Here is a 144,179-nt window from a genome sequence, read left to right on the forward strand (position 1 = left end):
CGGACTCGAATATGATTCAACCCTCTTTTCAAGAGTTCTGTGTATTAAACACATTGAATGGCACTCGCAACATGACTTCAGCTTTCAAAATAAAAAAAGCAGTAATCTTTAATATCATTGGGATTCTATTGGATTTATGAGTAAATTATTCTGGAACATTCTCCCGAGACTCGTGCAAAAAAACCTCCCCAAACCCTTTAACATTAGAGCAGTGATCAGAAGAGCATGAGAGTATATACCAAGTTAATGAAATTTAGAAGTGCTGAAATAACTCTGGTTTCCAGGTCCTGATGGGTTTTCTGGCAGATGAGACTGGAACTCTCACTGAGCACCTCTGTTCCCTCATGCTTACACAGAGGCAGGAATTTACTGTGACCACCAGATTGTTTTTTATACGTCTTGACCACTTTACCCAGGCTTTTACCATGTAATAATTACTATGAGAAAATACTTATTATTGGTTGAAAGCTCCTGCAAGTCAAACAAAACACCACAAGCAACATACTGATTATCCTTTTGGCTACGGTATATTATCAACATTTGTTGCATGTATAAATTGCTTGGATATTATTGCTTTTTATCAGTTGTTTGTTTTCATCTTTTGGAATATCGGCAGTTTATTTGAACATTCAACATTTTCACCTTCTAATAATGTCACATAGGGTTTCTCCTTTTATGACTCCAATAGTTTGGCAGCCCATGCCACCTAATTATATTTAAATGCACATTTAATTTGCACACAGTTCTTTGTTGCCAAATCAATTTAATAACTAACTAACTATATTGTACAAAGAATATGTAATGGAATATATCATTAATCTTGACTGAACATCATATAGCTCACCTAAAAGAGGGTTGTGCTTATTTCTGTAATTCGGCAATGATTACATTACATTTAGAGTAATTTTACATCAGTGAGATATACATATACAATATATCATGTTCAACCCTTGTTGATACTGTGAATATCAAGCCCATACTGTATATATTCTGGTAACTGTTTATGATGTTCATTTTATTTTAACTTTTATTGTTAAAATCTTTCTATATTGTACTTTCTCATTATGTGGAAATGCATGTTTATGATTTATTATCTTTATCTTTTATGTCTTTGCTGCTGTGACTATGTAAATGATCCTATCTTGTCTTATTGTTGCAGACACAGGTTTAAATGTTCTCCCAATGACCCATATTTGCCATAATGTATTTATTTAACTGTCAGCTAAATTGATTTTATCCACAATAAATACAATGATTTCAGCTTTTTAATGTGAGTGTGTATTATTGTCTGTTGGCTTTTGCTGGATAGTCTGGTGCAGTGACACTGACACAAAATACTAATAAACAATATGAATAATTTGCAAAAAATAATTTTAGAAAATAAATATCAACAATAACCTGGAAACTAGTAATTTTAGTCAGGGTCACCCGGTGGCGTAGTGTCTAGCACTATTGCCTTGCAGCAAAAGGACCCTGGTTTGCAACCTGGTCCAACTGCATGTTGGAGTCTGCATGTTCTGCCCATGTGGACACTCTAAAATGACTGTAGGTGTAAATGTGAGAGTAAATGTTTCACCCTATGTCAGCTGGGATTGGCTATAGGAGCCCATGCGACCCTCATGTGGAGGATAAAGAGGTAGACAATGAATGAATGAATGTCCACCCTCTCTTCATTATGGTGTTTTGTGAACAATGAGATGGCTGTTGGCCTTCATGATTCATTTGGTTGCTGCAGCCCTTTGTAAGAACAGGACACATGTTCCATATTCCTCCCCTTTAATTAGGCCAGACTGGAAAAAATGACCACACTCCTGTTTTTTTTTTTTTTTTTTTTTTGGTGTATGTCTGTGGAAAGGTGTGTGGTGGGCCTGAAAAATTAATACATGCATGGCATCTCCCTACCTGCAAGATTTATAACCAAGTATGCTGGACACACCGCAGCGGTCAGACTTTTAAAAAGCTTGTAAGACAAGGCTTAATTTCAACATCTGACAGTTGAAGCCAGTGACCACCAATAAACAAACACTCTCCCTTTTTTTTTCTCTTTAAACTATTTAAAAGTTCTTGAAAATAAACCAACATTTTCACAGTGGTGAATACCCAGGTTTGAATGAAGCAGTTTATGTTTAACCACCATCTACAATTCAGCCTAAATTTGTACTGCATGTATTAACAGAGGAGATACAGTATTAGGTACAGAATACATCTTAATAAGTGGTTTTATTTGTCAGTGTGTTTTTAGGATACATTGAATAAGGAAAAACACGTCTACCATTGCTTTCTCTATGTTTAGGTGAAGTATATATGGGAAGATAATCCAATGTTTGTCAGAAACATGGAGAGTTGGCAGCATCAGACCTTCAGGAAAGAAGGGTCGTAATATTGTCAAATGAGTCAACATTTGCAACGAAACACCTGAACAGAGTTCCAGTAAAAACTGTGTTGGGCAGGGTTTCCCGTCTTGGAACCATTTCTTTTTTCTATTAAAAGAAATGGTAAGAATGAGCCCATTTATGGGGCTCTTTCTCCTTGTTTGTTTTCCCTAAAACTTTGGTGAAAGTTAAATTGTTTGAGCAAAAAAAGGAACTGTAAACCTGGACAACAGCAAGCTATTGTAAACAGGGGAGAAATTGGATAGCGGGGAAGATGACATCCTGAGAGAGACAGAGTGATGATTTCTCTTTTTCCTTTTTTTCCCCACTTTCTCCTGGAAGTTAGCGTTGAAGGAGCCGTCCACTGATGTTTTGACCAAAGCTTTCTTTCCTCGCAACAGCACTGCTGTTTTATTGGTGTATTTGCTTTGTTGCAAAACATATAGTTGAAATCTTGAAGAAACTAGAATGTTTGAAGCTGAAAAGCCATGCAATACTTATGGAAGATTACTGGTGAAAATAGTTTAAACGTGTTCTTGATCTTTTATTTTCATGTTTTATTTCCATGTTATTTTCTTATAACTTTCTTCATGATGTTGAAGAAACTCACAGCAGATTAAATCAGTTTTTCGTGGATCAGTTAATTTAATTTGATGTGAACTACTTTATCCCCTTGTCTTTATGTATAGATATTATGTATTTGAAAGTAGGGACAATAGACCTGATTGAAAATTCACATAGTCATTAGAAAATGTCTATCTTTCCTCCCTGATGTAACATAAAGTAATACACAGTGACACCTTTATTATGTACAGCCACATTGTAGATGGCATATTATGTTATTGTACATTTTACATTAATATTTCATACTGTCTGTTTATACTACACATTTGTCTCGTCTTAACCAATTGCAAATGTTGGCTTCGCCCTTTGCCTGTGTCCCTGACATCCACCTTTTCCCACTCAGGAGGTCACATGTGGTCTACATTATATTATATGATGCAAAAACACCGTGGCACAGAGAATCAATGAGGTATGAAGCTTTTGTCATATCTGCTTTTGAATCCCATCATTCAGTCCAGGAAACTGGGCAGTGCACTGTTTCTCTTCCTCTCCTCTTCTAGTATTCGGATGCATATAATCACTTTACGGTATACTTGTGGGTTCTTTAACCTCATCAACTGCTGCTTTCCTGCAACTGTTTTCTTCTGCCTGACTTCTTCTATCCAACTATAAAGGTCTCAAGCAACAGAATGGGGGGGGGGGGGGGGGGGGACGTGCCTCGCTTTTGTCTATGAGGTTTAATACGTGACGCCCAGCATGATAGTGGTGCTCCATACAGGTCTGCCACCCTCATCCTGCCTTTCAGCACCTTCTGGCCCACAGAAAGGGCCTCTTTGTTCAGCCTTGTGCTTGTGACGTCGATTCAGGACCAGGCTTCCATTAGCAACAGCCTGCCAAATAACCAAGGATTGTGATGGAGCCTAATACCAACTGCATATGTAGTATTTACTTAGGAAGGGATAGAAAATTGTCCCTCCCATAGCATCCAGACACAAGACTACTTTTATATAACACACCTTAGTCACACACACTGCCTTTTACCACACGGAGTGATTGATTTTATTAACTTCTCTAGACTTTGTACTTAGGCTGCCCCTAGATTTTGCCCATATTTTTAATTAATTAATACCTTGATTTGTAGGCTATAATAATGTGTTATTGTTGTTGATAAAAGCATTGCACATACTGTATGGATTTGTTGTATTTCAGTCCTTTAAGAAGTCTAAGAACAGATTTAAATTTCTTAATTACTGTTTGTAGATTAAAAATATCCATTAGTAGATTAGCATTAGACATAGTAATATTCTTACTCCAGCTGTACTCTTACATTAATTCAGAATTTCAGTGACAGCAATATTCATTCATATTTATTAGAGTGCCCGACGAGGTGTTTCATTCCACATGAAACACAATCCTTTCTAAACATAAAGAAATGGAAACTTAAATTTCGCAAAACACTGGATTTTATTTTACTGGTGGTATTTTTCCACTGGGCCTGGTCATGTTCAAAAATAAAATATGGCAGTCTTTTGCTTATTTTACTTGGATACAGCAGATTCTCTTATCATGATTCACCCTTTACTCACAACATGAATTGAATGAACCCGGGTCCTTGATTCAAACTTCTCTCAGAGTGAGATGAACTTACCTGTGATTAGTCGACCAGTATATGGAAATAAACAATATTCAAAAATCACTTTTAAAATAAACATTTACACTTGGTTGCTGTGTAGTTGGCAAACACTTTCCTTTGCTGACCTACAAACTCACTGGTTTCTATTAAAACTAATACATTCAGCAGCTTGACAGTGCACTAAACACACTGTAAGTAGCAACTTTTACTGGAAACTGTTGTGTAATAGAGAGTAATTATGAATTTGGAGAACAGCAATGTGTATTATGTTGTAAATAATCTATAATCTAAAAGCATTTAAGGTGTCAAATGATTAAACACGGTGAAAGACCAACATTGCAGGACACACAACATACACTTTTTATTACACACATTTTAATGCTAGGTTTTGAGAAAAAAGGAGTATAGATAATTTTACAGCAATTTTACATACCTTTAGGCTTTCATAGCTACATTATTGGCCGAAGATGAGACAGAATACTTCTATTTGCAGTTGTCAATAAACACACTCTGAGTCTGACGGATGTAAGATGAGTTATGTACAAGGCTTTTCTCTATTACCACACTGTCAATATGCAGGCAAAAGACATACATCATCATGATCCACGACCTTGCCGTGACCTTTCCCATAACCTGATAAACCCCAGCTACTGGAGTGCAATGTGCACTTTATAATTGCTGTTATTACTTAAAACAGGTGGTAAAATCCTTCTAATTACCTTCCACAACAGTTGCATGTGTGTCTGTGAGCGGCAGACCAATGGGTGGTCATACAGTCCGGCATGAATATGGAGCTGTGAACAGGGAGGGCCGGGCATGCTCAACCAAAGGAAACCATCAGGGCCACGCGACAGGACCCGTGGAGCCACTGAAGTGATCCCCCAGCCACAGCCTACAATCTCCCTTTTACCTCCTTATGTGTACACAAAGAAGAACTTATCCCAACCCCTCTCCCTCTTTCCTTCTCCCCCTCTATCCTTAGCCCCGACCCCCTCCTCCATTCATAATGCGACCGAGCTGGGTCTTGCTATAATAAAAATCTGAGTCCATTGCCAAACAATCACAGCAGGTCAACATTCTATAATGAATGTAAAAAATGTGTGATATGATAAATTCAATTGGAGCATTAAAAAAAGTGTTCTTCTGAAAAATCCGTTCTTTAATATAAGGGAAGTTTAACATTTAACATACTTATCTCAGAAACATAAACATCACAATCTAAAATACACATTAAACACCAGAGGTGGAAAGAGCCCTGAAATGTTCTACTATTTTGACAACATTTTACTTAAGTAAAAGTACTGGTCTAAAAATGTACTCAAGTTGAAGTAAAAAAAAGTAGCTTGCTGAAAAATGGACTCAGAGTAAACGTTACTTAGTTACTTCTTTAACACGGTTGGGGTTCTTTCTTGTGTCGTGCAAAAAGAACAAGGCAACACACATCTCACACTAATTGTTTTTAATTAAAGGCAAACCTTTACAAATTAAAGTGCTGACAAAATAAAAGATATGTAAACACATAATGTATCAGTCAAAATGGGTCAAAGTTTACAAATGTCACTCACTCAGGGACCTTAATTAGCACCAATTCACCTTATCATTCACCAGCATTCACAACTTTCCAGTGTGTGATTTTTATTTCAATTTTTTAGCCCAACATTTTTTTTTACTCAGTAACGGATGTGATTAAAAAACAACATAGTAAAGTAAAAGTAAAATCACAAAATCACAAAATTTTAATTATAGTAACATGAGTAAATTATACATTATTTTCCACCTATACCATTAGGCAATGTCTTCTTCATCAAACCTATATTATAGTAAAGAGAGAACAAACACCTCTGACCTGTGTTTACATCCTTCATTGTTCACTCACACCTGAAGTCTGAAATCCATCTCTCTCCATCCTTGTGTTTGAGCTGCACCGGCCATGTGTGCTCCTGGATCTGTCACCAGCGCAGAGTACTGTAAAACGTTACATTTCCTCTGGCAGGGTCTTTACAACACAGGGGCATGCAGGCCACACACAGCTCGCCAGAGATCCAGCGATGAGAGTAAATAAACCAGGGGAACCATCCCTGACACCATGTGTGGCTACATACAGTGCAGACTGGCGGGTAAATAAAGTCGAGTCAAGCATGATTGCCTCCTCACCTTTTCTCGGGATGCGCTGTCCTCCCTCTCCCGCTCTGTGACTCCCTGACTGTTATGGTATTAAGTTCACTTTATTGCCAGACTCAAGGGCCCAAATAATTAAAACAACAGACACAAAACCTACAAGATTATAAAACCATAAACATATCAATATTTCTACATCTATGACTGGTAACATATATCACGAAACCTAGGGTTTGCCAGCAGCAAAGCAGCAACATTCAGTGTATTATTCATTATTTTCAACAGATGAATCTATATGTCAGGTTTTTACGCAAAGCTTTAAAAGTTCTGAGCTCTCCTATTATGGAGCTTTACTAAAATAAAATAATAAAGGATATAACGCTATAAACATATGTTGATAACTATCCTGTTTGTGTACAACACAGACAATGCAACATATTTATTAAAATATACTGTATATAATATTGTATATAGAAGAGGAAGGGTATGACCAGTATCACAGTGTTTGTCTAAACTAGAGGATTTGTCAGTAATACAAAAATAATAGTGTTTAAAATATAGTGTTTACCTGTGCAGGTTAGGTAATAGTTTGCATTGCACTTGTGAAATATGCATATTAATACACACCGAAGCAGATAATTACACTTAGAGTGTGAGTGCAACAGTGAATGAGTAAGTTACTAAGACATTTTTATTTATAAAGCACATTTAAAACACAATTTTCACTGACCAAAGTCCTTTACAGAAGAATTAAAACAACCCAAACAGCTCTCTGCCTATATATAATTGTTTTTTCAGTTGAGTGGATGCTGTCAGAAAATTCAAGGAGGAGAAAACTGTAATCCCTCCTTTCCTTCTTCAGCACCATGGTTATTACTTCAATAAATTACTGAGGAAATCTTAGAACGGGGCCTCCAGGTTTCATGGAGCCACAAGCTGTTTGTCTGATATATTTATGACAAGGCTAATGTTTGTATTACAAGTGTTTCTACAGTTCTGTGGGATTAAACGTGCAGGAGGGAGTGTTAGATTTATCTAGCGCAATGTGCAATGGAAAAAAATATCAGATATCTCCATGGACGCGTCTGGATTCTAAGGCCGACGGCAAACCCTGCTGCCCTTTACTTCATTATCTTTATGAGCTGCTCACGTAAGTGTCAATCAAGGCAGATTGTTTAGCCAAGAAAATCCTGTAAACACCAATCCGAATTCAATTCCTCTGCAAGTCCTCAGTGACTGTCACGCGGTGACGAGGAGCGCTCACCTTACAGTAATCCAGAGCAAAGCAAGCCATCGTCACCAGAATTGATAGTGACACTGCTGACATTTCCACAGGTATACACTCTGAAAAACAAACGCCTAATCCATATTTCTAAGAGGGATTTGCCTCCAAATTGCTCCATTGCCTGTGGTCCTTCTGTTTGTTGTCGTCCATTGTGGCTCATAGACTTTAAATAAACACCGCTTTGATAAGCCGGGGGCCAGACATCGACCTCTGACCCATAGCAGTTCCGATCGGGGTCCAAGGGCATGAGGTTCACCAGGTGACACAAGCATATAGCTCTAAATGAGCTGCCTTTCTCTGCAGAGGGAGTTCCATAAACATTGCGAGTGGATGAGGGAGTGCTGCGGGGAAATTGACTTTGTCCAGAGTGTGTTGACCAGGAGGAGAGCAGAGGTTAAGAGGCGCGGGACCCAGAGGAGGCTCGAGATAACGGTCTGATGTTTCTCCCACCCAGTGGACATCATCAATGGTACAATCTTAAAAACCATTTTGAAAACATTTATTAATGCAAAATTATGAATTTCCTACTTCCTGCAATCGCTGAAATTATTTTATAAATTATTATAAATACACTTTTCACTTAAGACACCCAACGTGGCCTAAGATGAACCCAGAAAAATAACTTTATATTCTATTAACATTTCCTTTGCAGGATCCGGGCCCTTATAGCTTCAGTGGTAATCTGAAATGCTCTGTGTAGGCTGTCAAACATGCACTAAACCACAAATTATGATTGGAGCCAATAACATGTCCACCCTGTTCCTCCCAGAAAGCGCTAGATTTATGGCATGTGTCCAAATAAACATGTCTTAAGGTTGTGGTGGAGAGGAATCATGGCTGAACATCAATCTGAGATCAGACCCACACCTGTAAGAGTGATGTAAGCTGCAGATATGAAGAGATTCTTTGTCAAATAAATCTTAAGAAAAAAACAACAACATAGCGTCTGTTTGCTGACGTTGAGTGTCTCTCTATGTCGCTTCTCTCTATGTTGCTTTTCACTCCTATTTCCAATTCCAGTTACCGTGCCCTTGCTTAAGTCATTAAAATATTTTTTTCTCATGGTAAATGAGGTGTGCTCTTAAGTAAACACCGCTCCGAAATGTTTATTTTTGTCTCCGTGTAATTTCTGGACAGTACAGTAGTCACACTTATGCAGCTAAAGTGCTGAATGAAAATCTTTCCAGTACTTCTTCATCATTTGTAACCGTCTACTAGGGTGGGATTGCTCATTTTCATATTTCCCTACTTGCCCGAAGAAATAAGTGGCATTTCTGCATAGACTGTGGACTGTGGTGTGCAAAGTTATACGGACTACCAGGATGTCTGAGTGCACTTCATATATTAATTACCATTAATATCAAGTGTTTATGCAACTGGTGGTTGGCAGAGCTGCTATGTTTGATGTGTTTCTATATAATTGTATAATTGAAATTCTATCCACAGAAAAAAAAGGAAATACTTAATCTAATACTAATAAAAGTACTGAAGATGATGGATATTTCTTGCAAAAACACCATGAGAGAAACAAGTCAAGGCACTTAGTTTATTAGTTGTGCCTTCATCTGTTAACGGTGAGCTTAAAAGGAAAATATTTGCCTGTATTGGAATACAAAATGTGGGAAAAGTATTATCCTCTTTTTGTACCAAACTGAGGGATGAGAGTTTGGTTTTACCAGCATGCTGTAGGTAATTTTAGGCCACTTTATACACCAGCCAAATCTAGGATTCTGCTGTTGGCATGCCATGTTGATGACATCAGTAACTTTGTCACTCTGCAGACACACTGTGATTTATGACTTTTCCCATGCAGCAAAAAAAAAAAAAAAAAAAAAAACGTGCCCTCTGTGTTTCTTTATTACATTTTTACCTTATTAGTGTAAAATAGGCAGATTACAGCATAATACAAGCTCGGAAAAGAGCTGCAGGTCGAGCAAATACTGTGTGTTTTATACTAATAAAGTAGCAGGGTTGTGTGTAAGTGTTTATATTATTTTACAGCGTGCCTTGAGAAGGGAAAAGATTTCCATCAGTGATGAATGTAGGTTATTACCCTGTATTGTAAGCATATATAAGTCACCCCCCCAAAGCTTCGCACTTTTATAATGTGGATTTCCCACCCGTATTTTAAAGTTAACATTTTTTTATACAGTTCTTTCCCTCTTGATTTCAGTTTAAGTTTTTTCGGATTTTGATGACAATTGAATTATTTTTGCTTCATTTAGGAAAGTGTTGATTTGTAAAGAGGTGAAAAGACAATAAATCATTTTGCCCCCACCTTCCCCCCGGATGGATGCCTCACGCTGACAAGAGTTGCATATAAATCAGGAGGTGGTTTAAGGTAATAGGACGTCTGTTCTATATCAACCGGAGATTTTAAGCCCAGTAATTGCAGAGACTGGACAACCTGCTTTTCAGGCAGTGGACACTTTTTGTATATTTGCCCAGTGAGTGATTTGCAGAAAGACATTCTTGTAAAGGCCACCAGCATTGCTCTCTGAGGGTACTCAGGGTGCTGACATGTCATGTCCATCAACTCCAGCTTGGTTGTTGGCACAGAGCACACTCTCCCTGCCCGCGAGTTCCCTTCTGCGCTGTGCGTTTACCTGGTACAGTATGTGGAATGTAGGGGACCGAGACTTGTAACCGGAGAGCAAGTTAAAAAAAAAGAAAGGAAAAATTCTATTAGCTGTTGATACACACTATTTGACTACATTTAGCTGAGGTGTTGAAGTATCATCCCCACCTGGGGATATTAATCAAATAAATGCTGAATGTTAGTACACGGGGGTCCTGCTTGAGGATGTTTGTGAGTGCGTTGATTATTTGTGTGTTCAGGGGAGGATTTCCTGTCAGTAAACAAAGTAGTACATAGCCCGAATTTCAAAACCGCTGAGCTGAAAAAAGAACGCTGCAAGTGGAGCTCTATTAGGTGCTGATAGTATGAAAGCGTTCAGATTGATGAGAGTCGTGGGAGCATCTTTGTTGATGCTAAGTAGTTAATGTCAGCTCTGTTGCCAGAAGGAAGTCTTTGCTGAGAATCCCATCACTGTGGCCAGTCTAAGCGTTGTTAGGAGAGTTCATTCATCCTATTACTAATTTGTTTATACACGGTGGGTCCACTGTGTAACATTTAGGAGGATTTATATGGCATAAATTGAATGTGCTACTTATAAATGTGTTTGTATAAGTTTTGAAATGAAAATTTGTTTTAGCCAAAGAACAAGCAAGAACCTTTCTTTAGAGAGGCTGATGTTTTTTTTTGGACTCAAAGGACAAACCTGCCAGAGAGAGCATTTCATGTTTAAAAAAAAAGAAAGAAACAAAACAAATTCATATGTGACCTTTTATCAAATGATTTGTTTGGGATTTAAGGTTAATTTAACTGAACTAATATTTATTAAACATATCAGCAAAAATGTAAGGAAAAGACACAAAGTTTTAAACGTTTTAATCTTGGTGCATATGCTTTTCTCTCCCACTCAGAAGGCCTTGAAGGTTGAATAGGCACATAAATGCCTTAACTTAATACACTCTTCATAAAACGACTGCATTAATGAATAAAATGTATGAGTGCATCAAAGTATTCACTCGTATACACATTTGAACATTAACACTATGCTAATTGTTTCATCTCTTTATATCAAATTGAAAATCGTGCCCTTGTTTTCGAACATTGGCTCAAACCCACATAAAAAAAAACCTTTCACTTATAGTTGAACTTTAAGGGGGGGAAAAAACTTAAGGAAGTGAAAGACCTTATTGTTTTGGTGTCACCAGTAGCAGATAAGGCTAAAGGTTGCTAAGGAAACTCAGCCATCTGGAGCCAGAGCCCAATTTAGCGAAACCACAAAGTCAACAAGAACACGCGCTACGGTTGGGAGAGAATGAAAAAGGTCGTGATTATGTGGGCCATAATCAGAAGTCAAAATATATAAAGTAAAAGACCCTTGGATACCGTGACACATCATCATTAATTTACATCATTTTAAGTAAACTATCTTTCTGGGGCACAGGCAGAGGCACGATGACACATTTACAGTATATATAATGTGGGGCTGTCACTACTGCAGAAACCATATCCTTTTATTTATCCAAGGCAAGGCCAAAGGCAGCAATGCTTATATGTTTCCTATAGATGTTTTAAAACAACCACATCGTTTGCAGAGGACGCATGAAGCTAATGTCTTCATAGTCTCGCCAAGGTCTGACAAGACAAGTGAGACGCGGTGTACGACGCGAAGGGCAAAACATTAAAGTAAAAGCTTGTTTTTTACTCTTGGTTTGAGAAATCTATAATATAAAACTAAAGAAAACAACAACTTCAATTTGTATTTGGAGGGACATCTGTACAGTGTAACATTCACTGTTAATATACGGTAATGTGTAGTCAAGTACATTTGAAACATAATGTAAAAACTATGTTGACCACACTTGGGTACTTTTTCTAACCATTCCTGGGATTAAGTTAAAATGGATTACAATGCATGTGTTACGAATCACAAAGGACTTTAACATTATACATACACCTTAATTCAAAGCTGTCCTCTGAGTTTTGATTTAAAAAATAATGTAATAACTTAACCACCTCGCTGTGAAACACTGCAGAAGAATAGATGCAGTGAGACGATCAGTGAGCCTGTTGCCAAATCATACTTAACTAACCACAGGCCTGAGAGCAGTTAGACCACAATTAAAATAAACCAAAGGGATTTGTGTTGGATGTCATATGCAACGGTAACAACGATGTTCTTAAATATTTTGGCACATGCCTCTAATTCAAACTTTTCTCAGCTCATGAATGTACTTGTGTCATCTTGGAAAACCATGCAAGATCAGTGGCATGCATGTGTATAAAAGGGTTTAGCTTTACAAACTTTGCATCATGGGTAATATGTTAAACCTAATCATTGACAATATCAGTGAATTCAATTCATCCAATACATTTCCACTTATTACAGTAGCAGAAATAGGTCTTAGCAGAAACAGCGCAATTAATAATAAATACCATAACTCACTTTTTCCGCCATCTTTCTCCTCTCCTAAGTCACGCCTGCCCTAAAGCATGATTTCAAACAGTCAGTCATGCAGCACACTAAAATAGCCATGGTAATGTCATCATCATCAAACTGACAAAGAATCACTGAATGCACCAGTGTTGTTTTGACTCACAGTTCACTAAAGTCGTGTTAAGTCATCAATTCTGGTTATGCACTAATTGGTGCTAATCCTGTGCTAATTGGTCAGTAGTGGAAATGTGACAAATGAGGCACATGTTCATGGCAAACGCAGGTGCACTACCTTGTTCGACTTAATAGTGCCAGAATATTTATTTCTTACATCAAACTGGAGAAAAAAAACCTTCGCTGTGCCAGTTTGAGCATGGACGACTTTTGCCACTAGTGTGGTACCTGTCCAAAAACAACTTGTCTGAGGTCGCTGCTGAACCAGAGTCTGACACAATGATTATAGGTGGTGCTCCGGGTGAGGAAAGCTGTGGTTATTCGTGCTGAATATCTGAGAAATCCATTGTGGGCTTAATCTTTTTCTGGTGCAGCATTTGACTGAATTATTTGCCGCAGGGAGGAAATAAATGTGTCCTCGGTTTGGTACCAGGAGCTCAATGTGGAGAGTCCTAAGTCATAACATTGGTGTGGTGTGGTGTCGGGATATTAAAAAGTTGACTTAGTGTGTTAAGATGGTAAATTCCTTTGGATCAACACCAGTGACGTGTGGGATCATCTGTAGACGATCAACTCTCTGGATGCCACTCACCTTCAAAATGGAGGGAGATGGAAAAAGTGAGCTACTGTCAGTGGGAAACAATATCTGTTTATCTGACAAGCCGTCATGTCATTCAGGTTTTAATCCATACACTGGATACCTGCCACAAATAACATGCAAGAGGCTCCAGGGAACTGTACCACAAACTTCCTTTCTCTTTTCTGCCTCATGACATGCTACAGCAGGCTCGGGCAAAACAAATACAGTCGACACGTAACATCTTTTTGTGTGTGTGTGTGAGTGAGCGAGCGAGGGCGGGCCAGTATACATGCAGCATACTTCGTGGAGAAAAATGCTGAGCTCGATGCGTGTATGGATTGTCATGACGTGTGTTTCATGCAGCTCGGCACACATTGTAAACTCTATCAGTCACCCAATAAATCCCGTTGGAGGGAAAACACAACACAAGATATACGGCCGTTTAATGAACGCGAGCTGAGGTGGAGGCGGTGCAGTGGACTGGTCTGGATCTGAACAGGAGTGCATGCGTTCAGCGAGAATGGGGTGTAATCCACCGGGACCAAGTTCAGTTTGGAGAGCACCAGGCCACAGGGGGGTTGAGACAAGGCCCTGTAGTCACAAGGGGTTAATTGTGGGTGTTTAAAGAGCACATGTCGTTAAAGAGCCGGTGGGTGGAAAGAGTTCTATTTATACATGGCAGAGGGTAATGAGGTGAAATTATTCTGTCCGACAGAGATGGGATGTGACCACAGCAGGCTGGTGGAGACTCCCCTGCCCCGGCTTAGACTCCTGAGAATGTTTTCAGTCCAAATACGGGGGCCAAAATGTAAGATCGCTAATTAATTCCCATTTACATACAGCCAGCTGTGGTTTCCATTGAGCCCTGGCTCACGGAGCCAAAGGCAACCCTGTCACTGGGGGCAATTGATTGGCTAATTAATGATTCCCCAGATGCGACAATTAAACTAAAATTAACTTAATAGATCTCAGACGGCAGTACACCGTGGTTGTGTTTTCATTAGCCATGTTTACATGATAACACATATAAACACAGAGTCTAACAGCAAAGAATTAGACCCGAAAGGCTTTAAAGAACCACGGATCCCCCTCTCGGTTTTGAAGTGTTACATTGAGGGAGATGTTATCATGCACACTCTGAAGCAGCTATTTCAGACTGAGTTTTAAAAATTGTATCCAAGAATTTCTAGGGTGTTTTACAAAAAAAAAATCCCATTTGTTGCACCAGAGGGATCAGATAGAGAAGTCCGACAAATAGTACGGAGTTGTTTTGACAATGCTAAGTAACGCATCTCAGTGTGATGAGTTCATTTTCATTATTCCTCTTTTGCTGTGTAACTCATCCTGCAGATGGGAGAAAAAGAAGAAGAACTCACAAATCGTACACTTTAGAAGGGATTTGTGATGCATGATATGCTGTTTGTCTCTTTCAGCATTATATAAGACCAATGATGTTTAGTTTATCACATGCACACATACAGTATGTAACTGACATCCTTGCTCTATGCCGAGTTTTGATGGACACTGGATGGGACACAACTGGAAGTTTGCAGTTGCCAGAAAGTGACCATTGGTTACCGTACTTACGGAAATAAGAAAGAAAGACAAGAAAAGAGCAAACGAAGCATGCAATTTGGAGCACTCCAAATGGAAGCCAAATGTCCCTTTTCCCTTGTTTGATACTTTTCTGAATTTACTGCTCAACTTGCTTTAAATCCATGTTAAGTGGTATTTCTTTCCCCAAATGATTTTTAAACATTCGGAGAGATTAAAATAGAGAAGAAGCAGAACATGGGAGAAAAGTGAGGCTGTGATTAATTAATGCATACAGCAATGAAATGTCTGTCATTCGCAGAGCACTTTTCCCCGTGTGCTCGGGTTACATGTACTGAAACAGCGTTTGTCTGTTTTAGTGAGGGCCCAGTTTTTTACTCTTCCTGTCTGCCTGCTGGTAAAGGAGAGAGGCCAGCCTGCTATGGCATGACGGTCAGTGGCACCCACCCTGCATTTCCATTGGTGCCTGCTGTCCGCGCCCAGGCTGAAAAAAGGTGAGATGGATGATATACACAGTCTCGCACTGAAGGCTGTCAAATACCAGTGAGAGGCCATCTCAGTATGGGTTGGTGTACTTTCGGGAAAAGAAGGCAGAGGTTTTATGCTGGCTTCTGTAGGAATATAAATCCAGATTAAATGTTAAAAGGCCAATACATCTAGTGCTTGATAGAATGTCACACTTTCTGCCTTTGTTACATCACAGCAGAGGAGAATAAATAAATCTCATCAGCATCGGTGACATGCTTGCATTTGGCGCGCTCAGTGTTGACAGTTGAGACGTCATGAGCTGGATGCAAACTGTGTTTCATTATGCGTGTGTTTGACTTAAGCACAAGAAGAGTGGCCTGCTTCAGGCAAACCCACACAAAACGGTGATTCACAGCCTTTGTGTAAATATTCTTTTTGGCACTTTTCTTTTGGTTGTGTCTCAGTATTACTTTTCCAGAGTGAGGGTGACCTGCCGTGGTCATACAGGGCCTGTCTGGGCCTTTCTCGCTCCATTAATTCATTTCAACCTCACAGAAAAAACACCACTTCTTTTTCTTAAACCTTGCCAAGAGAGGAAACTATTTATGTTGTAATTAAGGAGCATGTTCACTTTTTTTCATTGGCTTCCTAAAACCTGAATGATGTCATTATTTTTTTTCTATACTGCATATTTTTTTTTTAAAATCAAAATGAACCTGACTACCATCCTCAGATATTGTATAAATGTCTTATAGTCTCTTTGGAGTTATCATAACCCAACACATTCAACTTTGACAGCAGACAGAGCCTCAATTAAAAATGTTCATTCGCTTTGAAGTGAAGTCAGACAAATACTGTAAGGCTGTAAAAGTCAGATTTAGACAATAATCCTGTTTCCTTGTTTTTCTTCTTACGTAAACCCTTACCTTCGTAAATAAGAGTAAAATCGAGTTAGTCTTAGTCGGACTAATATATCTGGATAATGTCATTCATAGTCCGATTACTCCTGCATGGATACATTAAGTCAGACTTGGCATTCTGCGCATGCGCCAAAATTTCCTTCCTGGCCTTTGACCTGGAAGGAGACGACACATAAACTGCAGTACTGTGGCAGGAAAAGAACAAACAATGGCGTCGGTGACAGCGAAAGCTACGGAGAAGACCCACTTTTGGACTTTTCACGATTTAACATACAGAACCACAGCCCTGTGTTTGTTTTCCTGTGACATAAAGATCAGCAGGACACTGATAATATACACTAGCTTATAGAGAGGTACAGCACCACCTATGGAGGCGGAGTCAGACGTACACAGCAAGTTGTCCTGTCTTAGTCGGACTACGGCCTTAGCTCTATTAAACTGTGCATATAAACGTACTGACTGATCAAAACTGCCAGCCTTTGTTATTCAAGGATACAAAGTCTGTTCTTTGCAACACCCAATACAAATTTGGCCACTTACAACAATCAAGTCTTTGTAATTGTACTTCTTAAGCGGGTCTAACACATCTCTTGCCCCTTTCTCAACCTCCCAAGCACCTATTAACTATTGTGGAGGAAAACTGCATCAATTAAACCACATTTCAACAGCACAAATCTGAGTGATAGAGCTATATGTTTGCTGTATTTTGTTTTGGAAACCCTACAGCGGCCTTTTGATGGGATTCCCAGGTCTGTCCTGGTTAGGCAGCTGCTCGAGAGATCATCATTTGTGTCTGCAAGGCACCCGCTGAGAGTCCTGAGCGCCATGGGAGAAGCTCTCCCAGGTAATTTCCATAAATATGACTAATGTGCCTCTTTTCCTCTTTAGTGAACGTCCCTCAGGGAGAACAGGGGGATAACTGCGTATACACCATGACATCTGCAGACCAATAAGTTATCCACAAATGTGTTTCTGGATTCACAGATTGGTAGCCATGAAAGCGATAATTCAAATATTTGAAAATTGCTTTAGGTAGGGATAGAATGGGATCAAATAAGTGTTGTGCTTTCAGAATGCCATTTATATACAGTAGTACATATTGTCAGCTGGACCTGGGATAAACTTAAAAACCATGACTCAATCTCCTTGAACTCCCAAACTGCACAAACGTCTGTTATTTCTGCGTTGGTCGTTCGTTCTCAAAACAGCAATAAAACACAGATTCTTTATATCCCGGTGTCACAGTCCATTTCAACTCAGACTGTCATCTATGTCATCTTTTTCTGTTTTGGTGAAGGTCTCGGTGTAAACCCTATATACCTGCCTTTAGGCACAATTAACTTCATGCAGAAAGGCCTGCACGGGTCATTGAGTGGCGCGTCCAAAATCAAAAGAGGCTCTATAAAACCCACTGCTCCTGCCAGTGTTGTCATGAGGCAGTGAATGAAAAGAAATGGCAATAACTTTCTATCATTTTGGTGGACAGTTAGACAGGAAAGGAACATAAAGCAATAAAAGTACAGCCATCCAAGGCCCTGCCTCTCTACGATAGTGTGTTTCCCGGACAATCTCACAGAGCTATGACCTTTGTAAATACTTTGTAATGAAGTCTTATTTAAATGATCAACTTTATTGCTGTTTAACGTAAAATAGTTCTTTAAGATCGTGTAGAATTAGATACTAGAAGCCATTTCATTTAAAATTATATATTTGACAGGATGCAATTATTTGTCCACCTCAAGATTTAGGTAAACTAAAACAGGCTATATATATATATATATATATATATATATATATATATATATATATATATATATATATATATTTCAACAAGAGCTTAAAAGTTCATGTCCTGCTATTCCCATTGCACAGCTGTTACATATGTCTATGCCCATGGGGATAGTAGGGTCAAAGGGCAAGACCTCCAGTGTTGTGATGGTTTATGCGGACACAACTTATGCAGCATTAATCAAATCCTCAGACTCCAAAATATTTAAGTTTTTTTTTGTTTTTTTTGTTGGTCCTTTGAAATAAAATCTCTGTGCTCTCCCACCTCTTCAAGCATCCCCTCTACCTCAATGTCCACACACGCTATAAGTTCAACTGTGCTCAGGAGAGTAAATCAAACTCCTCAGAGGAAGCCATTTATAAAAGCCTGACATCCGGCTTCCTTTTTTTTTCTGATTGCTGATTACACCTCCGAGTTTTTCAACGCAGTGTTGCGACTCACCTCACAACCAGCGCAGGACAAGGTTAAGAAACCTCCAAGCTGTAAATTAACCACATACATTATCTTAGGCCCCCCCAAAATTCGATCCACTGATCACCGTCTCCTTTTATACAGCAAGCCTTGTGAGCGCTTGTGGAAATGATGAAAGAGAAGAAAGCTCTTAATGGCTTTAACAGTGGGCTGAATCCCTGACTTGTCTAATATTAAATCACAGCTTATATTTCTTGCAGCTGGCTGAGCCTTGAATGGCAACTCAGACACTCGTTGCAAACCAGCGCCAAACAAAAATCTTACCTCAAAATAAGTCAAAGTTGGGCATTCATTTGCATCGCTGACTAATGGAGACATAAATATTGTTGACTGCCTCAGTCTGAGTAATGTAAGGATGTTACAACACAGCATATGGTCTACTATTTTTTTTTTGAAAGCCAATGGCCTTTCATGGGTCACAATTTAAGTGTGACATGCAAAGAACAAAAAACAATAGTCCCATGGCTGGTTTAAGACTTAGAATCTGGAAATGAAGTGTATCCATGGCAACATAAATCAGATTGATTGAATATTAATAGTGACAACCACCTACCTACACAGTTAAATATAAATCCACATGCTCAAAGTGTCCTTTGTTGATAGGTATGCGAGTGAAAATTCCTCAGATGAGAAAAATATCAACAAAGAACCAATGACACGTTATATTATTCAGAAAAATCTCAAAAAGATGGATTAAATTATGTCACTACCTGATGACAGTGGTTATTAGTGAATATGAACTATTACTAATTTTGTGTAACACGAAAATAAGTATTGATTGAACTGGATTTAGCCTTTAGCCTTAATGACGTCTGTGAAATAAATACAAAACTATCATAAAATGAGGAATAAAATGTAAAATAGCCATATTTTAGTCGGCAAACATTTAAACTAAGCTTCTAAGTGCTTCTTTTTATACTAGATTTTTAATTTTTAACATTAAACACACATTTTTAGTTACTCTTTGAGACTTTCTTCCTCCACTTCATGAGACCAAACTCACAGGTCTGCCCTGACATTGCCTCATCCACGTCCAGCTGTGAGTGCGTTGTTAAAAAAAAAAAGAAAAAATGTGTAAAAGGCTGCTTTCATCAGTAATTGATAGGTGCTGGTTTTGGTTCAGTGGCCTTGTGTCACTCTTGCCACTATGTGTTAGGAATATATCAGAGCTGGAGCAGTGTGTGAAGGCGGGGAGATGGTGGAAACAAGTGTGTCATGACCAGAGAGAGTGGCACACATGCCATGCTTGTCAGGATGACTAATAGCCCAGGGCAACAGGTCTCACTGTGGGGTGTTAACAATCAGCCAGGCCTCAGGTCGTAGCCTGACAGCCAGCCACATGACTTGAATACAAGCTGGTCACCTGCACTTTGTGGCTTAACAGGACCTTTTGTCTCGCTGAGCCTTAATCAACTGACTTAACCCTTTTCGCTGTAAAAATTAGCATTGCTCTGAGGCGTTAAAAATGCTCCACACTACACACGAGTGTGTTTGACATCAACAACAACTCGGGGTAAAATTAGGAATCGCGCTGAATGAAAGCGGCTTTAAACGATGACACGGAATGAAGGCCATTTTGGTTAACACGTGAGATCAAACACCATGCATGGATCGTTTAGTCTCTTTGCTGAAACTGAGATTCTTTATTTGACAGCTGTGCGCTGAAAGCAGTACATCAATACAAATTGACATTTACACTCCCCCTCAAGAAAAGTAAAGAGTGAAGCTGCCGGCTCAACATACATGATCAACCTCACAGCCTCCCCACACACGGAGACTCCGAAATAGTTTTATTTTCTCATTTGGTGTTGCACATCAGAAGAGAAAACAATAGTTATATACAGCATATATATATTAAAATGTATTAATTTTAAATAAATGTAAGGATGAAGGACCGCTGTTTAATGGCAGTGTTTAAAGCCAGAAATATTATTGTGTGAAGAAAGGGTAAAGTAGTCGTTAAATTGAGTTGTATGTAATAAGAATGGGAACGAAACATATAAGTTTATACTTCTGCCTACTCCTTTTCAATCATGTGACGAGAAGGAAATGTAAATGTGTTATGTAAAAAATTGTGTGTGTTGAACACGTTTGAAATAAACTATGTAACTCTATATTTACATGTACAGTACAGTAAAATAAAAGGGGGGCTTATTGGTTGGTTCTCTTAATGCGAAACACGCACAATTAAAACAGGCTATCACATTGCATTATCCAAAAAAAAGAATATGATTAACCACTTAAAACCATGTGTGAACAGAGACAGCAACAGGTTAGAAAACTAAGAAGCTTGTGGGTTGGCCAGCTTCCTGAACAAAGTCAAGTCTCCTACGGTAAATATGACTTACTCTTCCTTCATAGAACCCGTTCTGTCACTGTGCAGAAGTCACACCTTGACAGGAAACAAATTGCACATCGTGTTACATTATTATTATTATTATACGTGCCACAATAATCATTTGTAAAAAAAAATGAGTAAGTCAGTGTTACACAAGGTGCACAGTGTGACGAGTGGACAGGACACACATCATCGGCAGCACCGGGCTGAGCTGCACTCGGGAGACCTGTTTACTTCAAGACTTAGCAGTGCATGCCACCATGACACAGTACATTGGATGTTATATACATCTGGTCATGTGATCCGGTACTCCACACTCTCTGCACACAAAGGGTGTCGTTTTATAAGTTACAAACTCAGAGTAAAAGACTTCTAAAACTAAGAACAGCATTAAAACTGTGTGGCGATTCTGGATATAACTTCAAAGTTCGTATCTGGTTTTTTTGTCTGTCTTTTTATATCCACAGGAGAGTGTATTGTACATGTTGTACAGATACATGGGGCCTATCTATTCAAGACTATTACAGAATACATACAATACTGCTCCACACCCACATTCAGAGCACTTGTTGACGCCTCTTTCATTTACGTGCGTCCATTTCCACATCGGTGTAACACTGCAGCTCATGTTTGTTAAAACAGTGTTAACAGCCAATTAGTCATGAGTTGAGGTGGTAGGTTTTTTTTGTTTTTTTTTATGCTGCTGTGGAAGACAAGTGCTTTCCAATGGCGTTTTATTTTCCAGGTGCATTCTACTGGTTTTATGTGGTGTGGGGCAGACTGCTGTGCCCACCGTGTAAACAGCAGCGTCGATTGTGTCAGGACAATAAAAAAAAAGACCACCAGAAATGTATTGTCAATTGTAACTGATTTTTAGAGACAAAAAATGTTATTATGTTGTTTATTGTAATAAAAAAGTGTTGTGTTATGAGCTATAGTGTGATCAACCTTATTTGTACTATACATGACGAAATAAATTAATCTGTAACAAAACTGATAGTTTTTTGATAGATAGATAGATAGATAGATAGATAGATAGATAGATAGAAAGATAGATTCCCAAATGTCCCCTTAAAACATGCTGTAAGCTGATTTGTCCTGGCTAAAGTCTATGTTATGTTAAAATCTAAATGATATGCATATCGTGTTTCTTTCAAGGCCGTTGTTTTTGTGAGTCATGCAGTAATCGAGGGGAATATTTTTTTTCCTCCAATCCAGAGATGTGACTGCCTAAGGTCTTGGCAAAGTCCTGCACAGTCTGGGAAAAACTCCACTGAGCACTTGTGATTAAGTGTCTTTATTTAAGCCCATGAACTCAAATGAGCAATCAGAGCCAAACCAATGCTACGAACGTCCCCAAAACCATGTTGCTGGAAGCAGTGAACAGTGTTACTCACCAACTATCATCATTTCTCTCCCGTTAGCTGGTATTGCAAATTATACTTTAGTTAGCCTAATAAATATTATATTACAGTATTATGGTGTACATTAACAAAAGGAATTATGCATGATTATGGGCAAGATCTTGTTATGAATTTCCCTCTAACTGACAGATCTAGGACACTGGAACCTCCGACTGCATATGCAAACAAGACTGCAAGCAATTTAGGTCATTTACCATCTACAGTACATAATATAGTGAAAGGATTCAGGGCGTCTCAGTGAGTAAAGACCATGGGACAGAAACTGCGGCTGAATATGATTGACCATGACCTCAGGCGATGTTGTACAAATACCTGTCATGCTATCATGATAGACTTAACCACAAGGGCTTAGGAGTGATGGACTGAAGCACAATGAAAATACATTCTTTTGTCAAATGAATCTAAGTTTTAGCTTATGTTCGGGGAGAATGGACCCTACACGACAAACAAACAAATCAACAACATCCACAAACCGTTGATCACCTCGTTTAAAAGCAAGAATGGGAAAAAAAAAATCCATAATATAAAACAGCCATAATTAGTATTTTCAATTCCTAAACGTGTAAAGTGAAATTAAAAGAACATGTAATGTGATCCTGTGGTAAACTCCTCTATCCAAACTTTTTTTTCAGTGTGTTCTAGGCATCAGTGTTTAAGTGTTGTAACTCTTCGGGGAAATGGGGTTTGTATAAAAACAGAGACTTCTATCAAGGCCTGGGCTCAAGTTGTTGCAAAGAGGAAAAGAAGTGCTGAGTGAAAGGCTGAAGATGAACATAACTGGATGATAAGACATGTTTTGTCTTCTGCGGTTGAAATGAAAGTTTCCGGTGTGCTGGCAGCCTGGTCCTGTCTCTACCTGTCTGACGGGAGAATTTCCTCATTCTTTCTGTCTCAATCACATCACTCGCCCCCATGATACGATAATGCCAGGGAAGTTAGATCATGTGAGTATTTTTATTTAGTCTAGTGGACAAGACTCTGTGATGTGCGGCATGGACAAGAAATTGCAACACTGAAACCTCGTCATACGACAACCGGGCTTTTGTTTTCATTCCCTGTATTGTCTCTAAATAAACAGCCAAACGCTCCATTAAGCTCAGTAAATTATGATAAGCTTTTAACACACACGGCTTTAGTAGGAATGAATAGGTGTGATTTTATCTGCCTCAATGTGACACACAAGTATGACACTAGCTGGGTGTGTGTGTGTGTGTGCCGGAGTAGGGGTGGGCGTGTGTGTGGATGTGCTGAATGTGCTCTATTTTTAGTACATTTTCAAGGTATGAGGTCAGTTTTACTGGGTTAAACACAACCCACACCTCAGGGTGATTCAGTGGCACTAAGATGTCAGAGTCAGCCTGGCTGGTCACTTCAGACTCTGGAGGCAATATCAGACAACCACCAGACAATGTGGCTATCCCTGGTGTGATTCTCTGTTTAAATGTCATTGACACCCGGTGGTAAAGAGGGGCCGTGTTTCAGACGTTCCTTAAGTTTCTGTGACATGCATTTCATACTAGAACACACCATGAGCTCAGTGATAATAGTTTGCCAAAGGGACTTGTTGCGTCATACTTGTTTTGCAGAGGAACGGTTGTGCCCAGTAAAAGGAGGATAAACTTTTTAGTGAGAATTATTTTTCTATATGGCTTTTAATCTCCAATGTATGTAGGAATGGTGCGAACGTGTTTTGCGAAGATGATTTCCCATGTCACATTCCTAATTGTCGCCTTCTTATTTAAACTGTCAGCAGCTGAGACATCTGAGGATGCATGTCCCCGTCACTGTGTCTGTTTGCATCTGCTTGTACATGTATGGCTTTCTATATATGTGCCCTTTCTGTCTTCTCCTTATGCAAAAGACTGTGTGTGTCATAGCAGGTTCAAACAGCCAACACACTAACCTGTTTAAGTCACTCGGCGCCTGGGCCACTGATGGGGCCACTTTACCGCTCTGGGCTGGTCCAGCCCCTTAAACAAGCTGTAGGGCTGCAGCAGCGGTTAGAACCCAAACCAAGCCTCCATTCACCTCATAAACCCAGCTGTTTATTTTCAGAGGCATGAGAGGAAACACTCGACAGGGCTTATCAGATCCAAACAGTCGCACGTCTTTGTTATTTTACACACAGGCCTTCTCTCAGCTGAGCCTCATTTTCAGTAATTGTTTTCTTTCTTGCTTGGTAGAATAACACGGAGGGCTACATTTAACACAAGTGGTAAGGGAATCCGTTAGTGTAAACAAGGCAGATACAATGCACACTGGGGTTTTGAGCCTTTTCTGTTATTCTATGTTTTTTAAGGGCTGGGCTGAAGCAAATATTGGACCAAACATATGTTGAAGTGAAATTGGTGAAATGAAATACAGGCAATTTGATGCAAAGTCACTAGCCTCCAACTCAGGCCTCTGTTTTTGACAATTACTGCTTCATTATTACTTGTCTAAACATCAGCTCCACTTAGCATCCGAGCTTTAAACCAGACTGACATGCATTAATTAAGGTGCAGATTAAATCCTTGTCTACTTTTAGGACAGGGTCCCAAAAGAACAGACATCCTATTAGATGAGCATAATACATGTAAAGTGTTGTGAACATAGAATGCTGCAATGCTAATGCCTCTGTAGTACACATGGTCAACATGGTGGCAGTGTTGCACTGTCCTTGGGGCACGTAGAGCCCTTTCAGTATTAACCTGCTGATCATCAGGCTGTGATGCACAGTGTGCTGAACATATCAAGTCAAAAGTGCTGCAGGTTGTGATGAGACACAGTTTTTAGTTATTGCGGCAGTGCTGAAGAGATCAAATAACTTCTTCTTAGGTTTCCACTAAGCACGAAATGTTTGCAGTCAGCCGTGACTGACAACGCGACCTCTGTTCGGCCGCTAGGTCCTCAGACAAGCCAGCATTAGAGTAAAGTATCAAGCAAACATCATCCAAATCCCCCCCAGTGCACCTCCTTATACTGCCAGCAGGAACCCTCATAGATGGGCGGAGTTCCTCTCTACCAACTGCCCCGTAAAATACTAAACGCACAGGATGATGAACATTAATCATGAGAGGTCATACAGAGAAAACACACGGAACAAGATGCATGTGTCCTGCACATCTGGTGTGAGATGCACACTGACCGATGCAGACCTTTGACATCTCTACTGTGACGATGAATAAAAACAGGGAAATCAAGATAGTGAATAATGTAATTAAACATCGGTTTTACACATGGTGAACTTTATTTGTGTAACCCTCTGTAACCGGAGTGAGCAGCACTTTGTACATTTGCAAAAGCCATTTATTTAAAAGGCTCTTTTCAATGTGGCAGTGCCAAGAACAGTTTGTGACTTTTAGCCATTAGACCCAATTTAAACTTCTCCAAAGTATTGAACTGGCCTGAGACATTTAGGAAAACAGCAAATCCCCTAACCGTTTTATGGTGGTGGCAAAACAAGCACTTTTCCTTGAATGGACTCATTAAACCCACTGGAGGCTAAGTTATTAAATAACTGAACACAAGTCAAAGTGGACATTAGAACTCAGGTTTGTTTTTCACTACAGACCTGCAAACAAAAACTGCTTACAGTTAAAGCATTTAACATTGTTTTTATCATTAGATTAAAATAAATGAAGTCATAAAATGGTGAATTATTGTACATTTTAAAAAGTGTGATGTTATTTAGTGCACATTTTTTTTGTCCTGCCCTTACACACACTTTGAAATAACTTCATTATCAGTGGACTGAGCTGTTTTGGAACAGTGGTGACAGTGTTTCTCCAGAGGTTTGCACACAAGCTCCTCTGCAGACAAATGTCCCTTTGATTGAAAAGTTGTTCCCCTCCTCATTGTTTAAACACGGGTGTAGATTCTGGTGAAAATGGCTGCTGTTGCTACTGCTGACCCCCCTCCCCACACTGGGCCTGTGAGCCCTCCAGCAGTTATCAGAGATTATTTGAGTACATCCCACTGTGCCCCACCCTAACACACACACTCCTTGTCTAGGTTTTCCTCCCTCTGAAGTCACTTCAGACAGGCACTTCTCTGGGTTTGCACATGAGCAAAAATATCCCTTGCTTCGCTCGTTTATGTTGAGCACGTCTCTAAGGCAGGGTGCCACATTGCATCCTTTGCCGTGTCTACAGTTTTTATCTTTTTGCATCCTCTTGTAGCTCAAATATATCAACATCTGTCTGTGCCCCTCTTTTCTCTCTGTACGACTAGATTATATGAATAGGATTAGCTGTCCAGGGTGCAGTATGGATTCCTCAGCATCTGTGGTTGGCACAATTGTATGCCTTGTGGCGCGCAGTTTTTGGCCCGTGTCACTGGCATCGCACGAGCCCACACCCCATGCCATGCTGCACACTCTTCACTATACTGACATCCTCCACTCAGACCAGAGACTGTAAACACCACTGGAATGGACCACACACACTTACATATTTTTTAATGAGCTGCTTGATGCAGGAGCATGCATAAAGGAACACATGTCTCCATTACTTCACAAGACATTACACTAATTTACATTCATTTTCGGGAAACTTGCTTTAACCCTCTAAACCACTGCTTGTTGAACACTCGCACTTACTCCAACCTGCTTAGTCCAACTTTAACCTTGCTATGAACATGTCCAACCTTTAGACACATCTAAGCCATAATATGACCTTTATTGCACACACATTAGTTTGGTTTAGGGGTAGTATGGGTATTATCCTAACCCTCACCCGTATGCAGTAGATTTGGGACACCTACTGTATATTACTGACACTTCCACATCTCCCTGAGGCAATGAGGCCAACTTAAAAATAGCACTAAAGATTATGAATGGATTTTAATGCCAGAGACAAATCGACAAATCCCCAGGTGCACTTGCGATATTCCGCATAGAGAGTAATGCAGTAAGTGAGGTACTATATGTGAATGGTTTGTACTTTGCTGGCCATGTAATAAAAAAAAAAGCTGTACTGCAGCTGGCCACTCAGTGACAAATACCAGTCGACAGGACAGTCCACAACAGTTAACATAAATCTTAGTGCTCAAGACCAGAGCCTCGTTTTTCACGTCTGTCATTGACTCGATTGTACGAACGATGCAGCTAGAGAAACTCGTCAAAAAGCAAGGCTGTACAGCAATTTCCTTTCTTGTTTATCAGAGTGACCTTTGACATTAACAGCCTCTTCTGGCTACACTGTTTTTAAGTGCCTACTGTAATTAGTCGAAAGCCAAAGGCATCAGTCAGTCACTGACACAAAGTTGCTCAAGTTCATCCTGCTGTGAACCCTGAAACGTCTTTACAAATGCTCAGAGCACCAACTCATCCTGTCTGCTGTCCTCTTACAACCGCAGAACGGTGCATGCAGTCTGTGCTGTGTCACAGTAATTATACAAGCAACAATTCATGTCTTTTTTTAATCATCATCTGCATGGAAAACAGGTTTAAGCCGAGGCAGCTATAGGGCTGAGATTAAGCAACATCATGTCCTCGAGATGACTTTACTGATTTAAATTACACCTCCGCTGTCAAACGTGCAGAACTACAGCTTATGGGAAAAAAAACAAAAAACAAAACATGTAGCACACCATAAACAAACAGCTTTAAAAATCCTCAGCAGTTTCAAAAAATAAGGCCAACTCCACATCTAATGACATCTAGTGAACTCTTAACACCTAATTATGTATAGTTACAGTAAGGATATGCAAATGAGAGCAGATGTAAATGTGTATTGCACAGGAACAGTGCAGTTAGAATGTAAACATATTTGTGTCAGGACAGCTGTGAACACAGGGTGTTTTTAGATCAGCTGAAGAGAGATCTTTTTGTTTCGAGTTGAAATACAAGTTACACTGGGTGAGCAAATCCCTGAATCCTTAAAGCCTTTGTCCTGGACTCAGGGTGGAGTAAAACTGTTGAGCATCAATCAAGCAATTGTTTGTAGGTAGGTTGACCTAAATGAATTCCTACGCGCAAGATCTCGTGGATCCATGCTACATACATTCTAGTTCCAGCTATGTACAATATGAATGTACAGCTTATAGCTTTTTATTAGGATGTTGTCATACAGCCACAGGATGACATTCATCACAGCATTAAACCCACTACAGCAGGCTGACTCTATGAATTCATGATGTAGAGACGAAAATTAGGATTCATCAGAGCAAATTTTCCCAGCCTGCCCCAAAGACTGCACATTCTTAGATGCTCTTCTACCACAGTTGTAAAAAATGTATTATCTAACTTGCAATTCTGTCAGTTTAAACCAGTATGTATTTATTTATTTATTTATTCATATGAATTTAGAGATTATGGTGCATTAATCCCGGGAAATCCACAGTTTTACAAACACCTGGACCTTGTCATTTAGATCTCAATTTCCCACATCCTGATGTTTGATTTTAACATTATCTGAAGCTCCTGACCATTATCTGTATAGTGCCACGGGCTTGGCTGAACAGATAATTGCACAAATAAGCAGGTAAACTGGTGTTTATTATAGCAATAAAGAGTGTATATGTGTAGTAGAACACTTCACTCATCCTTTATGAGTGTTGAGGATCATTCTAATACCAAGCCAGAGCAGGTTGAGAGCATAACACTTTGTTAGCTAATGAAAATGAGGTTAGTGAATGTTTTTAATTTGATTTAAAAGATGCTTTAATTTAATCTCTTTAAATTTAATAGGTTGTTTAATATGCTAAGCTATTTTTGAGGGTCACAAAATCAAGAACATGCAAGCATATAAGCATTTATTTAGGGTCCTCTGTTTGAACCTCTTTATTTAATTTGTTCTATATAACATACTAATTCTACTACTATACAAGAGACCCAAAAGCGACAAAGTCACAGACAAGGCAAGAAAAAAAAAAACAATCATGTCACTGATTATTTTTCAGGGGTCAGAAAAGGAGACACTTTTACAAAACAGGACAAAAAATTATAATAATTCCATGGTAGTATCCATGACAGGCTGGCTTTCTGGTCCGAGGATCCAAATCATTACGACCTCGATGCTTTTATCATCCCCAGTGAGAACAGCTGGGTCAGAAGGATAAATGAGGGGGTGCAATCCACTCAGGTGGGTTTCAGGTTACCGCTCACCAAAATGTTTTTAGTGTTGACTTTCACCTTGTAGTATGCCTTGTGCTCTCTGGGGCCTACTTATCATGTACAGCAAGAATGATGGATGACCTGGGGGAGTGAGGATCCCCTTGAAGACCTGATGCAGCAGCAAGCTCATAATTCTACATGTAGAGATGAGTGTTTATGGCAGTTTGGGTCAGTCGGTGACCCGATGCACTGTAGAAACAGGTGCAAAAATGTGTGTGTCACCCATGTTTGTCATGCACTTTTGCATATTTTTCTTCTAATAACCGCCTTGTCATACAAGGTGTGAAAAGTACAGTGTAAACAGAGATGAATAAATATGATAATATGCCGATTCTTGTTTTTTTTTGGTTCATCCACAGCAACAGTCAGTGTGCACCTGTGTTTATACAACTACCCTTTTTATTATTATTATTATTATTATTATTATTATTATTATTATTATTATTATTATTAATAATAATAATAATAATAATAATAATAATAAGTAAAATCAATGTTAAAGGCACTTTGTTTTATATGTATATTTTCTTTTCTAAAATAATTGGTCATCATGCTCATATCATCTGGTCCATTACACATTATCAAGACCATTTATTTCAGTTTCACTTGTAGATGTGGGGGGGAGATAAAAAAAAAAAAGGAGCAACTTTAGGAGAAACTGTGTGCAGAAAATGTCTCAAAAATCTCAAAAACATGGAAACTATTGCAGGTTTTCTGCAATGCACAATAGAGGCAGATGGCATCATCTCTCAGCCTTCACAGGCACAAATTAAATATTGCACATGAAAGTATGTGGGGCAGGCAGGTGGATGAACGCCTTCGTCAGGCAGACGGATGGTCAGAGAGCATGTCTGTAGTCAGGTCTGTTTATCCCGGAATGTGCTCCTTTGATCTGTGGATTATGGTCTCATTATTTGGGCTGAGCTCAGGTGCCAGCCTGGATTATACAAACCCAGATATGTAATATTATACATACTTGAAAAGTAATACATCTCCCTAAAACTGAACAGAAGATAGTTTTCTAAATTAAAGTAAGCTAAAAAATGTGCTTGTTCTAAACAATGTATATCAAATGTATACGAATTGAAGTGATTTGATGAGTGGCATATCAAATTAAAGTCATTAAGTCATTTTCAAGGCCAAAAGCTGCAAAAAAGGGCAAATGCATCATGAAACAATAATGTACCTTCGTACACTGCAGTGTTCCAGACATACCACTTCAAACCACTGCGTCATGTAAGCCCTCAGCTAATCGCCAGCATCAAAGAACGACGACTATTTTACAGACATATTGCTACAGTAAACTGAGTGTCCTTTGACAATGTGCAGCAATCAATGATGTTTTGTGTTTTATGAGGCAAATGCCAACGCAGTGACCTCAAAATGAGGAGCTGTGTATGAGTGTGGCGCGCTGATGTCACTCACAAATACTCTCCGTCTATTGGTCCCGCTCTCACGGACCCCTCCTGTAAGCTCATGACGGGAAGCGTTACCTTGAGATGTGTGCAGTAGCAACGGCCTGTTGATCAACAGAGAGGAGCGAAGCACTGCTGATAACGCATCCGAGGTGCATCAGCGCGCTAGACCAATAAAAGCTGCATTATGATAAAGATTAGAAAAAAAAAATGTCATATCATTCCGATAGTGACATCTGAAGAGGTTAATCATACACCACATCTTACCTGACACTGCGTTACAGGTATGCAAAAGAATGGGTAATAGCTGCATTGCTGCAAACTTTATAAAACGTCACCTTTTGGGGCCAATATTTATAAATGACATTAGGGATTATTATGTGAATATTTCCCAATTAATTAATTATACATGTCCTATTCAGTTTTTTCATCCATTTTGAGTGATTACACTGCGTGAAGTTGAACACCAGTGGAATGCTCCACCGACCTTTGGTGCAGAGATTCTGATAAACAGAGCTCCTCCACATGAACTCCAGAGCTTTTGTCTCCAACACCTCTGGCAAAAAAGGCTCCTGCATTCCTACCAAGGGTGAGTCAAAAACAAAAAAGTATGGCACATGTAGATTTCTCTACAGTTACTCAGTCGAGGCACTCTACTCCACTCCCACTGTGCAGTCTATCCAATTTTTAAAACAACAAAAACAATTACAGAAATCACTAAATAAGTTTTGTTTAGTTTCTATCAAACACTGGTATAATATCTTTGTTAAATAAGTAGAAAGAGAAAATAAGTGTAACAGTAAATGTGGGCTGATCTTTTTCCACATTTGGTGTGAAAATAAGTCAAAATGAACATGTCAACACAAGGACTAAACTCTAATGTAAGTGGTGTTTATGAATTTTAAGGCCGAGTTAATAACTTGGGGCTGTTGTGTTTTTAATACAGATCAAATAAGGGTGAGGAAAAACATAAGTTTCATGCCATTTAGTCTGGAACATTATAAAAATGGGCCTCAGATTAGGATGAAAAAAAAAAATGTATATTAACATGAACTGCAGCTGTAGGACACTGAATTACAATGAACTGTATATCCCACAGTAAATGAAATATCCCTCACCACAAACACAAACTATACCTTCACCACAGCTGCCAGACAATAATTACAGCCTTGTCGTGTTTCATGTGTTTTACATTTCCTCTCTTGGATGACAGTGCAACGAAGCATTCCACCACAAGTCCCACAGTGGGAGGCTAAATCCCCTTTTATCTGAGTATCTGCTGATCAGACAACAGAACATCTAAGAGTCTCACACTATAGAGAAAGAGGAAGCACAGCTTTTACTGTATGCGCCACCGAAACGAATGCATGTCATACTGCATGAGACAAGCGCGTGCATTTTGTATTGACGTTGTAAAACTAAACACAGGCATGTGCAAGTCAAATATTTGCCATTACGTCTTATGTAATGCAGGTTTATCAACAGAATCAGCCTTTGATCCAGCCGTCACCTCCGCTAAGACATACAGAAAGGGCCCAGCATTTACTTACAAGGTGGGTGTGGTCGGGGATACACTGTGGCTTCCTATGTGGCAACTGCCTCGTTTGGGCCCATGTTAAAGGGGAAGAATAAAATTTAGCCAGTGTTTGTACTCGGCTCCCTTTTTTTTTTTAATCCACTGCCAGTTTCCTACCACAAATCCTCCCTGTCACACATCACACATTATGTTGGAGGGGAAAAAAAAAGAAGATCATTTCCCCACAAACAGGTCTTTGCATTTATGCTGCTTGTGACTCAGTACAGATACTATTACCCAGACACTATAATTAAACTCATGTTATGAATGCACACACCCTTTCTGTATTTTCCTCTGCAAGTTAAGTAAATGGGTGCAATTATAATATCTCACCTGTCAACTATGCGGAAACACTGTTCATAGAACAGATTTGATCGTTTTGTTTATTTTAATTATTTATTTCAATACTAGACTAGAAATAAAGTGAAAGCTCTCGGTCAGGGACATGGGGAATCTCTCTCTTGCGCTCTTGCTTACAAGATGATAGTGTGCAAGTCTTTTTGGTGATCAGCGTGTCGCGTTATGCACAAAGACTTTATGATATTCATACTTCAGACTATATCACCAGTGATTTCAGACACAGAAAGCTTTAAGCTGATGTCTCAGCTCACAATCAGACAATACATTCTCCAGACAGCCACAGGTGAGTCATTATAAGCATTTTTATTTTTGTTGCGTATATCCTATATCCAAGAACCAGATTCTTACATTATCAAGGGATATAATGATTTACTTAGTTCAAAATGAATCTTGATTAAAACCTTTCTTTCTTTCTTTCTTTCTTTCTTTCTTTCATTCTTTCATTCTGAGACTGACAGACACAACGTGATCCTCTGACATCTGGATTCTGCAAATATTGTAAAGGTGAGTGAATGATAAAATCCCCTTTGCCAAAGAGACACACACACACACACACACACACATACACATCATGCCACACTATAAGAAGGGACTTGTGAAAGAAATATAACCTTGAGATCTTCTGGAAATATTCACAAAGAGACACTGTATTGAGCTGCTGTGTGACCCTGTCAATTAACATTTGAATACATTTCAATCCACCCCCAGGAACAAGGAAAAAAACATGTGAAGTATGGGATAAAATACTCACTCAATCATTCTTTTAAAGTGCACCTGATTGTACACATTATTTATCTTTGGTGCTAATTTAACCCCTGTCATAACCCAACATGTCCACGTTCATATCCTATGCATGGGGTCATAGGTCAGATAAAAGCCACAGCGATGTGCTGCTCTGCTGTGTTCTTTATAAGGAATCTCTCTGTTAAAACACATCAACTTCCCATTCGCCCCCCCTACATCCAACACCCCCCACTCCCACTCATTTGACCTCTGACTACTGGGGGCCCCTGTGCCACAGACTATTGATTCCTTGGCAATGAACTTGAATCTTGGGGCCGCGGAGACGACAATCAAAGGGGCATTGTCTCTCCCTCCATGACAGATTGCAGACCAAACAATACTTGTTCACTTTCCCTCATTTCTCCATTCAAAGAATGAACCACTTATCCTCAGCTGTGCTGGACTTTTTGACCATTCAGTGCATGCGGAATGCATGCATTTCCTGTGTATAGAAGATGTCCTAATTACTCTGACAGATCACCGGATGATAACAATCTTCATACGCCCCCCGGTGTAACCCGACCAGTTTTAGTGGCAGGAAGTCAGCAAAGTCCTTTGAATGTATTTACAAAGAGCAGAATAAGAAATTACAACCTCTATCCTCATATATCATTATAACACGAACACTCGCTTCTATGTCTATCTGGAAGAAAATATAAACCTTCCTTGTACAACACTCATTTAACCTTCAGAAAATAATTACTGTTTTTAATTACAGTGAGATATCGCTGTCATGAAAACTCAAATGGCATGATTGCAAACATATTTCTTCTGCTTAATTACGGGGAGAAAAGGTCCTAATGATTCCGGTGAAAAGATCTAGTTTACTTTACCTCAAGCTCTGTTGAATTAAATTGGAAATACCTTCTCCGACTTCTTGTCCTGGTGTAAACAGGAGGCATCTGAGTTTCATTACAATGAAGAAATGAAATAAGCAGTAGCCTGAAGTCGCGATGTGGATGGACGCTTCATTAAAAAGCAATGCCGTTAGTGGCTAATTACCACGGGGCACCGTTTTCTTTAGCCTACTGTAAACACACACATTTAATGAACATGCTCACTGATTGGTGGGAAAGAGGACCTGCACATCACATGACTTCATTTAGTAATTGGACTATAGGGCTTGAAATTGCATAGTTACAAAATGTACAAAATGCAAGCTAGAAAATGTTTTTACAAAAAGTGTATTGTGTTTTATTTTCCTTCCATGTCTGTGTCACTCCCTGCAACTTTTTAAAGTCTCAAAATGTCTCAACTCAAGAAGTTCAAAATGGTGGGTATACGAATATGTTCGTCCGATATGGGAAATGCGCGCTCCACCAACAGAAACCAAGAGCTTCCTGAACAGCTGCCTCTGCACCTCACAGCGCTGTTTCCTTACAGTGAAAGACAAATAAACGACTCACAGCTCCCTTTTCTGTCTCTCTCAATGCACAATGCTACATGAGGCTGACTGAATGGAAGTAAAACACAAGTCATATTAACAACAAGTATTAGTGTAAGTGCTTTCTCAAAGGTAAGAAAGAAAACCCCCAAATAATTCCCTTTCAAATACTGCCAAATGTGTTTACTTGAAGAGAATTTTACTTTGTTAAATCACACAGCCTCTGTAACCTGCCTATTGAGTCAATGGTAACATCTCCAGTACAGCAGTAGTCAACCTTCCTTTAAGTAAAGTCTGTAGACCTTTGTCTTCAATCTCATTGAGAGGGCACTGTTGAACGAGATTAATTTAATTCTCATTAAGAATGACTCTCAATTCATGATTGCCAAAAGAAAATCAACACGCAACCTGGAAACTAAACTCATGGGGCATATTTGCTGTTGTATGTCGGCGCGTAAGACGCCAGGCAGACAAAACTCTGATGGATTGTGGTGAAGTTAATATGTCAAAACTCATTCGTCATGCTCTACACTTAAGAGTAGAACATTCAGGCAAAACAGCCCATTTACCAGCCCCTCAGTAGCATTGCTCATATCAAAATGTCATTATAATCCATGAAAGAAATTAAGATTAATACCCTCATTTTTGACTACTGATTAGACATGAAGAAAAGGGTCACCTCAGACATATTGGATTTCATGTAGCTTACATGGATTTTATTTTTTTTGTCCCCCTAATGTTTCTCTCCACAGTGTGAAACAGGGGAGCGACAGTGATTCAACCTCTCATATGTCAACCCTTTTATACGCTTCCTTGTCCAAATAGCCAATCAGGATCCATTTAGGCAGCAGTGGCCTGGAACAGGAACTGACAGGCCTGGCAGAGGTGTTCTGCGCCACATGTGAGCCATGGAAGTCCTCAGCAGCCCTGAGTTCAAATCCACACTGTGGTTTGCACATACACTGCTGATTACCACACTGCTGGTGCAGACGTGCAGGACAAGGTTGTCAGGTCTAATTGTCTACTGGACAGAGAGTGAAGTCACCCCAGTTGATGAAGGTGATGATGAAAGTTTCCTTTCCTTCAGCCTTTGATTAGTTTGTCACAACACGGATGGAGTCACATTCATCTTCTTTCTTTTTCTTTTTTATTACGGCGATATTTGCACTCGCCAAACTTCACACAAATGTTTACTTTTCCTTTGCTTTTCTTCGGGAAATGTCTATGATATTTCACATAGATTCAAGTTCCTGCCTTTAAAGTGGCAACAGTAAATGGTAGCACACAGCCCAGGTAAGTGCATGATCACAAAAACCAGTCCCTTCTGCACAAGATAAATGCATTGTTACTTGGCAACCAGCACTGTTATTTTGTTCTTCATTATTTTTATTTATCCTATGTAAACACCCGCTCTTGTACCGTGGGTTCTGTCGCCATATCATCTTTCAGGAGGCCTGCAATTTCACTGTCCCACCTCCACGCTCGGATTAGTTTGGTTTACACAAACTGACTCTGGGCTTTGTGAAGCCATTCAGACCGCAATCATTGTTGAGAGCCCAATCAGACACTTCCAAGCCTCACAATTCTCTGTTTTCCCACATTAGAGAATTACGCGACAAATATAGGACATTATAACGTCTTCTGTTGACGTTACTCAAAGCGCTTAAATAATGTAAAATAAAAAAAATAGGGAGAATGATACTATTTCAGTGCACCTGCATGTTGGTAGTACAACTCAGTAATAGTAGTAGAAAATATAGGTGAAGAATCTTTTTAAAAGAACAACCTACAGTCATTTGTCTGTGAAAGGGAATTATGAAACGTCCAGAGCTGCACCACCAACACCACCGCAGCTGGTTATCGTCACGTCTAGGACTTCCACCTTTAAAAGCACGACTCCAAAAATTAGCTCGATCATGTAAACACTGTTTACAGAAAGTTCAATTCTGCTTTCTATTTTGCTGGGCACGGATTGGAAAATGAAAACAAAAAATGTCCAAAAGCAACGTCTTGAGACTCTCTTGTGTTTACTTTGTTGACTCGGGCTAATTTGTCTCAATTGCGCCGTCACATCACTTAAACTGTGTGTGTTCTGTCAAAACGAAATATGACATATCACCGTGACTTGATTCGCCTGGCATGTTTTGAAGTTGTGTACTCTTTCCATGGCAGTGCATTAACCTAACTAAGCTTTCATTAATTTCATTGTTTTCACTAAGTCTTTACTTCTTTCCAAAAAAGATTATGTAAGCCTATGAATAGGACCGGGATTTTAGTTATCATTGAATACCAATAAAACATTCCTGCCAGGAAAACTTGGCCAGTGTGTGTTTTCCTCTAAATCCTACACAACAGTCCTATAAAGACATTATCCATTTACATTTCATTCATTAGCACTGCGGGTCATTGTTCAGTCATCTCTGAGAGTGAATTCAAATACTTGGAAATCATTTTATATTTTATAAAAAGTTGCCTTTCTGAAGTGGAAAATAGGACGCAGCAAGCCTTTCTCTGTACACCAAAACTTTAAAATTAATTAAAAAACCTTTAATTACAGGAAAGTTTATGTAAAAGCATTAAAAAGCAAGCGGGGAAACATGCATGGGCCTCATTTGAGGCTTCTTGAGAATTTCACTGGAATATCCTTCAGGGTCTAAGTTGTTTATTGAAACCAAAAGCATGACTGTTTTTGCAAACTATCCACAATCCATCCATCATCCTACAGCGAGGAACCAAATTTGTCTTCCTCCGCCCAAGGATTTGAAGACAGAGTGTACTCAGCTTCCTTTTTTGCTCAGAGGGGACAGAGGTGTTTAGAGAGCCTGTGTTTGATGTCGCACTTCAAATCTAGAAACAGTGCCACGTTCATATTAAAACATCAATGTTTCTAACCAAAAACGGATTAATTATTTCTATTACAGCTTACACGAGAATGACAAAATGCACCCTGAGCTGTTAAATTATCCATAATCTGCATCAAATCTAGATTAAACTATGTCTAAGAGTCTTTAGTTTTACCCATTATAAGAGACAGATATTTCTTAAAAATCGGACACGTTTTTGTGACATCGCCAGTGGTTAGATTCTTACCAAAATGTTATGAAAATTCAGATTGATCAATCAAAAACTGTAGATAGAAATGTGAAAACAGAGGAACAAACTTCCAGATAAACGCTCGCAGATGTCTCTCCTACAATTACAAATGTCTTTGTCTGTCATTTCCATAAAATAACAGCAAATAAAAGACAAGTTGGTCATTTGGTGTGTTTATACATTGCTGACCTTATACGACCTTCACATAATTGACCAGTGTATGTTTTATCAGGAGACAACGGTGCATGCTTTGAAAGTTTGCATTTTGAACGGACATCAGTGGAGCCCGTGCCCACTGGCCCGTGTCTGATGTAAGGCACAGGAAAAAAAAACAAAAGATAGGTCCCAATCTTCACACTACACAGTTTGTGTAGGACTGTGAAAGCTCTTCTTTTTACTTGCCCAAGCATCGTGCATACTTTATAAATCCAACCATCAGTGTGAAGACAGGTTGATGACGTCATTCACGGTCGATTTCCACCAGGCAGCAGGGCTTTGATTAGGGCAGTAAATCTCCTCCTGTTTGTCTGCCTCCTGAGTGAAAGGGCAGTTTAATGATCAGGCCTCCATATGCTGCTGTATGTTCATTTATCTGACTGGGTTTGGTGGAAAGTGTGTGTTTTGCTAACACTGGTATTATATTACAACACGTTTTTCAACAGATTTTTGTCATTTGCAATTTAACTTTCAACTTACAACCTGGTTTGAATGAACACATAACTGTGTTATTCAGTTGAACAGTTTGGAATTCTAGTAACGTATGCTACATTATAGGAGCTGTGTTTAGTTTTTTGCCTAAAATAATAAACTAAAATGGTATAAAATGGCAAAATCAAGAATGTAAAGCTCTATGGTTATGAGTCTTTATTATTTATTTAAACAACAAAGTACAAAATAAAAGAAGAAGCTGCCAGAAAACATCCTATGTGATACCAATAGGTTTAGGGATCTGGTAAAATCTCTGCTATGGCCTGGAAAAGAAAAACAAAACAAAGTTCATAGTCAAGGTTGTATCACTGTTAAAATGAGGGGGCAAAGGACTGTTGAATATGAACCCAACATCATACCATTCCACCTCTACAGCGAATAAGTTATCAGGCATCAGCTTCACGTATACGTAATTGAGTACTGAGGTACCATGGGAGTCACATTCACCCCAATGGCCCAAATGTGCACAGAATATAATGAATGTTCAGGACTGTCTCATTACTCCAGTGTACACACTGAGACTAACATTGCATCCCAACATGCATTTGACTGTTGTCGAAGCTGTCATTGCTCAGGAAGCCTATGGTCTTAAGTGCTCAGCTGTAAACAAATCAGGGTTTATTAAATACACACTTGTCACTCTCCACTAGCCATGCATGGGGAAATTTATTTTGACAAACGTTGCCCCACAAGACTTAAGTGTCCCTGGCTGACGCCAATAGATAAATACCTCTGAATTAGGATGTGGATTGAAGTAAGTCAAGGTATGCTTTTAAAACGTGGATTTCTCCCTATCCCTGTGGCCTATCTAAGGTCAATAAACAGTCAGTGAGGGACACAGCTAATCGCTTAATTTAATTGTGTTGTTGGAGTTTAAATGTCACACTACTGTACATTAAGGCTGCAACCACAAAAAGACTTTCAGAACATCTTCATCTGCAAAACTTCAAATTGACATGATCGCTTTCCAAAAGAAAGAAAGAGAGAGAGCGAGAAAGAAAAGTAAAGTATGTATATCATTTTCTACACATGAATTCATTTATGCATATGTGTGTTTTTGTGCCTATGTCTGCTGTACTGTGTGTGTGTGTGTGTGTGTGTGTGTGTGTGTGTGCGAGTGGTGAAGAGTGGAGGAGTGGAACCTAAACCAGTGGTTCGGGTGGTTGCATTATATTGGTGCAGGAGTGCTAAAACAAAGCAGGGCAAAGGGCCTGAAGTGGCAACACAAGAGACTGACTGGGGGTTATTATTTACACAGCAACAGCACAACCTTTTACCAGCTCTCCAGAGAAGAATGCCAACATTAGGAGTGAGTGGGGCAACAGCAGTGAGAGCTTCCAGACCTGGAGTAAACCTTGCCCATTACCTTCAAGCATACACGCACATACTGTATCTCCACTCGCCCACTTGGACAGTTTTGTGTCTCCTCCAAGCTTGGATCATCTACCAGAGGCCTGGTAGCCTGAGGGTTCTGCACATGGTCTTAGCTGTTCCTATAGGACTGCGATCTTCTGGACAGAGAACTCAGATGTGGTTTCTGGCATCTGTTGGAGCGACTCTCCCAGTTTGGGGGTTACAGCTCCTAGTGCTCCTAACACCACTAGAACCAAATCTTCTCTAGCTCCTGTCTCAGCCCTTGTTATTTCTCAAACCTATCGTGGTCCTCTTGACAACTATTATGTTCCTCTTCTGGACAATAGAACACTGAGCCAACAGCTGTATCTTTGTCAATCTGAATGTTGGGTTTCTAAGCATCCATAGGTTCCACAACCTCTGCATATACCCCTTCTCACTGGGGTTGCTCTTATAGTAGTAACATTCCATCAGATTCCTATTCTCTGCTCTAGTCCACTACTCATCAAGTTGTCCAGGTTCCTCAACACCTGACATGAACCTTGTTTTACATAGCTATGCACATGCCATGTCTGGTCGGTCTTACCTATAAGGGACCACTGGAATCGTGGCCATTGAGGCTAGACAAAAAAAAGGGACACGAAGGTAATGGAGGGTATTTCATTTATTCTGTGCTATTTCGGCAGTTTTACTAAATTGATCCTAAACGTATCTACTCCTGTTACAGATTCTACGATTTAATGGCACTTGACTTTATCACAGCTGACAAAGCACCATTAAAACAAGAGAGATTTAATACAGTTTTGTTTGTGTTCTCTTGACTTTCTCTCTGGTAACTGAGGCCATGTGTGCAGTGTCACATGTAATCTTTGCCTCAGATCCACAGAGCCCAGACAGGTAGGTGGACTGACAAGAGGTTTGCAAAGAAATAGAAGAATTTAATACTATTTACACCAAAAACATCCCCAGGCGTTCCTCATGTAAGTCAAACAACAAGACGGGATGTGGGGCCATAATATGTGTGTGTGTGTAGGCTGGTCTGCTAATGCTTTTGTTTGGCGACGTCAACTTGACTTTCTCAGCGGAACTCAATAATTAATTACAAATTCTTTTATATTTTGTGCCCTCTTTGTTTCCTATTGGTTTTCTCCTCTTTCAATTTTATCTGCAATCAACTCTTAACATCTCTTTCTGTTCTGTCATGTGGGCTGAGTCATTTGCATAACAACAGAGTCAGGCACAAAAAGCCTATGGGCATGTGACAGAGTTGTGGGATGGGGCACATGGACTGGGAGTGAGAGAGCGGGAGTGAGAGTGAGAGAGAGGGAGAGAGAGAGAGACAGAGGGAGAGAGAGAGAGACAGAGAGCTTGCCCATGCTAATATCTGCAGCTGGGCCTTTGGTTTTGTTCTCTATGCAGCTGGGCTGGATGAGAGAGCCTGGATTCCAACACACCCCCATCGGCATAAATCTTGCCATGCTTGAGGCCGCGAACACTGCAACAATGCGACCGGGTCATTCTAAGCCAAGTCGGCTGGCTCTGCACATACACACACACACACACACACACATAAAGACATGCACATGCTCACAAGTAAATTGTTGTTTTCTGGGCTTGTTTGTAGCTTTCCAAGGCGTTTTTGTTTTTTGTCTTGTGGGATGCATATATTAATTATTTAACATCTGACCGAGGCTAAATGAAGGCCAAGACGATGCTAATTATTCCTTTCAGTCTCACTGGCATTGTCTACAGAACAAGACCAGACAATATTGTGTCATGTGCAGGGGTCAACTCTAAAATTCATTTCAATGATCTCTTGTCACCTTGTCTTGTCAGTGTCTGGAGCATTTCAGAAAAAAAAAAAGTTATTCTATGTCCTTGAAAGTTTGCGGTTCTTGAGATATGGTCGTTTGGCTGATGATTATTGACGCAGAGACACACAGACACTCAGCATACTGCAAGACTGTGACAATCCGATGTGCTTAGTGCCCACAAGACAGCTACAAACTAAATGGGTATGGATTTGAACAGAGTGATGCTCAGCCACAGTAACAGACTTGCTCTCAAAACGTTTGTCCACAGCTTTCAATGTATCATTAATGCGACCATAAAGAGCTCTTTATGTCTGAGTGGACAGTGTCACTTTTTGGAGTCAACTTTGACGAGATGAATGTGCATGGTGAGCTTGAATGCTTTGCAGCTGGGTGTGAGCCGGGTGCTGGTGACAGCGGGTACCAGGGCACAAATCCCATGGCAGAAAGGGCATCTTTGTTTGGCCCAGGTGCTCTCTGGATGCACTGCCCTCACATCCTGCACAGACTCATTCATTATGCATGAGCCGTACATTTAAAATCATGAGCTTCCTGTCAAAAGCTAGAAAGGGCCGGCCTGGCCAAATGCGCTGTCTGTGGCTTCAGAGGGAGAATAGGAGCGCAACATTTTCGAGGCATTGAAAAGGCCTAAAGTGAAGGCCATTGTGGCATGGACAAGCATTATAAAAACACATTGTAGTTCCAGCTTTTCAAAATGCAGTACAACAAGGCCTCATAGTGCAGTCAAATCTCTCAGCTTACTCGACATGGATTTGCACAGTTGCTGACAAGCAGGCTCTGTATGGACCACATTAGAAAGTAGTGTCTGAGTGATGTGTCGTGTGTTGTGCGCAGATTTTTGCAAAGTTGCGCCAATTTGTCATCAGTAGCTGCCACACCGAATAAGAATGCTGAGCCCACTTCTCTCATGTGTCCCACTGCTCCCATGAGAAGATGTGGCTCGGTAATTACTGGAGGATTACAATAATCTATGTTTGGAAGCATAACCTCCCCCTAGCCTTTGTGGCTCAGCACGAGATGAAACCAGTACAATTAAGCCATTTTGTTTCACTGCATGACTGTTCATTTGCATTATCTACACTAGTGGCTTCAGCTCTCAGACTGGGTCCCCCTCAGGTTCTCATCGCTGCATGAGTTCCCTTGGTTACAGCTCAGTCTCCCAAGGGTCTGGGGTCAGGGGGATCAACTCCTAATGATGTGATCAGACTACTGGAGTGACTGTTGCAAATATAAGAACTATCTCAACAGATGTCTCTCTTAAGCAGTCATATTTAATATACCTATCCTTATTCTACACAGACACAGGACAGCGGTTTAAATCAGTACCGTGGCTGACTTTCATGTGATGCATATAGAATCCATTAGTGTCTGCACTTTATAGTTTAAAGCCAGTTAGCCTTGGGTCAGTAGGGTGCCACCCCTCTGGATAAAAGGATCCCAACACCGAGCAACAGCCATAGCCTGAAGCAGAGCTGTCCACCAGCCAACCAGTCAATATGACCTGAGCAAATGGCCCAAGCAGGGTCACTGCAGGTGGGGACATTAACCATTAAATGGATACTTCTGCTGTCTGTCTGGGGAGGGAGAGAACTCAGGGGCCTCTGGTGGGCTTCAAAGTTGGGGGCAACTCAGCACAGCTTGACCTAAATAGGATTTGGAGAGTGAAGCCCCTTTATCAGGGCTTACAGAGATGAGACCGTATACCTGCTTAAGCAGATCCCCGAGTCAACATCCTGAGAAAGGAATTCTCCGAAAAATAAAGACATTTAAAAAAAGTGCTCATTTTAGTGTTATGTGACAGCGGTAACTTCATTTTTAGTGTCAGCCTCCCCACTATCTTCTTTTTTTAACTGTTTGTTTAATCTGTCTTTATTTGTAAATGTTCAAGTTTTGCTATTTTTCACAGAGACATAAGGTTAAGGTTTATCCTGATTTTTGTCACCCCACATCTTAGGCCAAATCTGGAGCCACGTGTAGAATATTGGCAGGTGATGAAAGGTAGGGTTCACCACCCACTCTTAGAGATTTAATCATGAGCTGTTCATACCACAGTCAGCAGCCTAAACTAATTCTGCTTGTCTATAGTTTTCAAATAAATTGCAATTTGTAATGATACTTAGGAGCAGCAGTTCATTAAGAACAACTTATCAAAAAAATATTAAACACACTCATAACATCCAAACCTATCCGTACCCAAACACTTAAAATGTCTTCACTTTAGAATTCGCTCATCTACTCAGTAGGGACTTAAATACTGTGCACATAAAAAAGCACATTCAGGTCCCCACAACATGGCTAATACCTGCAGTATGTCCAAACACACACGCACATGACTGGACTTAACAAAATAACACACACACACACACAAAATAAACTAATAACAAATACCTTTCAGCTCATGGCAGGGTGTGCCGATATTTGATTGAGCTTCCAAGTTTGACTTTCATTTACTATCCTGACAAGCTGTCATATTAAATATGTTATTGGTATATACTGAGATCACACATTAGTGGAATGGAAAAATTAATTTGGCAGCAAAGCAGATTCCACTGTGAGGTCAGTGTCTGAGGGCCAGGATCTGGATCGTTAGCAGCCTGCTGTGGGTCTGTCTGTACCCGTCCTGCATTATGAGCCAGCCATCCTGAGGCTGCCATAGGCAAGACATCCAGTCATAAGACCCGAAAAGAAAGGCATCAGTCACACTTAAATGGATCCTAGATTATTGACCGTCCACCCCACAGAGCCCATTGGTGGGTGGTTGGCTCCGCTACAGTCTCCAGGAGCTGCCTATGTTCTCTCTTGTGACCCTTACTGTTGCTCGTGGGCATACTCAGCATAATAGCCATGAACTGCAGGGTCAGGTCCTGCTGTGCCATGCTACTTAGTGGCCTCAGTTTTGTCAAATTAGTAACCAATCTTAACTCTTGTTCTTTGAGAGTACCTATAATTACTCTGACAGCAGTGAGGTAGCAGTGTTACCCACTGCAGGTGGATAGGCAAGAACAAAAGCACTCCCTCCTCAATCTGCTGATAACATTCTTTCAGTCCAACACCAGGAGGAAGTAGCTCAGGATGTGTTTTACATCCACATCAAGATAATCATTCGGTTTCAGATTTTCTATCATTCTGTGCAGATTAGAAAAAGGGATTTCCTCAAAAACGAAACATTGTTGTGACTACTGGTATGCGAATGAAGGGAGAGACAGACCTACAAGAATCAGAAAGGGAGTTTTCTGTCATGAATTGGAAACTTAATGATTAATGACATAAATGCTGACCAGCCTCATATAGGCAAGGGTTTACTGTCTACTGCTGAGACAGAAAATGTACATAGCTGACTTATTTTACATAACAAATTCAATTGAATTGAATTGAAAATTGACAGACTAACCTCATTGCAATGGTGAGCAAAAAAACACCACTGCAGAGTGATCAGAGCCACTAAATAAAGCAAGAACTATTAACGTCTGTGAATGCAGCATCTAAGACCAAGAGGGTGCTATCTGATCATTGGTACCACTTAGTAGAAACCTGCTGAGACCTCTGTTTATGCATTAACTGGAAAGCAATAATGAGCGCTGGCCTCTCACAGTGCATGAGTCAAATCAAATTCCCTTGCCAATTAGAAGGAGATTTACACAAGGCCCTGTAGCAGAGGCTAATCTTCGGGCAATCTATGGTGTTCCTACACTAAAACAGCCTCTTATATTCTCATTGACTACTGGTGCTAGGTCTTGTGGTGGGATTTGTTTCTGTTTTTGCAGAATTGGGAGGCTGGAGCCTGCTTGTGGAGCAAACCTGGCAAATGGCCCACTCAGGACATTTGACCCAGTGGATTTTTCGTTCTTATGTGAGGGTTTTTTTTTTTGTTTTCTTTTGGAGCTTGCAGTTTTCCTTAAGCAACGGCGAAAAGGCTCAAAAGGGTGGAAAGCAAAATATTTTCATAAGTCTCCTGGACGCCAGGTTGCATAAAAGGTTCCACAGGCATTTGCATCAAACCTGGACTGTTGAGACCACAGATTTTCGTTTTGTTGCCATAAAACTGCCCTTTCCGAAAAAAAAAGTATATATATATTCCATTTGCTGGACTCTTATAAAGTCGAATGAACTAAAAAATCAAGTTAGCTCCCCAAAGACGAACAGAGTGAAATATATTGGGCATATAAATGTAAAAATAAACCAATGAATTAATACGTTGAGTGTGCTTTGCTCATCCAAATTATTGGGCAATATGGCTTTCAGTGAATGTAGAGAATTGTGTCTTATCTGAGTCACCTCACACCATGAGATTTACTGACTGACGCAGGATACCTTTTGCAATTCTCCTTTACTACTCCTTTGGATGATAATGGTGATTACAGGCTAGTTTGCTGAGGTTGTCTGGTCACAGTAATTGCAGGTTAGTTGTCCATCACTCCATGGTCTGCTGGCAGTGAAGGGAAAGGAGAACACAGGGCACCGAGAAGAAAGGATCCATTTAAATAGCTGGGTGCAAAGATGGACTGATATTGTGTGGATGGTCTTCTCAACTTGCCATAACTGCAGAAAAATGTGTGTTACCGTTAGATAATAAAACCATTCTTCGTTCTTCTTTCAAAGTTATGATATCTGAGGGTGTGAAGTTATATGAAGCAAATTTATAACTTAAAGCTTTATTCATTGCTAGGCCGTACTGCCACTGGGGAGCTCCACGGGCTGGAAAAGCTATGAATATCCTCACACCACATTCAGCACCTTTGACAGAAAAACCCACAATGTGGACACAAACATGTCAGCATGTGTTCTGAGGTATGGACTGCAAAACCTTTAGGCATGGACCCAAACACAGAAACCTTAATAGATAAACTTTATCTGCAGTAAATATCGGACTATCAAGTCTCTCCCCTGATAATGTAGTGATTGTTTGACATCAGCTTGTGTTCATTTGCGCTTGTAGCGCTGGAGTTTTTAAGGTATTATTTACTTTCATGACCTTATCAGTGTCCAGGATTAAGTCTGTTTGCGTATGGACAAGAATGCAATTAGCAGAGTCACCCACTCTGATCAATGCTGGCATATCATTTGCAGTCATCCATGAGCAAACAGATTTTTTCTCTTTTTTTTTTTTTACCAGATAGGGAAGGAATGTCAAATAGAGCCTGAGGTCCAAATAGCTGCAGGTTGGAACAACATTGCATAAGAGGAAAATAATTATTTTGTAAACTGCATCAAAACTCCTCATGAAGTTGCCCGTCTAATGCCTGTTCACAAAGCCAAAGAGTTTTTGTCACCCCACCCTAGTTCTCATCCCACTGTTCCAGGTGAACAAAAGATATGGGACCCCCTGCTGCTTTGCCAAGTGACCGCATCACAGCTCCACCGATCAGCCCTCGCTCAGGCAAACAAAGGTTGGCCCAGAGAAAATGCCAGTGTCGGTTCTCACAGTCACCCCGATAATATCTCCGTCCTCCTAGCCCCACACGCATTGACATGAAGCAGCCACACAGATAGAGTTGCAAATGGGCACTTCTATAAGTCAAAGCAGGCAAGGGTGGGACACTGGACATCCCCCCAGCGGACGCCTTGTTCTCCCATTAATTGATCGCTACTTGATCTTCGATGGTGATTCAGGGGAACTCTCTAGGGCAGGCCACCAGTCTCGGTGATATGTGTGGGAACTGTGTGAAGGCCACGAAGGTGCACCTGCTAAATGGCCGTTTCGGCCTATTCCCCCAGCACCCTACCCATTGTTAGGGATTTATATTCAGTTTCCCTCTCAGATAGCCACTCAGTGGGCTGCTCTCTTTTTTTAGAGAAGGGGCTGCTTAAGAGACAGACTTGCTTAGGTGGGGAGAATTGAAAGAGTGACACAGGAAGAACTGGGATAGATGAGGAACATACAAGTTCAAGTAAGTTACTGGTGTTCAAAATGTATGGAAAAGGCAAAAAACATTGTAGGGTATAAACAGTGAACAATATTTTTTTTTAAAGGAAGGAGGATCACAAGCCAACGATTAACTTTAATGACAGCCTGATGTCCTGTGGTCTGTTGGGTGACCCATGACCCTCATTTTAATGAGGGCTGTAATAAGGGACATTACTCTGTCAGTGCAGGGACTTGGTCAGAGAGGGATGAAAAGATGAAAGGTATCCACTGAAGTGTGAGCTGCAGGTGGGATAGAAGTTAAATTAGCAGTGAAACACAGGTGGAGGAATGATGTGTAACACCAACACAGTAGCCAAAAAAAAGGCAGTACAGGAGGAGTGAGAAGCTTAATTTCCAACGCTTAGTATACAAACATCTTAGCATTACAACATCCATCATGTTCAAAGCCAAAGAGCATATATGAGTACAAGCAAATTAGCAACATGGATTTTCAAATTAGCAACAGTCTGTTTTCCTGACTTTGCCAATGAGGCGGTTGGACTCATTTTTTAGGGTTTTATTTAATGAGTTACAAACTATTGCCACCTGAACGATGAGGTTCAGCCACCAGTGGATTTGACTCAGTGCACTGCAGATTGATGAGTCAATCAAAGGACACCCTGAAGTCAATGTAAGTGGATCTAGAGACACGCATCATGGCCCCAGAAAAGTGGCACATGTGCTGGTGAGAGGAAATCACTTTGGATTCAGATTCAGGTGACCAACAGGACATATCCCTAAACCAAGCAGTCTAAAATTAAGGACAAAACAATGTGTCGGGCAATGATTGATAAGTCTGGATTGTTTTGTCAAAATTCAGTCGTCTTAGCAGCCCCACCTCCAGGCACTTCCTATAATCAAAGGCCATGCCCACCCATGGCTAATTAGACATTAAGCAAACGTCAAGGGGGCCTGATTTAAAGCAGCCCCCCTAGACCTGAGAAAAACAAAGGGAGCAGAATGAGGAAATGGGAGAGACACAGATCAATATTTAGCAGTACTTTTGTTTGCTAAAATGCCACAGAGGCTGAAATAGATCAGATAGTGAAGAGAGAGAAGGGCCAGCGATTGTGTTCTCACGGTTCCCCGGGCACTGCACTGCGGAAAGGCACACCTGGCCCAAACAAATCCCAGGAAGAGGGGAGGGATGAGCATGCAGGCAAGCTTGCTCCCACGGAAACACACACACAAAATACAGACACATAGATACAAAGTATCTGACTACTACCGGTTGGAGCACATAAAAATGCCATTCATGTATGGCCATCTGCTCATAAGCAACAATGGACAATGAGGAAAAAAAAACACTTCATGACATCAGTGGACATTACATTAAAATTCATTTAACCCTCACCTCATCCAATCTTGCATATATCTCATGAGGAAAGCCTTTACCTTAAAATGGATATTGTTGATGGAGGTAGTTGAACTGTGTTGAAAGATTATGTCTCTCTGTCTAGTTTGCTCTGGACTGTGCATGGCTGGATGGGGCGAGAGCTCTACTCTCAAGTGGAGAAGCGTGGCTCACAGCAAGTCTGTCAACAGGTGTACCGACACGAAAAGCCAAACATTCTGTTGTGCAGATGCGAGGTGATTTTAGTGTTTTGTTTGCACCTTCCAACCAATGGTTTAATGCTATGAAACAGTGTGCCATGAAGACTACAGAAGCAATCACTTTCCAGAGTTACAGGGTTCTCCCTCTCAAATGTAAATGCTTCGCTTCGTCCCTCTCTCCTATAACAAGCCCTCACATTGCAGCATCTGCACGATGGTTCCCCCTGTAAATCATACTGTCACTTCTCACACTCAGCACCTCTACAGCGTGCTGGTTTCAATTTGAGTAGTGAGCAAAGTTAATAAGTTTGAGATAAATTCAGCTGGCTTAGCTGGAGCTGATTTGGAGTGGTGTACGCTTTCGCCCCTGATTAGCCCTGGTCCTAAACTTCAGTGGCAAAGCACAAAGAAAGAGCCTGTTTCACCCTGACCCCTAATGCAGTGTGACCCCATGCAGAGTTATCATTGCTATTTTCGAGTTCAGGTTACAGGTGAGTCAGGTACGAAAAAAGATAACACTGACATAGCGTAAGGTGACTACATGCAGTGGGGGAAGAGATACCGACAACATGCAGCTCAGTGAATCTTCAATTGCAAAGCAGAAATCAACCAGAATTCTGGCTTGATCTTCATAAATAAATATTTAAATCACAAACATATGGTGACATGGAAAAAAGAAACTGACAAGTCACACAAGTCGGCATTGTACCTGAGGTGAAACTATTCATAGTCAATAATAGTGGCTCGCCACACACAAGTGCCATTGCCAGTTTGCAAAATAAACTTCACAACTGACTAATATTCATCCGTGGTAACCTTTGGCAACTGGTGTGATGTTAGTAAGCACCCGTTTGGCCGTCATTAACCAGCTGGAAGTGACTAGAGCCTTTTCTGCGCTCCACCTCATGATTGGAGGCAACCCCCAGTAACCTAACGCAGGGGCCAATTATAGATAATTTAAGACTTAAGCAATTTGGACAGATTTCTGGAAATTACTGTAGAGGTCTTGTTGCTGTCGCCGAACAGAAATGAGAGTGAGGTATTTTGACAGGTTTTTACCACAAACCAGTTCTCAGATACACAAAGGCAGAGGTTACATAGTGCCTAATATCCATGTGTTGATTGGGGCTAAAGTCAGGAGGTTAAGCAAGGTCTAGTTAGCCGTGTTCAGAATTACCACAGGGAAGGTTAAGCAAAACAACAGACCTCCATCCCACCTGTCCACCAATTACCATTACATAAACATGATGGTCGGCTGGCTGCATGCACACGCACAGGATAAATTTGACTAGGTGGTCGGACTTCCCTACTTAAGGAATCTGACAACTGGAGACAAGTTGAAAAAATGCATAGTTTGAGTTCAACACTTTAAAAGCCAGGACTTGCCTGGTCTTGCTTTGAAGACTTCACTTGACTTCACTTTATTAATGGCAACTATATTTCATAGTGAAATTACGCAAAGCAGAGAACGTTAAGGCGTTATTATATGCTGTCATGCTGTGACTTACTAACACAATATCTCCCTCCAGACCTCAGCCCTTTCCCCTACTGTCTTGGGCCTGTGTGATCAGGTGGATGCACCCATGTTTGCTTCCCGTCTTTTTGTGCTTGGTGCCATGATGATCAGACAGGAAGCTGGCCAGACTGCGGTCAACCTGAGCGCTACTGAAACCTTTCGGCTATGTGTGAAGAAGACTTGGTGACATCACAGTTATGGGATAGTCTTCTGATGAAGGCGGAGAGGAGACTTGTTGTGGGTCTATTTCTGGATCTTCTTAAATACACACCATGCTAAATAAGTGTAAAGTACAAATATTAGCTATACATTGAGACCAACAGCAATAGTATTATAAAAGTATGTCAAAAAAAAAAAAAAAGTACTGTTTTTATGGCTTCTGTGAACACAGGAAAACTATGTCTCAATAGCTGCATATTGGTTAAATTAAAGTGAAATTAAATTGGTTATGACAAAATACTGGATATCACTTGACTGATTTTAGTTCAGCTGTATTAATGGTAACATTCCAATTCTCTAGTTGTACTGCCTCTAAGTGCTGTTGTGTTTGGGGAACTTGCAGTTCTGTGGCCCACAAATATCAAAAAATCATTTCTAATTACATCTCTAATGGTCATTTGGGATTACAGTATTTGTGTGATTGCACATGTGTGAATGCATGTAATTTTGTGTGTGGTCTTATTCACATCACACATATGCCCCCAACCCCCCCCCCCCAGATGGGGCCACTACCACTTCACCCAGAGACACAATTAGGAGCCCTGGCCGGAAAGCAGGTCTGAGCGGGTGGACGCTGAGACGAGACAGACTCACCGGGGCAGTTCCTTTCCTTCCTAGTCTCTGAGGGCTCCTTGGCAAGATGCAGATCGCCAAAGATGTCAGGGCCAAGCAAAAGTGCAATTTGTCTCATCACAGCCGGCTGCCTGCAGGTCCTGAAGCAATCCCAACGCGTAGCATCACTCTGCTTGCTTTGCACTGGGCCATGCATGCTCTAACAGAAGAAAATAGGAGGGTCTGATCATTCACATTCCCAGCAGTTAAGGTGGTCCACGCAAAGAACTGCTCAACTCATGGGCCGTTACCACTTACACATTACACTACTCTTGGCCAGTTTTTTTGGGTTTTTTTTCTTGAACAGCACACAGTACGTTTACACGCACACTCGAGCTATATGCACTAGTGGGGAATTGATTTACTGACTGAATTATGCCTGCTTCTGCTATGCTAGAGGGAAATATGCCGCCTTTCAGCTTGTTAGTAATCAGCAGTTTAGGTTTTGCCATTCCCAGTCTTTCTACCACCCATGAACTTGCGTCTTCTGTCTTTATTTCTATCTCCAAATTAGGAACCATAGTCACAGCTTACACTTTTGTAAGCTCTGAAGAAATGATCAGTTCCTGCTGAAATTACAAAATGACCACCAGTGTCCACAAAGGGAGACAAATCACCTCTTAAAAGTCTATTCCAGAATCCCTGGGGCCAAATGACAGTCCTGGCCACATATTAAGGGCTATATTTAGGACAGTGCCTTGTATTGCCTCTAGCACCATATTAACCTCTGACCTCTAACTAGGCACTAAGCCACTGGTGGTTTACAGCTGGGACAAGTACTTCATGCTCTAAGACTGGCGATCATTTATCTGTCGGACAGTCCTAATACACACACATTAACACAAACGCAAGAAGAAGATAATCCAAACACAGATTAAGATGCTGATTTTTTTTGTTAGCGACCAATAGATCTTAATTACATGAAATATTTTTTGAAGAGATGTTTGCCTTGACTGCCTAAATTCAGATAGTGGGAGAACATTTCGCAATCCTCTATCCTCTATCTTCACTGACAGTTTAGAAAGCCTTCTGTTGTCACGCCTGGGATGTGTGCTCAGAGCAAACAGATTTACTGCTTAGAAATGGAGGTGGTAAGTGAGAGTTCTGTGGCCTATTGGGTTTTCAAGGGCTCAGCGATCAGGCCTTTGATCTTCTCTGAAATGAAGGGTCAAGTGTTTGATTAGCCTTAAACGCGTCGTGTGTATGAATTAGCAACTGTGGCGATGCTACAGATTGTCACAAACGGAGGACTCCTCCTCTCAGCCCTCCGTTTTTCCAAGCAGGTCAACTGTGGTGGATTTCAACAAAAGATGTCAGTCGTGATGGTGATGGATAGCATATTCATGTCTGTGTAGATTCTCATTCATCCACGTCATAGCAACTTGAAATCGAGAAATCTCTTGATACTAATTCTTAATAATCTGAGACAGTAATTCATGTTATACACTGGACCTTTAAACTTTGATGTTATGATGAAGGCACACAGTCAGTTTCCCTCATATTTAAATTTACATCATTAAAAGAAATAGTTAATTCCAAGAAAATTCCTATTTCTACAAGTGTCTAATTGGTTGCTGATGTCTGACACCTCTGTATTTGTATTTCGCGTCCTGAAAGACACAGTCGGTTTGTTTAGGTTTTCACACGCAGACTACACCCATCACCCAGCTCCTGCTCTGTCCCATATAACAGGAGGAAGGCATCGTCTGCATGACTCACATTTCTAGCTGGGCAGCCCAGCCGGCCTGAATCACAGCTGAAGTCCTGAATGTAACTTAGCTCCATGCCTCGACAACCCCAGATGTAAAATGACACAACTCCTCAAGTAGCTCTTCAGCAGCTGTCAAACCCCAAGTGCCTGTTAAAGCTCACCGACTTCGCCCTGAGCGCCACCATCCCTCCCTTGTCTTATAAAACCGGGAGCCATAAAACCACCACTGGGCTCACTCTTACTTTCTCCGCGTCATGACGAATGGACAGTTCAAACATAAAGATGTCATGATGCTGTAATATTTTGAACTCGAGTGCTTCAATTGGGAATTCATATTAGGTGATTTATCTGTTAAAGCTCAGAGGTCAGAACACAGATGGAGGAAATCTCCACGGTAGATGTTTCATTCCAGAATGTGTGATTCCCATTGTACGTATTAGGATAGTAAGAGTATTACAAGTGAGTGCCAGTCGACAGAAGTGAATGTGAAGAATGAAACAAACAGAGAGTGACTGGGCAGTTTTACAGTGAGCATCTTCCAGGTTGATGCTAAGACAACATCTCCTGCCTGAGTAACTATACCGAGGAATTGGATGTTGGACAATGGAGCCCCTCCCATCCTTCCCACTTAGTACGCTCAATCCACCCTTTCTTTTGCCACTTACACCAACTCTAGTCCACAGGATCAACTAAACGAGTTAAAATCACACAATTGGCAGCTGCTTTTCCTTATATTTTAATAATGAGAAAGTAAAAACAAGATCAAACTACAAGTGATACTGATGACATGAGCATGATCTCCCCAGGGAGGATGCCCAAAGATTATATAATAATATCTGATAGTCCCTGGCCAGAAAGTATTCATCTTACAGGTTTTATACTGTGTAAATATATGTCAATTTAAAAGAAATGTTGCATTTAAATAGATTTACAAACTAAGACAGAATTTGCTGCTAAGTTTTTGAATCTGACATGGAAACAATTACTTCCTGGCACGTGTGGACTTGTTGGCAGATCGCTTCCCAAGTGTGTGTGTGTGTGTGTGTGTGTGCGTGTCGATGCACAAGCACGTGTGTGTAGTTACACCAGAGCACAAAGAGAATAGTTGCCACTGAAACGTCACTAGATTTCATTTGACAAGTGTGCTGTGCATCAGCCAAGCAACAACTGGACTCAAATGGAGAAATGACTGCCAAGCACATGCATTAGGCTACAGCTCAAACCTCTTCGCTTGTGGATGCTTGCAAGGCTGAAAATTAGCAGAGAAAGTGGCGTAAAAGTTGCAAAACAGGGGCATTTCTTTGTCTGCCACTCCATGCTGGATCCACAAAATATGGCTCAGTAATTCAAATTAGGGAAACAGACATAATGTTTCGAGGGAAGCAAAGGGATAGTTGAGCTGATGGTAGAATCTGCACAAATACAAAGGAAAACTACCCTAGAAATAAAGCTAAAGGTTATAGTCACCCCACGGAAGCATAAAGCCCTCATGAAATAAAGTTCTTTAATGCACTCAGATGCAATAAATATCCCTTTCAGTGTTTTTATGGGACATAATAACTTCACAAGTGGCTGCTATGACCACATCCATACACACCTCCTTATGCATTGGTCTTTCTTTGTATTTTTAAGGATTCAAGCATACAAGTTGGAAAAACAACACTTGGGACTAATGGTAATGATAAAATCTAACTATCACTCGCGATTGTGGAAAAGAAATTAAATTAAACCGTGGAGACAACCCCATCAGTAGAAAATCAGAGATTAAATAAGTAAAATAGAGCAGTCTAACTTTGACAATAAAATGTCAAACAAATCTGCTCCCAGTCAAATTGTTTCAAGGGTGCTGGTGTTTGAATGACAAATTTAACAGTACCCAAGGAAACACAGGCGTATATAAGGCCGATGATGTTATACCTTATTAAAGTCTGCAATTCTGTAAGTGGAGAATTGAACTTAATTAGGGCATTTTACTTTCTTAAGATTACATTTCACGTCTTGGAAAATGAGTGTAATATGTATTATCTTTCAGTTTAAAATTCACACTGGTAGCGTTCAGCTATGACACACACCTGGCAGCACTGAATATTCCTTATGGCTTCTAGACTGGCCCATACTGTCTGCAAACACGCAAGGAATACTAAAAGCCGTCCTCAGATGAACTCTGACCTGGTTTGCTGTGCCACTGAAATGTGGAGTGGAGGGCCTCCCTATTCTGCAACTTTAATGAGAGCGCCTGACAAACTGAATCTCTCCTTTGCTGACGGAAGGGATGGGAGGTCGGTAGGTAGGGGCGTGTTGGTGGGTGAGGAAAGGAAATTAGCTACTGGGGCCTGTTCTCTATTGGCCTTAAGTGAATCGGATTGGCCGCAGAGGGATGTAGGCGAGTAAAATGGAGTCAACAACGGAGAGCAATTTTGTAAAGAAATGGAAATACAACTTACAAAGTATGACATGGTGTGAGTGAGAGAACAACAACCTCCGGAGCTGCCATGTTAACATCATCCACTCCTGGAAGCGGTTTTTCTATGAAACCTATCAACACTCCTTAACGGATTTACGTTCCATGCCTGGATTGAGTGGTGATTCATAAATAAGAGTGCCCAATAAGTGGATGGGCAGGAAGTTCTATGCAGTTGGGGTATCGTGTGGATGTGGGGCCTGTTCAGCTTTAGTTGGCTTTCCCTCACTCTAAGAAAACTATGATTTATTGCATTTTATAGCCTCCTTTTTTCTTTCTTTTTTATCCAACAACTATTGTAATGGCATGACCATAGGTTTAAAACAACAACTTTCCTTTCAGTTCACGTTTATCTGGAACGGCGTCTAATGGTAAACAGGCCGACGTCTCGGTTTAACTTTGACCAGCTGTAAGCATAGAATGTTGATAAAAGGTAGATGAAGACTCAGTTTGGATGGAAACTCTTTTAATTTGGCACAACATTAAACATTTTCCTGAGGAGTAAATGGTCTCAACCGCTGGTTTCAGCTCTTTTTCAATAGAAGGTCAAGTGAATTAGACAATAAGGCACTGCACATGCTCATGGTTTCTCTCTCCAATCTGGGATTAATAGTGGAATTATTGTTGAGTGCAACTTTGCATTTTATCTACAACTGCTTGTTTATGATGGGTTGTACTATGCAGAGAGACAACATAATATATGACAAGACGTAGATGGATAAAATTCCACTAGTTTTAGTTTTTGCTTCATCAGTGTAACATGCATGATTTGCTGCTCTATAAAGGTTTCAGAGGGCTGTCTTTAGGCATCACAATACAAGTGCAGCGCTAGCTTCACTGACTTGTTCCAGCCAGGCGGCCTGTGCACACACATCTGTTGCTAGTTTAAGGAATTTTGTACTACTTTCATTTGCAATCCCTCACATTTTGCAAAGGATAAGCAGTAATTGGGGAGACAACTGTAAAATGGTGATCAGTTGCCGAGTGTTATAGGAACCTTATGAAAGCACGATAGACCACGAGGGCCGTCCAGCCTGCAGTTGTTTGGCCGAGTCAGCAACTGTGAGGTTTTGTAGGCTAGATTTTCCCTTGAGGGAACAGCAGCTGATGCTGACAGCTTCAGGGAGGTTAGAGGGAGAGAGTGGAGGGGGAAAACAGGAAAGAGGTGGTGCAGAGCGCTGGATGTAAGGCCGAATTTATGGCGTCGATTTGAGAAGGACACTTCTGTCTGTTTCCTTCTTGTGCACCTCGTCATTGTTCTGTGCCCTGCTTTATTTTCTCTGGGCTTGGCACAGTCTGTACAAGGCAAGGCAGCTTCATTTGTACAGCACATTTCATACAGAAGGGCAACATGTGCTTTATATAAAAACATAGTAATGTTTCAAATTTGGAAACATTCAAATGTACAATTTGAAATTAAACAGAGTACAGAGAGAAAGAAAACAGAAAGGTTAGTCTAAAATGGAGCATAAAACTATAATTTACTCTAAATAAATGATTAAAATAATGAGAAATGCAGAATTTTGCAATTTAAAATGCTCAAAAGGAGCTCAATCATAAGCATATGAGAAATTAAATGTTTCCAACATGCATTTAAAAATATTTACGTTTCGAGAAATGTTCTCGTTCTTCTCACTTGATTAAACATTATCATGAGGAGTTATTGGTCTCAATTGCTAGTGTCAGCTCTGGGCATTGTTGCAGATAACGTCTGTGAACCTCCGACATGGAACTTTTTAGGCTTCACAACAGGAGTTTAAAACAACTCCACTGAAATATGAGTGCGACATTCCTGTACAGTATGTATGTTTCCCTGAAATGGCACTTTGCAAACAATTAATTCATACTTGTAAATGTTCAGAATGAAACAGTGAAGTAATAACTAGTGTCCTAAAACGGCCCCTATGCAGTGATGTGTGATTTATAGCAATACGATGCCAACCCTTTCTATGACTCCCAAGATGATAGTAAGAGAGAAATCGGCTGGCTTTCATTTGGGATGGCTACAGATGGATGAGATCATTATTATGTAATTGGTGCTGCTATTGCAATTTCTCCTTACGTGTGAAAGCAGGCATCGCCCACACTGGTCCCCTGTAGCTCAGCCAAACCTCAGTGTTTAGAGAAAAGCCCCCGATATCCACCATATCTGTCCCAGCCACGCTGAGCCTGCAACCTCTAGCCTCCAATCATCCAGCCTCTCATTGGATAATCAACACTTGTGGAGTCCTCCGAAATGATACGAGCCTGTTATAATTCAATGCGCTGTCAAGGAGGTTCGTTTTCATAAGACACTTCTGTACTGCATTCAATAGAATATCAAATCATTCAATAATTTTTTTCAATTAAAAAAAACCTGCATGCATAAAACTTCCTCAAGTACAGTCAGTAAAGTTTTAAGGCTGCAAAAGATGACCGTCCACTGGTTAGAAAATCAGATCTACCGACACAGAATTACCTGCAAACATTTATGTCAATAACAAAATGTATGCAGACCCCTGCAGTGCTGGGAGGTGGGGGAAGTGGAGTCAGCTTTCCAAAGTGATAAAAATCAGCTGGCGCCTGTTGAGGAGGTGCTTGTGTATGTCCTGTCACCACCAAGGACAAAGAGTCTCCCCAGTCATGCCTAAAACAGGGATTTCTATGTTAATGCGCACCTACATTTTGGCTCCTGAATGCCCTCGTAAAGAAAGCAGTCAGAAAACGAATCAGTCGCTGTATGCCACTTGGGATGTTTCATTAGAAGCCTCATTTGATGCAAAGACAACAGCTGGAAACCAAAGAAAACAACATCTGACGTGCCAAATGCCACCTCAAGGCCAGATGGCGAAACTAATCAAGTCGATTCTGATATGATACTTAAATTGCCTTTCTTCAGCTCAAGTGACATAACATGACAATTATGCACTTCTCTTTCCAGCTCGTATTCTCTTTCATTTTTCCATGTTGTTGTTGTTCCTCGACCATTAGCTGACACCTTCAACTGTAAATTCTAGCCCCCAGAGGGACTGCACAAGCCTTACACTGCACCGTGTCCCTCCCCATGCTTTTGATGCTTTTGATCTTGGTTTTGGTTTGGATTTTGGTTGGTGAGAAACATTTAGACGTGTTTTTTTTGTTCTTTCCCCCTCTTCCCGTTCCATGCCCAAATTTAAGTGGTGACCCAAGAGACTTGGATTTAGCTTGCTGACAAAACTTCCCACCCCTGGCATGCTCACCCATCCCAACTTTATTCAGTGGTCTCGGGATCTGAAGGCCTTGTGTAGCTATAGACACTCATTATTAAAGAGTTAAGCCTCAGTGAGCCACTTCAACCAGACTAAGGTGCGCTGAAGCCACAGTTTCAGGTCACAGGAGTGCATTGTGGTGTAGGTGCTGTGTAACTCTAGATTTTAAATTACAGACTATGTGATAAAGTGGGTCACAGCTTCCTGATAACCTTTTTAAATGAGTCAGAGGCTGTTTGTCGCCCAGACGAAGCATAAGCTGTATGAAACGCGGCAAAACTAAATCTTTGCGCCAATACAATTATCTCTAAACTTCCTAAAAAGTAACAGCCACCATCTGGCTTTGCCTCCGACAGTTAAAACCGCACATATATGAGTCACAATCCAAAGTCTGCCTCAGCAGGATACAGTGAGAAATCCTGTTTAAACAATGACAATAGAGCAACGTTGAAGCTTAAAATCTATGCCAAGTGGTTAAAATCATCCGTTTAGTCATTCAGACGCATTAGTTGGGGTCAACTATGTCATGGTTAAGTTTATTTATTTATAAACTAGACCAAATATGGAGCAGCACATCAGTTTGGGCGTGTTGCTACAAGGGGAGATCAATTATAAACCGGGGAGTTTGAAGTTTGTGTGAAAAGTTTTAATATGTATCAGATATCATATCTCTCCTGTTTATGAGGCATGGGATTTTACTATTGCTAGGTGTAGAATGTGCTCTTTAGCATTAGCACTGGCATGCACCTATTTTCACCCATGCAGCCCTTTTGCCACATGATGTTGACCCACATTTTCCCTAAGAAAGAACCCAGTTTGTGAAATGAAAAGGCTCCGTTGTTGATGCCGCCTTGGCTTCGGACTACATTTTTGGCTGTCCAAAAATGTCGATCAGAATAATCTGGTGTAACTAACACCGTGTTTAATTCTGGAGTTCTGTAGTAGCACTGAACTCACCGCTGTAGTGCCGCGCAGGACACAACATGCTCCAGAGGACAGGACAGCACCGAGCTCAAATCTTATACACCAGTTTTCTTATTCCCACCAAGAATGGTAATCTAGCTGCTCAAATATTGGAGCTCAGGAAAAACAGCGGAGGGCAATTTCCTCAGAGTGTAACATTAGAAAGCACGAGCCTGGCTCCTGGAGGTTTGGGGCCACCACCGCTGGGCCGCTCCAATTAGATGGAGCTTCCCTGCTGTGTCTGAGCCAGCCTGAACACAGGAGCACCCGAAACAACCTGAAGGAAGAAATGGAGGAAGGAGAGAGGGGAGACACACACACACACACACACACACACACACACACACAGTGCTGAGCCCAGTGTTGTGTTTGGCAAACGTTTCACCTAATGTCTCCCCCTGTCTACACTTCATGCTACAAAGTGATCTTTAGACAGCAAAAAAAGAAATAAAAAATGAAGACATGCAAGACTGTGGAGAAAGTGTAGAAAGCCACCATCATTATTGCCGACTATTAACTCAGATTTAAACTACTTATGTGCTCTTTTTTAAAAGAAAAAAATATTGACTGAAGAAGGACATTTTTCCATATTTCCAAATCCTTATTTTTCAATTGATCTTATTTCCAAACGTGCAGCCATCAAATGATAAATGCTTCTAAGAGTCATTTAAGCACTTGTTTTTGGTTTCGCTTAGCATTTTTGAATTGTTCTTACTCTAGTATAACTCATCTATATGTTAAAATATCACTATTTCACATGAACAAAAGGAAATATTGTGTGAAAAGCCCCACATCCTCTTTTTGAAGTGTTCAATTGTGTGCTTTTAATAAAAAATAAAATGAATTACTATAAATAAATCTGTTTGGTGTATTCTCTTATTGAAAGACAATAGAATAAGAATGGCACACCCCTTTTGAAACTATGTGTTTTGCGCAGCACATTGTTAATCGAAAAATAGGACAGGATCAAAACTCCTATCTTTATTTAATCTTTTATTTAAAAAAATTTAAAAAAAATGTGTATACAATGTTACTGGATGCAGTTGTTGACCTTCTCTGTTTTCATTTGCCCTGATATAGCATTCATCGAGTATAGACTGGGCTCTCTCAATTGTAATAAGACACTGTTTTAAAGCCCTTGAAGTATGCCATTGTTCATTTCACCCCTGCCCTTTCTGAAAGTATTAATCCCATTGCCATGGTCTAATGCTGAAATCCCCAGTAGAAACACCTAAGAGGACTGGAAATGCCTGACCACACACGGTATTCCCATTTCCCCTGCAACGAGTGATCTCAAAGGTACGACCATGGTCACTGCTGAGCAGCTAAGAGGAAGTACATCTGTAGGCCGTCTCCATTTGTTGAGTATTTAGCGAAGGGGTTGGTGCTTTGGCTCGGTTGCAGGTGCTATCCTCTGGAAGGTGATTAGATATCATCACTCTTTCATTAACTCCGTATTTCTAGTATCACGGTGACTGTGTAGAATGAATGGCCCTCTTCATGGGTCAGCCTGACAAATGAGCCTCACTGAAAGGGCCAGGTTAATGAAAGAGGAGGAAAAAGAGGGATAAGTCTAGGTTGTAAAATTGTGCAATGGTAAGGGAAGGTTTTGGGAAAGCGGAATTTATGTAATAGAATTGTCCTTGCGTCAAGCTGATGGTAATTAATATCAGCTAAAAATAAACAACTATGGCTGGTGTTGATGACAGCTGAAAGAAATAATTGAGGGGGAAAAACATTGAAGTTTATTTTTAGGTTGCGATACCAGAAGCGACAACAAAAGCTTCCTTTTCACCAGATGCTACACACAGGTATGATGGGAGTGGAAGGCTCAAATGTTCCATTACACAGAGCAGACCTGAGCACATACAGGTTCTTTGTGAAAGGTATCTCTATGTGCAGGCAATGATGCCACAGTGACATCATCCGAGAGTCAAAGATGGGACTTTTTTCATGTGTAGCGATGCCAGGGTGCAGCTCGCACTGTCAGCCTGACTCAGCGCACACAAATGTGCGAGAAACCATGACGCAAAAACTTGCACCACCATCTGCTCAAAATCCCCTCTACAACAAGTCAGGTGATAAAACAACTAGCTGCTTTAATTTTGCAATTACAAAAAATATTTTTCAATATAAGAAATATAAATGTACTTACTTTAATACAACATCGTATGTTGTAGAAGCCGAGCTGAAGTGTAAATCTGCAGAAAGTCCCTGAGGGCATGTGTAGTCTTTGAGGTCCGCTTCTCTTCCGTGTTGCTCCGTCCCCAAATGTTTCTCTCAGCCTTAATCAACGAGAACTGCAAATAAAGGTCAACAAGATCAGTGTTATTTTAATTCAGCCTTTGTAGCCGTCACCTGTTCTCTCAAAATGCAAACTTCTGTGGGGGATACAAGCACATTATTAGCCTCTGCCAGGACTCATGCAGGTAATGTCATAACATTTTGTCAGCACTCCGACAATAAGCTTTTGTCATTCGGACATAATTACAGCTCAGGCCCCTATTATGGGAAATGCAGGAGAGTGACCTCCTGAGATGTCACCCTGCTTTTATAGTATTTCATTGTCTTTTAAATTGACTCCGAGGTCACTTCACCTGGAGGCATGGAACGTGCCTCATAGTCACTCAGCAGAGCTCAATCTGTGTGCTGCTCAGGTGTGCTGTGGGAAAGGTTAGACGGAGAATGCACACTGCTGCACGGGTTTTCGAAGGAAAGCAATAATTCTTTCAAAGGTAATTGAAATATTTTCACTGCCGCAATTATGAGCTATCGTTACTTACTCAACACTTTCCATTTTATAATGCTATATTGGTTTAATGATGGCAATTTGGCTCCATTGCCCTCCCAGATCAGTGTATTTCCTTCCCTACAGCTATACACTATCAATGAGTGCCCGGTGTGTTTCAGTTTACTAGCAACCAGGAGCAGATAAGGCTGAGATTACAGGACCGGAGAAAGGAGAGAATACACAAGAAAGTGCGCGGCACCATGTTGCCACACACCGCTGGTCAAGAGGTGAAGGCCAAAATATATTTCCACTGTGGAATAGCTGAGCTATCTCATGTGCTATCTGATGGTGGTTTAAAAAGACGATGCCCGGTCAATGAATCATTGCATTTAAAACACTCTTCTTATTATTTTACCGTAAAATCATATGGTTATTTTAGAAACACGGAGCTCATCTGATAATGTGTCTTTAAGAGAAAGTTCTTCCTAAGTGTCTGCACACTACCCCCCCCCCCCCCCCCCCCCCCCCGGTCTTACTGCTGAAGCCAGTGGGAACTGCTGTGGTTACGTGTGTAATATCAAGGAGGTGTGAGGGAGTCACAGCAGAGAATATACGCCCATCCATCTGAGGGTGTCAGATCCTTGATAAGTCCTGTTTAAACTTTACCCTTTCGAAAATGCTATGTGTCAACAGTTGCCCCGTGACCAGAGTGCTCTGATCTGGTTAGGCAAACACCTAAGGGCAGCCCACTCATCTCCATGAGACCTTCTACTTTCAATGAGACCAGCGAGATATAGGACTTTTAAGAATTTAAGGACGAGGATCAGTAAGTGGAGGCATCCAGAGGGAAAGTTCAGATGGTTTGCTCAAAGGATTTTTCTCAGTTCTCCCTCTTGCCGTGCTCCGCCGGGTCTGGGGCGGTCGGCACTAGTTGCGGAAATTCTCAGACAGGTGTCATGCCGGCTGTGAGCGCTTGAAGCCACCTCTTGCTCTGTCACACGATTTATCACCGGGTGAAGTCTTCTACTTTTTTTGCAGAAATGTATTGACATTCCTAAAGCAGTGATACCAACTACATATTTGATTAAAATGCTTTTACTTAAACTGTTTATCAAAGGCATTATATAGATATATGAGGTATATGTATAGATATATAGCATCAACACTAAGACGCCCACTGTATACATTGTCATCTATCAAACTCACTTCTTTCTTGGGGCTCTCCGCTCAGACATTTGCAGTGGAATCTGAGAGCGCAACAAAAGGTGGAAGACATGATTTGGCAGTTTACCCTCAGTGTTTGCCTCAAAATTTTGACGCCATGGCTCGAAGTCAAGCTGAGAAGTTTCCCAAGACCTGCTCGGCCTGCAGGCGGGTGCTCCCTGTGTAAGCTGTGAGCCCGGCCTCTGAGGAGCAGTAAACCCCCTCCCTCCCCCTCCTTCCCCCCACTTGATGGACGGTAAGTCAGTCTGCAGGGCACCTCAGAACCCTCTGCAGTCAGCGGCGCAGCGGCGCGAACATGCCCAACCACACCTCTGATGCCTCTGTGTTAACCATCACTGGGGTTTCCTCCTCTGCATGTTGAGACTTAACGGCCTCAAAAACTCACAAATGGCAGCAGCTCATCACACCACCCACAACACACCTTGTCCATTAAAAGTCAAAATCAAATATTCACCTTTTAAAGAGGCTGTAGCATGTTGTGTTTGCAGTGACAAAGGTGCACTTCAATCAAGATAAGTGTAAGAGTATCATTTTACTGTCAGTCTGGCATATGCTGCTGCTGCTGCTTTACTGAGGGAAATGGGTCAAGGTTTTCTGTCACTATACAGAGCATAAGCTTTTTTTTTTTTTAAAGTGAAACTCAATCAGTATAATTATATCAACTGAGTGGTGATAAAACAACAATTCGCATCCTTTAACTCTTTCTCTCCAACGTGTCATATACTTGTGTGTGTGTGTGTGTGCGTGGGATGGGTGGTGGGTGAGAGAGAGGTGGGGCCAGCCTGTCACCGACTATTGAGACAGGAGCAAAAATAGAACGTTCATCTCTCTGTAAAAGGCACATCAGGCTATTTTAATTTTTTTTTTACTTATGAAAATGTCACAGTCAGAAAAGAGAGTGTGGCTTTAATATAACTGGAAACCTTAAACCTTAAACCAAATATATATATATATATATATATATATATATATATATATATATATATATATGTGTGTATATATATAGGGAATGTCCTTGTTTTATAATTTACAATTTTACACACTACTTATGTAGCCTTTCCTTACTTGTCTAATAATAAACACGAAATGGAAAATTATTTCCTATTAGTAGACTGCTTTATGAAGAGTTTTTTTTTTTCATTCCAGATTGCAGACTTATATTTGTCCCCTTATAAAACTGTCGAGGTAAAAATATCAAACTGTCAGCCTTCTCAAAGCTGCATGTGGACTCATACTTTACAGTCATATTTGGTTTCTAAAACTGAACACACGGATTCCAGTGACTGAAGCCTCTCAACAAAATGTCCTTTGTCCACCAAAAACAAGCGTTGGAGCACGTCCAGGGAACTGTTGCAAAACAAACACGTTTGTTTTGTCCCAGCCTTTCAAGGAGTAGATTTAACATTTAATATTAACACGTTTTTACATGTAATAGTCGCACATTATTATTATTCATATTATTATTAGTATTATCAATTTTATATGCACTTTTGGATAAAAAGAAAAATATGCCACCTCATTATTTGGACCAATGATTTGCACACTGCTGCGAGAAAGACCTCAAACATAAACTGTGGAGAGCAAGAACTAAAATGTGGAAATGTGTTTTGCAAAAAAATAAGGAGGAAAAAAAAAAGGGGGCTAAAACACACATCGCTCTTGTTGTAGACTGCTGCCCCGCGCGCACACACACACACACACACACGTCTTAAAGTTTCTGGATCGCTGTCTCCCCCTGTTGGCGCTCGGAGTCAGAGCAGAGACTGAGCAGAGGCTGCTGCTGCTGCTCCGTAAAGCTGCCACTGACTCACTGACTGTGGTCTATACTCCAACACACACAAACAATATCAAACAACATCACACTTCATTCAACTTAAGTCTTTAAAAAAAAAAAAAAAAAAGGGTCAGTAGGTTTTTTAGGTTTGTTATTGTTTTTAAATAAAAAAAGGTGGCTTATTTCTAATTCAAGCATTTGTAACAACAAACATCTTATCTTTTCTTTTTAGAAAAGTCGATTAATCACAGACAAAAAAAATCTGTTTGCAAACAAGCGAATTAAAAATAATCAACATTTATCATTTTTATTACAAACTTGAAGGCAAGTTGTACAAACACATTCGCCTCTCTGTTATTTCTGCACGGTTTATATGAACGAAATAAAGTGTATGGAAAGGTAGTACAGTTGTAAGAACTTTAAATGACGCCTTAATAATACCAAGGAAACGAAATTAAATAATAGATCTTCTGCTGCAAAGTTACTGATGTGGACTTGAAAGCTCTCCCTATATTATCATCATATCAAAACGGCTATTGACGCCGTTAAATTGATTCCAAGTAAATGTGTAATTGTTTTTTTTTTTTTTTTTACTTTTTATTTTCAGCTCTGGGAACTTTGCCTCTAGTTAAAAACGAAAAACACTTCTCCTTGCTGAACGGGATTTTCACTGTTGTTGACTGCAAGTATGAGCAGAGTCATATTACGGCCCCGCCTCCAAAGTTTCCCCCAATCATTTCCCTGCCGTCAAGCATAAATGCAGGCTTCGCCCCCTCTGTCCCTATAGATTCATCAGCTATCCTCAAAGCGCAGTGCTCTCAGTCACATTTCTCTTTAAAGTCACACTTCTTTCAACGCTCGACAGTTGAACGTGCACTTTGCCTCCTCTGAAATTGTGAAAACTTAAAAGGAGCGTCACAAAGTTTTCGTTTTTGACATTTTATTTCTTCTTCGCTCCAAAGGATTCCAGGTTTGCCAGTCAAGCTGTGCGCCCTCGCAGGCTGTCATCACAGTCTTTGCGCACAGCTCTTGGATTTAGAGAGAAGGGATTTTTCTCCACTTTTTTCATCTGTGAAAAGAGGTTCCTACTTTTTCTTCGCATGAATCTCCTCGACCCTTACCTGAAGATGACAGAAGAACAGTCCGAGCGTCACTCCGACGCTCCGAGCCCCAGCATGTCTGAGGACTCCGCGGGCTCGCCGTGCCCGTCCGGCTCCGGCTCGGACACTGAGAACACCCGTCCGATCGACAACCACCTTCTCGGAGGTCCAGAATATAAGAAGGAGGGCGAAGAAGAGAAGTTTCCCGTGTGCATCAGAGATGCGGTGTCCCAGGTGCTGAAGGGTTACGACTGGACGCTGGTGCCAATGCCAGTGCGCGTCAACGGCTCAAGTAAAAACAAACCTCACGTAAAAAGACCCATGAACGCATTCATGGTGTGGGCACAAGCTGCACGGAGGAAGTTGGCTGATCAATACCCGCATCTGCACAACGCGGAACTCAGCAAAACGTTGGGCAAACTGTGGAGGTAGGTTCGCTTTGCATTCAAACGTGTTTGCGCTTTTTACGCGTCAATTAACAGTTGCCTTGTTTCGATAAAATGCTCCAACTGCCTGTTGTTTCAATCTGAGCTTTATCTCTATTCTAATCTTCTAATTCAAATAGATTTAAAAATCATATTTCTTTAGTTATCTTATCTGTTTATTTTGAATTAGTAAGCGGTCTGTGGTGTTTAAATACGTCGATTGCGCACAGACTTTGCAAACACGTGCAACAACTTTTAGCTGCCTCTTGTAATGCATCTTGATATTGTGTTTCATTATTTTTAATTTGAATGCAATTTTTTTCCCAGATTGCTCAACGAAGTCGAGAAGCGCCCATTTGTGGAAGAAGCAGAGAGATTGAGAGTGCAGCACAAGAAAGATCACCCTGACTACAAATATCAGCCAAGGCGGAGAAAATCTGTCAAGAACGGCCAGAATGAACCCGAGGAGGGCGAGCAGACGCACATATCTCCCAATGCGATCTTCAAAGCGCTGCAGCAGGCCGATTCTCCTGCGTCCAGTATGGGCGAGGTGCACTCTCCAGGAGAACATTCAGGTAAGAGTTTCTTTTCTGTTACTTTTTTTATTTTTTATTTTAATGAATCAGGCCATCTAAAAAATCTAAAACGTCTTTACAACACCTGTTGTTAATGATTAATCATTAATACTTTGGGAGTTTTTACAAGCCCTCATGCAAATACACCTGTCAAACTAGTATCACTAAACTCCCCCTCCTTTTTATTAACACAGATATTTAACTATAGCTGGTGTTATAATGTGTCTCATTATGTAAACTGTAAAACTTACCTGTATGTTTTTCCTCTAACCAGGTCAATCCCAGGGTCCACCAACACCACCAACCACCCCTAAGACCGATCTCCCCCCCAGTAAAGCTGACCTAAAGCGCGAGGGGCGTCCCATGCAGGAGGGCACCAGTCGTCAGCTCAACATCGACTTCGGAGCCGTGGACATCGGCGAGCTGAGCAGCGACGTCATCTCCAACATAGGGAGCTTTGACGTTGACGAGTTTGATCAATACCTGCCTCCTCACAGCCACGCAGGGGTGACCAGTGCAGCCCAGGCTGGCTACACCGGCAGCTACGGCATCAGCAGCTCCACAGTCAGCCAGGCTGGCAATGTTGGGGCCCACGCTTGGATGTCCAAGCAGCAGCAGCAGCAGCAGCAGCAGCAGCACTCTCTGACCACCTTGGGTGGAGGAGGCGAACAAGGCCAGCAGGGTCAACAAAGAACCACCCAGATCAAGACGGAACAGCTGAGTCCCAGTCACTACAACGAGCAACAGGGCTCCCCACAGCACGTCACCTATGGGTCCTTCAACCTGCAGCACTACAGCACCTCCTCGTACCCCTCCATCACAAGAGCACAATATGACTATTCTGACCACCAAGGAGGTGCCAACTCCTACTACAGCCACGCAGCTGGCCAGGGCTCCGGCCTTTACTCCACCTTCAGCTACGTTAGCCCCAGCCAGAGGCCGATGTACACCCCGATCGCCGACACCACCGGCGTGCCCTCTGTACCCCAGACCCACAGTCCGCAGCACTGGGAGCAGCAGCCCATTTACACACAGCTGTCCAGGCCGTGAAGAGGCAGCCTCAGCACTGACTGTACAACATTCACCCCACGCATAGACTTCTTTCTGCCCCGGTGGCCTTCGCACCACCACGCCACACACCCGTCATTGCCAATAGAAAAACATGACTAGGACTTTTTTTTTTATAGTACTGAAAATATATCTTTAGATTGGCTCACAACAGTGCCTTTTGTATTGGTTGGAATTGTGATTATATTTTTTTAGATGTAATGTTTAAAAAAAAAGAAAAAAAAAGAGTCAAATCCTCTGTGAGGACATACTGGTTATAAATATTTTAGTATGTACTGTGTATGTGTTCTGCTCTCGCCATTCTCATTGTTATCCGTGTCATCAGCATCAACCCAATTAGAAGGTTGACCCCGTCTAAAGGAGCAGCAATGCCGAGTTAAAAACACCCTCAGTGGCCTTACTTCTCACTAATGTATTTTTGTACAAGAAGTAAAAAAAAAAAAAAAAACAACAACAACAACATACGTTTACTGACACTGCCATCTTGTCATAGCCTATACATTCTGCTTTGAATTTTTGTACTGTACATATATTATTGTAAATCCCATGCGATGCAAGGTTTGAGCAATGCACGTCGGAAATAGATTTGAATTTTTGGCCATAATATGACTGTGTCATCAGTGAATTTGTCAAATATTCTTTCTCTTGTTCTTTGCTTTAGCTCAAATTGTTGTGTCGGAAACACTATAGCAGGTGCCATGTAACTCAACTCTATAGGGGCCTTAACCGTGTTGCTAGATGTATTTTGAGCAATGCTTGCTTTCATCTGGGTACTGCCTTGATACCATTGGTGCCTCCGGAGCCACAGTAGCGAAGCTCTGTCCGCTGGCGTCGCAGTGTCAAAACCACAGCGCAGGTCTTACTTCCTGCTTGAGGAGATACAGGAAGTAGCCATATTTACCTGATTCTCCTCAGCAGTCAGCACGCCTGGAGTCTGGTGTGAATCTGTCATTCCTTCAGCCCCATCCTTTTTTCCTAACCTTTTTTTGTTTCTTAATTTATTCTTTAGCATTAATTTTATTTGAAAATAACTATTTGCAATTATCTGTTTAATTCAGCAGCGGCTAACTGAGATTTCAGTGGAATAGTTTGCTGACATAATGTGGTACAAATTTGTTTATTTATCATTTGTAAATGTCTCCGTATAAAGGTTTCTTCTATTCGCGATCGAGCTGTGTACAGATTACTTATACTTGCACAGTAAGTCTTTCTCTCTCTAAAAAAAAAAAGAAAAACTGGAAGTTTTTGTTTTTTTGCCTTTTCTTTCTAACAAATGAATTTATGTATATGGAAGCCACACCTGTTTTGTAAAGAATTTGCTGGAATCAAAAGGATACGTTTTGTTTTGTGAGAAAAAATAAGTTGTGTTCCTCATTTTATATTCTGTATCGTTAGTTCTCATTTTGTCATCTTTTTAATGCAGTTTCCCTAGGTAAACATGTCATTGTCTTAAAAGCTTATCTTTTGTATTATAATGTTTGCAATAAAAAATGAAACACTGAGAAACAGGTATTGTTCTGAATCACTTTTGGACTTTATCGAACTTATTTAGGCGGGGGGGGGGGGGGGGGGGACAACAGAAACAAACATTATTTGGTTGTAATGTGACAGAGCATGTAGTAGTTTGGCAAAGTTAAAGCTTCTGGCTTCTCAGACTATGAGGTCACAGGTCCATTAGTGCCACGGCCGATTGGGAGGACGTATGTCCACACCCCTCCCTCTGCCTGTATACACGACGGCTTGAAGAAACAAACTAGACATTGCATATTGTTTATTCATTACTGGCCATGTAGTATATGAATAGAACTGACCTTAATAAATCAATGACAGTGTAAACATAATCAGGTAATATAGCTTTGTGTTGAAATGCAAGGCACATTCAGAGATGACATCTCTTTCCACCCACAGCTGAACCTCATCTCACTGAGATGACTGACCTTTCCTTTTCTTTTTTCTTGTCTCCTGTTCGCTTTACTCCCGCACCCGTCACACACGGCCGCACACTACACTACATGTGGCTCAACACTACAGACTACAACAATATAACAATACGGTGACGATCGTCAAGATTTGCCTTCAGAGCAAATGTGTGAATTTCAAATGGTCATAAAGAATTAATTGGCGGTTTTTTGATGACATGAGCAGAATCACCAAGCCACTCACACCCGTCACGCTGATTTACAACCAGTAAATTAGCCAGTGCTGGTGAGTATCAAAATATTTTTAAACAGCAAACATGGAGAAATGGAAAGACCAAGAAAAGTCATTCATCATTCTAATTTATTTGGAATCTGATGTCTCGCGTACACAATCTCAATCATTTTGCAATTTAAAAAAAACATTTTTTTTTTTAAAATGTGCTAGGGAACTTTTTGTGTGTGTGTTGTGGCTTGTCTTTCAGTGTCATACTTCATGATTGGAACTCGTGCTTCACTCGGATGCTCTGCGATTTGTTAAAAGTGGAAAACAGTAAGTGAAACAGAAGTTTAAGTCATGGGAACGTGAATGACAGGGGAAATTATATTATTTCAGCACAATACCTCATAAAATTCACTGCCTATCACTGGCATTCTTGATTTAACTTAAATAAATAAATAAATGAATTAATTAATGAACTGATTTCTGCACTATCATGGCTGTGGTGCATTTAAAACAATGTGTTGCCTATCAGCAAGTCTTTTTCCTGCATTGTGAAGTTCAAAATTGGTTACTGTGCTCTTCATCTGTCTGCTTCCAAACCTTTGCCTCATAACAGCTGCCACTTCAGGCAACGACACTCACAGGAACTAGCTGACAGAAGAAACGGGAAAAATTATCAAAATATTAAGTTATTTCAGGCTTGTATTGACACTGATCCTCTGGCAGGCTTGATTATAGTCTCCGGTTAAGTATGATGGCTGACATCTCTCTCACTGAAAGCAAAGAGCAGGCAGTGAATGTGTAAAGCCCCTGTGTCCACCTCCCACAGAGAGCCCCCCCGGGGCGCATCCATCACAGGATCTCCACTGATTCAGATCTGGAGCAAGGCAGCAACGTTGCAGTGCTTCGGGGGCTAACAGGGAAAAAGGAGTTAGTGACAGCTTTGGGGAGAACAGGGAGGTGGGGCAGCAGGGATCACAAGAAAAAGGACAAAAGGAACGTACTAAATATTCACTGCTGTGTCTTCCAAATTAAGGTTTTGTGTTCTTGACTGGCATGACATGATAAATGCTGTGGGTGTATTTTCTCTGAAATTTAAATCAAAATAGATTAAGAAAAAAAAGGAATCACTACAACAAGATGAAACATCGCACTAGTAATTTAAAAAAAAAAGCCCACTAGTAATGGAGCACATACAGTTTATTACAAACTTTGATGTCATTCGATTGGCAGTAGTAAACCACAACGTCCAGATGTAAATAAACACGGCGCACAGAGCACAATTGTTTCCTGATGGACATGTTGCCTGAAAGCTCAACCGCTGCCAACAAGTTCTGTTCAGCAAACAAGGAAAAGGTCAATTTGGGTAAACAGAGGTGACTTTTCCTCCATGTTCAGAGAATGACCAGCGCATGTTTGCTGCATTGTTTTATTCTATCTCATTGGTGCACGGGAAAATGTAAAAAGTTTACATTACATTTCAAAGTCCAGCTCCCACTCAGTTAAAGCGAAATCAGGTGATCATACGACGTAAGTATTTAAGCTTTCGCTGTTTAAAACCATGGCGACTCTTTTGCTGCGCATTCCTGTGGACACGGACCGTCTTGACCAAGAGCAACCAAAACCTTATGACACATTTCACATGATCCTTAAAGTAGCTTCCCAAAAGAAATAATACGAGTTGCAGCAAATGCACCAAAGCAGATGCTTCGAGACCTCTGAGAAGCAGGTTTACAGCAATTGTTTAACTTGAGTTTTTCACGCTGTATACAAAACACACAAGCTCGCAGCAAATCTTTATTTTTTAAACAAAATGGGGGGGCAAAGCAAATAAAAAACATCTTTCCAGAGCATGTGCCCCAGCCTGCTGACCTCAGCTCTGAAGGTCTTGGCAGTGGCAGAGCACCACAGCTAGTGAGTGGATGGGCCGTAATGGAACTGCTCCCCTCCAAACAGCAGGAGTGCCCAGATGAATGTTTCCAAGATGGATCGGAAACGAGACCAAATTTTTCTTTTTTCTTTTTTTCAGACAGGCCGTTCCATGGGTAATTTTCCCAGGACGACCCCATTATTATTCCACAGAGATGTCTGCCCCCTCCGAACCCTATGGGTGGTCTTTCTGAAGGCAAAAGGAAGAGGAAAAGAAAAAGAAAAGGGGGTGAAAAATCTGGTGATGCACCCGTGGAGACTGGACAACATAAAAATATGCGACAAAGCAAAATGAGACACAAACAAAAAAGTGTCACACAGTACACTATCATATTGCAGGCATAAAGTTTTATTCCCTGTTTTATTCCTGAACTTTATTACGGGAAAAGCACTTGCAGGTAAAAAAAAATAAATAAATAATAGAATAGAATGAAATTATATGTTGTTGTTGGTGCCACTCTCACTCTTCTATTAAGATAACCCACATGGACAGTTTAAATTGACCTCCACACTGAGTTGGTCCAGTCCATAAAATTCTTTTCTTTTTCTTTCTCCCTTTCTTAAACCAATAAGACACATCTAGTGGAAACCCCAACTAAATCACATGGGAAGACAAGTCGACCACAAGGCTGTTTCCATGGAAGCTACACTCCCGGCTTAAGAACTACTATGTTCTGTTTAAAGATGGGAGCAAAGCGAGGACACATTTCCTACATCCTGGTTTTTTAACACAATAAATTAGGTGCATTATATGAGCAACAGTCACTGGAGTGAACTCACACTTGGGAAATGTTATGAATTGGAGTTTACTCTGCCCCTTTTGTCACCTTCCATTTTTTGTCTCTGTTGGAGTATAGACTTAGGAAGTGAGACTTTGCCCCACAGCCATCTATCTTGAGCGGGCCCCATAAGGACGTCAACTTGTGCCAAGAGGCCGAGCTTGGCCAGCCCGCTGGAACCCTTGGTTAGCTCCCTGCCTTTGTCTGAGGATGTGGAAGAAACCTGGCACCGGCTTGAGGTCAGCATCACAAAATTATATTACCATAATCCCATTAAGTATGTCTGAGGCCTCGTGACCTCCAGCTCAGTCTGAGAGGAAGGTAGCTGAGGGCTGGCAGTGGGTGGGTTTGTACTGAACACAAAGACTATGAGTTCAGAGTTTACCCTCTGGCTATTTGATCATTTTGACCCAAGCACCAAATACGGACACGTTTCCGTTGCTTGTATGTCAGTGATGATCCGTCAAAACAGTATGCATTTTATCACTGTATATGGGAGAGGCTATTCCATACAACACCATGATGTTACAATAAAATTAAAAAGAAAAGTTTGGGTTGTCCAACCAACCACAGACACAGTGGTTTTACGAGCTCTTAATCCTTGCGGCATAAATATGACGGTCGCACGCTGTAAAGAGAGATGATCTGAGATGTAACACAGGAATGCAACCTAGTGTCTATGGTGTTTCGTTGTTTTGTATAAATTCATCCCAACTTTTTTTTTGTCAGCCATGCAGTCTACTATTTATAAAGACGCATTTAATTACTGAAGTGCAAACAGGACTGATCTGAGGTTTCTCTTTGCTTGCTCTCTCCGGTCATGATTACCTTTGACATTTGTGTTGTATTGGATAACAGCAAGAAAAACATTGTAAATTGATGATCTGGGAGGAGTTGCATACAGGGTGGAGTGTGTGTGCATGTGTGTGTGTGTGCGTGCACAGCTGGTTCTTGTGGTGACAGCAGGGAGTTTCATCAGCAGTATTAGTATTATCAGCAGCTTTTCTTACAGGCCCAGTATCAAACATACCTCCCCATGTTTGTTCATTCCCTCTATGGGACTACAAGTGAGACTTAATCCCTTGTCCAAATAAGTTAATACCTTAACCAACATGTAAAAGTAAAGTTCAGGGACAAATGCAGATTCCTCAGTGATGGACACTGCCTAACCTGGCAGTAAACACATTACTTGCTCAGTTTGTCATGGAGACACAAAGTTTTCACAAAAATGTTCTTTCTCAAAATGTTGCACACACCATGTTTTTTTTTTAAATTATTTTAAGCTAGAATTTCTATACAGATATGCCTTTCTCAATCTCTTTACTTTGTTGATGTCCCCAAGTCCCAGAGTGCGCTCTGATCTGGTTCATCTATGTGGCATTCTCCTTTGGGAAATTAAAAAAAAAAAAAATGGGCAGAATGCCACAATGTAAATGGGGTTTTTACCAGCCTCATTTCCTCCATGCGGAGTGCTGTCAGAGAGTGCTAAGCAGAGCCCGCAGGCCTGATGCTGACAGTACAAGAGGGAAAATGACAGTATTACGTTCCCTTAAAATTAAAGCAAATATCACTTCACTGTAATGAAAAGAAGCAGTAACTCAATTTGGGTAAAGAGGCTAAAAAGGCACAGGGGTCATATGATTCGCTGCTGAAGGTTCGCTGGCAGATTACTGCGGCAAGACAGCTGACTGTGCAGTGCACACCAAACATGGGCGACAGTTAGAGTGATAGTTAAAACTCTGCATTAGCTCTGAAACTAATGCCCATCACTGAAGCAAGAACTATAATAAATGTAAAATATCTCAATTGATATTTTACCTTTGAAATTGCTCCCGCTCCCATCCTGCAACTCTCACAAAGTTATGTGTGGAGTCTCTTTAGTGCATTAATTGGTAGCAGTTTTGGGATGGGGGGGGGGGGGGTGAGCAGAGCTTGGGGTGTTCTGCTCTGTGCCCCTATTATTTTCTCCACAGGCACTTTAGTGCTTTCCAACTACCTCTAAAGCATCAGCAGTTTTGGCCTTATTGTGTGCAGAGGGGAATACTTTGAAACTAGGTGCAGGGGGACTCTCTGCAGGAAGCTTTTATGTGCCTCTAATTTTAGAGAACAGTTGCTTTTACAGATGCCCATTCCTTTCAGATGTTCCGTATCTGTTTGAAGACCATATCCCTTTTGTGGCAGGCCGTCGTTTAGCACAGTCCCAGCCATGATTTGAAACTAGCCTTAAAAACACAAACCTCCCGAGAGCCTTTTGCAATCATCTTAGAAAACACAGCATTAGCAATGTCTCCCAGACTGCCTTACAGCAGCAACTGGGGAGAGCAGGTGTGTGGTGAGCACATGGTGAGGGTGATGAGGTCTGCCACATGTTGAATGCATAAAAATCAACACTGCTGCTTAACCAGAAAGAAGGAGTGAGAGAGTGAGAGAGTGAGAGAGAGAGAGTGTTAGTGTCTCTATTTTCTGTCTTTCTCACATTAGAATAGAGAAAATAAGCCAATACATCTGGAGAAAGAGGCAGTGGGGAAAAAAAAAATAGAAAAAGGTGCCAGTTTGGTGTTTTGGTGTGTGCTACGTGAAGTAGAAATTTGAATCCCTCGCTTCAGAGCAGGATCACACAGTGGGATTTCAATAAATGAGTGAGAGTTGAGCCCAAATACAGAGCCAAAGCTCCCAGACAGTACAGCCAACCCCCCCAAACCACCACCACCACCACCACCACCATTCTCTCTCCCAGGCTTTTTCTCAAGTCACTTTCTGTAACTTGCTGTGAAATTCCAAGGAGACGTCAGGAAGAGAGAGAATCAGGAGGCAGACATTTGTTGTTTTTTTGTGTGCAACAAAGCCAACTTTTCAGATGCAAGACAACATGTTTTCAATATTATTTTTCTGGACAGAGACATTATGCTTTGCGTTTTTGTTCTGTTCTCTTTTAATTCTACATTCTACATTGTGTTGCGTAGCTAGTCAAATGCAATCATCATTACTTGGTTTACCCCAGCAGATGAGAGGCAAAGGTCTAGGAATAAAACTGCAGAAAACCATTTACCAAACGCATATTCCACAGTGATAGAACCTACTGGCATTAGTGGGACTTCATATTCTCCTGGCTTCGGCAAAAACAGCTGAGGCTTCTAACCCTGGGAAAAATCATGCCCTCTCCGGATATGATGTCTTCTTTCCTGTGCGATAGCTGTGAAAACTTCTAAATTCTCTCCCAGACGTGTCAACAAACATCACAGCACAGGTTCAGCTATGGATGTGCTCATGTGCAAAGAGCCAACAATTCTGTTTGACACCTTGTTAAGGTTTTCCTCTCCCACCTCCTGCCCTCTCTTCCCCTGCACATCCATGCCCCTATGGCCTTTAGGACTTTAGCCACTGACCCCAAAGCCCTGAAGATCACTTGAAGAAGCATCCAAAACACCACAACCCTGTGGCAACATTTGGTCTCCAGATTTTCTTCCTGAAGTTTCCCTGTGAACCTTCAAGCTCATCGTCATTGTTGGACATTGTAAACTGATATCTCTCCAGTCTAATTAATAATAGATTGACTTCACCACAAAATCGCAAAACAACCAACAGAAGTTTGCTATAATTGAAAACCATTGCAAAAATCAAACCGCGTACTTAATAGGTTATTTGATTTTTATGTACTCTTCGTTCAGTGACGCAATCTAATAACTCAGGATTCTGTTAACCTCTACATTCACATGTTTTTACGTCTGAGCTTAGACCATGACATGAGTCCAAGTACCTGTGTCTGTGTCTAATCTGCCAAACTACTTCACAATACCACGAGAATGGACTCTCCTGTAGGATCCAGGAATGCACTGTTGCATATCAATGACCCACATCAACAGCGCAAGACACAGAAAGTGAGAGAGGGAGAGAGAGAGAAAACAAAAAGAGAGGATAAAAGGGCCCCTTCCCCAACACAGACACACAAACACATTGCAAACACACACAGGCAGGCAAGTCTGTGAAATATGACAGCCCCACAGTGAAGAAGGTGGGGGTGAGGGAAGCCATATTGTAACAATCTTATACTGTGGTCATTAATCGTATCCTGCTGTTCCAGCCTCCCCGACCGTGTGCACTGAGCGTATGTCAAACACATTTCCCCCTTTCTCGGTGGGCGCACTCCCAGCCAGTTCTAATGCGGCACAAAGACACAAACCCTGAGAGCTCCTGGAGACAGGCGGGCCAGATAATCTCCCTCTCGGACTACAGCGCCAAGTCCAGAGGCAGGCATAAAGACACAGAGAGACACAGGCCCATTGGGAATGTCCTCTGGCTCTGGCTCTGGCTCTGGCTGCTGCTGCTGCTACCACGCTACATTTGCAACAAATGCCACGGCAAATCATATACATTGTCAATGAATTGGAAATGTTCCAGGAAACATCTTTATCTCTGTCCCTGGCGATCTCATGAATAAAAGTTGACAAAAGCTACTGTTTAAACGTACATTGCCTCACTACTGCTTTTTGCTACACAGCTCTCCATACTTGGGCTCCAGGGGGACTCTTAAATGTCCAGTTTTTTTCAGGTAATAAAAAACAATTCACACAATCAGGACATAGTAAAATAATTATTTTATCTTCAATTTCTGCCAAAAGAAAATCAATTCACCTAGATTTTACACAGAGGACCTTTAATTATCTCCCCATGGTAGGTTTAGTACAAAGGGACTCTTAATGCAACACTGAATAAACTGAGTTCACCTGATTACAAACTTGATGTTATACAGCAATCCTATAATCTGTTGACTGATATACATTGTAAAAATCTGGGCAAGCATGGTTTTTGGCAGCAGCAAAGTGCTCATCCCTCTCTTCCCTTTAAGCCGTCCATCCCTCCATACGGCTCACATTGCTCTTCCTCTCCCACTCCTGCTGGGAGCTGCCTCATTAGGGGAGAGATGATGTAACCCCTCTTTTTCATCATGCGCCTCCATTTGTCATTATGAGTGACAAGTGCTGAGGTGGGCCAACTGAGCTACAGGAGAAAAGGCCCTGTAACTGGTTTTATCTACTGTCACAGCAATAACTAAATACATACACATTACCTCTGTTTTTTTGCTCCTGTGGCTGTCAAATACAAAGACATAAAAATGTTGTGGTGATCAATCATCCACATATCTACACGTGTCTGAAAAACTGCAACTGGGGACTGTTGCCAAAACTTTAGAGGTCTCTTGCCAAGTTGCATCTCCAGAGCAATGGAAATTCCATCAATCAACACTACCACTCTGCTCTGAAATCCTGACAAGATAATAGATTGTGAAGCTGTCAAAAAATCTCAAGTGAGGAAATGTATTGTTCCAAAATTAGAGAGTCACCAGCACATGTAGCAAATGTAAGTGATATATTGGTATCATTACTGTTGTTGTTCGAAGAAAATAATTTTTATGGGCTCCATTATGGCTGCTGAAGTGGATCATTACACAGGCTGAAGAATTGGATCTTTTATCCAACCAGATAACCCCTCTGTGATGTCCCTAGCTGAAACTTCACTTCACTTTGAAACAGTTGCATCTCTTTTCATTGCAGCTACCAAAACGTTCCGTCCAAAAAGTTCACGGCAGCAGTGCAAGAAGGTAAAAAGAAGGGGCGTCTACACGTCTGCTGTGACTTTGTTTTGTATGTGGAATCAACAAGTACATGCACATTTAACACTCCTATAGCATAAAGACACACTTAAGACGATCAAACTAGTTTACCCGTGGTCAAAGGTGGAGTATAGGGCTCTGCAGATGCCTTGACAGAACCCTTGACCTGAAGGTCTGACTTGGGGTGAGCACCCGTCAGTGCGGACAGGAGGGGGTGATTGATTGTGTTCGTGTCGGCGGCCTCAGCTGGACATCCTAGAGAGATCTCCCCATCCATCAGATAGTTCAGACGCAGGAGAAGCTGCTTCCAGATGGCATTGTTCCTGGGCCACCCGGACAGACATCCAGAGGATCCAGAAAGAAGAACCAAACTGTTACTAGCCACGGGCAACACACAGACTCTGCATCTGTGCCGGGATGTCAGTCAACACACTTCTGGAGTTGTAAGACGCACACAGTCAATATCACACAAAAGACTTGCAGAAACAATAGCTGTCATTACAATCACTTGTCGTTGCTCACTGTTCATCCACAGAGTAAAGATAAGTGGTCAGGGCAATAGTGCACTGGCAGTGATCACTGTGTCAAGTGACTAGTGAGGTGGAATATGGGGACAGAACTGTGAGGCCTAATTGCATGGTCAGAACTGGGGCTAATGTGTTAATCCTCAGCCAGTCATCCATGATGAGAGTAACACTGCAGCTCATTAACCTCTGTAAGGTTTTGACAATATTTTCTATCTTGTAATGTATTTTTCATGGTTTTTGATAATAGTTTGAGTACAGGGACAGTATATGATTGATGTTCTGTTAAAGGTTAAGCCACAATCCTCATATTATCCCACTAGCCAATCCAGGGAGGCCGGGGGTTCAGTCAGTGACTTAGAAGACCAAGAGTGCTTGCCAGGTTGCAAGCCCTGATGACAGATTTGAATGTATTTTCTAGAGGGAGGTATTCGGGGGAAGAGGACCTCAGAGATATTTAGGGGAATGAGTCGGATCAATGTGATCCCATGGCCCCACTATGACAGGCGTCACACTACTCTGCATGTGATGATCTCTTCCATATGGGCCCAGGAATGGTCAGTCTGTGTTTACATGAGCTGATCCCCGAAACGTGTCCCAAGACCCGCTCTCTGGCACTGCAGCTCTGGAGGAGAGCAGACGAAAGGCGCTTGGGCAATCACGACACCCCCCTACTGAAAATCCATTAGTGCAGACTGCAGAGGCACCAAGTAGAGCAGCGACCTGCCAAAAACACCCACAGTCTCACATGCACTTACACACATACGCAGAAACACACACCAGGCACTGTTAGAGATTACACCCATCATATTTTCATAATTGTTGGAGGCACCTGAAGTGAAGGCCAAGTCAACACGTTATGCCTGGCAGCCGGTGAAAAGGGCCATTTGTGTGGAATGTGTATCAAAAGCACTTCATCTCTGTTTGCTACGGCAAATTGAAGAACATATCTGGGCACCACATTCAGGTAGCATCCACACAGACTCTGAGCTTCTTTGTCAACCTTGGACTGAAGAGGGTGTCATAATTTTAATGAGGTGGAAGTTTCACTGCCAAACTAAACCCTGACAACTGGACTCAGGGGCCGTTCACAGCCTCCTTTGCATGCACAAATACATTATTTCCAGTAGAGACGCATAGCGATTTTTGTGAGTATCTCAACTTTTCTTTAATGCAGCAGGCATTTGTGTCTTTTAAATCTCAGGCCAAAGAAAAGGGGCAAACGTGGCTTTGTTCCCTCTGCAATAAACTCCGAACCTCCACCATCCAGATGAAACCCCTAAATCGGTTGGTGATTGAAAGAGAGGATGCACCCAGACACAGCAAGTTTTATCTTCTTTTTTTCTCCAGACACATATTGAACTGTAAAGTTGCTGTGAGGGAAATGCAGCACTAGCAATGCTCTAGCATTTGTTGTTGTGTCTTAGTTTAATGCATTAATTAATTGAGTCGTCATGCAACGCTCACTGACAGCTGTGGAAGAAGTGCAACCTCATAAGTACCTTGATCAAAAACAACCCTAGTGACGTCCATGCATTTTTCAAGCAAACTGAGATGCTGCATGCAAATGTCCTCTTTAGATGGTTACAGAGAAGGTGAAGTCTGGAAGAGATTTCATCAGGACTTGTGAGAGATCTAACAATGACTGAATGAGTAGTCTGAACACTGAATTTGAAACTGTGATTATACTTCTCTGGTCTAGCTCATGATCAGCTGACAAAAAAATGACTGAACCAAAGCCACCAATCTCCTCCGCTCTGTCTCCCTGATAGCCTCTCCCTCTACTCAAAACATCAATTTACCCTGAGAGTATAAACCCCTCTATAGATGTTTGGAAAGAGGGGCTCTCCCCATAGTCTACTTAAATAACCACTTCCCTTGGAATGAAAACAGATCCATTATAGGACACTGGTATCTCCTCTCCTACAGGGGCACCTCTCAGTCTCTCCTCACGGAGTTCAGGGTCTTGGCTTAGTGATGGGGCCTGTGATGGCGGAAAACTGCCCCTTCTCTGTTGACTCAGAGCTGGAAGTGAGTAAGCTGAACTCAGGCCTCGTCTCACTAGGGACCAGCCGCACCCCGCTAATGACATCCAGCCTTGACATTCTTAAAAAGTCTCTGGTTATTAAGGAAAACAAACAAGGGCATCAGCCTCACTCACTGGCTGTGTTAACAAATACCATCCCCAGGCAATCCATCGCATAGCTGGTGCAACTCTATAGCCCTGTGTTGAAAATCAAATCAGGTTATGATTTGGATTAAAGCGCAACTATAGTAAAGGACTTATCCTGTGAAGTGGATCAAAGAGACAGCCATGGATGTGATAACATGCAGTGCGTGCAGGAAGAGAGTGTGCCTACCTGGTGCACTACTGGGAGGAGCAAGAGGAAAATAAACACACAAACACACACACATCCACTTGTTGCAGTCAAGAGTCACGCGTCCTTGATGCAAAAAGTTTTCTAGTAGGATGGGTTCTCATAGGAAGGAGTCCCCCCCCCCAACTGCCCCCACACCCCTCCCACCCTCCCTGATCTTGCCACACATCATTGCCCTGCTAAACACTGACAATTGGTGACAAATGGACTGCACTGCACACTGTGCGCCAGTTGCCCTGGGAAACGGTGGCAGACTTGGGGCAAAGAAGGGGAGCAGAGGAGGAAGGGAGTCCCTGCAGCAGCAAGGCGCCTGGCACAGGTGGCTGAAAATCAATACAGATCCGGCCTCTGATTGGGCCTGACAGCACAAGAGCAGTGGAGTGTGGGAATCCACCGAGTACCACACACAGCTAAATTGGATGATGGAGGGCAAGAGAGCTGGGGAGAAGCAGAAGGGAGAGGGAGGGGTGAACACACGCTATTCCACATTATCAGGAAGACATTTCGAAGGTGTGACAGGGACACGTTCCGAATGCATGCAGGCGTTGCACAAGATAGATGAGAGAGACACTTCAACAGATGGCATCTAGAAACTTGAGCACAAATCATATTTTGCATGTCTGCGTTTATTTTGTGTAAATAGTGGATTACACTGTTCAGGGTTAACAGTGCAGTTGCTGACAGTGGCATGTTGAGCTAATACGAGACTAAATGTTACAGTTTAGTGCAAACAACAACAACTCATGCATACATATACACACACTTGCCATTTAGTTGTCTGTCATGCACTGACACACACACACTTGCTGAGTTTGCAGTCAATCTGAGTCTGGCTGAGTGCACGCAAAAGTGTGGCAACGTGGCCATTTGCCATCGCAATGCCGAAACCAACATTTTCCTGCAGGGAGAGTAAAGCTACACCAGTAAATGAATCAACACATAGCTAGAACCAGAAGAAAAGGGGTTTAATAAAATGTGGCTTTTACAAGGCCGTCAACGTCATTATGTTTTGGGAGAAATGCACTGGCAAGAACAAACAACTTTCAGCACTAGAAAGCACATTTCAAAATAATGCACTTCATTGTCCAAGGGAATTAAAAACATAAATTGGGGCAAGGGGGATGTTCTATTGTTTCTTTGTTCATAATTCAACAACGTAGTTATGAATAGAACAATTGCAATTTCCCCTAAATATACCTTCTACTGTATATTACATTACTGTAATGATGACGACAGCACATAGCTCCGAGAATTAATATTTATAGTATAGTAAGTGACCCAGGTGCAGAGGGCTTATGGGAAATAATTGCATTAAGTCATTTTCTGTTGTTGTCTGTGCTCAAACCACAATGTTTGGATGAATACATGAGTTCACCAAGACTGTTTTACACAAATCTACATAGTGCACTTTCTGGATGTGGATAAGTCAAATTTGAATCAGTGCTGATTAACTCAGGCTCACGCCAAACATTTGTAATCAGATAGTTGGAACACCCTCATGGAGAGCCTGGTTCACTGTCTGTCAATTTGACAGGACTGAACGTAGAGTTGGGGAAGTGACATTCCCATGCTGCACCCCCTAGAGAAAGACCCCTCCCACATATGACAGTACAAATTAATCAAGATCCCAGACAAACTCAGCCTTCAAGCAACAAAAGGATTTTCCCCCGGCTTCACCAGGCAATTAAACTACATGCGTGAGCGGTGTGCCTGCATACATACATATATGCTATTAACGGCATGCCGCGTCATAAATTCTTATTCATGCATTAAACATGAGCAAATATCTGTGTCGCACCAGCAATAAATACTTATGCGCATGAGTGTTTGCTTCATAAGAGTGTGGCTGTGTTTGTGTGTATGTTTGTACATGCATGTGAAGGAAAGTGTGTTTTGTGTGAAAGGGGGGCACAGAGGGGGGCCTCAATCAGCTGTGTGCAGGTTGCCGTCTTTGAGGGTTGGCTGGGTGGGGGTGTGAGGACATGTCGGCCCTGTGTGTGGGAACCCTGCGCTCCTCACTTCTCATATATTGTTCTCCCGCTCTTGCAAACCGTTAATGCCACAAAAGATGCTCAGCCTATTGTGGCCCTGGACAGCTGAGGGGGGAGGGCAATGGGGCGGAGGCAGGCAAGGGAGGAAGGGTCTGGCCCAGCCTGAGCCTCCTATGGCTATCTCCCATCCTTTCCTCCTTTCTCCTCTCCTGTCCTTGTTACTCTCTGCTCCACTGTCCTCTACTCTCCTCGTCTTTCCTGTCCTCTCTTCACTGAGCTCTGCCACTTAGCCCCTCTCAAGAGGATTTGGCTGTGCCGGATTTAGGGTGCCTATGCTTATCATACAAAAGAATTAAACCAACTCAAAGTCTGAGCTTGCTCTTCTAGTCTGCTACAGCTAATCTGAGAATCTGTGAAGGAGGGCTTAGGTGATGTTACATTTTCATTAGACTTCTGATCACAAACAGGCCACTAATGGTAAGAGCCCTGGGTGCCATTGTAATGCAAATTCTGATTATTTCTTTAATTAAAGCATTGAGGGTGCAAGAGGGGAGAAGGGGTGGGGTTGACAGAAATGCATGTTCTTACCCATACTAGGATTTTAAGGTTGGTCCCAGACTGGAGATTTGGGGCTCTGGGGGATTTGGCTGGTTTGAGAAGGCCTGGTTGGTTATAGAGGGATTGGGGCTGAGCCTTTAAATATGTCATGCAGGTCACTTGTATTCGCTGTGATCATATAATTTCATCAAAGCCTCAAACAAGTGAGGAGACTGGTGTAAAAACTACTGAAAGAAAATCAGACAACTGACAATACATACAAATCGACAAACCTGCAATGAACCGAGGTTCTTATGGTTTTGTGATATTTTTTAAATGCTTGTTTATCACCGCAGCCGCATTCATCAGTTAATTATATAATAAACACAAACAGAAGACGGATTTAATGAGCTGAACTGGACCCTCCACAACAAACACCAGAAGCTGCAATGACTGTCTTTTACTGCAGGCCAAGATTTGACTTGCTGCTGGTTTCTGTACAGTTCCACTGAGATAATGCTCACCACAAAATAGGAAGGCAGAAAAACACTGAGTGTTGGGGAGATGAACAATCCACCCTCAGGATCACTATTGTTTGTCCCTACCATGGTTGTGGTATTCATGGGAAGAATCTGTGTACCCTGTGTGACTGTGGACCAGATGTGGCCCTGGGCTGAGTGTGGAGCAGGACAAGGACCACTGTAGGCACCCCGGATGCACAGGGAGAGGGAGAGAGAGAGAGAGAGAGAGAGAGAGAGAGAGAGGGAGAGGTGTGTCAAATGTGAGAAAGACACCTCCCATAACACTTCTGTCCACCCTCCAGCGGTGGATGAGAACTACTGGTGTGGATATTATGTGTGATATATATATGCGTGTGTGTGTGTGTGACTGTACACGTGATTCATGATTGGTGGTGAGTGTGCACTCCTGTGGATGGCTGCTGGGGGTGGAGGGTGATGGTGGCGGTGGAAACCCTGAGAACTTTTTTTTTCTCCTGGTGTAGCTGTGCTGCTCTCCAAGACCATGGAGTGTTGCCCCCCTGCAGCTTAAGCCTCTGTCTCTTTTTGTCCCCAGCACAACAGCCTAAGGCATTCCATGGCAGCAAATCTGGCTGTGCTGTCACATGGGGGAGATTAGCCAAACTAAGTCCTCAATAGAATGCTCACTTTACTCACCCATTCCAGCAGTGGCCGCCCCCATACCCAAACACCCTCACGCACCAAATTTAACCGTTCCTTGTCTAGACGGAGTGCAAAGCGATTGTTATTGGCATTATTAAGACTTATAAGCAATGCTTTTTTTCCGTCATTGTTACATTCCCAGCAGTACACACGAGCTGCCAAGCAATGAGTCCTATTTCTCACTGTGAAGGCCACTTCCTTGTTGGTTGGACCTGTTCAAAGCCCCACCATCCAAACTGCACTTTCTGGGACTAAATGTTTTGCAGTGGATTTGCATCAACTTCCTCTCCATTTTCCTCTCTAACTGTGGTTTCCCATGCCTCCTAGCTCCTCCGGTCCACCTCCCCTTCAAAATTCAGTTATTCTGGGTATGGTCACAGATATTATAGAGTTATTCTAGCCACATCTCCACTACCCACACACACACACACACACACCATCCTTATCTGGCGGGGGACACTTGGAGGAGGATCTTCCAGGAAATGAAGCAGCAGCAGACTGCAGAGGTCTGTGGCTGCCTGAAGGGACCTAGGATGAACTAGAAGGGGACGATGGGGAAACAGTTGAAATCTGGGTGGAACAGAACCCTCTCCTAGGGGGTACTGCAAGAACAAAGCCATCTGAGTGCATTTATAGACAAAGAAGGAAACACATATGGTTCATGTTTGTAGCATGTCAGACTTACACCACTTACCCCTTTTACGCAACCCCTCCAACCTCATTGACATACGTATTCATGCCCAAATGGGAATTATTAGATTAAGATTTGCCAGATATATTCTCTGGTTATGTTTTTGCAAACAAAAAAAACCCGCTTACATAAGGTTGGAGTTAATGCACTGAAAGAGGACACTTAGATTATTACACTCGACAGAATCTGATGACGGTTGTGATTTAAGAGTTAAGACTATTGTTCCCGTTATTGGTTAAGTGAATCAATCTTACTCTTTCGGTTACAGAGATGTGGAAGATTGAGCTTCATGAGGCCCAGGAGCTGAGGCCAAAGCATGAGTTTGAGTTTGCAGCTGGAGAGTAGGGGCAACAGTTGTGGCAGCAAAGAAAATAATTAGGTTTATTTTCACGTAATGGTCTACTGCCCAGAGCACCACCATTGCTAAACATAGGCAAAAAGGTATTTTATCGCTGCCACATTAAAGGACTTCTCTTACAGCCTCTCAAAATGGATGTCGTTAATGGACCAGGTCTGGTTGAAAAGAGGTGAGGGTAGGGACATTGCAGCCAGAGGGAGGCTTGATACTTTGACGAAGGCTATATGGGCAAGAGCTGCCCAATCCAAACTGGCGAGTCACTTGAGCTGTTGCTCAGTGGCACTGCCTCCATCACCTGTTTTAGATTATAAGCACAACGTGAGAGAACCATGAGGTTTGACCATTAAGTGTTGCAATGTAATTGCCGTCTATGGAATATCTGATATTAAGTCATGTAGTTAATGCACATATACAATACAGCATCTGAGCTACATATCATCATTCCTCCTATTAGAACTGAACACCACAGACATCTGTCTGAATAGCATTGTTACGAAATTACTCAATTTACTTAATCAACGCACTGACTCTAATAATATCGGCATCTTATAGCTTGTGCTTTTGGTGCTACACGTCAGGCTGACTTTGCTTGCTCCTGACATAGTTACCTGGCTGCCAGTTGTAGAAAACCCGGCACACTGGAGCTGAGCACAGTTCTATCCAAGCCGTACCAGGCCTTGCTGGAGCACAGGGCCTGCTGGCTTTTACTGGACACAAACAAGTTCCTGGGAGACAGAGGGGCACTCCAGTGATGTCAGTGAATTACATCATTCCCCACTGAGTGCAAGGCGTCCAAACTATGGTCAACACTATCTCTATCAGAGTCACCTTTGAATTTACAAGTGGTATTTTTAAGTGTTTTGTTTTGGTTTTTTTTTTTTTGCAATAAAATGCGAGTGGTAATAATAATGTTAAATATGGAGTAAGTCCAGGGTAAAAAATAATAGCTTTGGAGCTGCATAAATAGATCTGCATGTATAAATAATCAGAAATTGAAGTGCTCCACCCCTATGTGTTTTGGATGGGTGCCTTTACTTATCACTTCACTGAGAAATAAGGCACCAGAGTTGCATTTATGACTCTTTGCCAGGCTTTGGATGCCTATCAGACAGACAAACCTTAATCACCTCAACTTGGCAGTTGACCCAGTTCTTATAGGCTGGCTTTGTGACCTGGATGCTGTTACATATCCAACATATCTATGGATTAATCCTTTCTCACATCCTTATGGGCACGGGATTACCAAAGATATGATAAAAAATAAGGAGGAGATTACTCATGAAGAGACCAGGGAGTGTTTTTGCCACTGGTGACCTACACGCATGCACATAGGAAAACATACACCCGCTCACATACATATACATTCAGTCAGGAGCAGGAGTGTTAGTCAGTGCTTTGCAATGCACTGTAGAATGGGTACCTGAGAGTCCTGGCTCCACTTATATCAGCTCTTAATGCCCCTTATTCCCTCCCACTTAACAAAAAAAGTTCTTTGCCAGTGGGGTCACTATCTCACACAATGGCGTTTTTGTCCGTAACATGCAAATATAGGAGGTAAAAGCAAGTGATTTTACACCAAAGGTTTGTGATCTTACTCAATCCTTTGTTCTCGCCGCCCCCGGCATATTCCAGCTGTCTCATGTGGTAGACTTTTGGCTAATAGCAGCAGAATTAGTATTCATGGAGCATCCTACATTTCCCTGCTTGTTTGCACTCTGCTGTGTTCTCACCATAAATTTTGCTCCTGGAACAGCAACTCACAATGGTTTCAAATACTTCTTGTTATGTGACTTTGAGGATGCTTGTGCGAATGTGAAAGTGTGCAGGCGTGTCAGAGCACATGTGCTTGATACAAATGTATGACAATATGTGTGTTTTCTACACCTGTTGAGTCATTTGACTACAAAGAGGTGCTGTCTAAGGGAAAAATATGGAATTTCCTAAATAACATGTGACTCTTTTGACGTGTAATTATTCATGAAGTTCGAGAGAAGTCATTTAAGAAATGGCTTTCAGTTCTGTTCCTGACAAATTCATGACCTTTTGCACACATACAAACATCCACTCCAACTTTGAGAAGCTACTGGGATTTTTTGAACCCTTGCTCTGGCATGGAAAACATACAACCACAGCAGCAACGTACACATGCAACCAAATGCGTAAGCGTACACTGACACAGAAGCTGTGAATCCCCACTCCTAGAATGGTACAGCTGGGAATGTGTGAAGTTTTGTATTACCCGTGGCAAAGGGAATGCACCCCTGGAAGCCACAGCCAACTCAAAGGAAAAGAGAAGCACAAACCACAGAGGTTATAGAAATCTGCTCAGAAAGGACCTGTCACAATCATCACGTCATTTCACAGTGGGAATGCCTGACAGGATGGTGTGTGTATAGACACATCAGAGTCCTAAACTTCCCCTTTAGCGGCTGGTGAAAAAAAAGAAGTGTCCTTTTAATGTCACTCATGTCAGACAGACATGAGAAAGCAGAGAGAAGTGAAAGTGCACAAAGTCTGTGCTCAGCCCACAGTGATGATGATGATGATGTCAAAGTGTCTCACGGAGTTCTCATTATTACGTGGAGAACGTGTTGTCGAAATAATGTAGACAAAATAAGCAACATCTTAATCAGATAATAATATATAATATTAATATTTAAGGAATTAGGAATGGGAAAAAAAAGAAATATATGGGAACTCAAACTCAGTATTTTAGTATAACTGTTACTTTTCATTCTCTTTAGTGCTGAAAGTCCTTCATATGTTAAGTCTTGTAATTATAAAATCCATACGTATAGCCTATGTCTGTAAGTATAAATATGAAATTTATCAGGGGAAATGAACTAAATGTTGAGGTACGAAAGTTACCACATGATCACTTACTTACTTTTCTTTATTTATTTAGTTTTCACTGAAGAGACAGAGGAGGATTTCCTCAATTGGATGCTAAAAATGGACCATTCCTTGATTCTGTTTATAGATGCTGTATATGTGAACATTGTGTGTATGCAGACTCACTCTATACACCTTTCCAGCCAACTCAATATGAAAAAAACAAATGTCACAAAGTCCTCAAGCAAACAAAAACATGCTATGAAAGAAATGCAGCATGCTGTAATATTTCCACAACTGAATGCTATGAAACTAAACTTTCATACCGGGTATCAGTTTCCACTTTCCAGCTCCCTATAATTGAACAAATTGCTTTCAATCAGATTTACTTGCAGGGTCTGTTCTTTGTTATATGGGTTCAGAATGATTACAGGATCATGACTGAGCTTTGCCGTAAATGATGACAAACTACCGTGGATTCTCCTTGTAGCCTAATATGTTCTGTTTGGCCAGCTTTATATTGCTATATTGCTGCTTGTTGAAGAGGCCTGCTGCTGACTGGCAAGCCATAAAGAAAAGAAAAAAGGAAGTTTGTGTCATTGTACAAAAACGTAACAATTTAAAAGCTTAAGTCCACTTAGGACAAATGTTGAAAATGGATGGACTTCCAATATCCAATGAGCATTTCCTGGCTCCAAGAGGCTGCACCTCATTTGAGAACAAATGTTCTTCATTATGATGTGATTTGAAAAGGTTTTTTTTCCAGCCAAGCTGCTAAATTATTAATTCCTCCTTGCTGCCATTCACAAATCAGGTTAGTAAAGTTTGGCGTAAAGTTGTCTTGATGTGAAATGTTTGCCAAATGCAAATTATGCTCGATCTGAACTCAAACTGGGTCAGGCTGGTTAGACAAATGATGTGGGCAGATGCAAGTGAAAACCAGGAGAGACAGGATGGAGATAAAAAAGAAAGTGCAGAATCGACAAAAATCCGAGCTTCAAAAATAAGTGTTAAAAAATAGAAAAAGGTTAAGGAATTTTAAAGAAATGTGCCAAAGTCAGTATTGAAGTGAAGAACGGGCACCGGACGTTGATGGTGACGAAAAAGGTGTGCACAGTCTCACATGATGTGTTACAAATAATAACTGTTAAATTTCAGACAACACATAGCGTCAGGACTCGTGAGTGAGACATGAGTCTTTCTGAGTCTGGTTGTTTTGATGTTTTGATTTTCAGCTGAAGCTGCAGTAGAACAGTTCACAAATGGAGGTGAAGACGAGACAGAACCACTGCAGCAGCAGCAGCCCACGAGTCCTGTTACCGTACTGTTGAGATCTGATGGATGCACATGCATGTCTGCACTACGTTAACACACAGACACAGTCTGTGGAAGGAGGGACAGGGGGGTAGAGGATCTGATCTCACGTGGTCCAGACGGACTCCATAATGTGTCAGCAGGTAGATTCAAATAATGTGACGTGATGTTGTGGGGAGCTCTTATCCCCAGTGCAGCGACAGAATCCATGTTTAAGAAATCCAACAGTAAATCTGCTCACCAAATAATTCACTCTGTACAATCTGAGGAATAATTGAATAAAACCAACAAACAATGAAAGTGGGAAAAAAAACCACATCCATTCACAAAACAAGTCAAATGTTGATCAATTCATTAACCAAACAGAGCCAAAGGCAAGTTTTCCTTTCCCATAAGAAAGCCAATCCAACAATGTACCAACAACAGAAGTGTAAAACACAATAATAAAAGTGCCCTGAGTCTATTCGATAGACATTCCCATGGTTTCAGTTGTCCCTGGTGCCTGCCAGGTTGCTGCTGGCCCATGCAACAGACAGCCACTTCCTCCCAGAGCCAGGTGATTGACAAAGACACAACAGGCAACAGAGCCAAAGCGACCCGCTGCTCCACTGCCAAGTACTCGGAGTTATACTGCCATTACCATAGTGAACAAAAGCATTGAGCAACTGGAGATAGAGAGCCATATCACTTTCAGTATTAATGAGCACCTTCTGTACTCAAGCGTAATAAGCAGAGTCACCAAAGTGCGTAACTTACAGGAACATGAAAATATGTGTTCTACGATTGTGGTTGTTATTCCTGAAACATAGTTTATATGGAAGTGAATACATCCTGTCCTTCAGCTATCATATTCATCTCAGCACAGCACAAAACATGAGTGTGACGCAACATTCATTGGGAGGCGAGGGACCTTCATTACAGTAATAAAAGCAAAATGGAATCAAAAAGAGGAATCAACAGTTTGGACAGCATTGTGTTGTAAACAGCTGCATGTTATCCAGCTTACAGCAATGAGACGTGACCAAGCCTCCCCCGCTACCCTCCCTGGTGCTCATCTCCAGGATCACTTCAAGGTGAGATACCATTGGATGGCAGTGATAGCATCAGATGCAGGCCTCAAAACATCCCCCCGTGAACAATATCGCTAATTTGTTCCTCGCTCTAACTTCCCCGGAGTTCCACTGAGTGTATGTAAGCTTTTGTTTTGTCAAGCGGAGACAGCAAGACAGATTCCTTGTCAAAACTCTTTTCCTTCAGGCCGCTCTCATGAAGAGTTTGACTTTCAATCTGTTGACTGCTCAGAGGACTCCACTCATCTGTAAAGATCTCTCTCTCTCTCTCTCTGTGCTTGTGTGTGTGTGTGTGTGTGTGTGTGTGTACGGGCATGTGTGAGCATGACAAAACATAAGCCTCTGCATTTCCTCGCAGTAGCTGTTGAGCTCATCAGGTCTTTAGGAGACAGCTTCTCTGACAGGTGTCGTATATGAGTAAGTAAGTATCTGTGCACGGGGACACTCAATGGCTCACAGTTGCCTATTATTAAAGAAAACACTCTGCCATTGCCATAGTGATGGTAGCATTCTGAGATGGCTGCTGGGAGTGCTGACAGGCTGGTGTCAGAGCAGTATTTCCACAGTGCAATTCAAGATCACTCCATACCTCATACCCTCTTCTCATATTTTCTGTTGAATCACTGAATCTCTCTCGTCTAATGCAACTTTTCTTCACTCTCATCAAACCTACTTGTCATGTTTTCTTTCTTTTCCACTGTATTCACATCCGTCCATATTGGACGACTGAAGATGGGCTTCAACCCGGAGCTCCTACGTGATGCACAAACAACCTGATTTTGGTGGAAATCTTTGCTTCTCCTTACTTTAAATCCATGTTGGCTCAGCTTGATTTGAAAATGGCATTAAATAAGAAGGCATGGGAAGAAATACATATAATACAATATGACCAACATAAAAGTGTGCACGGTGCGTCTCTTTCAGGTGTTGAAGGGTACTCTCTGCATCTGTAATAGCTTGTACGCTATTACTATGTAAACAGCTATTTACTGTAACAGGGTGTGTAATGATCCGAATTTTTTTTTTACAAAGAATATGACAAACATGAGACCTTAAAGAGAACATGCAGTGCATTCTCAAAGTCCAGTGTTAAGCCGTCAGATATAGCCATCTATTCAGACTGTCACTCATTGTGTACATGTTTATAAAATAGGAATATAAATGTGGCCATGAGTATGACATGAAGTGGTAGATACAGTATGTGTTCATCAACCTAGCACAGTTTACTTTGCACAGGCTGTCAGCATATGTGTTCTGCATGACTCAGATTTTCTGATTAGTGGCTTGTTTGCATAGATACAGCACAACAAGCAACACACGGGGCTAAAGTAATGACAGCTCCAATAAAAGACGTTTTAGTGAGAGAACAGTCACAAGACTGACCTAAACTTATTTCAGTGAAATTGATACTGATCACGTGTGTGCTTATGTTTTTGCCACGACACAGACATATCTGCGTGCCAGGAAAATGAGGAATTATTCACCAGTGATATTTAATTGCAATTCACTGCATCTGATCTATGACCTAAGTATTTCTTGTTCTCCCATGCATGTTTTGAGTACAGTATAGAGAAAAATCCCTGCATGATTCTAATAACTTCATATAGACACCGCTCTGCCCGTTGCTTATCTATATGTTTGATCTGTTGTGACGTATTACTACACTGGAGGAAGTAACGGCATCCTAAATGTGCTCATCAACAGTCTACAGGTTTTTCCTCACACATTTATCTCAGCATCATTTGTGCAGTCTGTCTTTTAAGGAATTAAGTATGCACTTGGAATAAAACACATCTGTCCCCATACAACGTCTAATACTCTGCATTGTTTTCCTTCAGTGTGTGTTTTGATATCCGTGACTATTTGCAAGTCACGGTCATACAAAAGAGGGTCTTTGTTATTTATGAATAATTTTCCACTAGCATGATTTTACAAGCAAGACATCATAATTTACATTTGGCACCCCCACACAACTTCTTTCATCTCGTCTCTTCTCATCCCTTAATTATCCTCATAATTTTAAGAGCACATGTTAATAAAGTAGCGAGTAAGTATTGGAATGGCTGCAATCTGATGACAGATTAATTGGTAATTTTAGGAAGAGAGGTTTCAAGTGACGCACGGTGAAACTTCTTCAAGGAATAGATTAAGCTTAGAAAAACCTTGCCTGACCCAATGTGCTGCCAGCCATGATTGTCAAAAAAAATGCCTAACGTACAGTGCAATGCCACTATGTAAATGTAGGGCAACACATGCACTTTCACTTCATTTCTCTTAATCCCTTACCTTTGCTCTCTCACCCACTTCACACATGTGCCTGCCACTACATGTTCCGACACATGCACACTCACCATGCACAGAGTCATCAGATACAGAGCTGCTGACAGTTCATTTGGCCTGATACTCTCCAGCTACAGTGACAGGCCAAACAAGTCTGTGCAGCGTATATTCATACACCTTTCATTACCCTCAGCCTGAGGCGTTCGGCACAGTAGGCAGTCGCACCAGGGTGGGGCTCACGGACCTATTACTGTGGCACCAGACCTGACAAGGCAGCCCGAAACAGTAGAGTTGTTTAGGTTAGCGCATGCTGCATATGAGTACCTTATCACCTTTTCAGCTGTCGCTTTTATTTATTTCACTAGGACTCAACCAGGAAGTCTCTACCCAACTATTGCTAAACTAAAGTACAGGTGTGAGTGTTCAATTGCATCATGCTCCGCAACAAAACTCGCGAGAGAAATGTCCCATGACATTGTACTACACCGTCGCCGACCACGGCCATACATGACATCCCATAATTTGAACCCTGTCTCGTTCTCAAGTGTGAGTCACCAAGACAACATCTATGCAAGCCTGTCCTCCAAATGAACTGTGCTCTGTACTCTAACGAAGCAAAGGGGAACAACAGCCCTCATGGCTATGAGACAGGTAAATTGCACTCCAAGACAAGGGGCTGTTTGTGTGAGTCAGAAACATGACACGTTGTGATGCAGGAAGTGAGTTTTTTTCTTTTTGCTCTCTCCCACTGTAAAATAAAGAATTAAACCCTGGGAAGAAGGAGCATTATAGAAACAATACTGGCACCTTTGTGTCTGTGAAGGTGTTCGAACAAAGTAACGTATGACTGACAAGCAATATTTTCCCAAGCCATGCATGTCTCATCGTGTGTACAAGTGCACTACAGTTTGTACAACAGAGGGATATTACCATTCAAAGCTGTGTGGTATATCAAAATTGCCAGTGGAGCTTGCCCAGGCAGTAACCGAGCTGTGGAAATGAAGCAGTCTTCTGTGTGCAAGTCACTTCAGAGCAGACATAGACGGAAATCTTACTTTATTCTTGTTTTTTGTACCGCTGTTACATTATTGGGCCAATTACGAGAAAGCAGTATCCAGCCAGCATGATATCTAAATTGCAAGACTCAGCTATTTTTATTTCGCTCCATTGCCACTTGTCAGCTTCCTCTTGACCCCTAAGAGAAGTCCTTGAGTTTTTGCATATGTAAGCCGACACCTCCATCATCCAAATTACATCTCTTTGTCATTATGTCTGCTTCAACTAAATGTAAGAAAGTTATAGGTTTAGCTTAAGAGCTGATACCCTTCAGTGACACATAACAGAACCTCAATATGAAACTGCCTTAGTGTATAGCACTGTTTGGCAGCTTTGCCAATTCCAAGATGTAGAGACACTAATGACTTCTGCTGTGTGGGAAAGCTGGTGGAGCATGCTTGGATGGGATCTAGAGAGATTCAAAGATGAGTAATATATGACCACGATATAGATACCATATGTTAACCCACTCAGAGGATGATGAGGTGCTAGGATGTTAGATCCTTAACACTTGAAGAGTTGGGTGATATAGGAGGGGAAAGGAGAGACATGGAATAGGAGGTAAGGGTGCTGAGAGAGATTTAAAGACAGTTCCCATACATCATGCCAAGTATTGGCTGGGGCAAGCAGTGGATGACCTCACTGTTCTGCGGCGGGGTAGAGCTCCTCAGCAACCTCATTGCATCAGCCCCCTCCACTTTTGTGGTTTTGTTAGGGATGGATCAAGAAAGCCCAAATGGAGCACAGAACATGGAGGTAGGCTGACAGCCCAAAAATGAGCCGGAGCCGGCCAAGTGCTTGTGGTCGTCTAGTCAGGTCAACCCTGGTCAAGGCAGAAAATCGGCCCATCCATCCAGCAAACAAGGCTTACCCTGGCTTGTGTTATGATTGCAACACAAGAAAGAGAATCCCCCCTTTCTAACCGAGACCCTTTCTGTGCAACCCCTTTTCACTGAGCTGCCATGTTGCTGTATTAGCGTAGAAGCTGGAACCACAACAAGGAACATGGCAGTGAAACCACTGCTCTAACTGTAGACTAGTGCAAGAGTAAGGGGGAGGGCCATTTTGGGAGTGGGCCCAGCACCATTTGCTGATAAAATATATCCTGCCGGGATGGGAATATGAATGAGAAATGAGAAAGATAAATGTCAGAGAAACAAATAAGATGTGCTTCACAGAAAAAAGGTGTGCTTTAATCTTAAGACACACCAATAGCCACTTTAGATATGCAAAACTCTTGAGCAACCTTCAGAAGTACTACATTAGGCCATTTTGACAACATGCGGTGTTATGTGTGAGGCTGTTGGCAAAATGCAATAATAAAATTGTAGCGTCTGATATGAACATATTCTTAATGACATGCAAAAACAAACAGTAGTATGGTTTGACTTTTAAATGATCCTGTTTATGTGACAGCTGTGTTGTATTTCTATTTTCCGCCACATAGCCAGCTACATAGACTTTATTCATTCATGCATCTACTACCACTTTATCCTCTACATGAAAGGGAGGTCATACCCTGGACAGGTCACCAGTCCATCACAGGTCCACATAGAGACAAATAACCGCTACATAGACTCATGTAAACTAAAAGTGAATTACGAGATGTGTGATGCATGCCCACTGTGTATGATGTATGGAGTACATATAGAATAGTCATTTACGTTTCTCTCTAAAGACAAGGATTATGTGGTACAGGTGTGAATTGATTTGAAGGCTTAAGAAGCTTCACAGGATGTGCGACAGCATTCATGTCATGCTTACTTTTGAAAGCTCCTCTCTTTGTAACATTTATTCCTCTCCCACAGAGCTGAACTTTGTCCAGCAGCTCTATCTGGCTCTAGCCAGGATGCTAACCAGTCCCAGGTGCTGTCAGAGCTAGGCTAACACAGTAGGCCCACCTAGACTGCAAAGCCTTGGGTTTCACCTCAAACCGCAGGCAGCCCTCACTCACAGATCGTAACTATACCATAAAAATGCTGCAGCTGAGTTGGGCTAACCCTTGTGCAAGCATGGCTCGTCATGCGTTATAACTTTATCTACATTTCTATCGTGTACTATGAATCGCAAACATATTTCTAAGTTATATGGATAGAGTTTGTTTGCTCTTGTTAAATACTCTGTAAGCTTTGAACAATAGGGGATTGCTCAATGCTTCCTGAGGGGAATCAAATACAGGATTAACATGATGAAGGGATGCAAAACCTGAAATCAAGTGGCCACTTTCAAATCTAGATTTATGAGTTGTCTTATGTAAATCCTGATCCCTGAACCAGAAGTAAGATCTTTCCCCCAACTTGTTCTACTTATTAGCCCCAACACTACCTTTCCTTTTGAGGTGTATACCTACTTTCAATGTCTGGTTGATATAAAGTTAAGCAGTGGAACTAATCTAACTTTCCTTTTGAGTTGTTGGTCTGAATGCTGTATAAAAGTATTTCACAACACAAAACCTCAGAAATTCAATATCGGTCAACAGAACATGCTGTGTGCTGTTGAAAGGTGAAGTAAGGCAGCTGCTACTTTGATGATCGTAATTCTCCACCTCTTTGTGCCTGTCAGGTGTGGGTATTCAGCCATGCAGGCATATGCAGTCTGCACATTGGATTCATGGCCATTTGCCAGCAATGTGTGAAGGCAGTGTGGTTGCAGACACAGGTACAGTACGTGAAGGAGGGGGGTTTGCAGTGTCTACGTGCCGGAAAAATGATTTGACAGGGGCCAGGCTATGGGGGCAGGAAAGAGAAGAGGAGGAGGAAAGGGGGAGGATGTACTATGATAAATCTCCTTTACAGTGCACTAGGCTCTACCACCATGCTGTGCATATAGATATGCCATATGCATTGTGCACAATGCATACAAAGAACAAGCTAAATAACACGTAATTCCTTCCATATCGCATCCATCACCGCCCATCCGGCATCCAAACACTCCTGTAAACTTCCCTCCATCTCACCTACCAATTTCTTGAGCACCGCCCAACCCTTATCTCCCATTCCTCCCCATTTCATCGGCCCCAGTTGAAGCCACCACCTTATAAAACCAGAGGGTCTAGATAGTAGCCAACATGTCTTGATGACATCATTGTTTCCACAGCTACTATCACCCCCATTACCCAAAATCCCATTCGGCAGTGTCATTATCTCACCTGGCATCAGGCCCATGAGTTGTTGCCTGTGCCTCTTGCTACCACCCCCCCCCCCCCCCCCAACTCAATTTTGAATACACAAGCATGTAAGTCCACATTCACTATGCCATCTCTACCCTGGAGTCTGAGCCAAAGCCTGCAGCAGGCAGCACTGTAAAAACATGTCCCCACTCATCCACTTTCTTGGAGGCCATTTTAACTTGTTGATCTTGTCTAAGCCTGAGGAGAGGAAACAAAGCTGTTCTGCATTTGTCTTCCAATAGAACAGGAATCTGTTTGATCTCACTTTACATTAGCAACACCGTACACTTACATGTACAAGGAATACTATACATCACTGTGACCTAAGCTTTAGGACAAAAGATAGGTGACTGTGCCAAGCAGATCCCACCCCACAGCTGCAACACTGCTTTTGGCTTATAGGTGAGGCAGAAAGTCCTCAAAGACAAACAGAAACATGACCCCAACTGATGCACTGCAAGTGGATGAATTTATACAGCTTTTCCAGTGTGTTGACCAATCTCTTGACACTGATGGGACAGCACCAGGAGCACTTAACTGAGAATTGAAGACATTTTGGGGGATCAAACTGACTTAGCCCTCTTACTTTACATATCTGAAAGCATTTACACGGCCACAGTTCCATTCATACTAAAATAAGGGTCTGTGCCAGTCTAGCCATGGGTGCATATGTACTCAAGCTCACATTCAATTCCAGTGGTAATTTATCTCTAGGAGTTGGGCCCATGTATGTCCTTGCATAACCTTAGGTAAGCATCCATGGTTATCATTGTCTTCATTGTCTCTTTTGACTGAAAATGGGAGCACGCCACCAAGTTTACTTTAAAGTGTGAGCTATGGGGAGCATGCTCAATCAGTGCGTACAATCCCTGATGTCATAAAATGTGGAGTTATCTTTTAAAACTTTTCCACTCTCTGTAAATCTTCATCCTGAATGGTTGATAAATGTGCTGCTTTTTCTCTCTTCAACTGTTTGATGCTACATTACAGGGTCAGCCTAAGGCTAACTGAACTGATGTCATCTGATTGTGAGGGCTGATTGTTTTATTTATTTATTCATTCATCCCGTGTGTCCTTATCAATCTCATCTTATTCAGCTACTGTTTGCCTTTCAACCCCACACACAGACCAGATTCTTGTCAGCAACCAGACGTGACATCCCAAGTGAGAGTCCGCTCATCAGGGTGTGAGATGAGCATGAGGTAACCTGCACTTTTGGTGTCGAAACAGAGATACAGAGTGAAAGAATTATGGGGAAATTAAACAAAAGCTCCCCTTTAAAGCCGCATCCTGGGAAGTTTAGCCTTACAGAGAGCCGGGTACACGCCTTAGGTTGCCCTCTGTCCTTAACAAACACAAGGATGTGAATAATTATGCAAACCACATTTAGGCTGCACTCTTAAGTCATAAATAACCCATTAGAGTGATCTTAAGATAGCACCAACATTAAAGCAACGTTGAACACACAGGTACAAATATAATTTGTACCTTGCGGAGGTTATATTTATATTCAGGCCATTTAAAATTGTAACAATTGTAAATACTTTATCTGAATCTATGTGGCCACATGTTAACCTTGCATTGTATGCCTCTTTACAAATGCTGTCTAAGTTGATTAGTGGCTGATGAGTGACTGTTTGGTGAGTAACTACAGAAGAAATAGACCGAACATGAAAAACTAGTATTGTACAACTATTAAAAAGAGAGCTATCTAACACATCCATTCATGCGCCTTTAGTAAACATCTATTCATTTCACAGAAAGTGTTTGACTATGGAGGCTGCCTTAAAATCAGGTGATCCGTGAGTATGTGTGTGTTTGTGTGTGTGTGTGAAGGGGAAAGATTCTCAATTAGTTTTGTATTTTAAGTGCTGCAAAAGCACTGATTAAAGAGCATACAACAAGTTGACATTATCAAGAGACGTGTCATTCCTTTAGGTCTATGGGTCTTTATGCAGGTGCAAAGTTGAAGGGAGAAAGGGAAGGAGGTGAAGTGCCACATGGCGCATGTTGCATTACGAGGAGGCAGTGGGTGGTAGGGGTGGAAGTGCAGTGGAGATAATCCCCAGCTTTCACCCTAAGCCCTGTGCATGTTGGGCAGATCAGGGACTGAGGGAGGAGTGGTGCTACCCCGTGGCTGTCACCAAGCCCCAAGCCATCCACCTGACCAGCCTGGCAGCTCTGCAGCCAGCAGGCCTGAAGACTCAGTGCTCCTTTGATCCGGAATTGCTGAACAGTCATGGCTAAGACTGGCTAAACGGACTTTGAACTTTGTCCGAAACTGCCCCTGTCCACTCAGCATTATCATGCTCTGAATGTTCTGTTCACATGTAGGGCGTTCTACACACCTAATATTTTAACGCTCATACTATTATTGAGCATCTTGGGACATATAATAAAAGCTTTTGTTACAACTGAATGATGATGAAGTGTCCTGTGCATCAATAGGCAGGACAGAGGGGGGGGGGGGGGGTCAGTGGGTTAATGTGTTCAGCATGGCTATGTGTTTGACCCTGGGGAGACATGAAGATGAGAAGGTCAATCCAAGGGCCAAAAGGTCACATCACTATTCCAGGCCAAGCCCCGATTCAGCTGGAGACCCAGAGGAAATGCGCCTTCAACCCACACATCACCCAGTATGCTGTGGGGAGCACACGTTGAGGAGAGACTGTAAGGAGGAAGCTCAGCTGACAGGATGTTCTCCCATCCCAGGACATCTCATTCCCATCAATCTATCCTACACTCATTGTTTGTTACCAGTCATAATGAAGACTTTCTATTTTCTTTCAAAGCTAATTCACAACAACACCACATGCAGTTTTGACATTTAAAGGCGTTTGAATTTTCCTGAAATCATGCCTATGCTCTAGTGTGGAACTTCTATTGCCCTCTCAGGACTTCTGAGTAATTGCCAAAACACTGCCAGCGTCGCCGTAACATACTGCTCTTTTCTCCCCCCCTCACTCTTACACATACACACGCACAAAGGTCACCATTAGATTTGCTGTATTGACAATGATATAATGGCCAGACAGTATCATTATTTCTAAATTACTTTATAGGAACAGTTCCGGAAAACACGGGAAACACAAATGCAGTTTTCAAGTAACACATTTTTCAGAAAACAAAACTTGAACAGAGAGACTTGAACAATAGCACAAACCTGTGTTTGTCCTACTATTTCATGTCTGCTGTGAAAATGATCTATTATGCCAGTTTTATTCAAGACATCACATACACATGTTGTATGAGTTAAATGCCGACAGCTCGTCACAGCATTCCAATTCAAATGCCAATGATCACAGAATATGACGGACACACAGACTTCTGCACAGTGCTGTATATGTGAAGCCAAAATCATGATAGGAATTAAAATATAATTGCAAAGAGGTCCTAATGAATGCCCTGTTTTATTTATTGGCAGTGAATCCACTTTTGAAACTGTTCACAATCACTACGTTTTCATTCATAGTCCAACAGAATGACATCACTCACTGTGTGCAGCGTGGATGAGAATCGGTGATTTCACAATGGTTTGTACACAGTGGAAATTTGTTTATATCTTAAAGTTATGCACTACACGTTTAAACGGCTTTAAATGACACCAATTAAAGAGGTCCTAGATGTGAAACCAAAAAAAAAAAAAAAACACTATGGTTTCACAGTTAATTGGTCCCCCAATTGGCAATAAACTGTTTTCTCTTCCTCAACTGGTCATAACCTCTCCGTAACCTCACAACCACCACCGCTGTCATTATGGCCTTCGCAAGAGCTTCAATCATGTGATATGCAACTTGGCTCCAGCCGTGAAGCCACAGCTTCACACCCATGTCCACTGGCTCGCTGAGTGACTCCATCGTGCACCGACTTTGAACATATAAACAAAAACTGAACACACTGCTGTGCTGGAGGGATTCTTTCAATAGCTAAGATGATTGTTTCCCAATATGCACCACAGAGACACTGTTGTTTCCTTCTTCCTCTTATTGTGAATAACTCCATCGCATACTCTCCCTTGATCAAGGGAGATTCCAGGTGCCCTACAAAGGGGTGATGGTTGTGGTCGGGTGGCTGGTTGATTATAGTCAGATGCTGCATTTTCACACGACAGAAACGCAGGGGGTTTAATAATCCGGCTCGAGTACCTTTAATTGTGGTTTTAGTTAGACAAGGAGCTATTTGCCTTATATCCTATGAGAAATTAGTAATGGAGTTGATCCCCACAGGTGCCAGATTACACTCACCTGCATACATGACAATGTCATTCAAATTGTGGAGTGGAGATGGGAGTATTTGTTGATGACCGCTCTCAGGAGGATTCAACACAGGTGCGCTCTTTATCAAACAGCGGACGAGCACAACTCGAAACTTGTGTGAAGCGCTTCACGTTCGTGTTCACAGAAAGAGCCGAATCATGTCATGCAGGGATTTGCTAAGAGGCTAAACTGAAACACTGGCTGACAGAAGCACACAAACAAAGCAACAAAGGCACAATTAGAAGGACCTGCAGTTTCTCAGGCTGAACAACAGCCAGGCAATCAAGGCGGGAGTTTGTCACAACCAAATTTTTCAGAGAAGGCTCTGATCCTGCTCTCTCACACCAATACATGTTGTCCACACATGGAGCCAACTGCTGGGAAATCTTACACCATCTTGACTTCCTCACAACTCTGCATCCATTCTAAATTACCACTCACTGTGTTCATTCAAGCCCCAGAAAAGCCAAACGTGCCTCAGCATATGACCGTGTCACACAAAACATCCATATTCATAACGCCTGCCATGTTGGACTAAAAAGGGAAGTTGGGGCTCATTAGCCCGAGCAGGTCTAATCATGTGTCATATGTTGCCGTGAGCAGACACAACTGCTGCTCTTTACTCTTTACAACTATCACTGACTGGACCGAGGCTGGTTCAGTGCTTTTCTGGACGTCACACATTCCTTCAAAATGAGTGAATTCATGTTTGTTTCTGAGTGAAAGTAAACTCTGGGGAGAAGCCCATTTCGATGTGGTGTTGTTTTAGCAAATGGACTTGCTGAGTCGTGTCCAGATACTTCTACACTGCTACAATGTTCAGGGCTTTATTTCTGTAAACACTGTACAGATGTTTTCAAATTGTCCAAAAAATGATTCACGATTCGACCGAAGATGAAAGCAGCATCCCACAAAACTTGGAGGATATTAAAAATCAACATGGATGTAAGGACCAATAAAAAGTACTTACTGATTACTTCTTCAACGGCACTAAAAGTTGTTTTTTACCCCCAGGTTCAACATTTTAGAAAAACTTTTAGAAACAAAAAATGTTAAAGGGAGTTTGTCGCACAAGTAGTTATGTAAACAGGGACTTTGTTTACTTTTCCTGTAGTTAAATTAAATGTTAAATTAAATTTAAAAAGAATTTAAGATTTCTTAATTATTAAACTAGAGCCTGTAAAACAGACTTAATAGACAAGGTCAGGGTTTATGCCAGAACAGGTCCTAAAGACGTAACAAATATAAGTTCACACACACACACACACACACACTCACACAAACAAAAGAAAGTATATGAGAGGTGAATGGAGCAAATTTTGCATAAAAGTGGGAAGAGTTTTTGGCAGGGACAAGAACATTCTGGGACTCGCTGATAACACTGCACACCGTCAACATTTAAAGTGGGATGACCAGGAAGACAAAGCTGCCTTTGAAACACAAAACAGAAGAAGCAGAAGAAGAAGACTAAGTCCGATGTGTTTTGATCATCCACTGTTACTCGCTCTGTCTCGAATTCCTCACATTTCAGCAGATGTATGATGTATTCAACCTTTACCCTGTTTAATGGTACGAACGGTCTATACGTTATTTAATAAACGTAGCAGTATTTGTGTTTTGCTGTGAGAATATTTAAATTTGAGTGTGTTCGTGTGCATATTGTTGTTGCTTCTGGCCATAGTCATTTAAAAAAGTGAATAAATATAGTAAAAAAGTAAAGAAAACCTTTTTAATTATAAGAACTCTAGTTGATCAAAAACATGCCACAGACAGTCACAGAAGGTGGGTAAGGAGTGGCTGGTGTTGATTTTCTCTATATGCCCTTGGCTGTGTGCAAATCACAAGCGTGTGTTGGCGCTGAGGGCCTCACTGTGTGTGTGTGTTTGCGTGCGTGTGTGTGTTTAAACAGGACCCAGCTACACTGCAAGCAGATAGCTATCGATTAGACAAACCGAGGAATGACAGGTCTTATCTGAAACTGGTGTTGGCTATGTGAGCTATATGTGTGTGTGTGTGTGTGTGTGAGGAATAACTGTGGTATGTTTGATGCACTCAAGCTCAGCTTTCGGGCAGGAGGACGTGAGAGAAAGAAGGCCCATGTTATGCACAATGCTGCTACATTAGTCACATAACTCCACCATCGTGTTTGTCCTATCATTGTGACGGATGAGTGTGTCAGTTCTCGTTGTTCCTCACCCCTCTGCCAGCTCTACACGTCAGGAAATGAAATTCAAGTGCTGCATGTAAAAAGGAACTCTGTGTGTGTGTGGGTCAAAGGGTCAGGCCTTTTCCTCTCCACGGGATTCTTGCAGTGGTCGGACTAAATTAAATGAGATTATGCTGCTTTATACAGTCACTGGACCTTTTAAATCATCAATGTCTTGCCGGTTAAAAAAAAAAAACCCTGAAAAACACACCCTTCATTTTCAATCACCTGTGATTTTAAACAGATATAATGAGGGATAAGGAGAAGGATGTTTTTCAAAAACACCTTATTGGAAAGTCTGGAAAATCTGTGCAGAATTTGTTGGTTTTTTTATGGATTACACAAATTAGTATTTTTTTTTTGCAATTTAATCTACACTGTGCTTGCTTTTAGATAATTTACATCTCAGCATATATTTTTCACTTTTGCTTTTTAGGGAAGTGTTCTAATTAGAACATGTTTTTTTTTTTTTCCAGACCTTGACTACAGGTCCAGGCAAGGCCACTCAAAAGTTATTGCGAGCGAATGCGAAAGATAAAAAGAAATTCCCCCCCTGACCCTAAGGGGGCTCCATAGTAATACACAGACCATGTGGCCAAATTATAGTGACAGTTCCCTGTGACAGCTTCACATGAAGAGATCATTTATCCCTGCAGTTGACAAGATGTCACCCTCTGTCTAAATTCACCAGAGGCATAATGAGGCATCTCTATCTGACTGTGCTTCCCGAGGTAAACTCCAGAATATCAATAGGCTTTCTAACGAAGAGGACAAGTACTGACCTGACCTTTGACTTGACCTATCTCTCACAGAGAAGAAATGAGAAACACTGTCAGGGGAAAACGTTAGTATCTTCAGTTTTGAACTGATCCTTCCTCTTTGTCAGTCAGTAAAGGTCAGGCCACTGAAGCTTCAGTGTTACTGGAAAATGATGTGATTTCAAATGAAAAGTTGGAGGAAAGAAAGAAAAAAAAAAAAAATCACTTGTCACAATTTCCCCCAATGGACAGATCTGGCTCGGCAGCGAGTCGGCAGACGTTCAAACACGGTGTTTAGTGGGATTGGAGAGACTTTCTCACTGAGTGAGGATAACCCAGAGTGTTTGAGGTGGTCTCTCAGCTGGAATTCTGAATCAAGGAATGAAATAGTCTGTTACGACTGATATATGATGCAGAGGGCTGGCATCCATGAATTATGTTTGCTCTCTCACATACTCAGTGACACATTATGGTACATTTAAATTCTGTAAACTAAGACTCTTACTGTAAGAGGATCTACACTCATTGTTTGACCTAAGACATAATATTTAAATGATTTCATCAGAGACACAATGCTCGTGATTACTGGCTTTATACATGTGACGGTGTATCATATAGTTCCTCTGTCTATAAATATGTATATACTTGCTATCACTTCTCCAGAGAGCAGACATGACAGAAGGGGAAATGCTGTTCTGAATCAGAAGGTGCTTTGCCCAATAAGGTCAAACTCACATCATCTCCAGCATAATTGAAAGTAAACCCACGCCACCTCTCCCCTCTCACTCTCGTTACAACCTCTTCGCTCTTCTAAACTACCATGATTTCTATCCTGACCTAACTGACCCTCCTCCTCCTCCTCTCCATCCTGCCACAACCCCACCCACCGAAACTCTCCCACACCCCCTTGCCCCCGCCCCCTTGCCTTTGCCACTGCCTCTCTGCATTGATGTTGATGATTACCACTGAATGGATCTGCAGATTCCCATGGATGTCAGTGGAGCCTTTGGCCTGTGCTGCTGCTCCCCTCCTCCACCACCTCCTCATCCTCTCCTGGTCCCTGAATCTACCCTCCTTCTGCTTCTCAAAGGGGATTAAGAGAGAGGGAGAGCGGCAAGGGATGTTGAGGGTGAAAGAGGGTGCTTGCCCAAATGGAGGGATGCTTTGCCATGCAACTGCCTCATCGGAGTCACCTTGCCAATCAAGGTTGTCTCCCAAAATAACCTTGAAATACTGAAGCGCATTTTATGATTTGGGGAAGTTCTGAAATATAGTCCTTATAAACTCCAGGTAAACCCCACGACACATTAGAAAGTGAAAGTCTTTGGGAAAATAGGTTACTTCTATAAAGAACAATTGTGGAAAATATAAAGAAAAGGGAAAGGCGTGGATTCCCACAATTGCTCCACAGCAAGCAGAGCTGAGTGGCTCGACGTCATGGTCGCTGGGAGCCCACGCACCCTCAGCATGCCAGAGGTAACCGATACGCCGTCAGCACTCATCCAAGCTCGGAAACCCACTAAATCTATGCTTCCTTCCAATAAAGTCCAAGGAGGGGCCAACCCAGCACACCACAGTTAATCATATCACACCAAAGGGAAATCATGGAGACTTCAGAAAGGGGCACTTTAAAGTGGGTAAGAGACTTGGCATGATAACCAAGATAAAGACAGAAAAGTGGACATGTATAGGCGAAGACTGAAAGGAAGTTATCTTTTTTTTTGTCCATTAAAACCAGCATGCACCAGAAGCACGGCCATGCGTCACGCATTACTCAAGTAACATTTTGCATGAAACATGGACTTTTTCCAAGACCAAGTGGTAATTGTGTCATTTTTTCTTCGGATGCAGCCCCAATTTGAGGAAATGGTTTGGAGAGTGCTTGAGGCGTCTATGCTGCAGGAGTGTTTTGAACCAACAAGGTTTGGCTCTGGGCTGGATGTCAACCTCACTTCAAATTATCCTCATTAACGACATTTCCAAAGGGAAACGGCCATTTGTATGTGTGTGATACTCATGGTGAACAGGGCCTATAATAGTCCTGAATGCACCCCAGTATGAAAAGTGGCATTTATTAGTTGGGGTCACAGGTTGAACCAAACTGCCAATAGCAGCTTTTCTGGCTCTGATACTGTGGGAGAGCCTGAGATTTGTTACTTGACGTCATAGACCAATGAATGGAGAAACACCCCCACAACCTCCTTTTTTTCAAATGGTGGCTAAATAAAGAAGAGGGAAAAGGTTTGATCTGTAAAAGTGTCACTACTCGTTTCTTCGTAAAACAAATAAATAAATCCAAAAAAAAAATCCTCAATGGATTGAATTCAGTAGATAAAGGTGAACAGAAACATCATCTGATGGCAGAATCCCCCACACTGCCTCAGCGTCTTCAGAAAATGAATTGTGGGCAGTGCGTGAGCCCACCTCTCTCTCGTGATGACCCCACATCCTCTGTCCCATTAACACACACACACACACACACACACACACTCTCCCTCCTGAGAAAGTAAGACACAATTAAACTTGGCAGAGCTTCAAGTGAGGGTAAGTGGTCGACACAAGCTTGAAATTAAAAGTCTGTGGCTCGACGGTATTTGCTGAAATACTTTTCACATTGCAGAAATAGCTACATTAACACTTCCCATGAAGAGCGGGGAAGAAGAACAAAGAGGGGAACCACTATTATGTCCAAGACAGTGTCTCCCATACCTCCCCTTCTTCCTCATCTCCCCCTATCATTTCCCAGAGTGTTTACTGCAAACACAAGAGCAACGCAGCCTGAGCTCATTATGGACAGCCAAGCTGTAATATACTGCCAAGTCCTGCCCCACAGCCTGGGCCTAACTCTGTTGTCTTGGCAACCCAGCATCCAAGTACATGGAGTGGAGGGGATTGTTGGTTGCGATGCGTTGGAGGCGGGGGTGTTGGGGGGTGCATGATGTCATCCTGTAGCATGGAGGGGGCCAATCAAGCCCTGAGAAAATTATGTCACCTTTTGTTGCGCGGGTCCATTCAAGGCTATAGAAGTGCAGTGAATTGAAAGCTGCAGAGAGGTCATTTTCCCCCCTGAGCCGTGTATGTGTGTGAAAAAAGCAATGGGGGGGGGGGGCATGCAAGCAAGCAGGGAAGTGCATTGTCGACATGCTAATGTTGTTGACCGTAAGCAAGACTATAAGGATGTCACGAAGCTCAGCCTCCAAAACACCAGCGCTGGGACCTTCACAGGCCTTTTCTCTCTCAGATAGTGAGGCTGACCTTGACCCCCCCCCCGCCCAGAAATTAGATTTTTTAACACGACGCCTATGATGCCACGAACGACTTGTCAGAAAATTGTCCCGCGCTGCAAAAGCAAAAGCCTGCGCACATAGCAGTGGAGAGCGGACCAGTCGGCTTTGTTTTATCGCGGAGGAAAAAAGACAACAATAAGCAACCCCTTGAGGAATAATCACCCCCTTGGCGACTCTCCTTCACCGCACTCTCACACCAGCATCCCATCATCCCCCCGCAGCTCCCCCCCCCCCGCCTCCCTCCTCAGACAAACTTTATTGAATCACAGCCTGAAATTGACAGTGAGAGACAGTTGAATGGGAAGTCACTGGTGAATTGTCAAACTCACTCAAACCAACCGAAAACGAAAGGACTTTGTAGTGTACACCGGATCTAAAGTATGACACTGAAAGTTTGCATGTAGTGCATTAAAGTAAAAAGGGCGCGATACATTTTCCCAGACAGTAACAGGCAGGAACATTCTAGCAAAACTAGAAATGATGCCAGGATGACTAACAATAACAGGAGGCACACATTTGCAGACATATAACGAACGCAAATGACCTTATCAGTTATTAATCTCACAGATCTGCAGCTGCAATAACAAAACAAACAGCGGGTTGGATATTGTGTTTTTATTTCTGCACATAGGCTTTCAAAGACACAAGAGTTGAGGAGCCATAAATCATCATCAAAATAAGCATACTGACAGGATCATTAACCACACACAGAGTGCCAATGTGTCACACTGAAATGCAGTGTTGGTAGGAGAGTTTTTTGGTTTGCATTCATTAACACTGCGACGATAATGGGTTCTTTGTGATTGTCATTAGAAGATGTCAGACGATTAAGGTGCAGTAATGCATCTGCGGAATCTTGGTTGAAGGAGTATCAATTTGTTTTACACCACAGGAGATATTTATTGTTCTTTTCACAAGATAAACCTTGTGTGCGCGCCTGCTTTGGTGTAAGCAAAAGGGCACTTTGCAAATATAGTCTGAAAACAGGAAAGTACCGTCTGATTATTTTCCATTTACAGTTCCAGCACTTGTTGATACTTGTCCCAGAATAACACAGTAAATGTCACAAACGACAGTACCGTGTTTGAACAGTGTGAAAAAGCACTGGCTACTGGAAAATTGGAAATATTAATCCCAGCTCCATTGAGACAAAGTCACATAATATGTAGATCCATTACCAGCAACGTTGGTTAAGGCACATTCATTGATTAGGCTTTCCTGTCAAGCATCTCCACAAATGGGACTGACTAAAGTCTGAGTGGCAGAATACCCTCTCTGCTGTCCTGCTGAGATTATGTCAGAGCTTCTCTGCGTCCAAGGTCGTCAGTGATGGAGCTGCTGTTGTCAGCAGCTATGCCAGGAGCAAACATCTGCTGCAGGGGATGCTGGTCTGCCGTCCAACGCCAGGATTTAGTGTGATCCTGGAAACACAATACAGAAACTAATGACTGACTGAGGCCAAACGACTGTTTAAAATGTTGACATCGACACGTGTTTCTCATACACATTATAAAGAAATTAGAGGCTTTTCTGGCAGCGTTTCTTTTCTAAATATTAAAGGTAACTATTACCTTAAATATTCAGCCAGCGATCAACACACAGCACATTTCAATCCTAAATTGATTCCATTACAAAATGGGCTAGAGAAACTAGTCAAACTGGCTTAAAGAAGTAACAGAAGAACCACCCAGAGCCTCATCCACAGCTGAAATGATCGCATTAAATGTGGTGACAAAACCCAGGATGTCTTTTGCTCCCAGCGATGTGGATACAAATCACCAGGCCTGCACACTGTGCAGTGGAAATGATTATTTTTAAGTCCAATACCAGAAATAAGATGTCACTTGAGTGCTGCGTAATCTGCCCTTCCAAAAAAACGCTAATCACAAAAAGCTGTCTCAACCCACTGATGAAAGAAAAAAATAAATATCATGTTTGTGTACAACATGTGTGTGAACAGATGAGAGGGAAGATTGCAAAACTGATTTATATCCGCAACAGCAGCTGGGTGAATACGTTGTCTTCTGAGAGCAGTCTTAATCAATGTATAACATCTGCTTTCTCACAACAATGCAAGAACATCCCAGGGTGAGGTAATGCAGGCAGGTGGCCTCTTGTCAACTTCTGCTTTGCTTTACCTGTGCTTGTGCATGCACACTCCCACATAATGACATAATGTTGTCTGCACCCACACACCATCCACACAGTCCTGTGGTTGTCAAGGCAGCAAAGTCACCAGACCGGCCCATCCTGCCCATTCTATGCCCGGGGAGGGAACAGCATGTCAAAGTAGTCATCCATCAGTGTTTCTAATCTTCTCTCTGCCTGTCTGCACCTCTGAGCCGGTTTCCCTGCAAGAAGTCACGTTCCACCAGAAAACCGGATATGACCTCCCTCTATTCAACTCTTTCTTCATCTCCCTTCTCCTGCTTCTGTCTCATTTTCCCTTGGGCCTCACACATCATTCTCTATGTATTTAAAATGGTATTTTCTACCGATTCCATTCGTATCGATATCCCCCGCTAGACTGCTCAACAACCTTCCCTTTACCTGACCTCTCTTATGGCCTCTACTCTGGGTTTTCCCTTCCCACGTTTCTCTCCTATGCCTCATCGTGGAAGGGAGCCAAAGGAGCAGCATCAGCATACAGGACCAGGCCCCAACCTGCCTCTGAGCGTCAGCCTGCCCGTGTACGTCTGTCTGTGCCTGAGGCTGTGACCGAGCCGGTCCCCTATCTCCCTCCCTCATCAGCACATCTACTGTACCCGTCTGTTGGCTTCCTGCCATCCACAGACACACAGCCCCGCTTCATTTAGTGAGAAGTATAAGATTTAAAAAAAACAAAAAAAACAATGCAAGCATGAAATCTGTAAAAAATAAATAAATAAAGCAAGTTTGACCTCCACTGAGAACACCCACAGCTACCCTGAGAGGGCCATGCCTACAGTGCAACTCATTGAGTCCATTGGCTGGTGAGCACAAACCCATCAACAGGTTTGTTTGAAGGTTACCGACTCTGCGGTGGGCCATCAAAGCATATCTTCATTCAATTCCACTGAAAGGATCTGAGGCACCTGAGAAAAGCAGTGTTTGAAGTGATATCTCTGTGCAACTACATTCTTTACTGCGCTGTCATGACTTGAGTTACAAAATTAAAAGAAAAAAAAATAACGTGAGCATTAAGCCAGTAGCCAACCAACCCCGATCATGTCTCTTGAACATGTGAACTACCACCGCGACGAGTGAAAGTACCTAATTCTGCTTATTTATAGCAACTGTCAGTGTTCATAATGAAAATGAACGATGAGCATCGAATATTCCTCTGAATGAAGATCAAACAAAGAAACAGAGTCATCCCTACCTGTTGAATTTCTTGAGATCGGGTTTCCATTAGTCAGCCCCTTCTTGGTGCTCATCTGAGATCATCTGTAAGAGATAAAGGGTGCAGAAATGAAACATCTCAGCGAGACGTTCAAGTGTTTAAAGGGAGGATCACATTTAAATGTTGTCAAGTTCTGCCTTACCCTGCTTTAAACAATAAACTTAAACTTAATGTTGTCATTTCTTACTTGGAAAGGTATCCAAACTCTACATTATTCAGATATACACATTCATTATTTGTCTGAATGGGCCAAAGGACAGAAACTGTTTGAGTATACATCTAACTACTTTAGTGTAAAAGGTCGTTTTTAAGTGTTAGCAGACAGCATTTACAAGCCTGGCAAGCTGCATTGTCAACCTGGAAAAACGTACGTTTATGATAAAGGGTAAACATTCTACTTTTTAAAAGATCTGGGAATTTCTTGTTGTTTTTGGGGGAGGGAAGGCCACCATGGCTTTACTGACCTAAGACATTTTACCATGATGCTGTTGTTTTGGACACATAGACACATGGTGACTGCTCTGGATTGAAGTGTACTGCTGTCATGGAAGTCTGTACTGTGTGTGGACGCCTTGCTGTGGACACTTTCCTTGGCATCTTGCTTTATTTCTTGTTCTTGCTCTTACTGTGCAAATGCAAATTCGGAGACAAAAAAAAAAGAAAATATATACGGCTCCACCATGTCCTTTTACTAAGGCTAAGGTAGCACTCAGTTGCCCTGACTACTGTCTTGTTGCATTATTTTTCAGGATCTTTCCTTAAAACTGCTTTTATAATGACCACATGACTCAGACCCTCTCCAGTATCTTCACAGAACATTTAAAAAGTCAAAGCTGGAGTAGCGGCATAGATCACCCTAAATCAGTTTTATGTAAATCTAAGGTTTCAGCGGAGCACCACAGCACCTGGCAGTTCAGGAGAATGGAAGCATTCAAAGTGGCTTTTCCAATGCGCCATTTGTGTTGGATTTATTTTATAAGGTCAACCGGGTTTAGGTGGTTATTGTACCAGGAAACGTGTATGTTTCTTCATACAAATATGCGAATGAAGTTGTGTTTTCTGGACCACTGACAGCTCAGGTCCCTCCTAATCCAATCACAGACAAAGGTGCTGTCAGCCCCTGAGTTTCACTATCCCAGACCTGTTACCCTGGAAACAAATGCACTGTTTCCGAGTGACACAAAGCCCGAACTTAAGAACCTCCTTTCAGGTTGAAGGCTCCAAGAGTTGAGGGAAAAACAGCAATAACAGGGCGGCGGGGAGAGAAACTGAATACCAGCAAATTGCTTCCCAGAGTTTCTGGAGGACATGGTAAAATAATTCTTTCTTTCCTCTCCCTTTTGAAATACCTTTCCCTGGCACCAGGCACCATAGGTAGTTGTGTGCCGGTCCCATTTCTTTTATGTCCCTTCTCATATTCCATTCATGCTAACCCTCGCACTGAGCTAAGTGAGTTATCATGTACACCAGCAGGCTGGGGCGGCATGTGGCTAAGGCTAAGCCTCCAGATGAGGTAATGTTTACGGGATTGGTAGGCCAGGAGAAGGGTTGGTCAGGTCTTGATTAGACCTGGGGTAGGGGCTCGCTCTAATATTGGACAAGCCTTTGTGTGGTGAGATTACGACCTTATGAAAAACCGCCCCTGCTGACACGCCTGATGGGATCAGAGCTTCCTGCCTGCTGCATCGTCCTGCTTATGAGCTTTCCACACATGGGAGAGAGAAGAAAAAAACACCACTAACACACATGTGCACCTCTCAGGAAAGACAGTATGTGCAACACTCACAAGTTCTGTACATGCTCACAGGTAAACAAGCACGTGTACGCAGACTAGCAACACACACGGCTGCAAACCGTAAAGTCATGACCCTGACTGATGACCACCAGATGGAAAACAACCTGCATTTATTAACAAGGCCAGATGCAACACAAACACATACTCATGCACGCCCACTTGCTGTTGCTGAGGTTGTCTCCTCCAGCCACTTACCAATGAAAATCACATGATGGACCACATCCAGCTCTGAAAAACAACTGAGAATCTCCACCCCGAAAAACATCAACAAACAACCTTTCAAAAAGCCCAGAGGATTCAAAGGCAGAGCTTTCAGAGGACCTGATCCCAGTCGTCCTCTCAAGAAGGCTGGAGATATAGGATGATTTCAATAATTTGATATAATTTCTGATGGTCCATTAGTTCAAAATAATGCTCCGATTATGTGAGATGTGTAAACACAAGGCTGCATACGAACCTTACATCGGTGTCTGAAGCAGAGCTGTACGTTTTCCAGATGTGTAATCGGCTCTTAATTAGCAGAGGCCTTACTTTCCCAAATAAATCGCATTTAAATTCATCCAAGACGTGAATAAATGCACCATTTTGCTTTCTTCAACCATACAGCAAACTTCCACACCTTCCTATGTCTACTGTTTAGGAGCCTCCGCAAACAAATGCTCACATTTCCGCAGCTCACAGAGTGGAAACGAATAAATAATGCACACACATTAATGCACGTTAACGCACACAAGCACGCACATGCACCCGGGGCACTGGCACAACCTTGCGCCAGTGGTCCTTTAAACCAGTCATGTGAAATGACCCATTCCCTTCTGCAAATCAGATTACATCTCCGAGGTGAGGTCTGCAAGTCCACACACACACACACACACACACAGTCAAAGCTTGGGCCTCAGGTCTGTGCAACACACACCGCACACACGGCTTAATCAGATTTTGCCCCACAAACCTCGTCGCCTTTGCGAAAGTATAAGCCCGGCCCAGAAACAAGAGTTCAGAATGAACCTTTAAACTTACAGAGATGATATACAGTATATTGGCTATGGAGGACACAGTGGATGAGAACAAGTGCATCTAAGGCCACGGATTTCTTGAATAGATCAAAACAAAGCGAGGTCTATGTCAAAGGAAATCATAGGGGGCTGTGATAAGCCTCCTTTCAGCAGCGCTCGACTGCTGTTTGGCAGCTCTGCGGTGGAATGAACACATGTGGAAACACGTTTATAATGTGTTTGGCAGAAATGCAAATGATAGACGATTTGCAAATGATTCAAGTCATATTCAGGTTTACCAAAGACTGATGTATTACAGCAGGGGATCAAGGAAACTTTGTTTGTTGTACTTCAATTCTAACCTAATCTTCTTGGGTTGATTTTTCTTTTCTTTTTTTTTCTTTTTTTAAATGATCAAGTAAGCAAATAAATGAACGGCTGAATAAATCAGTAGGATGGAGCACGTAGGCTACTGCATGTATTTTCCTAGTGTTTGCTTCTGTGGTGCTGGACACTCGACGTCTTTGCACATTTTAGATTTACCGATCAGATTAGCAGCTATTGCTCCAACTGTTTCGTTTTAAGTCATAGTGCAAAAGCAGCTTGTTGGCTGGCGGTGGACTGGTCCGCTTAATCATACCCAGACAGCTGGAGCAAGTACAAGTCTCAGTCCCTACAGGATCTACATTAAGTCTGCTAATCAGAAAGCCCTTCAACTACACCAGCAGTTCCCTCTGGCCCGAACCGACAACAAAATCAGATTTGTCTTTACAGCTTTTTCAGGAAATTTGAATTACTTCTCCAGTGAATCTGGGAACAACAACTGCTGCTAACTCAGTGTTTATTATATTAAAGTTAGCTATGTAGCCTACTGTCTGTGGTCCTTTTGCCCTTGAATCCATGGAAGTCAGAGTGTGGGAAGTTGTGGGTGGCAGGAAGCTGAGATAGTTGAGGCTACAATGGGGTGTCAGGATTCTGTCAGTCAGCCCAACTCAAGTTCAACTCGAGCAGGTCATTTTCCCTTCACAGTGACATCTGAGAGGACCAGTGATGGAGACCAGCAGCGAGGGGAATGGAGAAGCAGAGGGACTGTGCCCTGGGTTAGATTGCACTGAATGCTCAGATAAGACAACAGCAAAGGGCAGATTTAGGCAAGTCAACAAGGGAGGCTGGCTGAGGCTACTGTTACCCCAGGAAGAGCTCACTCATCCCTCAGATCACCTCCCACACCTGTGGAGGCCGGGATCTGATATACAGCACCACCAGCCAAGTGTTGGGAAGTGGTCACCAAAGCCAGAGATTAGTTATTTGTAAAGCAATGGACAAGAAACAATTGTTTTATTTCTGAGGTTTTATATGCTTTGGTTTTTATTAACATTACTGGGAACCACTTTAGAAAGCCAACCAAGTGTTTAGATTTAGAATTTGCAGGTAAACATGCATGCAAACACTTGTCAAAGTTACATCACTGTGCCTTAAAGGAACTCTCAAAAAAAAAGGTACTTCTTAATCCAAAAAATGACCACATTTTTGTCATTGTATTTATTTATTTTGGACGCTCTGCTTCTCTTGTTGTGGATTACAATTTGTGACAGTAAATAATTGCAAGGCTGCAATGGACGGATCCTGTATTTATTTATAGGACAAGATGATAAATAGCCCTTAAGACTAACTTAAGAAAAAGACGAGCCCATTTTTAAATAAATCCATGTTCATCTTTCCATTGCATTTACACAGTTTAAAGTGTGGGTAATTTGAATTTTTTTTTTTTTTTTTTTAAATCATATCATAGTGGAGCCTTCATCGAGTGCATTTCCTGCCCACTGAATTTGCATACGGCTCCTAGTTCCTCTTTTATATCACAGCATGTCTCTGTTACAGTTCCCTATCTCGAAACAATATAGCTCTCATAGCTAAAACTGGGACAGAACTGTGAGCTTAGACTTTCGTTTTGGGTGCTGAAAATCTGAAGCCACATGGGGGATTATGTTGGCTTAAATTTCAGCTCCCAGTTTTGTTTAATTCTTATATCAAGGAATGGAGAGTGAAATCATCAGTATCGTATGCTGACCCAAACCCCCTTTCTTAAAAGGGAAATTTAAGAGGATATTAAAGTTACACAAAATCAGCAATTTAATAACACAAATTAGCCAGCTCAACCCCGCTCCATCACTATGCTGTGGAAAAAGGCCCAATTTGTGTACTGAATTTTACAAGGTGAGAAGTGAGGAGACGGTTCTCTTTAGCAGCCACCAGCAGTGATAAATCATCTTGTTTACCTGGTTTGATCTATGGTATGTTTATCCCTATACAAGAAGTGACCAAGAATGGTCACAGAAGCTGTGCAATGTTAGTTTTAGAAGGAAGGTAAACAGCCTCTTCCATGGTGGGCCTGTGCCCTACACGGAGTAAACACATGTTTCCCATCGTGGTTAAAAGGGAAGGGGATTAAAGTGTAGTGCAGTCGATGCCATAGCGATGCACCCCACGGTGGGATCACAGTACTTTCAGGTTCAGTACTGCTGATGCAGCCTAGTTGGAAGTGACTACTGTGCAGGGAGAGGCCATATAACCAGATCTGAATCAGGGCCTTCTAGACCCTACTGGTCCTGTCATCTTGGGTGATCTTATTACTAGGATGGACAATGTTGATGGAGAGAAATCAACATATTTTGGTTCATTATTTAAATGTAATGTGTCCGAGGACATCAGCTCAGTAGGTGGATCTTCATTGTGGCTAAGGACACAATTCTGTTTACACTGTTAAAAACAACATGTGTGCCCGGCCCACTTTTGAATGTGGCCTGATTGACTGGATCTAATGTGTTTTTAATGCATCTTAAGTAAACACACCTGTACTGCCCACTCGATCGGATCACGACAGACGAAGACTGCGTTTGAGGCCATTATTTGGGCCTGAGGCATTTTTACCATGTTGACAGAAGGGCCCGACTACGGCTGGCAGAGAATCATACAAACACACGATAGGTAAGGATTATGAAAAGGTGTTGAAAACACATTTGCCTTTTAGAGGCCCAATACTTTCTTTATGAGAGAAAGCACTATCGAAACTCACTGAAACATGAGATCGGGGAGAATGCAGGGTTCGACTTAAAAACCTAAGTAAGAACAAAATGTCTAATTGTTGTTGCTTCGGCTGCTAAATTCACTCCTGGGCCATGGGGTCAAATATGCCACAATCACATACCACAGGGGAGAGTTAAAGCACAAGACTGTGACTGTGCAGCCAATTAAAGGACACTTAATAAAGGCAAATAGTGCAAGGGACATTGAGGAAGATATGCATAGTGGAGCATATCTGCACATACCAAAAAACTGCCAATTAACCAACACCCCGTGAAGCTCAGCTGTGACCGATTCAGCAGGAGAGCTTCCATGTGCAGAGAGTAAAACCTCTTTCTGTGCAGGGTCAGAAAGGCTGAAGAGGGAGGGTGGAGCATTCGACCCGTCAGTCTCATTCAGTATTAGTGTCTCTCGTGAGCAGCTGCAGAGAATGATTTGTCATCTCGTGATTCAATGCGTCTTAGAAATCCGAAATCGGGTCACAAAAACAAAACATGAGGAGCAATTGGATTGGATTTGTTTGTTGATTCTTGATCAGATTTCCACCTCTCATCCAAGAGGCAATTAATTCAACAAATGACCCTTCATGAAGTCCAGTTAGTTCTAATTTGACACCTTAAGATGGACTGGTCTTGGATATTTTAAACATTCACAACAGTCTGGGGGGAATAAAAACATACAATTCTAGGCCATTTACTTGCATCATGACATGTGACTCGTTGTGGATGTGACCTAAATGACTTGAAACTGCTCCACCCAGTGAGATGGGATGCTCACCCAGACAAGCTGAAGTCAAGCATTCCAAAAAAATTACAAACTGTCATTCTTAACCTTTTGGCCTCAGAGCCCACACACATAAACAGAGATAATTACATGCTGTACATCTGTCAGTCTTACAGAGTTGGTGTATCGGCTTCTGTCTGTGTTTGTGGGAGGAAGTGGGGAGCATGAGTGGGGAGCAGAAACTAAGTGTTTGTGCCGAGTTGTGTGACTTTCTCACCCACAAAAACACTGTGCGGGGGGGGGGAAAAAAAAAGAGTATGGCATGTTAATGAGCACTATACGCTAGCACCGCTCTCTCTTTTTTTTTTAATGACATAATTTCCAAAGATGCTACATGTACATTGAGTGTCACAAATTCATTGGTTCCTACAGGGTTTTTAGAGTTGCTGCTTCAAAAAAAAAGGTTTCTCTGAACTGTTGGATACAAACATGCCTCAAGCTCAGCCACATGATGCACACGATGCCCTGAAATGATCACAGCATCACATAGGATGCAGTTACAGAGGATGTCACTTGACTGCAACACACATGTATGCATCGCCACTGATGCTGAAATCATGTGACTGCATTCACATGAACGTGCACTTAATATGCTCAACTCGTGGAAAAAGGTGGGACGAGGAACACGTCGAGGCTAATCTCGCCAGGGATTAGGGAGGAGGTATAGATCACTAGTAAACAAATGACTCACACTCATCCGTGTGGTTACGAGCCCCCAGGCTCCGGCTAGAGCGCAACAGGGTCTGGATCCAATCCCTGCTGTTTATCAGTGCAAATAGAAGCGGTCACTTGTCAAACCTCCATGGAAATCACTCGGGGGACAAACCCAGAAATGGCAAACAGAGCGAGACAACAAATCACGTCTCCCAAAATTGATTTAGAGCGCAGACCTCAAAGACCATAGCCTAACATTCGGACTGAAATTGCCATTTTGTTGCCACTCCATTATTCACATTGACACAGCAAACTTGTTATCCATAGTCCATGTGGGATCACCATCTGATTTTGAATGACATACGCGGCCTGCGTCGTTTTCGTTTCATACCGAGGCTGCATTTTCTGCGGGGAGTTCAAGTTTATAACTATTATTCTAAATACAAAAAAAAAATATATGGGACAATGTTCATTCATTCATTTGAATTTGACACGCATGGTTGGACTGATTGGAAAATGTAAATATTAAAATCAATTGCTGCTATCAGTTGTTTCACATGTTCCTAGCTGACCCACTGATACCAAATAACATCGTCACAAACCGGAGGTCGACCCGTAAAGGGCAGCGGAGCAGCACGGCTGTTTGGCATTATTGACAAATATTGATTACTTGTCTCGGCATCACCATGGAGATCACTGCAGAGGAATGTTGGACAGATAATGTGATGAGCCATAAATGAGCCAAGCAGTGACAAGGTTGGTTAATTAGCAGCATGTGATGAAACTGAGATCAAAGGTAGGGCCGGTGGAAGCAGGTTGTGAAGTCTTCTGCAAAGGGGGAATAATGCATATAAGAAAGGGCTACCGATCACCTCTCTTTTGCCCAATGTGACATCAGATGAAATAATCTTCGAAGACTTCATTTAGATTAGATTAAAAAGTCTGTCCCTTGCTCTAATCCACCTTTTGTGTTTCTCAGTTGCTCAGAATCAAGGTAGAAAAGTACAGCAACACTTTTTCTTCTCTGTCTGTCTGGCCCACATAGTTTTACCTGCTAAGTCCAGAGACTCACCAAGCTTGAACGACTCTGTTGCTTTAACCCTGGTCCCTATGTCTCTGGCCAGCACAAAAGCCATCTGGGGTGCAGCTGAGAGCTTTAGCAAGAAAATAACTCTTTCAGTCTGCGCTCTGCATGGCTCCGACTGCAGGGTGTTGAGGTCGCCAATACCAAGACTCTTACTGGACCTCCCCTCCTCTTTCTCCTCCACCCTTCTAATCCTGGCCTACATGACTGACTCCAAGTGGAAGCCCCACACACGCCAGAGGTGGGAGCCAAAAGCACTGTGAGATTCAAAAAAGACCACCTGCTCATCAAACTAAATTGCACTCACTGGAGGCAATAGGCGAAAAGAATAGAGAGAATGAAAAGGAGGGGCGCAAGAGGGGAAAAAAAAATGAGGAAGAATAAAAAGAAATACAAGTCCCAGCTCTCCCTCTGTGATCTTGGCAGACAAAAGAACAAATTGCATTTATGCATCACGGCACCCAAAGGTCAACATCGAGTCCCACTTAGTGCTGTTTGTGTGTGAACATGTTGATATAGGTTCCATCAGTTCCTACAGGACAGCCTTTCATCTTTGTATCTCTTGTGTTCCCCTACACTTGTGTCTATTGTCTCTCTCCTCTATTGGACAGAATTGACTGTTATTATTCCAAACAGCATTATCTTTATTAATGCCACAGGTCTCAGGACTGTGCACTTCCTGGGAGCTGGGTCTGGACAGAGCTGCAAACAATCTCCCTAGATAAAAGCTCAGTGGAGAGCTGTATGCACGCCAGACAGCTTGGGCAAGCCTTCATCCTCACTCCTCGTTCTCACAGAGGAGCGTCGTCCCTACAAAGACAGTGATGTGGCTTTAATCTTAGCACTTTCAGTCAGACAAACATTTGAGCTCAGTGCAGCGCTCTGAAAGGCTATCAAAAGTCACTCCGGGTTGTTAGATCTGAGTCAGAACAAACAACAATTGTATTATTAGCAAATACATTTCTATAATATTTGTAAAATTGGAAAAGAAAAACATCAATGATGGAAAGGAAAGTTTTGAGAACCGAGGGAGAGCTTTGGCACGAACCAGCCAGGTTATAAATCATGAAACTATATGTGCTAGTGCTTATGAGGCTGCCCTCTATTTTCTACTGCTGCTTATACTGGTGGTGGCTCATGTGAAGCTGGAGCTGAGGCCGTTTCCCAAAGTTAGCCATGCGTGACAAGTTATTTTAAAGGTGGTGTGGAGAGCTGACGTGTGGCCAGGCCAGGGCAGGGCAGTGGTCGGGGTCTCGGCTTAGTGACTCAAGCCCTTCGCTCCAGTGGTCACACAGCATCAGCTCCCGGCCCAAGTCCTAACACTGATTTATGGGACAGGGGGATTACCAGCCATGAGGACCACCCAGATGGTGGCACAGGGTGACAGCCACACACACAAACATACACACGCACGCAAACACAACTCTGATGTATATACATTCACACGTGCATATTATGCACCTCTGTACACATATGTCCACAGAAATAGTGACTAAACAAAACAAACAGAAAATACTGACCTTAAACGATTTTTAAATATTAAAGATTAATCGTCCTGGAAATAACCAAGCATTGGAAGCTGCATAGGTAACTTGTGATAGTTCGTTAACCACTCAAGTGCAGTGGGAGGGATTAGTGCGCCAAACTTTCCTCATTACCACAAATCCAGCTCATCAGGGTTCACATATATATATTTATGTATAAATATATATATATATATATATATATATATATATATATATATATGTATATATATCTGCACATAGGGCGGCTGCGGCTCAAAGTAAAGTGGGTTGTCATTTAAACAGAAAGTGGACAGTTCGATCCCCGGCTCCTCTAGGGAGTGAAGGGGGTGAATAGCCCTATTTAAATACAGACCATTTACCGTGGTGAAGTCCACTCAATCCCGTCCCATTATCTCATCTGACCTCTCAATTAAGTTGGCATAATGCATCTTTGAATATGCTGCTTAATAATAAATAAATAAATAAATAAATATATAAATAAATAAATAAAACCAAGAGGCCTCTCTGACTTAAGACTTTGATCAGAGCGTGTGTAATCCCTCTAGAAGGGGTGACGTTCAACTTGATCACGATGCCTCATGATTCACTCTTCTCATTTGGAGCCGTCCCATTTCCACCCTTAATTATTTTTACCACCATAAACACTTTGCCGTCGACTCAAACTTCCATCCAAGAACAAGAGGGGGGGGGGAAAAAAAGAGAGGAAGGCACATATTTTTCCACATGCCGGGGCACAGCACGACTCAACCTCAAGGCACCAGTTGGATGAGCTCAACAATAAGAGTCAATGACAAATCGGACGCAGTGCATTCCTTGGGCAAACACTCACCTCATAAAGGGAGACAGGTAGGCAAACACTCACCTGCCCTAAGCTAATAATGCATGTGGAGGCAAACACACACACACACACACACACACGCGCGCGCTTGAGCTTGTCGATACGTGGAGACAATGATGAGAATTAGACCCGCACAAAACCGTGTTAGCATAAAGATGAAACCAGATTTTCGAAAGAAAAACCAAGACAATCCCTCTTTCAGCAAGACAAGGAGAATGTTTCACAACAAAGAAAATCACTGTCACTGTGTCTCTGTGGACTCTTTGGACAAGTGCATACTGTAACGACCATGTGCGGTATAAAGAACAAGAAGAACAGGCAAGGTTTTTTTTCCTTAGTCAATGCACAGCAAAAGAAGAAAATCCAAACTAATCCCAATGGCTGCAGGAGGTGGATCTGAGCAGGCTATAAAGTGTGTATATCTTATCACCATCACAAACCGCGCGTACTTAAAAAACACGGTGAAGTGTCGTCAAAAAAAACTGACAATCTTCAAAACAAACATCATCATCATCATCACACATTTCCCCTAAAGGCCAGGATTCCCAGGGAATCTTCGACGACAACACTGCTCCACTCAATGGGACGCACCCTCTGCACTTCCTGACCATGTGACCCCCCCCCCCCCCCCCCCCGCTGCCCGCAGATTGGACGCTCACAGGCAGAGAAGACGCAGAGACAGGGGGGGAGGTGAAACTGGCTGGCAGCGGCCGCGTGAGAGAAAACAAATTCCTGTACTTTGCCATGGAGATGAGTCAACAGCAGGTTGGGGGCCGGGGTGGTGGTTGTGGGGCACAGGCTGACCTGCTGTAGTTAACAATTCATCCCCGTATCCGGCTCCCAAATGATTGGGCAAACACGGAGTGCTGTGGAGTCAAAAGGTCTCCGAGCGTCTGAGAGAGGGGCATCAACCTGAGGTGACAGGCACACACTGGACGGAAGAGGGTGGACGAGCAAAAAAGAAGAAGACAGAGACTTGGGGCTCTATTGGGGAGGAGGGATGCAGGAAGAAGTTGATTGGATGTGGGAGAGCAGTCAGTACACCGGGTACCACAGCCTTATTGATGGACATGGCTTTGTAAAGCAGTGTGTTTAAATGATTTGTGTCAGGACGCCAAGTTGGAGATGAAAACATTCTCTTAAATGCGCCACAACAAACATCACCCTGAACGTTCTGTTTAGATTCCTCATATTAAACTTGGTTAATAGCGGTGCCCACAGTAAAACGGGCGTTTTATAAGCCTGAACCACACTAACACTACAAAACTCTGACATAGGCCCATTTTGGAAGACGGATGATTTCAGCACATTTGTATTAAAGCGACACATGAATATATTCAGTGTCTGTACAGTATATACTCACCAGAATATTCCTGTGAAGCAAGTAAAGGTTGACGTCTAATTCCAGGAATTTGGATTCCTTCACTGTGAAAAAAAAAAAGAAGAGGACAGACGTCACTTCACACAGCGAATATTATAATATTCCATTGGTATACCTGGTTAACTCTTTATTCTCAATTTGTACAGCTGGCTTCATTTAGGTGTTAGAGCATGCGATAATGTATGAGGTACAGTCTCAAGCCACAGGACCGGGACGCAAAACACTGAGCCACTTTACAGTCGAGCAGAATGACAATAATGGGTCGGAGACAGAAAGAAAACAGTTGACAGATGAGTGGATCACATCAATGTCACTTAATTGTCAGGGTAGACGTCACGTAGTGTTCGGTTTGGTCTCAAAAGTTGCCTGACGTAACTTTATGCGGTGTCACGGCTCCATCTGGTCCCCAAAATGGCAAACCAATTCCCATTAGTGGATGTTTCCCATTATCTAATTGGCCATCTGACTGTGAAGGGTGGAAGTGCCACCATTACAACAGACCTTTTAATAAGCAGCTGTTTAAGGAGGGTGTGTTAGCAGAGAGGACCTGTTACTGGTTCGCCACTGCTACACACGTCAGACGAGTGTTTTCACAAACACAGCTGAAGCATGTTCTCCCCCCCCCCCGGTTGGACGTAGTTCACCGTCTGTCAAATCCTCAACGTGAAAAACAGAGCTGCATCATTTATAGAATTTCTGTTGGGGGGGGGGGGGAAAAGAAAGGCGTGCGTGAGAGAAGAGGAGGAGAAGCCGAAGAAAAACACCAGAAAAAGTAAGATTAGGATAAAAATAACAGATGTTAAGAGTCACTTCTCGAAAGGTGTGTCATTCGGGGAGTTTGGGACACACGTCCGTCTGTAGCCAGGCTCTAAATTTAGCACATTTTCTAAAATATAAATGAGTTCAGTCACTGGCACTGGAACTCGCTAAAGCCCATTCATGATCTCAGCGGTGCAGCCGGCGTCACTCGTGACGAAACACTAACCATATAAAACAACAATGAGAGACCTCCTCAAATACTGCGAGTACATAAGGACACAACCACAACTTAATGCTCCTCATAAAGGATCTTATTATGCGATTGCAAGCCAGGGGCAACGGGGAAAAGTGTGCTTTTTTTGACTTTCTATTTTTAGGAAGAGTTTCGAGCATAGATTACCTTCCACATAACAAACCAACGCCACTATTGATCAGGCATATTAGGCCTTTTACCTACGTCTGTACAGTACTGTACCAAAGGTGACAAGATGCTGTATGAAGCGTCTGTTGTTGGCTCTTTCCATACATGCTGAGGATGAGCCTCTGTGTGTGTGTGTGTGTGTGTGTGTGTGTGTGTGGCTGTCTGGGGAGGACGCCTCAGGGCCAGGCTGAAAGGTAAGTGAAGCATAGGTCCTCACTAAGCTCCAAAGCATGCGAGTATCAGGCCTGTAACTAAAAACACAAGCATAAACACAGGTGATGTTAAGGATTACACCCTGCAATACTGCCGCAGGAAACCGCAGAGAGCACAGGTGTAACCATGACATGGCTACGGACACATTCCTCCCCATCTCTGCTCTGCCAATGGAAGTCTGACTGACAGCTCATCATCTGCTCCTGTTGTCTGTGTGAAATGTGTGTGTATAAATATCTGCCGGCATTTGTATGTGTGTGTGTGTGTGTGTGTGTGTATAGTGAGATCATTTAATTTCCCCTCCAGATTTGACTAGTATATGCTGTATTGTATAAAATATAGATCTCTGTTTATGTGAATACATCAAAGAGAGGCACGGCAACTTTTCAATGGTTGACCCAGAAAGGATGTGTTTAAAGCTTTGAGTTTGTGAGACAGCAAAAACACCCATATTTAGTCAAAACAGCAGGGAGGAAACGGAGCAGGCTGCCACATTTATTCAGTGAACAGCACCCTCTAGAGCAACCCCTAATCCCCAAATCCGGCACTGCTCACTCTCACTGCTTCTGCAGAAACTGCAGGGAAATTACACTCATCCGAAACAATTACAGCATGAAAATGACAAGGAAAAAAAATCATCAATTACTTAAAATCTGGTAAGCGTGCAGCCTCAGGTTTATTCATATATCTTTTCTTTTTTTGTTTAAATCTATAATCATGCAGGTTGTCTTGGTCTGTGGCTTATTTGTGAGCCATAATCAAGAGGCGAGGCAGCACCACTAGTTTTCCCAGTGTGAGTTTGTAACAACGCGGGCTGTGTTATTAAGATGTTTACTTTAATCGTGTGTAGGGTTATTAGGGGCAGTTTACAGTACACACGAGGGAGTAAGGTAGGCCGTGCATGACAGAGAGCCGACGAGGCCAAGGATAAGCCAGCTACCCACGACGGCGAAACGGGCTGAGAAATATGAGCGCACAGTAGGACATGAAACACGGCAAGACAAAAAAAAGACTTTTCTCCCTCTCTTTTCCTTTCCCTCCTCCTGTCTTATTCTTTGCCTCAAATCATGTTACACAATCACAAAGAAATGCCTCGTACATCGAGGCTTATTACAAGAGGCAGACATGAAAAGAAAAGAACAGTTTGGAGCGGATCACACAGGGATCGAAAACAAGCGGTAGGTGTTTGGTTCCTTTATATCGACATAAAAGGACGACATGGCAGAGAGACTGTACAATACGGTTAAGACGCACAAGCACAGACACCGACTCCCCTTAACTGCTTCACACATGCTTAGTTGGCCCGAGAGACACAGTTCTCTGCACCAACCAGGGAGCACTTCATGCTTCCTCCACGTTTTTCCATGCCATTAATAAAACTCGACATTGTACGGCTTAAATACATTTTGTTGGAATTTAGGGAGCAATTGGAAAGCCATCATTTTATGAGCTTTCAAACTTTCCCACAGATTTCCCTTTTCTTTTTTTTTTTTCCATGGATTTGACCCACACACATTCAAGTAGCCCTGAGTAAGGGCCAGCACACGAAGCCTGCAATGCTTCAGTGGTATGATACTCTGACATATCCCTCACCTGTGTTGCATTATAACAGCTATGTTTTTTCCCTTAATTAGCGCCATTTTGTATATGATAAACTACTAAAGCAGAAAAGGAAGAGACGATGTGGCGTGGACTGATAAATCAGGTGGATGTGCACGCTTGTGATATTAATAAATGGCATTTGGTTTGCATCAGCGTCTTTGGGAGTCTTTGTTGCTTCATTCATGCAGTTGCACAACAAACAACCACAAAAAATTCCAAGAACAAAACTAAAAAATTAATTACACACATCCTGTAGCGCCGCCTGGCTCGAGTGCATTGGCAGAAGGTGTGCGCGTGTTTGTCTATGTGTTTATCAAGTTAGCAGAAGGTCAGAACGGTGAAGCATTAGAGCCGTGTTTGCTCTTTTTTTCCGTGCACTCTCGGAGACAAGCCTGTTTGAGAGTTTGAACAATGACGTGTGAAACCTGTAAAAACAGGACATAGTGCTGCTCTGTTTGCTTAAGAACACCTAAAGAATGAACTGCCATCACAAAACAAATCCCTCAGCCTGCATTCCTCCTGTCCATCAAAAACTACCTGTTGAACAAGATATGACACACACACTGGAAATGGTAGCTACAGGAAGTGCCTTAGCGGTGGGAGGACTTGCAATTTGTTTAAATGTTGTCAGCTCTCTGACCTCCACGTCCGACCCACAGAGAGTGCACACTAACACGGGGACGCGCACGGATGGATGTTCGTACTACTTTCCGAATTCAGTGAGAAATGTTCTTAATGGCGTTCAAATTATTATTCTTTTTTTTTTTTCTGTGAAATTTAAAATTAATCTGAAGAAGAAAAAAACAACTTATTAACTGCAGTTAATCTACTGCACTCATGATACAATGTGTCACTTTCACATAATAGATTATTTCCCCCATACACTGTAAAAAAGCACCAACAGCAAAAGCTGTTTTTTTTTTCCTGCCTTCTGTGCAGCATCTGCTATGTGAAACATTTTAATGATGTTTTCAGTCGAGGTGCCGGACTTGCTCTTATGCAACATGTAATTAAACCCACAAAAACAAACTGACGGACCCAATAGTTAAGTCGAGGTGACACTTGCTGGAAATCTGTCAACTGGAACACATGAAAATGAGAGAGGCACCGCGAGATTACAGCCGCATCCCCTCTCTGCCATCATCCTTGTATCGGAGCAGCCATTGGCAGAACTGGATGTGATTTGTATGTGTGTTTTTGAAGAGGGGTGCTCATAAACAGCCATGAAAGGGGCCCCTCTATTCAGCCCGCCAGCCGAGATGCGCTTCACTGGGCCAGTCTTTTGTTTACCCCTCTTCACAAAACCTTCAGCACAGAAAAAAAAAGGGGTTGATTCCCTCGATGTGTGCAGGCCCAAATGATGCCATTAGGTTGGTGCCCGCTTTGGGTGAAAAAAGGCTTCAGCAGTGCTTGAAGTGATTTAAAAGATGCATGAGAGAGTGGCCCTGCAAATCCTGTTTGGAAATAACACTGGGAGAGAATGGGAAGGCAAAGTGCCAAGCTAGTGATATTCTATAGTATGCAAAATTATGCTCTCAACTTCATGAGTGCCATGGACGCTAAAACAAAAGACGCGGCACATTCCTTTGTCATGTGACGAGGGCCGATGTGCCGCGGGGATGCGTCGGGTCAGGAAGTTCACCCAACTTCCCACGCTACCTCACACCAGAAGACCACGGTTAGAACCACAACACCCGAGGCAGCGTGCCGAGCTGCCCACCCAGGGATGAGGACGCGTACGGCACACATGCACCCATAACTGTGCATGCTGTATGAATCATCATAGCATCCTTATCAGCAGGAAGAGAGGATAACACGTCAATTACACACCCACAATGAAAGAAAAAGAAGAAAAAAAACCCACAGAGTGCGATAAAACAACTCTGTTCATGTCATCTACAGATACTGCGATACAGTGAGGTGCATTCACACTTTCTGCTCAAGTGGTGCAAGACTCTTGAGCAAGAAGGTGATCGTTTGACAATGACACAGTGGAAGCCGATGGCATTGTGCATGCAGGTTGTCATCACGGTGCCCATTCTTGGACAGCAACGTAATAGGCATGGGAAGGTGACGGCGTCAACGAGGGACAGTGCCAAACACAACCACACGCCGTGGGCTCATAAAGAGACGAGGTCCAGTTCCACTACAGTCCACTCGGCCCTCATTGCCAGCGGAAAGCGACGCGTCCTGACTATCTCGGCTATCGGGAAGAACATTTCACGTTTGTTATTCTTCCGCAAAGCGAGTGCTATTTATAGCAGGCTACCCACTCGGATGACCTTTTCAGTGTTTTTATCCTTTGTGTCTTTATTTAGTGCAGAATGAGTTGCTTTTTCACTGTTGCCGCCTTTAGGCGGAGTGACAAGTTTTTATCTACCGAGCAGCTTGATAAAAGAAGAAAAAAGGAAAAGAAAAAGCAACTGATTAGCAAACAGAAAAAGAATGTCATTATTTAATTAATTAGTAATTATTATTTAATGCTTCAATACTTGGGGGATGGGGACCATGGTAGTAAAGGAGATTTGAGATGCACACTTGAGACATTGACTTTTTTTTTTGGACATAGAAAACGCTTCTATAGAATGGCGTAAATGCAACACTCGTCGTTCATCGTCTGTCAGAGTTTTCCCTAAAATGTAGGTAAGAGGAACATTGTTGAATTATTTGGAATATGTATTCCTACAAATACATTTCCAAAACGGTAAATTAAGATAGAAAACATAATAATGTATCACATAAATAAATAAATAAATACAAACTGGTGTTTTGCATCGGCTGTGAGCTGCTGAGAACACAATGGTGCGAGGCCCTCTGGGTAAGGGTACCAGAAAAACATACATGCATCAGGTGAGCTAACAGTGAGTCAGCAGGATAATTAAGTGACTCAGGTAGACGACAAACTGACAAGATTTTTCCCCTTCCGTGGTATATTTGTCAGCCGTCTAGCCGTGCAAACCGACATCACCTCTAACAGCACGCAACAGTGCAATCGAATGCACTGAATGTCTTCTTTTCTTTTTTTTTTTTTTTTTATCAGTGCCCGTTGGTAACACAGTTGAAGAAGTTTGCGATTAAGTTTCTGCTGTGAACTGTTGCCACATCTCGGAGGTGCAGGCAGTCACTTTGTGTTTGTTTGTTTTTCCATATCGGTCCGCTCAGTCTCAAGGTTTGTGCACAACTCAGGGGAGGATGCAGATGCTCGGCGAATGAATCAACGTCTCAGTTCCAGTGCAAGTAATTAACCAGTGCTGACACCTGCTTTTTTAAGGGAGGATTCATATTGAACCCGACACTACTGCAGCTGCTCCTGGAGAGCTCATGTTTCCGACATCCACACCAGACGGCATGTGACATAACAAGCAAACAACACTTTTTAAGAAGAAAGAAAGAAAGAAATATCGATTGAATCATTCAAAAATATTGTATTTCATTGTTAAAAAAAAAAACCACACACACTTGTTCTTTGCCCTCCCTGGTTTGTTCTCTGCGCCATGCTTTTTTTTTTTTGTTGTTGCCATGATGTCAGTGGAAGTCTTTTCCATGATGCTTGATATGGGTCCTGTGGGCTCCTGCAGATAAGATTGAGGAGCAGCTCATGAGGAGACCCTCAGAAAATCTGCTTGTGTAACAATGCTGCCTCAGTCCCAGCTATCAGGCCATCTCACCGCAGAGCACTTGTGGGCTCGCCGGACGCAGGTAATCAGGGCTGTCAGAATGGGACCGGCTCCTTTTGCAGAAACCACTATGTCAACCGTGCAATTTCTACCAAATATCCAGGACACACACACACTTGTAAAAAGTGGGGGGAAAAAGGAATAAATCAAACGTGTTGCGTGAGTTTTATTCAAGAGCACGGGAGTTTGAGTTAATAGCTTGGACTCGGGCGCCGTCACAACACAAAAGTGCCACTTCTACACTCTTAAATGACCCTCCTTGAATAAGCACCACCACAGACTCTCTGTCAAACCAGTTGGTGGCGAAATCACTGTTCATTGTTGTCATGGATACACCCAGGTGTTGCTCATGAGCCAATACTGCAGAATCAGAAGCCAAGGTGCTCGCTAATCCTTCTCCATACCAGTGTGTCAATAATAAGGAATGCACTGCCTAAACTAAACTATTGTTCCTCTGCCAACAAAATCACAAATATGAGCACTGACGCTGCCTCTGGGCACTGCTGTCTCTGGGACTGGAAAAGAAATTAAGTGAAGAGAGACAACAAGAGTCATAGATGGAAGAAAGAAGCTTTGATATGGTTCCAGGCAGCTTAATACTTTCTAAATCACACAGCTTTCTACTACAATACATGGGGAGATATATAGTGTTGAAAATAAGTAGCTTCTTTATACAGCCTGACAGAGTCAGAGATCCTGAGAAGACCAGCTGTTGTCAACAGTTGGATAGCTTTGAACTAGCCCTGAGCCCTGAGACAGCAGGAAATATCCTCTTTATGTCTTTTGAACTTGTGCCCATTAGTAATAGAAATAGATAGAAAAATAATGGAATGGAATAATAATAGGAAAGTAATCCCGCAAGGACTTATGTGGATGCACTTGACAGTGGAGTCAGAGGACAAAAGAGACCGTACCAACTGTCAAAAAGTCAGTTTCTAAATGTTTTTGCCTGAGCATGATATGTGGGACGTTGCCATTTTCAGAAAGAGTGGGTGTGCCAAAAAAAAAGCTTTGTTTTCTACATCAGCAACGTAATTATATATGTGTCGTACCTGTAAAAAGGTTAAGTGGTAGCCGAGTCTTCCTGACATGAAGTAGCACCGACTCGACTGTCTTACAAGAAAACACAGCTCATACTTTATGATCAGACATGAATAGTTCCTCATCCTTTTCCAAGACAAGACAATGGCTTGCCTGTCTCCCTCTCCCTTTCTCTTGTCTTTCTGTTTGCGAGTAGTTTTTTTTTCTTTTTTCAAATATTGCGGTATGACACAACAGACAAGCGCAGTGCCAGGCAAGCGGATGCGGCCGGAGCGGTGAGACCATTGAGGAAGGCCCTGGCTCTGAAAAGGTCCTGCTGAGAGCTTTATTGTGTGATGCATCTAGCCGCAGCAAGTTGTGTTCCCCCAAGACACGAGGCCTCGCTGCGAGCCACAACAATGAGCATCTTTGTCAAGCAGCACTATTACCCGTACACATGACTGTAAATCACAGGCACCTCCAGGTATGTGCTCGTCATAAAACAAATCTAATTTCGACACACATGCAAGTGTTGATCGGTGAACTACTACAGAATGACATTATAGAGGATTCAGTTCGGCGGAAATTAAGTCTGAATATTGATATAGTATTTTTTATAAACAACCTTTCTGGACGTGAAAAGGTTTTTCGAGGCAGATTTTATATTTCAAAGTGTTCATGGTCTTGAGTCAAGAGGCTTTTCTTTGGCCCAAACCAGGGATATAATGTTTATTTTGCAGCAAACCCCTTATTTTGTTTAGCTTTACACTGCCAATGACCGCTAAAACAGGACAACAGGTCCCTTGTTTATTAGACAGAATTGCGGGTGCGCTTTTGGTCATTTAAAAAATTTAAACCGTGGACGCGTCTTTTACAAAATGGTCTTCCAGAGCATAATGTTCAATTTAATTTATTTATTTATGTTATTTCGTTTATTTTGCAGTTGGCATATTTTGACTTTCAATCAACAAACCACAGCTTGGATTAAATTTTTTTTTTTTTAAAGTTGATGTAAGAACTACAAACACAGATTATCTTGTTCAGTTTTCGAAGGTCAGGGCCAGTCAGACAGACAGTCAGACAGACAGAGTGACAGACGGAGGCACTTGACCCTGTCAGCCATATTACAACTCATCCTGAACTTGACCTCTGTGTCCATGTCTGTGTGAGGCTGCATTTGACATGAAGCTCACTGGCTGAGGATTATCTGACCCCCTCAAACTTGTAGAAGTTGGCTCTTTTCACCTGCGCTGCGTGGGATGTGACGTCTGGTATAAGGAATATTGTTGACTGTGTGGATGCGCTTGTGTGTGTGTGTGTGAGAATGCGTATGTCATCAGGAACCAAGCTTACACTTGCCTACAGCAACACACACACACACACACACACACACACACACACACATACACACTCATGTCTTCACCCGCCACAACCTATCATTATTGCTGTCATGGAGCCACCTCCGCAGTGGGCCTCACAAGCCCCGACAACCACGGGCACACACACCTGGAGGGCCGATCACTTAGTTCCCAGCCCTGTGCTTCGTAAACACAGCCTTTTAACACTCACAGACACCTATTCATATCCTGCAGCCTCCGCTTCGACCTTGCCCCTCCCACTCTCTGTAAAAGTATGTCTCCGTTTTCTGTCTCCCTGACCGCAAATGCTTTACTGCTATTTAATTTAGTTCCTCTGTTATCATTTTCCACACCGGCTGAGTGAAGCGGCACACAAGGTGCAGTGTCAGGTTGGCAGCAACCTCAGAGCTGCTCCTTCCACTGCACAAACAACGAGCCGTGGGTAGGTTCTTGAGGGCAAACACAGTACGGAGAATCGGATTGAAAACGTACAATCCTCTATTTCAGGTATAAAGACTCTATGAGTCCCATATTAACTATGACAACGTCCTCGTGCATTTCGTTGGTGGTTGCTTCAGCCGGTGCTGCCACTGTATAACGTGTACTTGGTTTAAAGAACACAATAGTCCACTGGCAGCTGCTAAGACAAATCACAAGAAAAGCATTTGAAGATCCCGGTCCGTTGGTTTAATGTTGCTTTGTGCAAACAGACACTTGAGGCAGACTTAATCAAGGGAACAAAGGAAGACCTCTGGAACGTGCTACCCTAACAGAAGCCCTTAAAAAAAAAAAAAAAAAAAAAAAGAAGCATTGTTTGCCGTATTTAGTCATGTTACAAGGTTGTCTCAGGCCTATGCTTGCTCTGAACTGGTCTATTCAAACAGGGCTTAGCGTGTAGCAGGTTTCTCTGAAAGGTGTGTGAAGCCTGAAACTGTGCAAACGGAGAATCAGGAAAAACTGCATGTCACACCTTGGCAGGTTCAGTGCCCAGAAAACAAAAGCAGATTGTGTAGAAAATCCATGTTTCTCTGTCTTGCAATGTCCCTGAATATCGCAGTCTTTCCTTAAAAACGGCAAAACTGTTGCACACTGTTGATGTGTGTGTGTGTGTGTGTGTGTGTGTGTGTGTGTGTGTGTGTGAAATATGGTGTGGCTGGAAGCATTGTTCCGCTGAGCATGCAGAGAGATACGGCGGCACATGGGAACCAGATCACCGGGGATTATTTTAAGTGTGCATCTGAAGCTTTGTCGTGTGTTGCTTGCAGTGTTCTCTCCCTGCGTCATTTCTCCGTCAATGAAACATATAGCTTACCCAAGTTCTCTGCAAAATGTAAAAAAAAAAAAACTGCCAATGTATTCCATGCATACAGTATGTTCTGTCTTGTTCAGCATTTTTTTCAGTGTATACTTTTACCAGCCGCATAATAAACAGCTTTGGCGCTGCATTTGGTGTCTACCGAAATAGTGGCGCGGCCTGTTGAAATGTATTTATTTATTATATGCTTTCAACTGTATATGTCCTGTGTGAAGGACCACGTGTTAGGTTCATAAAGGGCCTTATGCGATGCATGTTTCCTTCTTTCTCTCTCGCTTTATTACCGTGCCTGCACAGTTGTGTATACATGTGTCACCTTTATGCGTATGCATCCGTAGCATGTGCACACGTCTGTGCATTTGTGTGTGAGGGATGACCTCATCAAACGCGACAATACACAAGCAGAGAGGTCTGGGCAACATCAGGTCTGAGCTACACCGAGGAGTCCTCGCCCAACAATATACAGGTCCACACCACGATCCCAACCACACGTACACAAACTCTACACAACACGCTCAACTCAATCTCAGTCAGAGTGCGCGCTTGTGAGTGAGCTCGGAGAAACGCAAGGTTTCCAGAGGACATGTCATCTTCATTCAGCATGGTGAGAGTAGTGTGGTGTAAAGATGGTGGCCACAATAGTTTTATTGTTCGAACCTAAGCAATCCCCGATTTCATGTGTTCACTTTATTCGGTTAATTGGACAGGACAGCACAACTGTAGTAGCCCTATGCAATTTGATTGCTGTGAGAAAAAGGCAGTGTTGTCTCCAGACTGGGGAAAGATCCAGCCTCAGGACATATCTGTGTGTTGTTTGTATGTGTGTGTGTGTGTGTGTGTGTGTGTGTGTGTGTGTGTGTACACTCAGAGGACTCAGGCATGATTAAACACAGCACGTCCAGGTAAAGTATGCCATCTGTACTCCCCCCAACCCTTAAAAAATGTACTTTCCCCTGTCCTCTCCATCTCCACTCCAGTCTTTGCGGTTTATGGAGTGTCAGAATGAAAGAGGCCTTGTCTAAGAGCCTAATCCTTGAGCGATTAGTCAACGCATCTCAATTAAAAGCTGGCAATGCTACCACGCCCCCCGTCTCTCAATCCCCCACCCCACACCCCCCCCACCCCCACCAGTGGAAATAGAGGCCCACAGGTGTCCATACAATGTGTCTCATTCGCAAAAAATGGTTGGTCTGAAGTGGCTCGGGGGCGAAACTTCACATGAAGAAGACAAGAGGAATGAGGAAGAAACACGGTCTTAACAAGATGCCTGACAGCAGCAGCAAAAAGAAAACCGACGTTAGAGAGTTTGGTTCAAGAGGTCACCTGGAAATGTGTGGCCCAAATGGAAATTGTTTATTTCATTTTTCTTCCAAGGGGCGTGTGCAAAAACCAAAAGAGTAAAGAAACCCAAAAAGCAGAAAAAAATCCAAAATTGTTATTTCATCCATATATTGCTGCAGCCCTTCATTGCTGCCATTAACTCCCAGGTCAAATGACTTTGCAATGTAAAACTACCACAGTCGTTTCTTGTTTAACTTTCTGTCGGTGGCAGAAAGTTAAAGCAGAAACAGACAAACGTTGCCTGCAACGGGAAAAAGAGTCCGTCAATGACTTTACCCATTAAAAAAAGAAGTGCTAATTTGAGTGGAAAAAGTACATGCCTTCGCTGTCTTAAAAACATAAGAGCAAGAAAAGCCAGTAAGTGAGAGAGGAGAGTGAACAAAAGAGAGAAGTGGCACATATATTTTTCACAGATCATCCCTTAATCAGTTTGTGTTTGCTGTAAACAGCCGTTTTGATGTGGAAGGATTGAGAGCAGAGACAGGTATTTCACCTAATCAGTCTCATACAGCCTCGCTTTCCATCAACACCTATACTTTATCGTCGGTGTTCGGTGTATTCCCATGCCAGAACATGCCACATGACTAAAACCCTGCACACAATCAGGCATACGTGAGCTTTACTGTTACACGGAGAAGGAAGAAGCTGCAGCGCACATGGAAAAACATCTGGTAAAGGTGCAGTTTTGATGACCAGATCAACAGATTGACCGATATTTGTTCAATTGTTTGTATTTTTTTTTTTATTTGTAATGATAAGTAATGCATTTTCCCTTTGGCTTAATAATGAACGCAAATCAGTCTCTGTAATCACTGAGCTGAGTGGCTTAGTTCCTCCATTGTCACTGTGAGTTTAAGCCGTTTTTCTTAATCTGGTCCTAGTTAACCTGTGGCAGCTTGAATATCAGGAAATGACCTTTGGCCCTGGGGACAGACTACTGTACTTCCCCAGTCACATTCATCGTGTGTCTAACCTTGAATGAAAGCTCCGAAAAGGGAGGGGTGTGTCTTTAGAGACCGGACACAGAGAGGAATCACTTACCACTTTCCCCAAAAGACCCCAGTGGAGTTACACAGAGAAGGGATTCAAATAACAATGGCAAGAGGGAGGGACTGAACGTTTCCTCAGATCACAAGACGACCACAGCACTTGCCAACGAGCCAGCCATGCGGCGAGGCCGGCTGTGTGTGGACGTCCAGAGGGTGAGAACGCACATGGTTTGAGTTTAGCTCCATGTAGGATCAGGAGGAAAGAAGGGGCCTGGTAGCAGGAACCCTCCAATTCTCACTTCCTGCTTCTGCTGGAAACATGATCTGTGTGCCCATATCCCCCATCAACACAGAGCACAGTGTTCCGCCAGCAGCCAAGGGGTTAGCATGTCCATGCACAGGGCACCCCATCACACCGAATCAGCCTGTCAGCGCCACAAAAGCCAGGCTGTTTTGTTCCCCCCATTGAGCTCAGAGTGGAGCTCAATTGTTCGTATGTGCCGTTTCTATGTTCCATCTATATTGTTAACAATTATGCAATCTCACCCGTAGATGTCGTGGTAATGCTTCACATTTGGAATCTGTTAGAGAGTTAAAAATGTAAATGGTGTATGTTGCAAATCAAACCCACGATGCTGAAATAAATTTTCTAAGGCCATTTTAGAGTCCCTCAGGGCTAAATAAACAATTACTAAAAGACAATGTAAATGTTTTTCATCGTTATCGGACGTTTTAATCAAAGTCTGAGTTTCCCCTTGGCGACAACTGACCAGATAAGTTAAGTTAGTTGGCTTATATTTTAGCGGGAGCTGTAATTAATGCTCTGTGCCTATATTAACATTTGCATTTTTGTTTTGTTTTGCAACCTGGAAGTAAAACACCCAACAGAAGGGTGAGTGTTTGACAAGTCGTGTCGTTTCGTCAGTAGCAACACCATTAACAAACAGTATCTTAACACCCATGAGGAGACCAATGACCTGTTTTTGAACTATGTACACATTAATATTTACAGCTGATAAGACAGACTAGATATGCAGGGTTGGCATAATTGCCTTTACTACTTGAAAGGAGGATCGATGTCACTCAACCTACTCCTGCAGCAGAAGGAACTGCAGCTGACTTTGCCGTTCCTCCTCGACAGCGGAGGACGACTCAAAAAAAGCCAGTGGGTTATATTCGAGCAAGTAAACGCGGCATACTAATAAACCCACTAAAAAGGGCTCACACGTATACATCTCTGACCCAAGTTTGAACCAGCTATTAAAAGGACTCATAAACATACCGGACATCTATTTGTTTTAAGAATTTCAGGAGTGAATGTCACACATTTTGGAAGAAATAAACAGCTCTGAGGGGAAAAAAAAAAAGGCAAAAAATTGTGCCGTGCAATGTGTGTCCATGTGTGTTGCCAAGGCCTTGGGTCTATTGTTTATGCTCTGCTGCTATGGCGAGGTCAGCTGGCTGTTGACTGAATCCTTGCCCCAGCATGCGTACAGTTTGAACAGTGTTGTTGCAGGAGGAGGAATGATTACGTTATAAAAATACACCACACCATATGTCCCAGAGAGAGCCAAAACCACACGATAACATACAGTAGAATCCAGCAGGCCTTTAACCCTGCCTCTACACCCCGCCAGCTGACACAGCCTTAATGTGGCTTTCAGGGATCGACTCACCTCACGTTATTTTCATTAAAAAAAAAAAAGGCAACAAGAAGGCAAGAAGGCAACTAACTAATCAAAAGACTCCCTTGCAGCTATCGGGTGTAAATGTGGTTTACTACTCCGGTGTAAAGTGAGGAAGCAAAGGCCTCAATGCTACGTCACGCACAAATATAGGAAAAGCGACTCGGAGACGGCATACATGGTCGCCCCGACTGTGTGAAGTTCAAACTGGTGAGGAGCCAGTCAGTTACCTCAGTCAGCATTTCACCCTTTTTTTTTCTTCCACCTCTCCATTTCACTCTCTCTGTGCTCTCCTTGTGTCTCATAACAAGATGCAGCATGCTCACTGTAAACCTCTTGGGGGGTGAAAGGGTTTGGGAGATTAAATTTATTTTGAATTCCTTTCCCTTAATGTGGCAATTACCCCCTCTTCCCTTTCGCTCACCTCGTCTCTCCTCCCCTAGCAGCACAGCACGGCGTCTGTTCCAAAAGGCATCTCTGGTTATGTTTTGTACACAGTGAAGTGTTTCTCTCACCCCCAGCCGAATCTCAAACTTCATAGCAGAAATGTTCTGCCACTCATTCGGCTTAGGGTCGGATTAGATTCTTGTTCCTTCATAGGACGACCAGAAAAGCTCCAAACCGAAACCCGCTCCGAGGTTAGTGCTCATGAAATGTTAGATAACGCTTTGTATAACAGTGAAAGCAACCGCAAAAGTACCGACTTTGGCCGAAAGTATCCGACGTTCTCTTAAATGAAATTGTGCTGCAGATTAAGTGGTAAATGCTCCGTAGTTTTATTGCACGTTTCTAGTCCTGATGACTACGCAAAACTGCTTTACACTTCAGTTTTTGCCACTCGCACATTCATCTATGTGCAGCACTTAACGTCTTTCCATAAACAACCTTACAACCTTCCCGTAAACACGGCATCATTTCAGGAAAGGCCTCCGTCCATATGAAATCCTCCAAAACGACTCAAAATGCTGCACGTTAGGTCTGTAGGTGGCGCCGCGTCACGCTGCTACACCAAAAAAGGAAAAAAAACTGAGGAGAAATTAAAAAAAAGTTACCATAAAGTACACAGTCCACACAATAATGTTGCCAACTTACTTTATCGATATATTCGGCAGCTTTTCAGACACTCTGCAACTTTTTTTTTCTGAAAAAGTGACTAGTAACAAATCTAGGCACTTTCTGACATAACTATGATTACGTTCCAAGAGGGAAATCGCCAGTCAATGGATGCAAGTGATAATACACACATGTTCTGCTGATATCTAGAGTCTTTTCAGGCTGCCTTTAGTTACTTGTCACTGAAAGTAGTTGGCTACACTGTCAAACAGTCTCCAAACACAAAAGGATGACGACGAGAACGAATATAGGGACAGTGAATGTAGACTAGCTTTAAGAAGGGAATCAAACCCAAGACCTTCCAGTCAAAGGAAGACTCCCTTTAACCACGGAGCTGCTGTCGCCCCTTAAATTGTGATCATAGTCGAACTATTTTGCAAACCAGGTCATTTGTGTCTAAACTTAACTAGCAGATGAGAAACATTGCATGTATTCGTTTGCTGCATTCAAGATAAAGGTCGGGAACGCTAAGGACTGCGAGCAATGCTACAGTTACAAAAGTGTGACTGTGACGTCCCAGAATCCCAACATAAACCACTCGTGTAACAAAAGCAGCCCTTTTTCTCGATTCCATGTCTGTGCCACTTCAACAGTGTATATCTAATCTCCCAGAAGCAATGTGCTTGCCTTTGGTACAAGAAATGCACCAAAAGGCTTAATTTCCCTCTTTTCTTTGTTTTGTGAGTCAGTCAAAGCCCATTTTACTGCACTTTCCCACATTCCATCAATCCAACGTGGTCGTATTTTCTATCAGCTAAGCTTCTCAATTGACTATTTTGTACATGGAGGGATTAGCTGACTGATAAGAGGGGGTCAAAGAAAGGGGGAGAGAGAGAGAGAGAGCGAAAGCAAAACAAAAAGAGGAAGTAAATAGTCAGTTGGGGGGTGGCAAGACACCAAAGGATTACCCCTGTGTCATCTGTTCCGTAATAAAAGACAAATACATCTTCAGATGTGTGGTGGAAGGAGGAGGAACGACTTTGTGAGGAATCCAAGAAAAACACACTCTATCAGGAACCTCAGAGGCACCAACTCACCAGGAGAGAACAGAGGAAGACCCTGCAGAGAGGAATCAGTATTTCCTCCCCCAGTAGCTACAATTAGGACACTCTGTGGACCCGAGACTCTTTCCATACGTCTGTTGTCCGTGTTTGCATCTCCTCTGCTTTCTGTGTCTTAACGTTCTTCTGCACAAGCTGCTACGGGCGCACAATGTGCTAATAATGCCATTTCCGTCGTTTGTTGGGTTGCCAGTGTGTTCTATGTTTCTGTGAGGGGCAAGGGTCATATTGTGAGGTTTCAAGGGTCCGGTGAGATCTCCAAACTCTGGAGCAAAGCTGGGGGAATGATGCGGTGCAACAGGGTGCAACCGATGTAGTCTCGAACCTGCTGGTGAGTACACACAAACAAACACAGTGCGCCAGCTGTGCCTGTGACGTAGGTGGAGTCTGAATATCAAGCCAACACAGGCCTTTATATTGTGCTAGATTTATAGGTGTGGCGCCTTGTGCTGTAGATCTAATTACAGATTTTTTACAATGATAGCATGTAAGGTGAAATGTAATACGACGACTGCTTCGACCTAGACATGGCAACCCATGAGTCTCTACCTTATAATTTGGTCATATAGGGTTTCACCCAAAAAAGGGCTGATATGCTTCCTGCACAGGTAATGTAACTGGCAGAGAGTAGATAGGATTTTCTTTCTTTTTCGTCTGTCTGTGTCTTTCTTCTCATTTTTCATTTTCAGTCTACTACTCTCTCGCTCTCTCTCTCTCTGAAAAGGTGCACATTTATTTTACCTTCTATTTGCCAAACAAAGGTGCCATTAAGTGGCATGCCTACTGACAATATTTAATTAGGTTAACACCAGTCAGGATGGCCAACTCTACCTCCAGGGGAATTCCAGCAGGGGATGACAGGGGCTGCAGGATTTGTCAGAGGCATTTGGTGAGGGCAAAGCAGTCAGACAGGGTGGAGGGAGGGTAAGAGTTTGAGCACCATCGCTTTTTGATGGATTGGTACAGGCACGCGGAAACTTTACACGCTATTTATTTGACCATGCTTTCCATATGAGTGTATCATATTAAAAACCACAAGTGATGGGGTGAAAAAAACTCTTTCCTTTCCTCAACAATGCCCAAGCTGTTCGATCGGACACGCACGCGTCGCAGGGTTCTCGGCAGAGGAAAAAGAAATGCACACACTGTCGATCTGACGTGGCACTTGAAAGACGTCACATACACAAAAACACCCGACGCACGTGAACTTACGCACACACTTCGATTTCGATCCGACACCTGCTGATCGAGCAAGCAGACCCCGTGGATGTTAGCTCGTAAGGAAAGGGCAGGGAGGTCAAACTGTAGAGGCAGATTTCTCGGGAACTATACAAGCAGCGTATTTGTTTTAAAACATTTATGAATTACAAAAACGGAAACGTCGACGTCCGTCCGCGGCGTCACAATGCCATGACGATTAGTCCAGAAACCTAAAGACCACCCGTGTTTGCTCATTAAACACACACACACACACACACACTGTGTCTCTCATGTCCAATCATGTATCATAGATCAAACTGTTTATGAGGCAACCTGTAAAGACCAGAGGCTGAGGCTTAGCCACATGTTTTACTGCTCTGTTTGAATAATCAGGTACAAGTAAAACAAACAGCTACAGAGGGGATGTTTAGCAATGAGCTGGGAATCCAACTCGGGGGTAATAAGTGTTCATTAGTTTTAATGGCATGGCTCCTGGACCAAATGAAATGAAGACCAGGAGACCACATCCACTTCATGGAAATAAACCCAAAAGTCCCCTCCAATGTCACTTTCTTAAGAGATAGTGTAAAAAGAAAGCAGGGACATGAAGATTACGCCATCCTGACTGAAAAGTGCAAGTATTGATGTTGCAGAGACGAGGGGGAGAGCATCTTATACTTTGAGAACATGAATTATGCAGACTGTCTATCTCCAAAAAAGAGTTTAAACAAATATATCTCCTGTGACACGGTGGTTATGCTTTAAGCCTGTGTTAGTCCATGGAGCAGATGCTGGTGTTTGGTGGCACATCTTGAATCCACCTGAGCTCGGAGAGCTGTGAGGCAGGTCCCGTGGTCCAGATGCCCCCCCCCCCCCCGCAACACAGGCCTGAACATAAACATGGCTTGGGTCTGGTTGAGGAGAAGGAGACCCCGTTTATTTATGGACATGTCTGAGTCTGGGACACAATTACAGAAAGATAGATAGAGGAGCAGGAGGGACAAAGGGAAAGAGGAGGAGAACTCTACACATGGATGACGTGGATGACTTGCAGTGTGGTCAGACAGCTGTGTGATCTAGGCCACCTACAGAGCAATAGTGGAAATCATCGAGTCCCAGCGTGACATTAAAAGCACCGATCCTACACTGTGCTTTCTTATCTACAGACACAGTCCAATGTACCAATTATAAAG

The 144,179-nt window shown here is 42.1% G+C and overlaps 1 protein-coding gene and 2 long non-coding RNA genes across 4 annotated transcripts in view; 1 reads left to right on the forward strand and 2 right to left on the reverse strand.

Annotated features, from left to right (window-relative positions):
* Positions 1–6,380: 6,380 nt before the first annotated feature.
* Positions 6,381–62,744, reverse strand: LOC131475833 (uncharacterized). The gene is made up of 3 exons (XR_009242542.1): positions 62,623–62,744; positions 52,088–52,265; positions 6,381–8,448 (listed from the first exon to the last, which is right to left on the reverse strand). It is a non-coding gene; the product is annotated as an uncharacterized LOC131475833 (long non-coding RNA).
* Positions 62,745–66,993: 4,249 nt separating this feature from the next.
* On the forward strand, positions 66,994–70,870 carry LOC131475577 (transcription factor Sox-9-like). Its single transcript, XM_058653800.1, has 3 exons — positions 66,994–67,724; positions 68,049–68,296; positions 68,571–70,870. Exons 1-3 carry the CDS (start codon positions 67,297–67,299, stop codon positions 69,344–69,346), a joined length of 1,452 nt encoding a protein of 483 aa, XP_058509783.1. The 5' UTR covers positions 66,994–67,296; the 3' UTR covers positions 69,347–70,870.
* A 39,440-nt stretch (positions 70,871–110,310) lies between these two features.
* Positions 110,311–144,179, reverse strand: part of LOC131475633 (uncharacterized) — a 99,747-nt gene continuing 65,878 nt past the window's right edge. For both annotated transcript variants that reach the window (XR_009242519.1, XR_009242518.1), the window contains 3 exons: positions 125,215–125,276; positions 113,072–113,136; positions 110,311–111,131 (listed from right to left, as the gene is read on the reverse strand). This is a non-coding gene — a long non-coding RNA (uncharacterized LOC131475633). The remainder of the gene's footprint in view (positions 111,132–113,071; positions 113,137–125,214; positions 125,277–144,179) is intronic.

Source organism: Solea solea, chromosome 16 (genome assembly GCF_958295425.1).
Source record: "Solea solea chromosome 16, fSolSol10.1, whole genome shotgun sequence".
Taxonomy (NCBI): domain Eukaryota; kingdom Metazoa; phylum Chordata; class Actinopteri; order Pleuronectiformes; family Soleidae; genus Solea; species Solea solea.

What these genes read in the sequence shown, in the direction of transcription:
- LOC131475577 (XM_058653800.1), top strand. Translation starts at nt 67,297, where the DNA reads ATGAATCTCCTCGACCCTTACCTGAAGATGACAGAAGAACAGTCCGAG. An exon ending in ACGTTGGGCAAACTGTGGAG is followed by an intron (nt 67,725 to 68,048) that starts GTAGGTTCGCTT and finishes TTTTTTTCCCAG; the next exon opens with ATTGCTCAACGAAGTCGAGA. An exon ending in CTCTCCAGGAGAACATTCAG is followed by an intron (nt 68,297 to 68,570) that starts GTAAGAGTTTCT and finishes TCCTCTAACCAG; the next exon opens with GTCAATCCCAGGGTCCACCA.